Genomic DNA, 144,179 nt, shown 5'->3' on the forward strand with positions numbered 1-144,179 from the left:
TAGAGTTACCACGTCCTCCTCCATAGGACTGGTTTTCTTGAGTTTGCTGCATATTTTGATTTCTACCACGGCCTCCTCTACCGCTGCCTCTACCTCTTCCAGCATTTGAGTAGAAGACAGCTTCTTTTGAAGTTCCTCCTGAAGAAGATGCACCACCATTTCTTTGCTCCTCAGAAATTAGAAGAGCAATCAGCTCCTCAAAATCAAGAAATCTTTCACGAACTGAAATGGATGTCCGAAACTGTGCATAATCCTTTCCTAGACCATTCAAGGTCACAGAAACTAAATCATCATCTTCCACTGGCGACCCGATGGAAGCAAGTGCATCTGCAATCTTCTTCACTTTCATGTGGTAGTCATTGATGCTCATATTTTCTCTTTGCACATTATGCAACTCTTGCTTGAGCTGCATTTTCTTGGCTTGCGTATTTGTGCTATACATTTTTGACAAAGTATCCCATGCCTCCTTTGGCGTACTTGCATCCTGAATATGCACAATCATAGAGTCAGAAATGCTGATAGACAGCCAGTACATAACTTTCCTAGCTCTCTCATGCCATGTTTTAAATGCCTGCATTTGCTGTTGATTGGGAACATCAGGAAGAACTGGTTCTTCTTCATTTCCTGCAACAAATTCCCAATATCCTTTTCCCATAAGGAAATTCGTCATTCTAAACTTCCATGCTTGGAAGTTGTTCTTGTCAAGCTTTTCAGTGACAATCTGTGAAAGAGAATCAGATGCCATTACAGAACACAGCAAAAAATTCTGTCACTGCAAAAAACACAGCTTCACCCTCACAAGGGAAAATCTGTAAAACTGGCGAAAGTGGTATTTGACCACACAGTCACTTCCTAGTGACGATTTTGCATCAACAGGCAACAGGGATGATTCTGTAACTCCCAATGTCTCTGCGCACAAGCATACGATGCAATTTCTACAGTAACTTTTCACCGACCTGTAGAACAGTGGTTGCACAGCATAAAACTGGGCCTTTTTTGAGTGCGTGCAAAAAACTTCCGCCTCCAAAACAGGCCCCGAAATGGCCTCAAATAAAAAAAACAAGGTCGCCAAGGGCTAAAGCCATCTCCCGCAGCATATACTGCCCTCTTGCTTCACCGCGAAGGGCGTCTCAACCTGAGACAATGCACTCTTGGACTTTCCGACTGTGCTACCTGCAGAGATCTGCTCCCAAAACAGAAAATGAAAGCAACACTGCTCCTCTTACCAGAACACCGCGATCTTGGCTTGCTTTCTTGAGCTCCTTACCACGAACAAGGCTTTGATACCATGTCAAGATTGTGGGAGAGAAGGAAGGAGTCTCGCTTGAAGCTTTCTTGCTTGCACAATGGGGGAAGACACACAAGGGTGGAGGCTGAAAACAGTTTTCCTCTTCTTAGTTGTGTAAGCCAAAAGAACTCTAGTACAAAGAAATAGAAGAACCCTCTGTATGGGTTTCAAACCAAACTCAACTAACTAAGGTGGCATACTAACTGAGCCACGAACTAGAGTAGATAAGGATAGCTATCATGTAGCTATTATTCATGGGCGGTGTACCAACCGCGTCTGCAACTGACAAGTCGGTGACATAAATACACAACGGTCACCCTGGCGTATCACGAGTGGAGCTCGATATCTCAACATGTATGTCCCATCTAGCTGATTCAGGATCAACTGGGAATCCCCTTTTACTAACAACCAACGAATATCACCTTGTTTGGCAATATGCAGTCCCATAATCAAGGCTTTATACTCCGCCATATTGTTAGTGAATCCTACCCCGAGATAAGCAGCTAACTTCATCATAAGTCTTCGTCGGGGGTCTTGGATTACTACTCCAACACTTCCGAAACCAGTTGTTCTTTCTTAAAGGTATACTTCTTCGCTTTTAGGTCATGCAACTATTTCATGAGATGTTTAGCCACCTCTTGGTGTAATAGACTTTGCAACTTAATTTCATCTAAGTGTGCTAAGGTCGTAAATCGCTCTAATAGGGCGTCCTCATTACCCAAAGAATGGTTTATTGCAAATCTAATGGTCAGTAACTCAATTTCTAAGGGTAAAACGCACTCTTCACCATAAACTAGTTTGAACAGCATGTGGCCAGTGGCTCGCTTGAACGTGGTATTATATGGCCATACTGCCACATATAGCTTCTTAGCCCAGTCGTGTTTCTTTTCAGATACGACTTTCGATAGGATACCCACAAGCTGCTTGTTAGTACTTTCAACCTGTCCATTTGCCTGTGGATTATAAGGAGTCGTTTTATTGTGCTTGATTTGCCAAGCCTCAGTCAAGATTTTGATCACCTTATTCAGGAAATGGGTTCCACGGTCCAACACCAATTCTTTTGGGGGACCAAAATGGCATATTATTTGCTCTAAAAGAAAAATAGCAATTTCTTTAGCATCATCTTTCCTTGTTGCACGTGCTTCTGACCACTTTGTGAAGTAGTCAATTGCTACAATAATATACCTCTTTTGCATAGTCGACGACGGAGTAATAGGACCCACAAAGTCTATTCCCCACTTCTCAAATGGAAGTATCGCCATAATAGGGGTGAGTGGTCTTTTCCTATTCTCTCGACTATCATGTCATTGACAAATATCGCATCTCTTAACATACACAAACGCATCTTGGAAAATGGCAGGCCACCAGTAACCTGCTCTTAAAGCCTTTTGTCCTGTAAGCCATCCAGCAAAATGGCCTTCGCAAGCAGAATCATGACACTCTTCCAAAATGAATGGTACCTCGTCAGGCATCACACATCGGCGATAGATGTCATCAATCCCTTGCCAATATAATGTACATGCGATCAAGGCAAACTTTAATGCTTGCTGCTTAATTTTCCTTCTCTCAGCTTTAGAAAGTTCGGATCCAGCCTCTCCTATCGATAAATAATGCGTTATTGCAACGTACCAGGAGGGAATAAACACTGTATCTATCTTAAATAATGACTCCATGTCACTACCTTCAGCCACAGATTCTTTCGGCTCCCCAAAGTCCACAAGACATTCCACGATGCCCTGCAACCTTGGTGGCTTACTCCTGATTTTATAATCAAACTCCTGCAAAGTGATTAACCACTTTGCTAGACGATTAGGCGGGTGCAGCTTATTCATCAATAATCTAAGCCCCTCCACCTTCGTATAAAGCAAAACTTTCTCATAGAGGATATAGTGCCTGAATTTCTTGGTCCCAAAGACCATCGCAAGACACAACTTCTCCATGTAGGTATAATTGATCTCTGAAATGCCCAATTTCCGACTAGCAAAGGCTATCGAATGATACCACTTTTCCCCCCAAATTTGGGCTAAACAGTAGTAGGTTGATACTATGCATGGTGGCTACTGAAAATATATAGAACACCTCACCTCTTTTAGGTGCTTTTAAAACGGGAGCTTTTACTAGTTCCTGCTTCACATCCTCGAAAGCTACCTTACAGGGGTGACCCCATATAAACAAACAGCTGAAGGACAATAGATTTGTAAGTGGCAACGTTCTTTCTGCCAAGGCGTTTATGAATCTACGGTAATAACCAACCGAAGACCGAAAGCTATGAAATTCTTTCGGAGTGCGTGGTGGACCCATGGCAACTATGACTTTAACCTTCTCGAGATCTGTCGCAATTCCTAATGAACTGACCACATGGCCCAGCAATAGCCCATAAGGTACACCGAAAACACACTTCCGTGGGTTTAGAGCGATGCAAAATTGTCTGCACCTCTCAAAACACTTTCTTAAAATGATCAACTTCCTTTCTCTCATGGTGGCAGTGTAAAATATTACACGGCGCAGCGAACAGAATCTGAGAAAGAGATAGAGAGTACACAACAGATAAGAGGAGAATCAGTAACTTCTTTAACTTCAAACAACTGATACAAAGATGGCTCTGTCCACCTGTGTGCTTCCACTATGTGAAGCTTAGATGGCGATCTAGACAGAAGATAGGTGAAGAGCTTAAGGCTAGTTGGAACAACAAATCTGACTGGGTGAAAGATGAGTGAAAGATGGCTGCGAAGGGGTTTAGCTTTTATAGCTCGCGAAGGTTGTTAGGTCGGCCTGCTGACCACCGCCGACCTACCATATGAGCTTCCACTAGTCGGCCACGGAATATTCCCTTTACCATCGGGTCGGGGGCGCTGCCCTCGGACCCCCGCTAGGGGGGCCGCTGGCCCCCCTTGGACCCCCTAGCCAGGGGCCACTTTCGCGGCCCCCGGACCCCACAATAGGGGCCCCTTTTAACTCCCTTACACCGCAACTCGATGCAATGCGCCTCGAGTTGCTACCAGCTTAACCACTCCGTCTAACCCAAAGATTAGACCCACAACAGTCACCTTTTTGCCATTCGGTCACATAGACCTCATCTGATATACAAGTCAGGATTCTCCTCATAATGGGGGCCTTACAACTTTGAGCACCATGGATCATTGGTAGCACCTAATGAGGGTGGGGCATTGATCATATCTAACAGGCGGCCCCTAAGTCATCAATAAACACCTTCAACTCTTTAGGGGATATGTCACCGAATGTCTTATCTGCTGTTCGTTGCCACGAACCAGGCGCATTGCATAAACCAAAGGCCATCTGGTACGCAAAGTACCAAAGACAGTAATGAAAGTTGTTTTCAACTTGTCCTCTTCTGCAATTGCCATCTGGTTATATCTTGCAAAGCAATCCATAAACGGATATATCTCCCTACCCGCTAATTGATCCAAAATCTGGTCAATGAATGGCAACAGGTAGTAATCCTTAACCGTCTGCTTATTCAGCTCTCTAAAATCTACACATAATCAGATTTGATTATTTTTCTTCTTCCTGATAACAACTGGTGAACACCATTCTGTGTGTTGAACAGGGAAGATTAAACCAACTTTTCTCAGCTTCTGTAACTCCTCAAACAGCCCGTCCCTCAGTTTGAAAGGCATACGCCTTACTTTCTGTCGTACAGGGCGGCTTCCTTCCTTCAACGGAATTGTATGAACAGCCAGGCTGGGAGGAATGCCTCTCAGCTCATCATAACTCCAAGTAAAGATGTCGCAGAATTCTTGAATCAAGGACACATAGTCCTCCCTTTTTGCTGAGTTGAGCATAGAACCTAATTTAATTGGCCGCGAATCATTTGGCGTGCCAAGGTCTAACTGAATTACATCCGCGTCTCTTATATGATCTTGAGCCTCTATCTGCTCGTTCAAAGTGATCTGATAGATGTCTTCCGTGGTGGATCCCTCTTTGGACTCATCACTCGATGATGTCTCACTGGCGGATAAATCCTCTAATGTCTCCAATTCTGTAGAAGATAGAGGAACTCTCTCACTCTGTAAGGACTCAGGATAGGCATCGATCACCATGCGCTGAGCACCTCTGCCGAATATCAGCCAACTGGCAGGTATATCCACTTAGCAGTCCGCTTGGAAGATCCAAGGTCGTCCAAGTAATACTTGGTAACTTGGACGCCCTGCAAAACGAATCACCCTAAAGTCCAACATGCATTCTACATTTGCAACAGTGACATGGACCTTAGTAATGCAACCTTTCGGCTGTCTCAAACTATCATCCGCCATTCTGAGAATTGTGGAGGTATCTTTCTGGATCACAAGATCCAACCTTTCCATCAGTTCAGAGCTCATAATGTTAACAGATGATCCCGTGTCGACAATGGCATAATCTACTAATATCCCATTGACATAGGCTGCAACCCTTGGACAATGCTTCTCAGCATGCTCGAACCAGTCATCACCAACTCGCGCAATACCCAAAGGTTCTACGATATACCCGGTACACAGGATCTTTCTAAATTCCTTGCGTACTCCTGGGGAAAGCTTAATAAGCTGTAAAAGGTTCACATCCGGCTTGACTTCACAAAGAGAGCTCGCCAAATCAAATTCATGATAGTTCGGTAGAGTTCACTTTTCACGCCAAACCATCCGCTCTTTAGGTTGCTGAACCGGCTTGATTGCCTCTTTTTTAACTTTCACCTTCTTCCTCGGTGGTTCCTTATCCTTCTTAACATTGGCTTTACTCTCCACGGGCTTCAGAGGTCCCCCTTCCACGGCAGGATCCAGAACTTGCGTTCCTTTGTCACCTTGTTTAGGGTTTCCGTCGACAGGCTTATCCTTGTTGGCCTCTCTACCCTTTTGACCTCTTGTAAGGACAACTCGGAGATTAGAGATTTCAGCGTCATTAACACGCACAACCTTAATCAAAACTAACATCACTACCACTAGGCAGCTCCTCCACTGTAGTCTTTGGTCGTTGGAGTATTTGTTTAGGCCCGTCTTCTTGCTGGAAATCATTTCCTTGCGTGCGATGATTAACAGGCCTTGGTTGCCGACTACCTCGCTGGAGGGAACTAATCTTACTCCAACAAGTGGTTGCTAAATGGCCGGATTTTCCATAGATGTCGCACTTGATATTTGGGCAATTTCGTGGATAATATTGCCCACCACACCATTTGCAGCTAAACCTCGAAGGTACACCCTCATCTGGGTATCTACTTCCTATCAAATTTGTTGTTTTTTAAGAAAGTTGACATCAACGACTATTTGTCGATACTACTCCGTAATCATGTCGGTATAATGCTTCATCATGTCCTTAACCTCGCCAAGAACATTGGAAGCACTTGATTCGTAGCCTTGATCATTACCCTATCGTTCCATCGGCCTAACAATTCGATTAGGCACTGGTTGTTGAACCACAGGCATGGTATTAGGATTAATTGCCTAGCCTCCACCATTTGGATCCATTTGACTACCCGTAGGCATCGTCATGCTAGGGGAAGCTGGTAATAAAGGCACATTCTGCATCATGTTTCCTTTCCCATTAGGATTAGCCATCGCTATCCCTTGGCTACTACTGCCATTGGCCGTCGCCATATTATTTCCCAATGCTAGACCCATATTCAAATTGCCTCGAGAGGCATAGGCTGCTTGTAGTCGGGATTCCACTTCTTGTGCTCATGTAATGGCAGTATCTATATCCCCCAAAGGGACGCTACTCAACTGCAACTGGATATTAAAGTCCAAACCATGTAGAAAATATTGCAATTGGACCGCTGCGGGGATAGGAATAGAGGTGTCCAACTTACGGAAAACCTCTTTTAGTTTCTTTGCATAAGCACGAATATTCTCGTGTGGTTCTTGGCGGGTCACGTTGAGTACATGCAACCAATATTTCCCACCCCTTTTAGGGGAAAACTCCCTTCGAAAAGCTCTGTAAAATGAATCAATATTCAATATGGTTCCGGCTTCTAAGCCATGATACCATATGGCAGCTATTCCTTTGAGAGTCATGTTGAAGAACATCATTAAATGTCCTTATTCTTGGATGCGATAGTTAAACATCAGCTTTTGAAACTCCCTGATGTGGAGTTTCGCATCTTCCTCAACTAGCCCATTAAAAATGGGTAGCGGGTAACCTAGGGCCGGCAAATCCGTCGTTCCTGGAGGAATTGCAATGGGCTGCGCCATGACGGAAATTGGATTTGCACTAGGAATAGGGGATGGTGAGGTTACACCTCCTGCACTTGATGTAGACTGCCTTATGGAAGAAAGGGGAGCACTAGAGCTTCCACCTTCTCCTAACTTACTACTTGTGGCACCAAGACCACTAGATCCACTCCCTCGTAAGGGTTCAGCACCACTATGCATAGGGGAACACCTCCTAAGAATTTAAGCACATCGCCTAGCTCTTTCGTCTCTCTCTTTGTTTTGGATTTTGGCTAGACGATGCTTATCGATGAATAACGGGTCAATCTTAGTATCCTTTGGCATAAATTGTTAACTCGTCCCTAGACAACCAGGATTCGAGGACCGCCACTTCTAAGCGGCTCCCGGCAAATGCACCACTGATGGGACCTAAAACGGGCCGGCACTGGCTTATGCACTAGCCAAACCTCTATCATGCGCTTAAAAACCCCATGGCCTCACGGCCAGGAGCGTGGATGACACATACATCATCTTCCTAAACATCTTGCGTTTGTATCACGTATCGTAGTCCAACTCTAACCCAATTAACACTTCTTAGAGGGAGTCCCTATCACATTGCCAAATAGCACGAAGTACAAACATAGGAGGTCCTCCCACGGCTGACTACGCTACCTCACTGCGACTCTCCTACACCTTGGGGATTAGCCCCTTGATGCATCGCTAAACATATATAACACAACATCGTACATATTTCCACTCAAGGTACCAATTGATCATATCTAGGAATGTACCTTACCTCGCTTTCTTTCCCCTAGACCCAATGCCTAGCCTGCAGCTTGGGCAACCTTACTCACTCAACGTTGGTCATGTTTCTCTAGAAAGTAATTGCCATGCATCCAGGAGGTATTGTATGATACCCTTCTAAACTTCATGCTTCATGCAAATTGTGAATATCCACGTGCTCAAACAAAGAAAAATCAGCATTTGTGCTTAGTGCAAAAGCATTCTTTCAATGAATTTGACTATCGCTCGTATGCAGCGTTGCATGAACCTAGCATCGAGAAACCCTCGTGCTACTAGGTTCTTAATTTTTTAATTATCGACCCACATAAGTGATATGCACAAAACCAGCAAGATTTTCATCATTTCATTCAACATTTAAACACCTTTCATACACTCTACCCCCTTACCCGTTTAGGTTGTGCATGGTGCATAGGTTTAGGGTTCATTTCCACATTTTTATTGTATAAAAAGCCATAAAAACTCACTAGAACATAAGGGTAGGGCTGAACTGAGGCTAAACCTCATACTTCAGACCCCCCATACATCCACAACCATGAATCTTATTTTTCCTTAATTTTCGGCACTCAAAATCTATTTTTTCCCTATTTTTACCAATTTTTCCTATTTTTCTTGTATTTTACCGTAATATTAAATGACTGAAAATTCAAAATGAGTTGTGGGCTATGGCCCTTAAGTTCATTTGTAGCAAAAACACAAATTGAGTTGGTGTGTCTTATTATATTTTCCATTTATATCTCAAAAACACCCAATTTTTCCATATTTCGTGTATTTTATGGGTTTTACACTATTAATTTCATTCACAACACTTATGATTTTCTGATTTTCTGATTTCAAACAGTTGGAAGACATTGCAAACAATATTATAATGCTTAATCATCCCATGGGAACAAGTATTCATGAAGCAAATTGCATAAAACATCAATTTCCTTTGTAAAAATGAGATTACCATTCTTTGCGAGTTGCAGGTTTTTATTTGCCATGTCTCGGGATTGATTTCCAGCCACCATTAATGCTCATGACAGTCCACAATCAGCAATCTTCCTTCCTCTTGAACCACGGAGCAATCCGGTCTTCATCGGACAAGCATCCGTCATCCATTCTTCTTCTTCTTTTTCACCACATGAATCTGCCCTTAGAGGAGAGAGAGGGAGGAGAGAGAAAGACTGAAATCAGAATTCTTCATAGAGACCACCATCGGAGGAGTGAAGCACGGCGATAGACTCAGCATCCAGGGAAGATTAAAGCCCCATGATCAATTGCCATGGTTGTTTGCAGGCTACATAATGCCTCTCCATCCAAGAAGCGCAAATTTCGAGCGCCATCTTCCTCCACGCCTCCTCCACGTTTTTTCACATTTTTTCATCTTCAAAATGTCAAGTGGGATAAAATTTGAGCCCCCAAAGTTCACCACTCAATTTGGCCAAAGTTTGGTCCACCTCTTCAAATCTTGACCGGTTTCTTGGCCATTTCCCCGTCCGGACTCCGATTCGAGCTCTGAAAAATCCTAGGCGTCCGGCTTAACATCCCACATCGGCCAGTAACTCTTGTCAACCCACACGACACTTTGAAAAATTATGAAAAATTAACAAGTGTCGCTCGGGCGCCTTTAAAGCACTTTGGCGCTTAAAATCGTCCCAGATCGAGCCGCCGCCTTCGACGTTGAATATTTTTTCCTTGATATTCATAATTTTTAGCTATTTTTAAGCACTTATCGGAACCAAAATTCGGCTCTCAAACAACTACCCTTCACGAAAGTTCCGTGTCACGAACTTTCTTATTGGAAAATGCCTCTACGAGTTTGTTTCAGGTGAAGAAAAGAAGTTGGAGGTGAGTGATCCTCCAACTGTAGAAGAGACAAAGGCACGGAAGGAATGTAATGCAAAAGATAAAAAGGTTATGTATTGGTTGTCTGCAGTAATTGACAATAATATGCTGGGACATATTAGAAATACAGAGAATTCATATGTAGCTTGGACCATACTTGAAAGTATATTTTCTGTAAATATAAAGGCACGAAAGATTCAACTCAAGCAAGAGTTGAATACATTGAAGAAAGGGAAGATGTCTATCAATGAGTATGCACTGAAGGTAAGGAGCATTGCAGATGCATTGGCAGCGATTGATGCAATGCCCAATGATGATGATTTGGTATCGTCTACCTTGGGTGGACTTAACAATGAAAAGGCTTGGAAGTCTTTTGCAACTTCCGTATATGTTAGAAAGCCATTTCCAGATTTCGATGAGTTGGTCTCCCTTATGATCATTGAAGAGATCAACATGCAGAGTGAGACATCTGAAAGAAGTGGTGAACAGGTCTATGCTTTCTACTCCAGTTCAGGAAGGGGACATGGCAGGTTCTCCTCAAGAGGTCGTGGTACAGGACGTGGTAGTGACAACCAACAAAACAGATTGAATCAGTAATTTGGAGATATGCAGGTTTCAGGAGGTCTGGTAACTTTAGAGGAAGGGGGAGCTTTAGAGGAAGAGGTGGATGGCAGAACAGAGGTTCTAACAACTTTGGTATTGTGTGTCACTACTGTGGCAAAATAGGTCATATTGCAGCCCAATGTTATGCTAAGAAAGATGATATCCGCAGTGGTAAGTTGCAGCAAGGAAACTATGCATCGTCTTCATGACAGAATGAAGACAAAAATGAACGTCTGTTTGTTATGCAACATATGTTGAATGCTGTTACAGGAAAGGAAACACATGATGATGTTTGGTATGTTGATTTAGGTGCATCCAATCATATGACCAGCCATGTAGAATGGTTTGGAGAGATGTAGAATTTGCAAAATGCAGGTTATGTGCAGATGGGTGATGATTCATGCCACCCAATTTCACATATTAGAAAAGTTCCCTTGTCCTTGCATGATGGTAAGACAAAGAGTCTTTCAGATGTATTACATGTGCCATCTATTACAAAGAACTTGGTGTCAGTAGGTCAGATGGTAGAGCAAGGGCTGCAAGCCAGATTTAATGCAAAGGGCTGCTTTGTAGAAGTCTTCAATGACAAGTGCAGGTTAGTTGCAAAGGGAAGTAGAGTTGGGCGTATGTTTACTCCGGATACTGGAATTCCTACTATGAATGCTACTATGTATGCTAAAGGAAAAGGTGTTGTTACAGATATTGAAATTTGGCACAAACGCATAGGACATACAAATGTACAAAGGCTGAAATTAATGCAGTCCAAAGGGTTGGTTACAGGTTTGCCTACATTTAGAGTTGTAGAATCTCATAAGGTATGCGAAGCATGTTAGTTTGGTAAGCAGGCAAGACAACCCTTTTCACAAGACAGAGATGTAAGCAGAAATATCCTTGATGTTGTGCATATAGACATTTGGGGGCCTGCACAAAATGTATCTCTTGGAGGCAGTTCATACTTTGTCACATTCATTGATGATTGTTCTAGAAAATTGTGGGTATATTTTATGAAGGAAAAGAGTGAAGTGTTTGAGCACTTTAGAACTTTCAAGGCTGCAATTGAAAGAGAAACATGCTTGAAAGTAAAGTGCTTGAGGTCAGATGGAGGGGGAGAGTACCTCTCGAATGAGTTCAATGATTTTCTGAGGTCTCATGGGATAAAGAGACAGTTCACATGCAGGTATACCCCACAGCAAAATGGAGTTGCAGAAAGGAAAAATAGGCATATTGCAGAAGTTGCATGTGCCTTGATGGCTGAAAAGAATATGCCTAAGCATTTTTGGTCTGAGGCTGTTCATACTGCTATTTATATTATGAGCAGAACTCCCACAACTGCAGTTCATGGTATGACTCCTGACGAATGCTTTATTGGCAAGAAGCCTGATGTATCGCACTTGAAAGTGTTTGGCTGCATTGCGTATGTTCATGTGCCAAATGACTTGCGGAAGAAACTGGATCCAAAGGCTGAAAAGTGTGTCTTTATTGGATATTCTTTAGAGCAAAAAGGGTATCGCTGTTATAACCCTGTCACATGTAAGTTCAGAGTGAGCACGGATGTCATCTTTGATGAAATGAGCAGTTGGTATGCATCTAGTGGTGATGCATTGGATGATGATGATGATGATCATGACACTCATGTGCAGGCTGAAAAGCAAGAATCACGGACTCTTAGTGAATCAGAGACATTATCTGGTAGTCCTTGGTTTGGGAGACTAAGGAGTAGCTCTACATCTTCAGGTGCATCTAGTAGCACTACAGGTAAAGACAAAGGAAAGAATAAAGTGTCAGATGGCATTGATGCAGTTCTTGATGGAGACTCCAGTGGCTCAAAGAGCTTGGATGATGAGCTTGGCATTCCTTCAGTGAGGACTTCAGGTGTGCAGAGAGTACGCGTCAATGCAAAGACTCAATTGAGTGATCCAGTGGTACGCAGGTCTAGCAGGGTGAGATACCCTGTTAAAAGATTTGCTTTTGAAGGTTATGCAGCTCACCATTATGCTTATATGGTGAAACTAGTTGAGGATGTTGAGCCCACTTGTTTTCAAGATGCTGTTGGTCATACTCATTGGGATGCAGCAATGGATGAGAAGATGGCTGCATTAGAGGCCAATAAGACTTGGGATCTAGTATCATTGCCAAAAGGCAAGAAAGCTATTGGATGTAAGTAGGTTTATAAGATTAAGCACAATGCAGATAGTTCTATTAGTAGGTACAAAGCTAGGCTGGTTGCAAAAGGCTATGCCTAGACATATGGCATAGATTATGATGAAACCTTCAATCCAGTTGCTAGGATGGCAACTGTCAGATGTGTGATTGCTTTGGCAGCAACCAAAGGTTAGAGGTTGCAGCAAATGGATGTGAAGAATGCCTTCTTGCATGGTGATTTGTAGGAAGAAGTGTATATGAATCAGCCAGTAGGTTATGAAGATTTAAAGCATCCCACGTATGTGTGCAGGTTGAAGAAGGCGCTCGATGGGCTCAAGCAAGCACCTAGAGCATGGTCTGACAAGATTAGAGAGTATCTTGTTAATATTGGCTTCTATATTTCTGATGCTGATCACTCACTTTATGTGAGAAAGGGAGATGCAGGTTTGGTCATCATAGTCATCTATATGGATGACTTGATTATTACAGGTGATAGTGATAGTGGGATTGCTGAAGTCAAGGATTTTTTGAAGAAGAAGTTTGAGATGAAGGATTTAGGTGAGCTAAGATACTTCCTTGGCATTGAGGTGATCAGATGTGATGATGGTATATGGCTCTCCCAAAGACAATATGGCTTGGATATGTTGTCCAAGTATGGTATGATAGCATGCAAACCACTTTCAGTCCCGTTGGAGCACAATGTAAAGTTGAGTGCTGATGTTGGGGATGAGATAGAAGACCCTACTATGTTCAGGAGGATAGTGGGGAGTTTGATCTACATGACCATTACAAGGCCAGACTTGAGCTACGTTGTTGGTCTTGTGAGTTAGTTTATGCAAGTACCTAGAAAGCCACATTTGGATGCAGTCAGACGCATATTGAGATATGTGAAGTCCACATTACATTATGGACTTTTCTATGAGGCAGGTACAGATGTACAGGTGTTTGGATACACAGATGCAGATTGGGCTGGTAGTATGTCTGATAGAAGATCTACCAGCAAATACATGTTTTCTCTTGGAGTAGCAAAAAGCAATCTACAGTTGCTTTGTCGAGTACAGACGCTGAGTATAGAGGTGCTGCTGTTGCAACATGTGAGGTAGTATGGCTACAAAAGTTAATGGGTGATTTGGATGTACAGGTGGAAGGTCCAGTTGTCATTTATTGTGACAACATGAGCAGTATACAGTTGGATAGAAACCCTGTGTTCCATACCAGGACAAAACATATTGAGGTACACTACCACTTTGTGAGAGAGAAGGTACTAGCAGGTGAGATTGACTTGGTGTATGTCAGCACACAGGATCAGATAGCTGACATCTTCACGAAGGCATTGGGTACAGAGAAGCTTCAAAAGTTTCGAAGCTTACTTGGAGTTGCAGAGATGCAGTTGAGCTTGAGGGGGAGTGTTGAGATGACAAGCTTAACACATGCGGACATTGATGTTGGACCGCCTAGTTAGATGGGTCCACATGTCTACACTTAGCACGTCAGTGGGGTCATTATGACTCTCACATGGCCACTGACTTATTACTTAGTATATTCAAGTTGTTACACCTATTTACAACTGGCATAGTTATAGCGCTAGTCGACTAGTGTAGTCGGTTATGCATTGTTTGAGTTAGTAGGCCACTTTCTTTTATGTTGTATCTTATCTATACTTTGCATACATTGTAAAGTGTGTGAAAGAAGAAGAAGAAACCAGCAAGAAAACGTTTTGGCCTCCATCTCTCTTCTTGTCTCTTGAGTGAGCTTCTCCTTGTGCATTCTGTGTGTGTTTGGCACATCATCTTGAGCAATTCCCCCCACCACGCGATTCTTGACACAAAAGGGATGTTTTTTCTAGTAAATGTTATTAGGCGAGTTGCTTCAGCTGTGGATGATTTCCTAAAGGGATAATTAAGGAAGGATGGCGCTAGCTACCCCCCGCGAACTACCAAACCCTAACCAAGGGGGTTATAAATCCACACCAAGAATGTGGACCAAACCTATCGCGAGAGGTCTCTTCGTGGAAATTACTTGGCATAGGAGGACGCTTGCATGCTAAGGGGGGCTCTGGCTGTAAATCCCAATGCCTCCGGACCCTACACAAGTGTTCTACGTGACTCGAGATGGGATCTCAAGGCCTTGATACTAGTTACAAGGCAGAATCTTGGTAGGATAAACCTTCGGGTTTTATTGCTGAGAGATGGAAGGATTTTTCTACGGAGGCAGAAAGGGACACTTAATTCTCCTGTATGGGCAGGAGACAAACATTAATCTGAAGATAAATTAAGAAAGTCTTTGTATCTGTGCCCTAAATTACGTAAAGGAACCAGTGATTAATGGGTTAACTAAGGAAGATGCTTTTATGTGTCAAACATAATGTGGTAGGTAATTAGATAACTAAAACAACCCCCGAGGGTAGCGTAGTGGATGTGACCATCGGGTCCATCCTACGGCAGGGTGGTCTCGATTAGCCGAGAGCTTTCCTCAATGGAATTTATTTGATGCAAATGTTAGATAGACAAGGACATTAGAACTTGTAAGTTAAAAACCTGATTCATTCCACTTTAGGGGACCAGAATGGGACTATGCCTTATGGGCAGAGAGGTCGAGCGATGCATCCCTCTCATTTTCCATTGTCTTTGAACCAAGTATAGTATGAGTCTGCTTTGGTCCAGTTGTATCTGCGCAAAGTGGAGCAGTTGGCAGACCAATGCTAGAAGGCTATTAGAAAGACCCGACTACAAGGAACCCGGACTTCAGGTCGATCCTAGTGGGAACGGCCGGATAAGTTCTGTTGCGAGGCAGGCTCAAGAGACTTTAGTTGGCAAACCCCGTGTCGTTCCTTGGGAGTCTCGGGTGGCGTCTTCTAGATATTTCTCTTGATGGACTGCTAAGACGTGTCCCGCGATTTGAGAAGTGGGCACATTATAGTTGGTATCAGAGCGAAACTTCATGATGATACATGATTGATTAATGTTCCGTTCATAGACATATCCTAAACAGAAATAATCTGAGTGGTATGGCTTGATTATCAGGCACCTTCTGCACCCACGAATGCTAACATGCAAGAGAAGAAATTTCTTCTCAAGAAAATTAAGGCACCCAAGTTTGATGGAGAAGGGATAGACGTCGCAGCAGAAGCAGAGATATGGATTGAGACGATGGATGAGTATTTCTCTGCTTCGGGAACTGCCTCCATGAATCAAGCAATGGTTAGAAAATTGAAGTTAGTTGGCCAGGATCGGTTATGGTGGAAGCAGTGGTGCAAAGATCAAGGTATTTTTGACGCTGTTGTTACGTGGACTCAGTTGAAAGATGCTGTACATGGACGATACCTTCTGCCAACCTACTAGACCTTGAAGATGAATTAATTCTTCAAGCTCAAGTAGCTAAAATTAACCTTGGAAGCTTACTACTCAAAGTTTGTAATCCTACTAAAATATGCGCCAACTATGGATATTGCATAGTAAGTATCCAAGTTTTGCCATGGCCTGAACACTCCTCTAAACCACCATCTTGAAGCAATGCATCCAACGGACTTGCAAGACTCATTACTTCGAGAAAATCCAATCATCCAAGAACTTAAATCGGACAATTGTAGCAAAGATGACTATGGAGATCAGGATAAGAGATGCCATACGTGCGGAGAGATAGGGCACATATGTAGGAGATGTCCCTACCGTCAATACTTCCATTGTAATGAGCTAGGACACATCCAAGCAAACTTTCGTGATCTAAGTCCAGAAAACATTGAGTCTCCACGAAAACGAAGCTACACAGGTGCAGTCTATGGATATATAGACGAATCGAATGAAGATGAAGATCTGGAGCTGGTGCGCAGATCGGATGTTGTACGCTCGCGTAATGAATGCCGGAAGGTCCCCAAGAACAATAGAACTCTACTTTTTGCACAAATTACAAGGTAAAAAGTATGAATGACATGAACAAGAGACCAATTGGGTGCAATCTCCCCCCATGCCTTGTGTGAGCGCTCCACAAAGCATGTATTTTATGTATTGTTCATCTTCAAGCTCAAATAATAGCCCAAATTACAAAATAGCAAGCTTTTAGCTTTTGAGTTTGCTTTAACATAAAATAGGAATAAAGCTAATGGACGGTGCCCAAATAGTCTGGCATGCCCAATACAATGTCCAAGTAGAAATAACATAATCGTGCGCCCATGCACATACAAAATAATAATAAATATCCATCGCCTCAATAAATAGGCGTGACAAAATATAGGCGCCATGCCTAAGGTATGAGCCTATCAAAATATAATCAATAAATCGAATACTCGCTATCCTCCAATGCTTTCCTCCGCCACTGCTGCTATCTCTACACATCAACTGAAGCATTCACAATCGTTAGTAAAATAATACAATTAAACTGACAAAAGTGAATACCTAGCAGTCTTCAACTACATAAATAAATCAAATGGTTAGAAATAAATCCTAACCTTAATTTATTACGAGTGCGCACTCTAAACTCATAAACGTTTATTAATTTAATATGCATTTTGTGGAATCACTCGCTATGGAATCACCCATGTACACACTAAATTAATAAAACGCCCGAAAAGGATAGGCGTCCCCATCAACTTCTCGCACAAAGAATCCACTTTGTGTATGAGCCCTGGTCATCATAGTTTACGGAATCCATCGTAAAACCTCATGGAATCCACCATGGCACGGAATCCACCGTGTAATATGCCTCTTGGCATCATATCCCCGGGGTGGGATAGCAATTGACCTCAATTGCTATTAGCTCAATGTGGAGCTAACAGAGTGGGGAAAGCATTTAAGTCTCTAGCGTGCATCCATTGTGCTTCCTCTACAGGATGGTTCTTAAATTTAACTAGATATCTAGAATATCTTCGGCCAGTTCTAGTGGTCATAAAATCAATATCTATGATAGCTTCAGGTTCAAGTATTTCAGTCTCTTCCTCTAATAAAGGTGGGTTTTCATAAACAGGGTGTATAGGTAATTGGCCTCTAAATGGTCTTAATAAACTAATGTGAAATGTGTTGTGAATTTTCTAGTGAGGTGGTAATTCTAACTTGAATGCATTATCATTAATTTTGTAAATGATCCTAAATGGTCTATAGAATCTAGGGGCTAATTTCACAACTGGGTGTCTATCTACACTTTGTAGTCTACATTTTTCTATTCTCAACCAAACATAGTCATCAACTTTGAAATTCATTGCTTGTCTTTTCTTATTGGCTTGTTTGGTATATGATTGCTGGGATTTGGCAATCATGTCTTTAACCTCATCAAAAATAGTATTATGCATACTAGCAATATCATCAGCACTCTGAATTCTATTTGACAAAGATGCAACAGGTGTAGATAATCTATAACCATAAATCACTTCAAACGGTGCTTTCTTTGTAGATGTGTGTGGTGTATTGTTATATGCAAACTGTAATAAATGCAAATATGTGTCCCATGTCTGTGGTTTAGAAATAGTATAAGCACGTAAAAGATCTAGTATAGTACTATTAGTGGCTTTTGTTTGTCCATTAGTTTCAGGATGAAATGCAGATGAGAAATCAATTTTTGTGCCTAGGTTAGCAAACAGAGTAATCCAAAAGTTGTTACAAAATCTAGAATCACGATCTGAAATAATAAATTTTGGCAATCCATGGTTAGTGAAAACAGTTTTAAAAAACAATTATGCTGCTTGTGATGCTGTTAAAGTTTTCTTACATGGAATGAAATATGCTTGTTTACTAAACCTATCTACTACTGTCCAAATCATATCATGATTAGATTTAGTATTAGGTAAACCAGTAATAAAATCCATAGAAATTTGTTCCCATGGTCTAGATGGAATAGATAAAGGCATAAGTAATCCATACTGTTTACCATGATGTCTCTTAACTCTTTGACAAATCAAACATTCAGAAATAAATTTAGATACATCAGTGTCTATATGCGGCCAATAAAAATCTTCAGTTAATGTACGTAAAGTAGATATGATACCTCTATGACCTTGATATGGGAGACAATGAATCTCATTCAAAACAAAAGATCGGAATGGAACTGTAATACACAATCTCTTTTCATAAAACATAAATCCATCATTATATGATAATGAATCAATAGGAATCAAGTTATTTTGAACTAATTTATTCCAATCATCATGAAAAGTAATATCCCGATGATAAGTATCTTTCATAGCAATCAAAGAATCAAAAGATATAACATAAATATTATGAATGGCAGGTTTTCTACTTAATGCATCAACCACTACATTTTCTTTTCCGGGTTGATATTGAATGATAGGAAGAAAACTCTGAATAAAGGATGCCCATTTGATATGTCGGTCAGATATTTGAGGTTGGCTAAGTAAATGTCTAATACTTTGTTGATCGGTCTTAATCATAAATTCTGAACCCATTAAGTAGTGTTTCCACTGTCTTAATGCTTGTACAACAGCTAATAATTCTTTATCATATGTGGAATATTTCAATTCAGAGGGTTTTAGCTTACAACTAGAATACGCTATAGGATGATTATCATGCATAAGTATGGCTCCTATTCCTGATCCACTAGCATCAGTCACTATTAGAAAGAATGGTCTATTAAAATCAGGCAACTGTAAGACAGGGGCATGGGTTAATGCATGTTTCAATAAGTCAAAGGATTTCTATTGATTATCGGTCCAATGATAAACAATACCTTTCTTCAGAAGTTTAGTCAGTGGTAAAGCAAGTAATGAAAAATTACGTACAAACTTCCCATAGAAACTAGCAAGATCAAGGAATGATCGTAACTCATGCACATTTTTAGGTACAGGCCAATTCAATATTGCATCTATTTTCTTAGGGTCAACTTTAATTCCATCAGATGATACAATATGGCCTAAATACTCAATTTCCGTTTTAAAGAATTCACTCTTTTCAGGATTTGCATACAGTTGATTATCTTTTAATAATTGGAAAACCAATGACAAATGCTCAAAATGTTCTTTCTCATTTCGACTAAACACCAAAATAGCATCAAAGAAGACAATTACACAATACTGATATTTCAAAAATATACGGTTCATCATTCTACTAAATGTAGCAGGTGCATTAGTCAATCCAAATGGCATCACTAAAAATTCATAATGACCAAACTGTGTCCTAAATGCAGTCTTGAATATGTCTGACTTATCTAGTCTCACCTGATGATAACCAGACTTAAGGTCTATTTTACTAAATATAGTATATCCTTGCAGTTTATCCATAAGGTCATCAACTCTAGGAATTGGATACCTATTCTTTATTGTGATCTTATTTAAAGCACGATAGTCAATGCACATACGATAGGTATTATTCTTTTTCTTTACTAACAGAACAGGTGCACCAAATGGAGAACTACTAGGTCTAATCAATCCTCTATTTAGTAATTCCTCAACTTGACTTTGAATTTCTTTTTGCTCTATCTGGTTATGCCTATATGGTGCTTTGCAAGGTGGTTGTGTGCCAGGAATCAAGTCTATTTTATGGTCTTCTGGACGTGAAGGAGGTAAACCAGGTGGTAGGTCTTCGGCAAAACAGTCTTTAAAATGTGCAAGAAATTCTTTATGCTTAGGATGCATATGATTTTCTTTTACTTGCAGTTCATTCACCCAAATGAGATAAGATTTACTACTTTTGTGTAATGCACATTTAGCTTGAGTATGCAAAAGCAGTGGAAAAGCATTAGATGCATGCATACCGTACAATGTAATATGTTTTCCTTGAAATTTAATATTAATTGAATGCGTGAAATAATCCATATTTGGATTATGCTGATGACGCCAAGGCATACCTAAAATAATGTCACTTGACTATAATGGAACAACTAGGAAATTTCCTCTTTCAGTGTATTGACCAATTTGAATCTCTAAGTCATGCACTTCCTGTGTACCATTATACCTTGTGCCTAAGAGTGCTGCTTTGATGCGATAATGCGTAGGTACAGTCTGTAATTTCAATTCTTTTACTAGCTTTGTTGAAATAAAATCATGAGTACTACCGTCATCATGTAAAATAATCTTTTCCTTTCCATGCACTAAACATTTCATAGTCAATGAAGAATGTGGAGTTGGCATACATCCAAAGGAGTAGTGATGTCGTCCTCATCTTTAGTGAAATCATGCATATCTTCATGTTCTTCATCTTCCATTGCTCCAAGGTAGTTGATATGGACAAGTGGCTTCTTCGAATGGCAATTTGCTGCTAGATGTCCAGGTTGGTGGCATTTATAACACACTATAGGTTTGGCTTTGGTTACGTTGTTTGCAATGGCAGGAAGTCTAGGTACATTAGGATTTGGCTGTGGAATAGGCTTGGGGTTTTGATTGACATTGGATGGTAAAGCAGGTGGTTTTGCCCAATTCTTATGGAAAGATGATGAAGAGAAACGACCTTGATTAAATCTTCTAAAATTTGAGTTGAATTGCTTAGATCCATAGTTACCATTGGCTTGGAATTGCTGTGGATGTCTGTCTCTACCTCGCAGCTTGTCTTCAGTGTCGTGAGCTAATGAAATTGCGTCTTCAAGAGTAGCAGGCTTGAACATGTTAACTTCAGCGTAGTAATGCCCAAGGAGTCCAGACATATACTTGCGCTTGTGTGTCGCTTCAGGTACGTCTTCTAGCATGCGTAACTGGAGTAGTGCATTCCAAAAATGCTCTATATACTGAGGAATAGACTCACGATCCCATTGCTAAAGAAGATCCCATTGCTTTATAGCTTTCTCATGAAATTGTGAAGGAAGGAAATTATGCATAAACTTCTTCTTGAAATTCTCCCAGGTAGCGGGACAATCTATACTCTTGTGTACCATTGTCCACCAAAGAGATGCTCTGTCCACTAAATGATTAGTGACACACTTGATTTTATCTTTTTCTGCATAGGTTTCCTCATAAAAGTAGTCGTCAAACTGACTAATGAATGCAAGAACAGTTTTTCCCTCTCGAGTGCCATTGAAAGTACAGAATTTGAAATTTCTTTTACTTATCTTTGATTCCTTGCAGATAGTTTGAGCTTCAAGAGTTGCATCGATGGTACGTCGGATAAGATCTTCAGATTGAGGTTCCTCTTTGTCGGTAGACGATCTTTGTAAATTTGCCAATTGAACTTGTAATGCTTGCCTAGCTCGTCGTTCTTCATCCAATTGCATCATAATTAAGTCCAGCTTTTGCTCTATCATAGGTTCAGGTAGGTCGCCTTCAGCCATTAAATCATCCATATGTGGTTCTGTCATCCTACAAAACTCAAAAGACCTCTCACTCTCAAAATCAAGTTAGCGGGATGAGCGTTGCTCAAGTTTGGGAATACAAGGCTTATGTATTTTTGGGTGTGGCTTTCACAATCTTCGAAAAATCTGCGTTTTATCCTTCTTTGTATGATGCTGAAAATGATTCAGCAAACCTGTGTATGCGTAGAGTACCTTCCAATGAACAACTTTGCAGTTTGGAGTTTCTGCGTAGGAATAACCCTTCTATGAGTTTTGAACAGAAGTCAGTTTTGACTACAGTTGACTTGTCTGACTTACAGAGTACCAGACTAATGTGACTTGCAAAGTTTGTAGACTTGCAGAACTTAGTTGCTTTGTGTAACTTGCAAAACTTGACTTGAAAAACTTGCAAAACTTGTAGACTTTAGCAAACTTGTAAGACTTATGTGATTAAGCTTCTTTTGAGCTTAATGGACTTAAGCTTTAGAAAGCTTAAGTCTGCAATAAGTCGAATCGATTTTTAGGAGGGGAGGGGCTGTTTTTTAGCCGCCGTTTGCCTGATGCAACATGCCGCGGCCACAAATGATCAGATTTTCAACTCTAAGCTATTAAGTAAGCTTTAAGCTTACTTAAGCTTTCGAATTAAGCTTAATCTTTAGGAGTTATGAAAGCTTATCTCTCTGTTCTTGACAACTTGATGTAGGAGAGTTGGGAGTAGTCCTCTGCCTCTGCAGACCGATCATTCACAGTCTGATGATGGAAACAGGGGTTCTTGATTGCTAGGAATCTGCCTGTATCGACCGTTCGCAATGAGATTGACCATAGAGCCCGATCGTTCCAGGAGCTCTGCCTTCGCACAAGATGGGTAGCTATTGGAAGCTCTTGATCTCTGCTTCGCTTTGATACCACTGGTGCGTAGATCGAATGATGTACGCTCGCGTAGTGAATGCCGGAAGGTCCCCAAGAACAATAGAACTCTACTTTTTGCACAAATTACAAGGTAAAAAGCATGAATGACATGAACAAGAGACCAATTGGGTGCAATCTCCCCCCATGCCTTGTGTGAGAGCTCCACAAAGCATGTATTTTATGTATTATTCATCTTCAAGCTCAAATAATAGCCCAAATTACAAAATAGCGAGCTTTTAGCTTTTGAGTTTGCTTTAACACAAAATGGGAATAAAGCTAATGGACGGTGCCCAAATAGTCTAGCATGCCCAATACAATGTCCAAGTAGAAATAACATAATCATGCGCCCATGCGCATACAAAATAATAATAAATATCCATCGTCTCAATAAATAGGCGTGACAAAATATAGGCGCCATGCCTAAGGTATGCGCCCATCAAAATATAATCAATAAATTGAATACTCGCTATCCTCCAATGCTTTCCTTCGCTACTGCTACTATCTCTACACATCAACTGAAGCATTCACAATCATTAGTAAAATAATACAATTAAATCGACAAAAGTGAATACCTAGCAGTCTTCAGCTACATAAATAAATCAAATGGTTAGAAATAAATCCTAACCTTAATTTATTACGAGTGCGCACTCTAAACTCATAAACATTTATTAATTTAATATGCATTTTGCGGAATCACCCGCTATGGAATCACCCATGTACACACTAAATTAATGAAACGCCCGAAAATGACAAGCGTCCCCATCAACTTCTCGCACAAAGTATCCACTTTGTGTATGAGCCCCGGTCATCAAAGTTTATAGAATCCATGGTAAAACCTCACAGAATCCACCGTGGTATGGAATCCACCATGTAATATGCCTCATGGTATCAAGAGCCCACTAAACCTTATTAGGGGGACTAAAATTTCTCGAAGCTTAATCAACATGTAACGCAATTGAGAATAAATGCTACTCTTGTACCTATGGTTAATTCGAATAATATGTGTGCACTACTTGAAACATTAAGAGTAGCACAACGGATGCATGGTCCCACAGGTCGTAAGCCCCAATAGTGCTTGTCTTCCCGAGGTCTTCTCGAAATAACGACATCTTAATTCCTCTAAGGGGGAGAGGATATAATATACCCCCCCCTTTTTAATTTAATTTTAATGCAATTTTTTTAAACTCCCTGTCTCTCTCTCCCTGCCGACAACACGTCGAGGATAGAGAGAGAGGGAGTGAAGTGAGTGATAGGGGAGCATGCAACCCCCCAGGTGGGAGGGGTGGTGGCCATACCACCCTCCTGCCCCTCCTATAAAGGGGAGCCTCCCCCCTCCCTCGGCCGAAACCCCCCTCCTGATTGTGGCACAACGTGCTCCTCCCCTCTAGGTTCGTCGACTGCAGCTTCTCCCCTCCTCGTCAACGGATGGTGGCCTCCTCCTCCTCAGCTTCAGCAACAGCCCCCACCTTGGTCGTTAGAAAACCCCCCCCCCTCGTCGTCAAGCGGAGAAAACCCCCCTCCTGTGATTAGCGCTGAGGGAGAGAGAAGAAGAAGAAGAAGAAGAAGAAGAAGAAGAAGAAGAAGAAGAAGAAGAAGAAGAAGAAGAAGAGGGAGAGAGAGAAGGAGAGGAAGAGGGAGAGAGAGGAGAAGAAGAAGAAGAAGAAGAAGAAGAAGAAGAAGAAGAAAAAGAAAAAGAAGAAGAAGAAGAAGAGGGAGAGAGGAAGAAGAAGAAGAAGAAGAGGGAGAGAGAGAAGGAGAAGAAGGAGAAGAAGAGGGAGAGAGGAGAAGAAGAAGAAGAAGAAGAAGAGGGAGAGAGAGAAGGAGACGTACAAGAAGGAGAAGAACAAGAAGAAGAAGAGGAAGGGAGAGAAAGAAGGAGAAGAAGAGGGAGAGAGAGGAGAAGAAGAGGAAGGGAGAGAAAGAAGGAGAAGAAGAGGGAGATAGAAGGAGAAGAAGGAGAAGAAGAAGAAGAAGAAGAGAGGAGAAGAAGAAGAAGGAGAAGGAGAAGGAGAAGAAGAGGGAGAGGGAGAAGGAGGAGGAGAAGGAGGAGGAGAAGAGGGAGAGAGGAGAAGAAGAGAAGAAGAAGAAGAGGGAGAGAGAGAGGAGAAGGAGAGAAGAGGAAGAAGAAGAGGGAGAGAGAGAAGGAGAAGAAGGAGAAGAAGAAGAGGGAGGAGAAGGAGAAGGAGAAGAAGAGGAAGGGAGAGAAAGAAGGAGAAGAAGAGGGAGAGAGAAGGAGAAGAAGAAGGAGAAGAAGAGCGAGAGAGAGGAGAAGAGGAAGAAGAAGAAGAAGAAGAGAAAGAATGAGAGAGAAAGAGAAGATTCTAGAACCTTCTAAGGTCTCCCCCCCTCCCTTAAGCTTTGTTCCTACTCATCTTTCCCCCTCACTTAAACCGCGGGAACTGTGGGAACTTTCGCTCAACCGCCAAGACCCACGGACCGCTTATTGATTCAAGCGTTCCAAGTCGAGCACTAATGGCTACCTCTCACATAACCGACGCGCCATCCATATCTATGGGTGTAGTGAGCTTACCTTCGTGCCGCTCGAGTTACCTCCTCTCCTGCACACTTCGGTAGCTCCACGATCCAAGTGCAAGCTTCAAGCAAGCTTGATCCTCCTGCTCTAAGCTCCAAGCTCCATTGCCGCGAGCAAGACAAGAGAAGAGAAGAAGAGAGGAGAAGATGGAGAGCTTCTCTTCCTCGGTCCCTCACCCTCACTCCCTCACACTCTCACACTCCCTCTCTCAAGCACAAGCTCAAGCAAGCAAGAACAAGAAGAAGAAGAAGAAGAAGAAGAGAGCTACTTTTGGCAACACACAAGAATGAGCTTCTCATTCTCTTTTCAACTTTATATACAAAACCCTAAATCCCTTTGGGGCGGTCATCCCCTTTTCCCCTTTTTTACATGGCCTAGGCCCTTTTTCCCATTGTCATTCTATCTTCCTAGCTTCCTTTCCACCGCCCATCTACATTTACAAATTGCACGGGTGAGAGCCCGGCGTTCTTTTACAAGATTTCAGGGTGTGCCTTTTTATTTTAAAATGCGCATTTTTCCCTTTTGTATTTGCCTTGGCCTTTTAAGGTTGCCCTTGCACTTTTGGCCTTTTCTCCTATTCTTCCTTCAGTCGGGCTACCTTTTTCCGCCTTTTCCCTGCATCTCTTTTATTTCCTTTTGCTTTCTTCGTGTTGGGGTTAACATTACCCCCCTCCTAGACGAGTGCCGGTCCCATGGCACTCACCGTCGTAGGTAGCAAGCGTTTAGCATGCACCGAAGACGTGTGTGACAAGGACTCCTTTGGTTTTTGTGGAGGAGTGTTGGTGGCAATGTGGCAGAAAGTCCTGGGGGCCTGTTGGTGGCCAAGGTGGTTGGTGGAAGGTTGTTGGAGTTGGTGGTAGGGCTATGCTGTGTTGGAGTTTGCATTGATGGCCAGCACAAGTGTTGGTTTGTTGGGGATGCTGCACATGACGATTGTTTGTGGGCTTGTCGGTTGGTAAGGGATAAGTATTCAAAGTTGGGTATTGATGAAGAGCGAACGACACTTTCGTTGTAGTTGTCAACACCTGCAATTGAAAACCTCTCATGTGGTCTCTCCCTAAGGGTAGTGCTAGTCTTCTCTATTGTGCACAAGACATATTTTGATTAGTTTGGGAGACAGGTCGAACTCTAAGTAAGCCTGGAGTATTGTCCTACACTTGAGGACCCAAACTGTGGATATATTTCGGTGCAAATATTATGTGAGTGCTTGTGCATACTCAGATATTACGTAGTTAGAAGACCGCGGGCTAGTTTCTCATAACAATGCATGGGTGAAGCAAAGTTGTCGCTGTGGGGAAGAAGTCCATGTGAAGGTATATGAGACCTTCTTGGCATTGTGACCGCACGACATAGCACAATTGAATACAGGGACACTGTACTTTCCATAGCTAGAAACTATTGGACTTGCTTGATGAGTACGGTGTACTTTTCATGGCCAATCGTGCGGTGCTTATCACCACTGACTGCAATGGTACTAAGGCAGAGTGCAAGAGAGAATTGTGCAAGTGGGTCAGGGTGGCAGGTCTAACCATAGGCGAGACAAGCTCCCCAGGTGCGTCTTGCCCTTGATGTGCCCTGAACAATTGTGGGTGATGGTAAAGGGCTAGGGGACTAGGGACGGAGCCAATCGAACAAGGTCACCGGGCGTACCTAATTTGAGGACCCCTAGGTGCTGGTTGTGCTCGTGGGTGCTTCTTATCTTTTCATTCGTTTCTTTTCTTTTTCTTTTTTTTTCTTTTTTTTGGGACTTGCCTGAGTACAATCATTACAATATGTTGAGGCTATCAGCCTTCCAATGGGTTGGAAAATGTCAAGCTTTGAAGGCTCAGGAAATTGATATTATAGTGATGATTGTGCCCTAGCCTCGTTGTTAGAGAAGCAGTTATCGAGATGGGGAGATACACTTGAGATATTGCAAACCTCCTTGCGACACACGCGATGTTGGTATGATTGAGGTAACGACTGCCGTGAGCCAACTATAGAGCTTGACCCAGGAAGGGAGCGTGGCCCATGAATGTGCTTTGGGCCATGCGATGTGGGAGGTTGGCAAGGGTACTTTCGGCAGCATGGCTTTGCTGCGGCTCCTTGTGGGGTCGATGGTCTTGCGGTGATCGGGCATTGAACACTTTCACCCAAAGACCTATCTCATCCTGTATCCACTTGTCGCTTCATGAGAGTATATGCATGGTATATGCCGCAACGATAATAAACCAGTGCAATGCAAGGAGACATCACTTATCTGAATTCTATGGTGTTGACTTAGACATTTATCACTTGGCTTGATTAGCTTTTTCTTTTGCTAAAGACGTGAAATATATTAAATGCAGATATGAAAAGTTCGTACAATTCGGGAACATGTCAACACTTAACTATTTAAAAACAAAAAGTTATGGCCAGGTAGCATTTGATAAGCCCCTTACACAACATGGGTCTACTCTATTTGTACGAGGCGGGGCGAGTCTGGGTGGCCGGGTGATTGGGGCTCTGCTGGTGTGGGACTCCTATGGGGTTGGGCAGGAAACATGTCACCTGGGACATGAATGGTGTAGTCCCGGCCCGCTACCGTTTCCAGAATGTCTTTAAACAATTCATTAAATTCTTCCCTTTCCCGAACTGCCCTTTCTGCCCTTGAGCATCTGGGGCCCGAGCGTGAGTTGGGGGTTTGTGCCACTAGTGTTGCCACTTGTAGCACGTTTTAAGTCTCGACTTTCTTGACTCGAGGATTCTTCAGCCTTCGCCCTGGACAGTGTCGCTTAGGGCCTCGTTTCTTGGCATACCTCTTGAGGGTGGGCACATAGCGCTCCGGTGGAGGGGCGCATGCCACATGCTCCCGTCGTTTGTGAAGAGCGTCTTTGCATGCCAGATGTCCATGGTTCTCCATGTGTTCCATCAAAAAAGGAAGCCTGCAAGAGGCAATCCAAGGGTTAGACCTGGATATAGGATACAATTGTTTACATAGAAGGAATTTTAGTGTGGTTTATCAAGCGCATATGACAAGAAGGGGAGGGGTGAGGCATGCGGTGTTTGTTGTAGAGGAATGGCCCCCATGCTGATGGTCGCGTTGCCTCCAGTCATTAGCGGATATTAGTTTATGCTAAGTCGCGTGGACTGGTTGTCGTGGAGTGGGACAGGGCACATCCTCGAAAGGATAGACCAAAAAAGGGGAGAAGGTGTATTGAAAGGGACTACACCTTGTCTACACCATCAGAGTTGTTGGTCAAGGCTTCCTATGGCAGCAATGTGGGTTGCATGCCCTTCACTTGGAGGTGGGGATGGTCACACGGATTTTAAATGCATGATGAGAGGAGGACTTGAGGAGCTTAGTTTATTTGACCCAACTCTTCTCCCTGCGCTTGACTATCATCGCTTGTGTGTGTTGACATTGTTTATACACGATGGCACAAAAAGCAGTGTTTATTTATATACATATTTATAAATCCATGTCACTTCACGAGGATAAGAACCAAGTGTAGAACTCGGGGTTGTACCGAAGCTTGGCACACACGCATCTAGTATTCGTGGCAGCTTACTTAATACCGATAGATATTTTGCCACATCGAGTAGCATGGAACCTTGCCCGAGTCTACTGGCTATATGTAACTCCTCCTCAGTGAGAACCTTATCAAACAGAGCGTTCTCTTGGCTAGTTCCACCTAAGTCCATACCCCGAATGGCAATCAGCACTCGAAGGAAAGTTGGCGCCACATAGGTTGGGTCTCTTTGAGACCGCCATTTGGCCAATCGCTCTTCTGAGACCATCATGATCTAAGCCCCTAGTTCGGCCATTACAACACGGCTTTCACACCAACGCTGCTCAAATTGACTCTGGCCTTCTGACAGTCACTTTAGTTGCTCTATGATTACGAGATTCGGTCAGCAGAGCATTTCATTGAACGTGACGGTTAAGCGTAGTTAGTCAGCCTCCTCGTCAGAGATGAGTCGCATGTGTTCATGCAGGAGCCTATCGTAATGCTCGTTAAGATGTTCTTGTTCATCCCATGATAAAGGAAAGGTCAAGTAATCTCCAAGCTGCTCCTTGGGGATTGTGCCCATGTCTGCAAGGACGTAGACACGTGCGACCACTTTGAGCTTAGCATCCAACTCAGTTAAGCATTCTGTGAGACTTCTATGTTCAACGAGGGCTTGCTCGATTGCTATCTCATGCAAAGTTCTAAGAGTTTCCTTAGGCTTTAGCATGGCTGGGGGCTCATGCCTAGATGAGCAAGATTGGTCAGCGCTAGGATTTCTTATGCTCTTGGGATTCTCACGTTTCTCTTGAGGTTTTGCTGCTATATTGTCATGGTTCTTCTCAGATGTGACTGATATAGATTTGTCACCCTGTTGTGACGACGTTGTATCCACCCTTGATTGGTCAATGCGAGTTCTATTGTCAGTGGATAGAGTGTTGCGAGTAACTGTTGATGGCAACGGTTGCTTTGGTTTTTCAGAGCGTGCCGGTGTGTCCGAGGTTTCACCGCTACCAGGAGAGGCATCAGTGGGGTCATTGGTGGATGGACTCGATGCTTTGTTCATCATCTCTCTAGCGCCCTTCGTCTCAATGTTCTTGGGGTCCACAACCACCTGTGATTGTTGTTGCCTTTGTTGTTTTTTCCTCTTTTTCTTGATCAATGAAGGTGCATCGCTCAACGACTCAGGACCCTGAACTAGATCAACCGTTGATGTGCTTGGTTAGGCCTCAGCATTCTCTTCCTCTAGTGTGTCCGTACGGGACATGGCCGTGGCCTGCTAAATAGCCTTGCTAGGTTGTGAGAACACAATTACCTCCCTTTTCGGAGAGTCTAGCCCTTCAACCAACTCCCTTGAGTTTAACTCCTCCAGCCTAGGCTTTAGGCATTCTGAAAGTGCTGGAGTTTTCAAGGGAGTTGGTTGCGACACCTCCTCCATAGGTAAACTACTAAGGAAACCGTCCGCAAGGGGTCTTATCACGGCTAAGGGCTGTGACTGCTGTGATTCCTGATTGGAAGTAGTAGCATCTAGTTTAGTGGGCTGGCTACCCTTGGTGGGTTGCGGTGTCAAGTCCTTAGGGCAATTAGAAGTGGTCGTTGCTCTTAGAGCATTCCCTTGTGTAGGCTGAGTATCAGTTGAGCTAGCCACCTTAGGTTGCATAGGCATAACCTTGGGCTGAGAGCCATGGGTGGTGTCGTGTCCTGCCTCTTGGACATTTGGAAGCTTTGATGTAGGTCGAGATTGGGATTGAATAGCCGTGCTTAACGAGTGTTGTGCTTCCTGTGTCCGTGTAGTGGAAGAGGGTGCAAGAGACTTAGGACTCCTAAGGGGCTTTGACACTGGCTTGGAGATTTGCTCGTGGCTGTTAGATGATTGTGCTATTTGCTTTGTTGAGCGCTCAACCTTGCCCTGAGCAATGTTGAGCCTATGATGCTTGCTATCCTCTTGGGGTATCAAAGGCTCCTTGGGCACTAGCGGCTTCTGTGTATCCTCAACGATTACACCTCTTCAAGCAAGGTAGGCCGAGGATTTACCCTCCGATTGGTCCCGTTTGGTTTCTTGATTTTGACCATGAGGGGCTCGGTCACTCCCTATTGTTGACTCGAGACTTGGTTTTTTGCTTAGATCTCCTCCTACGCTTCCTTGCTCTTGCTACAATTTGGCCTTCAGTCGTCCACGGAGGTTTAGCAAGGGGTTTTGGCACCCAAATCCATCGGTTGCCTGCATAATACCCTAGAGCCCAAAGCCACGTCTTGGATATCCATCGTGGCATTGTGCTAGCTCTCCATCGATGCTTGTGTCTATAAGGCTTGGGCTTCTTTTGGGGTCTCCTACGGTATTTGTAAGTCCAAAGCTTGTCCTTGGCATTGTCTCTTGACCTTCTTGGTTCATGCATGGCCTCACTCACCAGCTCTTGTTGTTCAACTTGTGCTTGTATTAATTCTTCCAACAAGTCCTTGTTCTCGTTAATGAGATCGACTGCTACGTCAGCACCTTTCTTGCCTTTCCATCGAGGTTTGCTGAGGTTACCCCTGCTAAAGGTCGTGACTATCCTCACACCTGGTAATGTCAAGTGTATCCTCTGAGCTACGTAGTCCGCCTCACACATGGTAGCCTTTTTGAAGGGCCTTCCTAGGAGGATTTCCTTTCCACCATTCTCGCTATTGGGAGGAACATAGAATAGGAGTGGTAAGTTTTCTGTTTCAATTGTTACAAGGATTATGCACTTCCCTAGAAGTGCTTGTGGGTGTTCCCCGTAAGGATTAAGAGTTGCATCAGTCGGTGTGAGCTCTAGTTGGCCTAGTAGGGTCCATGATTCATAGGTCAAGATATTAAAATCTGCTCCTTTATCAATTAGAGCATCAATAGTATGCTCTCTTTTCGCGGTGAGTTTGACCCTAAGATAAGCAGGTGGTACTATGTCCTCATCTTCCACGTCTTGGCTCGTAAATTTAAGCCTTTTGACAGATGCCCTTGAGTTCTCGGCTGCACGACCAAATGTGGATTCTCCACTGCTGTCTTGGATTGTCAGTGCAGTGCTATTTAAGGTACATCTCTCATCAAGAGTGTCATGTCTAGTCATCTTGGCATTTGTAGCTTGTTGATGTTGCATTTCGCTCTAACTAGACATGGTATGAACACAATGTCTTTGTGTTCTCGTGGTGTGGCCTTTTTGCCCTTGATGGCTAGATTGGCCCAGTGATGTTCTAGGGTCTCTATTTTTCTCTGTTCGGGTATGGGCTTTTGGTTGCTCTATTGCAAGTGAGACTCCCTGCTCGTGTAGAGCCATTGCTACACTAGGGTCCAATTTGAAGGACCTGTCACAGTGTGCGTTTTCTCTCCAACCTACTCGGGGGAGATGCCGAGGAGCCCCCTTTGCGGGGGTCCGAGGGGGGCAGTCCCCCCCGGCCTGCAGGGCCATTATGGTAAAGCCATGCACAATTTTGAGGATCGTTTATAGTCGAATTTGAACCACTTACTCTCAGTTTCAGCCCGGTAATGGATCCATGATATGGTTTCGGCTCTATATGGTTTCTCGGTTAATTTCACTAACTTCAGGTTAAAATTTGAGAAAATCTAAATTCGGCCTAACAGGTTCGAATTGCAGGGTTCGAGTGGGTTACTTGGACGGGCCGAGGCGCATGGGCCGAGGGCTAAGTTCAGACGATTCGGACGAATTCGGACACGGTCACTCGAGCAGGCCGAGGCACTTGGGCCGAGGGCCGAATTTGAGTCTCCGACTAGGGTTTGGCCGAGTGGACCGGGTGGTCCGAGGGCTGAGTCTGGGCCTCAGACCAGAGTGAACAGAGTCCGCAGCTCGCAAAATTTGACGTGCAGGGTGCTGGAGGTCTTCCCCCTTGTCGTGCAACTCTAGATTGGTCCTACTACTGTAGGGGGAGGTGTAGAATTACCTGGGCTAGCCGAAGATCTCCCTGATGCCAAGATCAAAGCGGATTTCCTCACCATGCTTTCCTCTTCTCTCCTGCTCTCCTGAAACCCTGCAATGCACAATGAGGCCTTTCTTGCCACTTCTGGCCCTTATACCCTCTTCCAGGTATGGTATTGGCACCCCCAATAACTCACTTACTAACCTTAGGCATCACAAGTAAGTTTTTTACCACTTTTGCACGATTCTTGCCCTGTTTTGCAACAGTAACCCTAATGTTTATTTTCTTTGTTTTTCTTTATTTTCTCCTACTCTAATGCATCCGAACCACAAGGTAAATACCTACACTAATCCAACTGACAACATAGATCTCAAGAAAACAACAAACCTACTTGCCAAGGAGATCGAATACCATCTTCAACCCCTCGCTTCCTACCTATCTCAAGCACCGGTTCGGGGGAAACCCTACTCCAATGCTCGATTCGAAGCGCGTGAGCGCTCAAGGCTTGAATCCGTTGTCCCGGTAACGAAACCAAAATGTGGGAGCTTTCGCTCAACCGCCAAGACACACGAACTGCTTATTGATTCAAGTGTTCCAAGCCGAGCACTAATGGCTACCTCTCACATAACCGACATACAATCCATACCTATGGGTGTAGTGAGCTTACCTCCGTGCCGCTCGAGTTACCTACTCTCCCGCACACTTCGGTAGCTCCACGATCCAAGTGCAAGCTCGATCCTCCTGCTCCAAGCTCCAAGCTCCATTGCCGTGAGCAAGACAAGAGAAGAGAAGAGAAGAGAAGAAGAGAGGAGAAGATGGAGAACTTCTCCTCCTCGGTCCCTCACCCTCACACACTCACTCCCTCACACTCTCACACTCCCTCTCTCAAGCACAAGCTCAAGCAAGCAAGAACAAGAAGAAGAAGAAGAAGAAGAAGAGAGCTACTTTTGGCCACACACAAGAATGAGCTTCTCATTCTCTTTTCAACTTTATATACAAAACCCTAAATCCCTTTTGGGCGATCATCCCCTTTTCCCCTTTTTTACATGGCCGGCTGTAGCCTAGAGGCCCTTTTTCCCATTGTCCTTCTATCTTCCTAGCTTCCTTTCCACCACTCATCTACATTTACAAATTGCACGGGTGAGAGCCCGACACTCTTTTACAAGATTTCAGGGTGCGCCTTTTTATTTTTAAATGCGCATTTTCCCCTTTTGTATTTGCCTTGGCCTTTTAAGGTTGCCCTTGCGCTTTTGGCCTTTTCTCCTTTACTTTTGTAAAAAAGGTGCAGAGTGCACCATGATTTATTTTAAGAGCGTCGAGCTCTCACCCATGCAATTTGTAAAGGTGGATGGACAGTAGGAAGGAAGCTAGGAAGATAGGAGAACAATGGGAAAAATGACCTAGGCCACGGCCGGCCATGTAAAAAAGGGGATAAGGGGATGACCGCCCAAAAGGGATTTAGGGTTTTGTATATAAAGTTGAAAAGTGAATGAGAAGCTCATTCTTGTGTGTGGCCAAAAGTGGCTCTCCTCTTCTTTTTCTTCTTCTTCTTCTTCTTCTTTTTGCTAGCTTGAGCTTGTGCTTAAGAGAGGGAGTGTGAGAGAGTGAGTGTGTGAGGGTGTAAGGGTGTAAGGGTGAGGCACCAGGGAGGAGAAGCTCTCCATCTCCTCCTCTCTTCTTCTCTTCTCTTCTCTTGCTTGTAGCAATGGAGCTTGGAGCGTGGAGCTTGAGGATGGAGCTTGCTTGAAGATTGCACTTGGATCGTGGAGCTACTGGAGTACGCGGGAGAGGAGGTAACTCGATCGGCATGGAGGTAAGCTCACTACACTAGTAGATATGGATGGCGCATCGGCTATGTGAGAGGTAGACATTAGTGCTGAGCTTGGATCACTTGAAGCAATAAGCAGTCTGTGGGTCTTGCTGGTTGAGTGAGAGCTCCCACTACCAAAACTAATTGTAGTTTTTCCAAACAATACAAGAATAGACGCAATAATAATTCCATCGCATATTTACTCTCCTCCCTTGGGATCAAAGAGCGATTCTATGCAAGATTTACTTAATACATGTATGCACAATTCTTAATGTCATTCTTTTTACGATTATGCTATTCATAACCCCTGACCGATTGCTCTATCAATGAATAAGCCATATGCAACTAAGTGAAATTAACTTACCTTGATACATACACTTTGCGAAACTCCATCTTTCGAACATGTGAGAAGAGGCCTATCCCTTCCCATGACCTATTCTCATACATCATAGTATGGAGCTTAATGTATCTCATGCGAGAATCAAAGCAAGCATCTATCAATTTAGAAATACATTACTTATGGCCAGAACCACAATTGGATTGGTAGTGATGCCCTCGCCTGAGGCTCCATTGCTTGTTGAGGGATTGCCATCTGTACGTGTCCTCTTCAATTCCACGAAAAATCAATCAAACAGTGGAATCTTCTGTAACAAATAGATCGTGAGTCTATTTTGCAATATACTGAGCATTTTTGGAACACCTTATTGCAACTTTGAATACTCAAAGATGTACCTAAGGTGATCCACAAGTGTAAGTTTATGTCTGGTTTGCTTGGTCACTTCTATGCAGAGGTGAACGTGTTCAAGCCAACGACTCTTGAGGATGCGATATCTTTGGCACATGATGCGGAAGACAAAATTCGAGGACGAGAGAAGCGACCACAACAATTCCCAACTAACGATAACATCGGTACAAAGCAATTCAATTCTAACTTTCAAAGATTCAATCGAAATCGCTTTGTTCCATCTTCTTTCCGTAAATCTTGGACACGACCCCCTGCTTTACCATCAAACACAAATCCAAATCATAAGTCATCTTTTGAGGCAAATCCCAATATCCCTAAACTCCCAGCTATAATCAATAATATTTCCAAAGCCAAACCCATAGTTTGCTACAAGTGCCACCAACCTGGACATCTAGCGGTGAATTGTTAATCCAAAAGGCCAACTATTCACATCAACTACTTGGGAGTGTTGGAAGATGTAGACCATGAAGAAATGCTCGATTTCATGGAAGACAATGACGATATCAGTACTACTTCATATACTTTACCAAGTATGCCAAATCCTCATTCTTTATTAACGATGAAATGTATTGTGCATGGTAAAGAAAATATTGTTTTACATGATGATGGGAGCAAAAATTATTTTATTTCTGCAAAATTATTCAACGAATTGAATTTACATATTATTTCAACTCATTATCTCATCAAGGCTGCATTCTTAAGTACTAGATACAATGGTACACAAGAATTTCATGACTTAGAAATTAAAATTGGCAATTATGTTGAGCGCCTTTGCAATCTAGTGATATTATTTTAGGAATGCCTCGGCATCATAAATATAATCCCAATATAGATTATTCCACAAATTCAATGAAAATTCATTCTAATGGAAAATAAATCACATTATATGGTACACATACCTCAGATAATTTTCCATTGCTTAGTCACACACAGGCTAAACGTGCGTTAAGAAAAGATAGCAAATCATACTTAATATGGGTAAATGAAATTGAAGCTAAGGAAAATCAGATGCATCCTAGGCACTCACAATTCCTTTCACAATTTAAAGATAAGTTTTGCTACTGACTTATCACCTGGCTTATCACACCTACACGTCCTGAAGATCATAAAATAGACTTAATTCTAGGTTCTCAACTACCATGTAAAGCACCTTATTGACATAATCAAATTGAACAGAAAGAAATTCAAACCCAAGTTGAAGAATTGTTAACCCGAGGACTCATTAGGCCCACTAGTTCTCCTTTTGGTGCACCTGTCCTATTAGTTAAAAAGAAAAATAATACATGTAGGATGTGCATTGATTATCGTGCCCTAAACAAGATTAATGTCAAGAATAGATATCTGATTCCTAGGGTAGACGACCTCATGGATAAACTACAAGGGGCCATAATATTTAGCAAGATAGACCTTGAATCTAGATATCATCAGGTACAATTTGATATACTTGACATTTTCAAAACTACATTTAGAACTTAATTTGATCATTATGAATTCTTGTTATGCATTTTGGTTTGACTAATGCACCAGTCACATTCATTCGTATGATGATTCGCATATTTTTGAAGCATCAGCATTGTGTAATTGTTTTCTTTGATGACATATTAGCTTTCAGTAAGAATAAGAATGAGCATTGTGAACATTTACCTTTGGTTTTAAATTATTGAAAGAGAATCAATTATATGCTAATCTTGAAAAGAGTGAATTTTTTCAAACCCAAATTGAATACTTATGACATATTATTTCATCTGACGGTATTAAAGTTGATCCTAAAAAGATAGAAGCAATTTTGAATTGACTGATACCTAAAAATGTGTATGAATTACGTTCTTTCTTAGGTCTTGCTAGCTTTTACAAAAAATTTGTAAGAAATTTTTTATTACTTGCATTGCCTTTGATAAAATTATTAAAGAAAGATATTGTGTATCATTGGTTTGAAAATCAGCAAAAGTCTTTTGATTTACTGAGACATGCTTTAACACATGTCCCTATATTACAACTACCTGACTTTACCAGACCATTCTTTCTAGTAGTCACTGATACTAGTGGATCTGGAATAGGAGTTGTCCTTATACAAGATTCACATTCCATAGCCTACTCTAGCTGCAAACTTAAACCATCTGGACTCAAGTATTCTACCTATGATAAGGAATTGCTAGCAGTAGTACAAGCTTTACGTCAATGGAAACACTATTTAATGAGATCTGAATTCATGATCAAAACTGACCAACAAAGTATCAAACATCTCCTTAGTCAGTCACAAATCTTTGACCGTCATATTAAATGGGATGTTTTTAATCAAAGTTTTCATCCACTTATTCAATATCAACCTGGAAAAGAGAATGTTGTTGCTAATGCCTTAAGTAGAAAACCAAGTATCCATAATATCTCTGTTATATCTTTTGATTCTCTTATCCCTATGAAAGATACGTATGACCAAGACCCCAATTTTCATGCTGATTGGAATAAATTAGTTGCAAATAACTAGATTCCAATAGATTCATTGTCCTATACTAATGGATTTATGTTTTATGAGAAAAGGTTGTGTGTAATTGTTCCATTTCGTTCATTTTTATTGCACGAAATTCATTGTCTCCCATATCAAGGCCATAGAGATATTATTTCTACTTTGAGTACATTGGTTGAAGATTTTAATTGGCCACAGATGGAATCTGATGTTTTCAACTTTGTATTTGAGTGTTTAATTTGTCAAAGAGTTAAGCGACACCATGGTAAGCAATATAGTTTATTAATGCCTTTACCGATTCTTGAACAACCATGGGAACATATTTCATGGATTTTATTACTGGTTTGCCTAACATCCAAGCTAGCCATGGTATGATTTGGACTATTGTAGATCGATTTAGCAAACAAGCATATTTCATTCCATGCAAGAAAACATTAACTACATCTCAAGCTACATAATTGTTTTTGAAAACTATTTTCACTAACCATGGTTTGCCAAAATTTATTATTTCTAACCATGATTCTAGATTTTGCAATAATTTTTGGACCACTTTGTTTGTTAATTTAGGTAAAAAGATTGATTTCTAATCTGCATTTCATCTTGAAACAAATGGACAAACGTAAGCTACTAACAGTATAATTTTAGATCTTTTACGTGCATACACAATTTTAAAACCAAAAATATGGGAAACACACTTACACTTACTTCAATTTGCATACAATAATACACCACATACAACTACATAGAAAGCACCTTTTGAAATCATTTATAGACATAGATTGCCTATACCTGTTACATCATTGTCAAACAAAGTTAAAGATGCTGATGATATTGCCAATATGCATGCTACTATTTTTACTGAAGTCAAAGATATGATTGCGAAAGCCCAACAATCATACACAAAACAAACTAACAAGAAAAGAAAAGCTATGAATTTCAAAGTTGATGATTATGTTTGGTTATGCATTGAAACGAGAATATTACAAAGTGTTGAGAAACACCCTGTTGTTAAGTTAGCCCCTAGATTTTGTGGACCTTTCAAAATCATTCACAAAACCAATGACAATGCATTTAAATTAGAATTACCCCAACACTAGTAAATACACAATACTTTTCATATCAATTTGCTACGACCTTTTAGAGGCCAATTACATGTTCACCCTATCTATGAAACCCCTCGTTTGTTAGAAGAAGAAACTGAAATCCTTCAACCAGAAACTATTCTAAATATTAACTTTATGACCACTAGAACTGTCCGTAGATATTCTAGATATTTAGTTAAGTTTAAAAATCATCCTATTGAAGAGGCATGATGGATGCACGGTTACGCTCTAAGTGCTTACCCCTCATTGCTCGCTCCACATTGAGCTAATAGCAATTGAGGTCAATTGCTATCCCAGCCTGGGGGTATGATGCCAAGAGGCATATTCCAAGGTGCACAAGGTGGATTCCTTGTGCAAGAAGTTGACGGGGATGCCTGTCCTTTTCAGATGTCATGTTAATTTAATGTGTATGTAAGTGATTCCATGGCAGGTGATTCCGCAAAATACATATTTAAATTAATGGATGTTTATGAGTTTAGAGTGCACTCGTATTAAATTAAGGTTAGAATAGAGTTCCAACCTATTTATTTATTTTGTAGCTGAAGAATGCTAGGTATTCACTTTTGTCAGTTTAATTTTATTATTTTCTAATAATTGTGAATGCTTCAGTTGATGTGTAGAGCAGGTGGCGGTGGTGTTGGGAAGCACTGGGCGATAACGTGTATTCAAATTACCTAGAAGGAATTATCATTTTTGATGGGTGTGCATTTTATTATTAAAGAAGTGGTACTAATATCTATTTAAGTGTGCTTATTTATTGAGACGCTTGATAAATATTTATTATTTTGTATGCGCATGGGCGCACGGTTTAAATATTTCATTACTGGACATTGTATTTGGACATAGCTCAACTTTTGGGCCACCCAACCGCTTTATTCTTTATTTGGACAAAAGCAAACACAAAAGCTAAAGCATGCTTATTGTAAAATTGGGCTATTTTTTAGCTTTGAGATGAATAAATTTATAAATACATGCCTTGTGAAGCGCTCACACAAGGGATGGGGGGAGATTATACCCAATTGGTGTTTTTGCCTCATGTCGTGCAAGTCTATCTTCTTGCTTTTTGAGCTTAAATAGAGTTCTTTTGTTCATGGGGACCTTCCGACACTCACTACATATGCATCTAGCATACAATTTGCACACTAGGGACTAGCACTAGTCTAGAAGGGGGTAATGTTAACCCTTAGATGAACAAGGTGGAAAATCTAAAGCGCAAGATAGGGCCAAGGCAAAAGTAAAATGGAAGACGAAGGTGTGCCAAGAAAAATATGGAAACACAAGAAGTGCAGAAAAGTCCTAAATCAAGGAGAAATGCACACAAGAAAAAGCGCACATCAATACTTTTGTAAAAGAGTTGCAAGGCACACCACGATTTATTTTAAGAGTGCCGAGATTTCACCCGTGCAAATTGTAAAGGTAGATGGGTGGTAGGAAGGAAGCTAGGAAGATAGGAGGACAATGGAAAAAAGGGTCTAGGACACAGTCGGCCATGTAAAAAAGGGGATAAGGGATGACCGCCCAAAAGAGATTTAGGGTTTTGTATATAAAGTTGAAAAGTGAATGAGAAGCTCATTCTAGTGTGTGGCCAAAAGTAGCTCTCTTCTTCTTCTTCTTCTTCTTGTTGCTTGCTTGAGCTTTTGCTTGAGAGAGGGAGTGTGAGAGTGTGAGGGAGTGAGTGTGTGAGGGTGAGGGACCATAGTGGAGAAGCTCTCCATCTTCTCCTATCTTTTTCTCTTCTCTACTCTTGCTCGCGACAACGGAGCTTGGAGTGTGGAGCTTGAGGATAGAGCTCACTTGAAGCTTGCACTTGGATTGTGGAGCTACTGGAATACTCGAGAGAGGAAGCAACTCGATCGGGAATGGAGGTAATCTCACTACACTTGTAGATATGGATAGCGCATCGGCTATGTGAGAGGTAGCCATTAGTGCTTGGCTTGGAATGCTTGAACAATAAACGGTCTGTGGATCTTGGCAGTTGATCACCTCTACAAAGAAGTAGTTGTATGAAAGGGACAAACAAGGAAGGGGCAAATACTTCTTTCATTGCGGCTCTTTGCAAGTGGATGACGAGAGGAAAGGGGTGTAGGTGGGGTGTTGAAAGAAAGAGATACATAGCTAGGTGGAGAAAGGAGAGAGAAACGCCCTACTATGTTGCACCCTAATTCTTTGGGCCAAAGAAATGCTTTGGCTCCATCTTTTCCTTGGTCATTGTAAGCATCTTCTTCTTTGTGCTTTCGGATCCTTCTCACCTTCACCCATCAATCCAAAGAACAAAGCCTATGATGAAGTATGTATCTCATCATGCATGAGCATCGATTGATTAGGATGCCAGTGGACACAATGGTTGATACCCTATTGACAATGAAGGCAAACCTACACTTCTTCTTTCTTCTTTCATCCCTTCATGGTACCATGTCCACATCATATCCCTGCACCACTCAAAGAATCCATCCTCTCTCTCTATCTCACTATCAATTGGCCCACTCTCTCTTATTCTGGGGCGATTTTGTTCATATCCCCTTTCTTTGCTCTCTCTATTTCTCTTAGAAGACCCCAAAACAAACCCTACAAAATAGGGCATTGTTAAATCAGTTGCTTCCTCCTTCTTGCTATCTCTTGTTTTGTCTCTCTCTTCTTGATGCACGGGATGCTAAGGAGAAGACCATGAATACATTGGTAAGGGCTTCAACCTATGATACTGAGACAAAGGGAATGGTGTCCTGGTAAGCCTGGAAGATGGTGTTGGAGGTCGCAGTAGCACTAACAATGATGTTGATGTCGATGGCAACAATGAAAATGACATTACTGACAATGATAATGATGAAATTAAAAAGTACAACACTGAACGTGTTGAAATGCACTTATCTGTAGCTCTTTTGGTGCTAGATGATGAAAGGGCAACCCTGAGGACAGGCAAGTTGAGGTATAAGTAGACATATGAGATGGCGAAGGTCATTTGAGGTTTCATGGTGGGGAAACCAAGGGGAGAGACTCTCTCTCTCTCTCTCTCTCTCTCTCTCTCTCTCTCTCTCTCTCTCTCTCTCTCTCGGGACTGCAGAAAATATGTAAAGACCATGTAGATGAGATTGAATTCAATCTTATGTTAATGTCTATCATGGTGCATGCCCTTTTGATCTCACTGCTTTGGAATCATGGTCATAATTCCATTTATTAATAAGATATTATAGCCCTTATTCTTCTTCTTCTCCTTCTTCTTCTTTTGTTCTTCTACCCTGTCCTTCTACTTCTACTTCTTCATCCTCGTCTTCTGCTAAACCCTCAAACCTTGTGACGAAAACCTAAAGCTTGAAGCAGGGCGGGTTCTAGCCTTGACTTCAATGCAGGCAGCATTGCAACACATGTCCGACAGTGGTAGAGTGCCATTATTTATGTTGAGGGGAATGGAGAAGATCTGCAGGAGCCTGCTTGGTCCTTCCTCTTCTTCTTCTTCTGATTTGATGCATTTCCTTTTATTTCTTTCTCTCTCCAGTGCCATGACAATCGTAGTCTTGGTCGTCCAGGCTCATTGTATAGCTTCTCTTACTGCGCATTAGGGAACCATATGGAGTCAAGGGCCACACACATGCCATCATTAAACCATTGGTGATTGTACATAGGGAGTAGCTATTTGGTCAGGGCCCACCAATCATGCATAGACAGGGCATGCTTAGCAAGCTCCCCAAGCAGGATGAAGCGGACAACCTGAGAGCTGGATTTTAGGACTCGATTTGGACCCGTTCTTGAAGCATTGAAGCTCGTTTTGGAGCCGAAAAGTGCCCAAGAGGTGTTAAAGAGCCAATTGTCATGAAAAATCAAACGGTGGCGGATGGCCAAGCTAGAGTTTTCCTACATGCATTTTGACATCAGGAATCCAACACAAGTCTCGATTCATCAATCGGAGGTCGTTTGACCCTCCATTTAATCCCTGCAAGGTTCGGCATTATAAAGTAGCTACTGGATCGGAAAGCCATAAAGTGTGTGGGAGAGGCCAGGTTGATGTAGTTCAACGCCATGAAGTCGCCTGTCCAATCGGATTGCAAATCGGAGTTCGTTTGGGCCTTCAAATTTGAAAAATCCACTTGCGGGATAGTGTGAATACAAAAAGATGAATCGGTTATTTTAATGTTTTAAACCTTAGGCTTAATAAAAGCCTTGAAACTAATGCAAAAACTGTCGAATAGAGGGAAGTGTCAATGCGCCTCCTCATTTTTGCTCGTTGCCTCTCTGATTCAAATCCATTTGGAGAGAGAGAGGGAGATTCTCAATCAGGGCAGGGAGACGAACAAGATGGCTGCAAGCTTACCCGTTTTAATGGAGCATTTAAAAATCTCATTTTTTAGTCTTTCTCTCTCCTCCCTCTCTCTCTTGCAAGGGGCAGTTCTTGCGTGTGAAGAAGAATGAAGTCCGGTTGGTGAATGCTCGTCCGACGTGGTACCGGATTGCTTCCAAACCGAAGGTGGGCTGAAGATGGCAGTGAGGAGACATGCTTAGCATCAAACAGGCCCTGATTTGCAGACCTGCAACAAGTTTCAAAATCCGAAATAATAAAAAATACACGATAATGACATTTTTACAAAGGAAATGGCTCTTTTTTTGCATTTGATGAGGTTAGCAATGTTCATATGGGCTGAAAATTAATGGACTGGGAAATAAATGGAAAAACCCCAAAAAGCATAGTTTTTAGAGTAAAAATAAAATTTTTGGGCTTAAAATCAGAAAAGTATGAAACAAATCACCAATAAAATCTACATGGTTGCTATTTAAGGACTCAAGAGCCACAGCTCTGAAATAATGCTAATTTTTTCCTATTTTTATTGATAATAAATAAGGAAAAATAAGAAAAAATAGAGAAAATGCTCTTTAAAAGGGGAAAAAATAGGGAATGGATGAGGAAAATTATGGAGAATTATGGATGTGTCTGTGAGTGTATAATGAGGATAAAGCATGAGGGTTTGCCTCAAGTCATCCCCATTTATGTGTTTTTGTGAGTATTTACTGCTTATTTCGTGTGAAATACACATGAAATCACCCCTTTACCTATGCAATGAGGCAAAACCTTAAACAGTAGGGGAGGAGGGAAGTTTGAGTGCTGAAATATAATATAAAATTTGATGTATTTGCTACATTATTCATATAGGATGACGTTAAGTTTTTTTTTTTAAAAGTACAGCATGAGTGTAAGGCTCGATGTCTTCTCTCATTACAGCAATTAGACGTTAGTGTATGGAAACATGAAAAGAATAGATTTGCACAATGCACGAGGCTGTTTTCCAATTGTTTGAGCACTTAATCATATACACATTTTCATCAAGCATCGTTAAATGGTATCAATTACAAGCTCCTAGATGCATAGCACTTGGTTTCTTTAGGACTTGACCCACGTAGAGAGAGTGAGCAACCTGGCTGTAGGTCTAGATGGTGGGTTCAAAGGGAATGGATAAGTGAGGATAAGTGCATTCCTAGAACGTTAAATATATTGGCATCAAGAGGGGAGTTTGTTTCGAATGTGTCTATGTGTGGAAGCAACGCATCGAGGGGCTAATCTCCAAGATGTAGGAGAGTTATAGTAGGGCCACGGCAATCAGCCGGTGGGGTGCCCTTGTGTGTGTAATGTGTGGCATTTAATGCCAATATATGTATAATCTCCCTCTGAGGAGACGGGGGAAAGGGAACATACCTTGGATTACAGACTATAAACGCGTAATAATTAATGTTTAGGATAGTGTATCCCTCGATAGACGCTCCTGGTCCACGAGACCATGTGGTGGGGTTGTCTGTTGAGAGCATGAGGTCCGGCTAGTGCCTTAGCCAGTGTTGGTCCATTTTAGGTCCCATCACAACTGTCTAGATCTCTTGTGATGTGATGGTGGGCTTCTTATTGTAATGGGTGAGGCAAGAGGCCTCATGGGAGAGCTTCTCAAAGATTACATTGATGGAGTTCGTGATGCCCATGGCCTTGGAAGAGATGGCAGTATCTGGATGCACCTCTTTCTATCTGTCTATCTCTCTCTCGAATTGATGATGATGATGATGATGGCAGGTGTGCAGTTGCAATTCATACTTTCCCTGCTCTTGGAAAGCAACAATAGGCAATAGCGCAGCAGAGTAGGGCCTTCTTCAAACTTCTACTCAGCATCTACTTTCCAATTTCGAATTCTTCTTCTTCTAGAGCAAACATGGCCAAAAGGAAGGAGGATCTTCGATATTGAGGATGCCATGAGCTTGATGGCATAGACTCGATCTTGCGCTACTATGGTTGCTTCTTTCTTTCCTTATTCTCCTACAATGCCTTCACAAGCCCTCTTTCTCTCTCTCTTTCTCTCTGCGGCCGACGCTTCTTCTTCTACTCGCTTGCTTGCATGAAAGTCTTATTCTTTGTAATGTCTTGATTGCGAGATCCTAATCTGAATCTAGATCTATGGTAGTGTGATAGTAGGAAGTGCAAAAATGGGCCGGTGATGGGCCAAGATTATGACTACTGAGAAAGGCATCTTGCTTGTGTAGTGGAAAGGGATATACATGCCAAAGGAAGGTAGAAGATGATTAGGAGTAAAAGGAGGAGACAAGAACCGCAATTGAGGTAGAGAGGATTCAAGCTCTTGAGGTACTACTCTATTATGCCATGACAAGGGGAAGAAAGGGCTCGAAACATGTCCACGTCCACATCAATGAAGCAAAACCCTCATGCTGCTTTGCAGATTTGATTTCTCTCTCGCTCTCTCTCTCTCTCTCATCTCATTTTTCATTCTTTCTTCTTCTCTTTCTCCTAATAGCATGGATTGATATAGTGCTTATGTGTAGCCCATGATATCATGCTCTACGAGTGGTGACCCAGATCCAATGTCACAACGCTAAATGAGACAGGATGCAACCTCAAAATTTCCTTCTTTTTCTAGCCATCCTCTTCTATGACCATTGAACAATGTCTACCTTTGTTGTGCCCCCAACAAGGATAGTTGTGACCATATCTACAGTCCTTTCATTTGTGCCTCCAACTATCTCTCTCTTGCTCTCAAATTCCAGGCGCAACTGTGGACTATAAATACCATGGGGCTTCTTGCCTTTCTTCTTCCCTCTCTTCATGCTCTTGTTATTTTTTCTGATGTGGTCATTGCTCAAGGCTCATTGTAGCATGCCAGACAGCATGATTAAGAGAACCTTTCCTCCCTTGGCTGCAGGAGGGAAGGATCTCTGTACATGTGGTATGTGTTGTAATCAAAACCACAAAATCATAGTAGCAATTACCTCCTTCACATCCCAACTCAGACTTGAGATCAGCTTGCTTCCGTGGGTGGCTGTGCACCAAAATGAAAGCTACCCTTCCACAAACAAGAATAACCACAAAACAGAGGACAAAGCACACAAAATCTATGTGTATGGCTCTGCCATTAATCTCAAAAACTCAAAAGAAACCATAAATATCTCTCTTAATAATGAACAAATTTATCATCTTCATCCATAGCTTCAACCATTATGCAAGAACAAAAGGGAAAAGAGGAATTTCTGCACAAAAGACACATAAGAGAGGAGAGATGAGAGACGAGAGAGAAAGATTGGCACCATAAAGGGAGAGTGTCTTGGAAGAAAGGGGAGAGAGAGAGAGAGGCACATAATTAGTCATGGACTCCACCCCACCTTTTCCCCAAAAGACACACAACCCTTCATATTTTTATTATTTCTTGGAATTTTTTTGATACATTTGTATTCCTAAGGCTTTAGCCTTCACATTTCAATTCTTTCTAACTTTTTACAAATGTATGCATGTACACTTTTATGCATACTATTTATTAAAATGATGGTGGATGTGGATGTGGCCCCCTCATGTGTAAGGGTGTATTTTAGTACTTTTGCAAAAATGTAAATATTATTTTCTTTGCAAAAACTAGAAATGTGATATATGCATAGACATCTTTGTGTCTTGTTTTTATTCTTCTTTTGGTGTCATCAAGTGGAGATAGTGATTCAAAGCAAAAATTTGAAGGAATCGATAAGTGTAATCTGTTGCTATGGTTTTTTTAAGCTCTATAGCCTCCCCCCCCCCCCCCCCCTCTCATTTTCCATCGTCACCTACAACCATGGCACTTTTTTTTTTTTGCCATATAAAAAAAAATGCATTCCCCCCCTCCCCTCTCGCATTAAAATTTGGGGGCTTGGGAGCTCCCAACAAAGGTCACCACTCCCTTCCCCCTAAAGTCTTTTTACATTGTCCTTTTGACCCCCTTTGCCCGAATATCCACAACTCTAGTTTTCGACGTCCAAATTGCAATTCGAAACTTTTCGCATGACCGTCGGAGTTCACACTGCCTAAAACTTGTTCCACTTCATTCTGACACCTTTAAAAATTAGTGAAAATCCAAGACTGGTACAAGGTCCATCTTCAGAAGTGCTTTTAAATCTTTCCTTCCACAACTGCTTAAAATTGTTAGGTCCGCATTTGCCGCTTCCAGCAAGCTTCTATTTTCGCCTCAAATTGACAAAATTTGACACATTTTTTGCTCTTTTTTGGACTCAAATCCCACTATCATTAAGCATGCGAGTATCGATATGGTTATTAAAGACCCCCCGGATGTAGAGTCATTATGAAACTAGAAGTTTATTTAAACACCACTTTTACTAATAATATGGCAAAATACATGGCCTTAATCATGGGGTTGAATATAGCCCAAGCCCAACGTGGTGGTGTCCACTGTTTATTGGTGAAAGGTGACTCGCAATTAGTTATCAACCAATTGAATGGGACCTATAGTGTGAGGGATCTTATTCTGTGAATGTGTCATCATGCAACATTGGATATACTTCAAATTTGAGACAGTGACTTGTCAATTGGTTCCTCGTCAATGGAACTGCTTTGAAAATTCATTGGTCGATTATACCTTTGTTGAGGATGTATTTCTCAATTGTGGCCCTGAATGGTTATTAGAATTGTCCAATCTTATTAGACTAGCACTACTGTGGGGACTATTTGTTGGCATGTCTTGTTATGGTTGCCGATGGTTAGTATAGGTGATGAGCCAGGTAGCAATTTACCATCTTTCTCTTTTTTCATTGACATATAGAATCATTCAACGACACATTCTCCATACAACCCTTGCTATTTATGCAGGAGGGAAGTTAGCTAATAATTTGACGCATTTAAGTATAGGGCCTAAGTGGCCTATCCCTTGGTCTACTTTTGTGCTTCAGTAGAGTTTATGTGGGGACCAAGGGTTTTCTTTCAGCGGTATGTTACTGCATGGTGTGTTGTATGGTTATATTTCTTTAAGCCAAGAGGGCCATGTGTCTATTTGGTGTGGGTGCATTTGATGGTTTTTTATTTTAGCGTTGCACCAGACATGTCCAAAGAAGTGCTTGGAGGGAGCCTCTTGTTGCTTAGAAGTTTATTGTGGCCAAGTCCAGGTGATATTCTTCCTTTCCAAACTTTTTATCTCTTAATATGAATGTATATGTGTTTGTAGGAAATTTCCTTCTTTTGGGGGCCGGCAAGTCAAGGCATGCACTCCCAAGGTTTGGTTCGGTATATTTGGGGGAGATCTAAGTAGTTTTCCACCTCCTATAAATGTACTTTCAAACATTTAAAGATCTATTTTGGGGCAGTCCTTAAGGGACCCTATCTTGCTATCCTGCCAAGCAATTGTTTCTAGGAGCTTTTGTTGGTTGCGAAGGCAGATAGAGAAGTCTGTCAGATTAAAGAAAGAGAAGAAACATTGAATGTATATCTAATATATATATAAGATACGAGATGTGCAGAAAGGGGTTCTAACCCCTAAAATAAGAAAATAAGAAAAGAAAAATTCCAAGACTAGATGATCATTGCCTTGCGAAGGCCTAGTAGGTTCCTAGGGATGAGTCAGCAAACCCAAGGCCAATGCCTTGTCTTCCTTGGGGTGGCATTTAGTGAGAAAATAAATAGATAAGGATAGTTGAAGTGAAAATAAAAGTGAGAAAAAGAAGGAAATGATTTAGTGTCGCCTTATGAAAGATTTGTAGGTTCTTGTGGGTACCGAGACAAGACCTGAGACCAATGCCCTATTCTCCTTGGATCACAATACAATCAACTCCCTCCTTACACACCCCAATATCAAACTTGAAAGGAAAAAAAGTGATAAATGTAAAGTATTTAAAAATAAAAGACCAGGCTATAAGAGTCCTCACCTAGTAAGAGTTCCTAATCGAGTTGCCCTAGGTCGGGTAGGCAAGTTAGACCATCACTTAGGACGACTCTTCTGATAATTTTTTTAAGCCAATCTGTGTTGGAGCAGTTAGTTAGAGACTAGCTCTAGATCTCTCTTATTACACTTAACTTATCCCTAGTGGATCTGCATGCCTTGATTTTGTCAAGAGGTAGGGTGAGAGTTGTGTTTGTGTTTTGTTGTGTGTTTTCCTTGTAGCAGCTTAATGCTCTTTTTGGTTTTTGTATGTGCAAATTAGCTCGTGGATTCGACAGGCTGTCACCCTATCCTGTGGTGTCACCAACAAAAGCAGGATTTTAAGCCTAGAAAAGAGCCAAAAATGTGCCAAATTTTATCAGTTTGAAGTGAAAATAGAAGCTCGTTGGAAGCAATGCATGTGGACCTGATGATTTTAAGCAACCATGAAAGGTGGGATTTAAAAGTGCTTCTAAAGACAGACCTCAAAATAGTCTCATATTTTTTGGTAATTTTTTTTAGGTACTAGAAGGAATTAGAACAAGTTTCAAATAGTGGGGACTCCAAGACAGTCATGCAAAAATTTTCGGATCACAATTCGAACACCGAAAACTGCAGTTGCAGGTATCCAAGCAAAAGAGAAGTTAAAAGGACAATGTGAAAAGACTTTAGGGGCAAGGGATGGTGACCTTTGGGAGCCCCCAACCCCCAAATTATTACGCAAGGGGAAGGGGGGACCTTTTTTTATGGAAAAAAATAAACATGCCATGGTTGAAGGCGACAATGGAGAATGGGGAGGGGGGCAGCTACATAGCTCAAGAACAACCATAACAATAGATTACACCCACTGATTCCTTCAATTTCTTGTTTCAAATCTTTGCCTCCACCTTTGCAAATGATTGCCTAATCAAGAAGATGGAAAATAAATCTTTCTCTCTCCTTTCTATCTCTCCTCTTGTTGAGGGCTATTCATGTGGGAATTCTTGTGAGAAGATCAAGATGGAGATCGGTTGTCCAGAATTCATGTGGGACTATACTGATGATGAGTGGTAATGACTAGTGTTGTTTGGAGACCAATGGTAGGTCCAATCGATGTCTGTAAAATCAATTCTTAAGACCTAAAACACGAAAAATTGTGGTAAGCCTCTTTTTTAATGAAAATTTGAATTCTTTTTTACATTTCATGGCTCAAATCATGTTCATATGTTATGAAAATTTGTTTGAAGCTTGGTTGTGATGTATTTGAGGACTATAAATCATAAAATGCAAAACCCTTATTTGTAATAGTGAGTTATTAATTTTTTTTAAATCCAAAATATATGTTTTAAGAGGGAAATGACGTTTTTTTTTCGAGTGATCAAATCATGTTTATATGGGATGACATTAAATGTGATGATGACTAGAGTTTAAATTACTTTTTTGAATTTGAAAAAATAAAAAATAAAAAATTTCACAGTTAAAAATAAAAAATACTAAAAATATAATTTTATGATGAAAATAAGAAAAAAAATAATAGGAGTGTTTGTGCAAGTATAACGAAGGTAAAGCATGAGGATCTATCTCAGTTTACCCCCATTTGTATGTTTTAGTCTGTATTTAATACTTACATTATGAAAAAACATGCATGGAAACTCCTCTTAACCTACCCATTGTAAGAAAAACCCTAAACAATATGGAGAGAGGGGGCTTTATGCACTAAATATGGTTCAAATTTTGATTTATTTACTACACTTTTCACATAAGTTTCAATATTATTTTAAGTATTAAGAGATATAGTGGCAAGGGATAGTCCAACATTGTCTTATCATCACATCAAAGTCATTAGTAAAGAAAAATCATGAAAAGAATGTTCAAACACATTCATAATGCTAATTTCATTTAAGTAAAATGTTTGTGCACTCAAAGTCATCCACTTTGCATTGTATTGCATCGACATGGTATAAAGAGAACTATCTCCTAGCATAACACTTGATGTTGAACTATTGAATCATGTTGAGTGTAAGGCTTCCTACGTTTTAGGTTTAGTATAATCGTTTCCTTGGTGACTAATTTGGTGAGGAAATACTCTCTTAGAATGAATATTGTGAAGAGTGGACTTTGAGCACGTGTTATATGTTGAGACATCGCATCCTGAGGCTAATCCCTAGGGTATAAGAGAGTCGTAGTGGGCCATAACGATAAACTAGGGGGATACTCCCTTTGTTTGTGTTATGAGGTGCTAGCTACCTATATGTTTGGATACTAGAGTCGAGAAGGGCATCACGTTGGACTACAATCTAGAGATTGTATCTACAAACACATTCTTTCGATAAATTAGTTCATAGCGTCTCTACGCTCTTGGCCCCGAGGCTGTGGGGTTGTTTGGGTGAGTATAGAAGGCCGACTAGAGCCCTAGAGCCAATGTTGAGCCCATTTTTGGTCCCAACACTGCCACAACCTTGAAATAAACATGTTTAGATAATAATAGTATATGTGTGGATTTACAAAACTCATCCAACTCATCCCTAGCATCCTAATCTAAGCCTTCAAGCTTTACACTCAATTTTCAATGGCCTAACCTACTTCTTTTAAACTAATGCCCATCATATTTGCATCTTTCAATAGGTGCAATTTCGTGCCATCAAGTTTTTCAATACTGAAAATAGCACTATCATTCAAAGAACTAGCCATAATGACAATATACATGCAAAATCCAAAAGAATGGGCTACTATGAGTGCAAATTGGTCCCCAAGCAATAGACTGCTGAAATACAATGCCTGCTCTCCAAAAAACAATGCTAAATTTTATAATTACAATAATGTTGAAATAAAGACAATAGAATATATCAATCCAACTGTGGGCTAAGCACCACCGGTACCAAAGACTATCATGAACTCAAATTGTCAGTTTACCATACATCCCATAAGTATATATATCATTGACAAAACTACTGATAAAGCTAAGTATCAATGTCCAAAGTATACGAAATCAAATCAATCGACAAGGGGAGGTAACTGCACCCAATAACATATAAAAAAGTCTATACATGAACCAAGAGTCCCACTATCTCAAAGAACCAAGCTCAACTACATAAAGAATCCAAAGTTCTAATACCAATAGCAAGTATCTCCCACTGAAGCAAATCCAAATGCCAAATGAGCAATACAAGCTCAATATATCTAGTACATGACCATCCAAAATCCAAGATACATCTAGGAGTATAAAACCCAAGTTTTCAAACCCATAATGTCAATAACTAAAGCAACTAAAACAAAAAGCCAAAGCTCCAAAACATCCAATGTAGCTCAAATCCAAGTGGTAAAGCCATGCATAATCATATTCGAGTCCACATATCAATGCTAGACATCAATGTATGTAAGTGGCATATTTGAATAGCATCAAGCCTTAATAGGTATAAAGTTACTATGAATAGCTTGCTACCCAAACTGTTATTACAACAATGAAATTCTACAAAACCAAGCTAATCAAGCTCTAACCAATCCAAGTATTATCTCAAAGTATAATCATAGCATCCAAACACCAAAATAGCATTACCAAGCATTAAATATGCGTAATGAAGCTCATTGATTGTTATCCAAACCAAAATTTTTCTATTCTTTATGAAACAAAGAATTGAAAACTACTTAAAATCAACTATCTGAGTGCTCAAACCTGTAGCTCTCGTTATGCTCTTTATTTCTAGCTAGAGTACCTGAATCTAATATCGTATGCAAAAGTTATGGCCAAAATATGAAAGTGTTATTAAGCTGTCATAATTGTCTATGTCTTCTGAAGTATACTTTGTATCCACTTAAAATGGATAGGATGACTGCTTCTCAGCTCAATAAGCACTCAACAAGGCTCAGATAAGCCTTGCAAAGCTCTGCAACGAGCAACGAGCAATGAGCAAGCTCAAACAAGCCAAGAGAAGGGAAGACATGATGCATACCTCAAGAGGAAAAAACAATGGCTGCCATGAAACCTTGAGATAAAGCTTTGAATCTAGGTTGAAAAGCTATGGCAGATGGAGCAAGAGAGTAAGAGACACTATGTGGAAACTCCAATAGCCACAATGTGTAACCGGCCTTCCATTATTCAATAGTCATTGAAAAATAAAGTGACAGTGATGGACGTCTGCCATTTGCAGTGCAATCACAATGTGTGAAGTAAGTACGCCTGCTACCTGCAATATACAAGTGTGCAGTGACAGTGTGTGAAATAAATATAAGGTGATGTAAGTACATGCACATTTACTCCCAATATCTTAAAGATATCATCCACCCAAGATATTTGCCCGACATCTTCAATGAGAAAGTTAAGGCAATGGGATACACATGGAGTCCATACCATGCTGGAAAACTCATCCTTAAGCATTTGTCCCATGGATACATTTGTTTTCATTATCTATCACTACTTGCACCATATTTTAGACTCATATGTCCATGATAACATGGTGCATATACTCCCAAATAAATGATCCTATGATGAAAAGACCTAAGACAAAGATATCGATGGGCTTAATGAACATGGTACCTTTGCATAAAGACACCAAAACATTATATGCATTCCTTCGACGCATATCCTACCATTCATTACATAAAATTGTTCACCCATATTTCACCGACATCTCCATGCCTGTATAGATGTTTTTTCCTTTCAAAGCTCCCATGTGTATAATGGATCCACAAAGGGCCTTCCTACTCATGCCCCATATGGCTCACTATCTTGACTCTTCTTCCATTGATGTGTAGTGGCCACATTAAAAGGGATCGTATACCGAATAAATAAGCATGTGAGCTCCCTAGTTGCCTCCATAATAGCCTATCTCTGAAGTCCTACATGGAAACTTTCACACGTAAGGAGCCCCTTTGCCCACCACCACTAGAAGATGGCAATGGAATCCTTTTTACACTAGCATCCAATACGAATATGAATGCACTTCTTTATTATGGGCCATTAGCACCTCCAATTTGACTAGCACCACTAGACCCACTAGTGTCTCCTTGCCCCACTTGTGCTTCATTATCCCTATGTGGTGTTAGATAAGAGGATTCATCCTCTCATAGCTCAATCTCCATACATTTTTAGAGCCAAAGATGGAGACTTTCCATTGCTTCCATCAACACGTGCACAAGGCCAAATATCTTTATTAGGGATGCATGCCAAGGGATCTTTCACACGGGTGGCATTCCCAAATTTCTCCAATCCACAATAGGTGCACTACCACTTTTTTCAATCCACAAGAGTCCTTATCCATTGATAAGAGTGACGTGCCTTCAAAATGGATCAAACACTATGATTAGGTAATGGGAATTTTGAAAGAAGTTAATAACTTAGAAAAAGATTAGAGTAGGAGGACAACGACAATAATATAAAGAAGAAGGATGAAGAAAGAACTTAGAAGGAAAGGATGAGAATAACTTAGGAGGAGGAAAGAAAAAATAGGAGGAAGGAGAAGTGGAGTCATGAGCTGCAGGAAGTAGTGTGCTTAAGCAAGAGGAGATGACTGCGAAGAAGACAAGGCAAAACTAGAAAAAATATGTGCTTTCCTCTGGATAGCCCGGTCTGCCCGCCATCTGCCACAAGGTGCCGAAACGGCATTTCCCCATCCCCATTTCAATCCAAAACGGTTGTCCCATTTCAAGGCCCCCAAACGCCATTTTAGGATACACTAGAATCAAAACCCACAAATCAAGGCAGCAACTAAGAATGGTAAACTAAGTTCTGATCTTTCTATGTTACTAGAGAGGCTACAGATATCAAATTCTCTTAGGCTTGTTACACACCAAATGACAAATGCCCACTTTGTAAGCTTTAACCAATCAAAACACTTATTTAAGGGTTGAGCATCCACTATCCTTTACACACTCGAGAGGACATGACCTATTGTTTACCTGCTAAACAAGTGAACTCCCCCCGCCCACTTTTGGACGGGAGTCTCCCTTGCCCACTTTGTAAAGTGGCGGACAATGGTACACTTTTTGCATTTGCAACCAATCAAAAAAAAATTAAGTATTTTATTTTTTACTTTTTTACAAACAATGTCCGTTTGATGTGTAAAGATACGACGTCTATGTGCACGCCTAGTTTCAAAAAGTGCATGCCCACACTCTGGGCAAGGATTGGCCATCCATCACTTTGTGTGTAACCATGTGAAGTTAGAAATCTAGGATGCAACCATAGGTTCTCAGCAAGGACTAAGCATTTTTCTATCCGATAATTCTACAATAGGAGACAAGTGGTTATGCTATTACCAAGGCAGTTGTTGAGCAACCAAAATCATGGCATGCATTAATAATAAATTGCAATGCACCAATACCTACTTTTGCTGCTCATCAACAGCCCCAAAAAGGCTTTATCTATATTTTTGGCTTCTATTTTACACACAGGACAAATGCCCACAAATCTCCTTTATCCTTAAGGAGATGTGGGCATTGCTTCTCCGCTGAGTCCTGACTGTCATTACACAGGACACATGCCCACACATCTCCTTTACAAGGACATGTTGTGGGCATTGCTCCTCCACTGAATCCTGACTGTCATTCCACACTTCCTATTCATTCTTACACACCTCTTTCAGATCAGCTCATTCACACTCCCTTTCCATCAGCTGGTGACCCATCTTTCACTGCTACAACAGCTGTGCTCTACCCTCAAACAGGCCGTCCAGCAGTCATTCCCTCTGCTGCCACTTACTGAACTGCTGGCAACATCATTGCTGGACATTGCAACCGATTGGCAGCAATTCTATGTCTGCATCTTGCTGTGCAGGGGGTCCATGCAGCTGTTGGTGTCATCTCCACCTTCAAGGCTGTGTTTCCCACCCTAACAAGGCCACCCATCTTGCTGTGCAGGGGGTCCATGCAGCTGTTAGTGTCATCTCCACCTTCAAGGCTGTGTTTCCTACCCTAACAAGGCCACCCATCAGTCATGATATTAGCTATCTCTGATTGGTGCTCCCCATCATTAGCTTTTCTTGTGTTTCGCTCTCCTACAGCATGCCTCTTAATTCAGCAATCATGGCCTGCTTATTGTAGCTCAACTTCATTTCCAATCATCCACAGCAGGCACTTCTTCCGGAGTCATCGCCTACCTACTGGAGATCATCGTCATCAGTGTTCTGTCTCCTGAGTTGTTGACTCGGCATCCTTCATCTACAGCTGATCGCATCCTGTAGACACCTTCATCTGGAGCACTCTCATCATCAACATCCACATGCTGCAAAAAGGATTATGTTTCACTCCCTTAATAGGTGCTGCCACCTGGTCAGACAGGAAAGCGCAATCATCTCCAAGCTTTGATAAATTGATAGACATCATCAACTCATCTCAGCTCACCTCAGTACCTGTCTGAGACAGGATTCCTGAGGCTTCCTTGTATTCATTATATCCTTCATTACATTCATTCTCTGAGGTTTCTGAGTTCTCTCATTGTTCTTATGTATACCATATTCTGTGTCTCCCACAGAAGCCCTACCACTTCTCCCCAGAGCAACAATGCTAGGATATCTTCAACCAATGAAATTAGTTTATCCCTTGGAAAGTGCTCTGCAAGGACAATCAGAAATTTGCAAAACCCTACGCTACCATCAACAAGGTATCACGTGAGAATAATGGTTTACCAAATGGTTGACTTACGTTTCAATGCTGGTCAATGGAGTAAAGATAAGGTTTTTTTAACTCAATTCGTTGCAAGAAGCTTGGAATCAGTGAAGGCCCAACTTTGGAGAAGATCCTGAGAGGTTTACCGTAACCATCCATGGACTTGTAGACTTTGTGGCATGCTTTCCAAAGAGCATGAGATACACTTTAGAGAAGGCCTTGATCCCCTAGCCATCTATGGACTCGAACCGCTTTGTGACATGTTTTCCAAAGAACAGGAGACTTGGACCAATAACGAGCTTCACACTCCCGCCAGCTGATCCTCTTCCCTTCAATACAGTAATGGTTGTGATACCATCAACTTTCCTCATACTGAATGCCTTGAAGAATTGCCTCAACATGAGCAAAAAATATAGTGTATGGTAAGGAAAAGAAGGTTTCTTTATTTCCTGAATTGTTAATCTCAACATGAAGTGTGGGCTGAAACTAAGCCTCACAGATCTATTGACTGAAAAGACGGGTCTCTATATATTCTGAATTGTTGATTTGCCTGATACTCTGCTGTAGACAACCAAAGAAGAGCAGAAACAGGATATGTTGTATGAGAGTGCTTTCATTCGGCTGGCTAAAAGCTTTTCACTCCGTCGCGGAAACGGCCTAGCCTCAAATGAATGTGCAGGCTTGCCACAAGGCTGGTCTCAAACAGCTACTAGATAATGGTCGGTTTTGTACTTCATGAAGATTCTGGGAGAAGCAAAAGTCAGTATGCTTAGCGATTAGAGCAGCCTCTCATACACCTGACTTCCCTGTACAAAGCTGACAGATAATATGCTCAAGAGACAATTTCACCTCACAGACCCATCTGATATCTTTCCTTTGTGCGTATTAGCACTAGAAGGCCTTAATGAGAACCATAGAGGCTTTGCACAAAACGATGAATGAAATATGTGCAACCAGGCCTAAAGGTTCAAGTCAATGTCCATTATAACAAGCTTAAACCATTCATGGAAGAATTCTCAGGCCATGACAAAGGTACTAGAGAACAAAAAGTCAGTGTGTCTAAGGGGAACCAGCCATGAGCTAACAAGCTCAAAGCACCCCCAATGAAGGTCAAAGGATTTCTCTGAAGCTACCATTCACAAAGATATTAAAGCACCAGTTCTGATCGTCACTGCCACTGTTTAGAAACTTCAGAAAAGTTGTGATTAATTGGATCACAATTATGTCCTCAAAAATAAGCCAATGGTGGCAGACATCCCCAAAAAGAACAGTTCAAAAGTCCCCTGCCAAGTCATAGAAAACAATCTTGTGGACCACCAAACCCTAAGATGCAGATGCATGCTAGCCTTGCCGACTGGGCCACATACGGTATTCTGACACATATCACAGTAGTGATGCAGTTCCAAAAGAGTGATAATCATACAATGCATTTTGGCATGCTGCCAGCTGCTTAATTCAAATATGCAGAGTGCTGTTTTACAGAGACCCGGGCATGTAAGAAAAATGATTACTACAATATAATCCCAAAGCAATCATAGGTTTGGATTTCCACACAATCTGAAGACCTTAATATTCAGAAAATATGAAACTACAAGAGTGACTTGCAAGAGAATAGCAAACACGGCCATGTTAAAAGTAAAACCACCAAACAAAAAAAGGTTTGGCAGAAAAAACAATACAGTTCATGGACAGTCAACGTTGCTAACTAAAGAAAGTACCCCAATTCACATTTACACTCCGGTCTTGATGTCAAGAGTGCTACTGCACACACACTCTAATGCCAGCTATGTGGATGTAGTGTCTGATTGACTAGTTGATGGAACCCCTGTAGCTGTAGCATCTGGCATCTGTGGAGGTTGCCACACTTGGACTGCCTGTGGTGTTACATAGGGCACTGCTGGTCGTGGCTGAGCCATATACATCGCAGGATCAACAGGCCTTCCAACCATTATTCCTGATGATGCCATCATACTCTGTCCTGACTGTGAAACTTGGGCTCCCGTTCCAGGAGGCTGTGGCTGAGCCATGTAGTACACTCCTCCATACGACATCACATCAGCCGGTGCTCCAACTGGTAGGCCAGCCCGAGCTACTGGGAGTCCTTCCTCTTTCAACTCATCCCTTGGGACAATATCAACCAGGAAGTCAAAGATATCAGTTCTTGTTATGGCAGCTGCAATGTCATTTTTCTGCAAAGTGCGCCTCCTGTTCTCCTCAGTATGTATCCATGACCTTAAGGTCAGCTCCAAGATAAACATCTCACAGGCTTTTGCAAAGAGGACTGGAGCTTCAGCCGATATCATCCGCACATCCTCATCTGCCTTCATAATCTTCTTTATTCTGGCTAAGGGAAGCTGATGGTTCTTGAAATCGTTCACCTGCTCAATTTCTTGCATTTGGGAGGTCCAGAACTGTTGCAGCTGTTGCTGATGAATATGCTGGTAGGGCATCTGTTGCGGTAGCGGCACTTGGGGCGCTGCATATGCAGTAGGGGGTTGTCCAGCAACAACACCAGATGCTGGCACTCCTTGGATTTGAGCAGGTGCATAAGCATACTGCACCTGGGGAGGCTGGCCAGTGGCAGCACCTATTGGTTGCTGGGTAGTCTGCTGATCCATACCTGCTTGAGAAAACGTGTCCAGGCAAGAAATCTGCAAGACTACCTGGGATTCCGCAGCAGGTAGGCCAATCTTCACCTGAAGCAGAAGAAACCTTCCATGGTTAGAAGGAAAAAACCTCAAATGAGGTCGGTACTCTGTTTCGTTACAAGGGGAAAAAGAAATCAACAGGGGTCGCCTGTTCTAACAAACTGAGGCCAGCAAGGGGGCTTTAGGGAGGAACAGAGCAACCCATTACCCCCCTTTTAGGTACGCCGGTGTCTTGGGCATCAAAAATCAAAAAGAGAGGGGCAAGTTACGACCCAAAAACGGCTTTAGCGAAAAAAGGACAGTGGGTGATGTGGGTTCCTGCAATCTGACAGGAAAACGAACCGGGAAGATGTGAACAAATGGAGGGGCAGGGAAAACAAAGCTTTCACAGCGTATGCCTCTGTGGCAAAACCCAAGAAAGCTCGGCCCCTCTCTCTCTCTCTCTCTCTCTCTCTCTCTCTCTCTCTGTGTCCACTATATAGTACTAACCTCTAAGTGTAGGCTACTTCTGAAACGCTGTTTGGAGCGGGACGCGATATCCATGATCCCGACTACAATCATCAATTTCTCTCACCACTCCTCCCATTGCACAGTCGCCCAGGACCCGCCACGTGTCCCAATCAGCACGTTGTATCCCTTTCAAAACCCGGGCATCCCGGCCATCCCTGAGCCTTACCCATTAAGGACATTGCCCCCGGTCCTTTGACCTTACCTTTAAAGAACTTAAGCCCTTGTTCCTGGGTTGTGTCGTAAGGGACCAGGGTCTTATGGCACGGATGATCTTCCTGTCAAAGAGAGAGATGTGTATTAGTAATTGGCCATTGCTACCCCAAACAATAATTGCCACTTCCTTTGAGTAAGAAAGAATGAGGTGTACATTAATCGGCCCAATGGTACCAAAATGAGATTGGGTTACCATACCTAGCGCTAGGCAACTATACAAAAGCAAAGAGGTATTGGGGCATATGTAAATACTTCACTCAACCATTTAAAGGAATTCCTTCCCTAAGATGCACATCAACGTTCACTAAAATCAATCTTAGCATCAAGTGAAGTGCTCAATTCAGAAATAAAAATTTGAGAGCTTTTCAGTTCCACATTGTTCTCCATAAGCAATGAGGTGCCTTGGGCGAGTCGAACATTCCTAGAAATCTTATGATCTTAATAGTGCCAACTGTGGCACCTTATTTTCATCCAAACATAATGTTCAAGTTGTCATACATAATGCTAAGGGTGTAAGAGTCTTAAGACTCGAACCTTACTTTTCATGCAAACATTATGTTCCAATGGCATTTTACTTTTGATCCAAACATAATGTCCAAATTGACATAAACGGTAGGAAGTTCTAGTAGCTCTAAGATGAGGGGCCGAGTACAGATGATTTAAGATCCCCATTTCTGACAAATGGTGCAATTCTTGAGCTATGTGTGAGAGGAGGTCTTTGTCAATCAAGAAATTGTGGGTCTTCTTATTAGTAAGATCTGTAGAATATCCTCTCCCAAAGCTAGATAGATCTACATAATTTTTTATTTTACATTAAACTAGGTATACAATCATAGTAACCAATTTGAAAAGAGTTGGGTGGACCTGTCCACTTTTTCAAGGCAAGCAACATAAGCAATGAGAAACCAAAAGCTTAGCAAGTTGGCACACAACATAAGGAGTAAAGGAAGCAACCATTTGTTATTGAATTTTATTTATCATTGTATTTTATCAAAATTTAATATAGAAATAAATTTATTTTATTTTATTTATTGTGGATTTTATTTATTTATTGCATGATCCGTAACTTGTCACACGAGACACACATGTGATACTAGTCATATTATGTCTAGCAAATAAACAGAAGGATACTAATGTGTTGTGTTGTGGTGAGTAGATTAGTAGACAAAGTTATAAAAAATTATTATTTTTGGATGTGCATTTTAATGCATGGAATTTTATTCTATATTACATGAAAATATTATATTTTGTATGTGCTCATAAGTGTAAGGGCCTTGCATATACACATGCACAATAGATTTGTTTTGGATGTATTTATTAGAAGGATTTAAATATTATTTTTATTTGTAAATGTATTTAGAATAGTTGTATTATATTTATTTGCATACAAGTAAGTCGTGCAAGAAAAGAAAATGCAAGAACTCAAAAAGATATCTTAAATGTATTTTGAGCACAAAAGCCAAATTCAATGTCACAAATGCATGCATGAGGGGAGGTGCTCACCCATGCTGCATAGGGTGAGATTGGACCCAATCTTGTGTCCTATAAGTTTTCTGGATTTATATTCTCTCTTGCAATTTGTTCTTTTCATAGATTCTCCCAAGCTTTGTCTATTGTATAATGAAGGCTAATAACATTGGTATCAGAGCACATTGAGATTGGTGGATGCATCAACATCAAAGAGGAGGTATCCATCAAGGGTGCTTTATTATCCACATCAAGCATTGGCCTATTATCCAGTGGTCACAGGTTTTGCATAGAGGTCTTTTGTAAAAAGGAGTCCTATCAACATTAATTATTACATTTCTTTCAATCCATGGTGAAAAAAACTTCTTCAAATGTCTCTTTCAAAAGACTAAAAGGCTTCTTTCTTATTCCAATAACTAAGAAAAGCCATGGCATAGATTGAAAACCACTTTGTTGGTGGTTTTAGAGGCCAAAGTGGTTTTTCTTTATAGAGAAGGAGCAGCTAGTGACCTATAAACCATCCTTAATCTCCCTAACAATTGTTGAATCCATTGCATTACTGTTAGATTGCGTCGTATTGCTTCTGTCGTTCTCATCAATTGGTCTATTGAGATGCCATCTTTATAAAGCTAAAAGTTGTATGCTATAAAGCTTTATAAGGTAAAGCTTCTAAATTATTCACCTCAAGCAGGGCTCAATTTTTTTCTTTTTGTTCGGGGGAGGGGGAGGGGGGGGAGGATTCTAGGGGGGTGCATTTCTTAAACCTTGTTTCCCACTAAAGCTATTTTATATTGCCCTCTTGCCATATAAAGGCACAATTCTTGCACGTGACTTCGGAGTTCATTCTTTGGCATGCATGAAGATCTTCCAAGGCACATGTTTATACGTAGAGAAGAGCAGATAATATTCAACAACCAAGAACCTATTCACATGCAAGGAATTTGTTCATGTGGGCTTTCTTAAAGGTTATTAAGGGTTTGGGGGAAAGGGCATTTGTTAAACCCATTTTCCTAGTAAAGCTATTTTATATTGCCATCTTGCCACATAAAGGAACAGTTCTTATGCGGGACTTCGGAATTTATTCTTTAGCATGCAAGAAGATCTTCCAAAGCCCCTATTTATATGTAGAGAAGAGTAGGTAATATTCAGTAACCAAGAGCATGTTCACATGCAAGGAATTTGTTCCTGTGGGCTTTCTTAAATGCTATTTTTATATTGTAGGACTTATTAAGGGTTGTTTCTATGCATCAGATTTATTCTACCATCTCGGGACCTTCAAACACAAATGATGTCAATATGGAAAATATGGAATCACCTCTTCCGAAAATTTCTTTGCAACAATAAATTAATCTTCTTTAACATAATTTGAATACGATAACAAGAGCACTTCAAGATCGGGATTGTCAACAAAATTCCACAGCCCAAGATGAAGATGATTATATTGCTCGAATTTTGAAGGGTATATTCAGCACACAACAAACTAAGAAGGACTATAAAACAAGTTGTGAGCCTTTTCACTTTTCTAAATTTGATGAAAAAAATGATTGAAACTTTGTTTTGTCTTGGTTGAGCCAATTTGATTATTATTTCAATGAAGAAGCTTTTCTCGAGAAGGATAAATCAAGTGCACAACCAATTATTTGATAGAGAAAGCATCACTTTGATGGAACATTCTTCACCATAGCACCAACTAGCCAAAGGTGCAGATCAAGCTTCAAGGAAAAGTTAAAGAATCTTTTATGCTGCCTTAGTTTCATCTTCAAGCCATGTGTAATTGGTCAAAACTTTGGCTGTTGTTACGAATACTTGAGGAAGTTTCTAAGAGCACATTACAATGCAAATATGAAGATGGTCTTCAATTCGACATCCAAGCTAGCCTAAAATCTTTAAAATCTACTTCTCTTTATGAAGCTATTTCCTATGCCCATGATGTTGTGCAAGCTATTTCCTATGCCCATGATGCCATGCAAGTATTTCAATCCATTCATAGTCAACAATCCCATCTATTTTGAACTTTCAGCAACAATCATAATCTAAAGAAATCTTTTGTGCCTTGCTGTCCTGATTATTTTCCACCTAATAGGTCATCCAACTTTTAACAAAAGAAGTGGCAATACGCAAAGGTATGCAAACAATAATTCGAACAATAAGATAAAGTCTCAAACTGCAAATCTCAATGTTCAAAATGAAAAGCCAAAGTTTAATTATCATCATTGTGGAAAACTTAGACATTATCAATTGAATTGTCAAGTAACTTCCACCCAACCACAATTGAAGCTTGACCCAATTGTGCAACATCAAGGAAGCATCTGACTATGATCCTAATTAGACCACGAACACATTGGAATAGGAACCAATGACTAAATAAAAACTATGTATACCTATTTTTTAACATACTTTATTGAAGATAAAAGGTTCTATGCATGATTTTGGATGTGATATTTTGCATAATGGTGGTAGTTCTAATGATTTTATTTCAAAAAATTTGATTAGGAGGTTACAATTAAAGGCTAATACTTCATTATACAAGATTAAATCTACATTTCAAGGCATTAGATACAATAAAATATGGGAAATCAAAGGGTTAGCAATTTCTATGGGTACATACAAAGAAAAATGTGATTTCCTAGTTACACCTCTTGAGTCAATCATAAGACATTATCCTTGGTATGTCTTTTAGACATCAATTTAATATTAGTAGTGATTATCAGACTCACACAAGAACTTTTGAATTCCAAGAACAAACAATTTCTTTGACGAACAACTCTAAAATTGACTCATTTCTAGTGATCAGTCACATGCAAGCTGAGAGAGCACTTAGAAAGAAACACAAAGCATTCATCATGGAAAATCATATGGTTGCTTACGCCCCTTCTTGAACCTAATGTCCTATGAGAGCAAATTTTTATGGATTTTATTGCTAATCTTTCCACAATGTGCTCACACCATGACATGATTTGGACAATTGTGGACAGATTCAATAAACAAGCCTATATTTATCCCTTGCAAAAAGATCTTTTCTACCCACAAATTGCTAAACTTGTCATTAGCATAATATCTTCTCATCACAGGTTTCCTAAGATTATACTTTTTGATCATGATGGCCAATTTTGTAATCATTTTTGAGTAGCATTATTTAATAATTTAGAGTCTAAGATGGATTTTACCTAAGCCCTCCACCTTGGGAGTAATGGTCCAATTGAAGTGACCAATAGTACTATTCTTGACCTTCTTAAATCATATATAATTGATTGACCCATTAATTGGGATCACTTGTCTATCCTCTAGTTTGCCTACAATAACACTCCACATTTTGGTAGAGCTCCTTTTGAAGTAGTTTATGGAAAGAAATTACCTATCACCATGACCATAATTACTATTGATATTCCAACTATTGCTGTCACTTTGGCTAGTGACAATCACATGCCTACACTCTAGTTTGCCTACAATAACACTCGACATGTTGGTACAGCTCCTTTTGAATTGGTCTATGGAAAGAAATTAACAATCCCCATGATTACAATTGCTAGTCATATTCTAGCTATTGCTATCACTTTAGCTAGTGACCATAGAAAATTTTTAGCGAAATTCATTGGAAATATTAAGCAATCCCAATTGAAGCATGTAGCTCAAGCTAACAAAAAGCATAAGGCGATTAAATTTCTAGAAAATGATCTAGTATGACTAAAAATCGAAAACTGAAGGTTAAAATCCATTAAAAGTCATCCAAAAATTAAAATGGCATGAAAGTATTACATCCCATTCTATATTGTTCACAAGATTAATGAGAAAATGTTTAGATTGGGCATTCCTCCTTATTGGCAATTTCATAATTCTTTTCACATTAGTTTGTTGAAACCATTCAAGGGAACACCTCTAGTTACTCCTGTTGTTGATGACCCTCCTTTGTTAGAGGAAGATACCAAATTTCTAGTTTCCAAAGTAATACTTGACCATGACCTGACAAGAACTAGAATAAAAAATTAGTATCATAGGTATCTAATAAAGAATAGAAATCATTTTGTGGAAGGATCTCAATGGATTTAAAAATCAACGCTAACTCTGACATATGACAATCTAATAAAAGCCTACTACTTACAACCTCATTAAAAATTCCACGAGCATAAATTTGTTATAGAAGGCAATGTTTTGTGTTCATAGGAAGGTGTAGATTCATTGTGTGAGGCAGCACTAGCATGAGGTTTGTATACCATTACATTTTCCTTTATGTTATCAACTAGGGACATTTACTTTTTAACCCCATTATATGAAATTATTTATATCATGATATTTTATTGAGATTCACTGTGAAAATAAATATATTTTATTTTATTTATTGTGGTTTTTATTTATTTGTTGCATGACCCATGACTTATCGCATGAGGCACACATGTGATACTAATTAAATTATGTATGGCAAAAAGATGGTATAATACTAATGAGTTTGTGTTGTGGTGAGCAAATTATTAGATGGAGTTATGCATAATTATTATTTTGGGATACATATTTTTATGTGTTGAAATTATGCACCTCATAACATGAAAATACTATTGAAAATTATATGCTACATTGTATGGAAATATTATATTTTATATGTGCATAAGCGCAAGGACTTTGTATGGACACATATGCAATAGATTTATTTTGGATGTATTATAAGAAGGATTTAAATATTATTTTTGTTTGCTATTTAGAGTAGGGTGTGTTAAATTTATTTGCACAAGCAAGCCATGCAAGAAAAAAAAAAGTAATAACATAAAATTATGCTTTTGGACACAAAAGATTAATTCAAATTTATAAATACATGCATAGGGAAGGTGCTCAGCCATGCATTGGAGAGATTGCAAGCAATTTGGTGTTGTGGAAGTTTTGTGGATTTCTCTTATCTCTTGCATTTTTTTATTTTGATACTTTCTCCCAATTTTTGTCTATTGTATGATGAAGGTTACCAATGCCATGAACACTAAGAAAGGAAAAGCCACATCAATAATACTTATATTGCATGAATTCCAAGGATATCTAGGGATCCCACAACTATGCTTCTCAAATGCCTTTATATAAAAAGTTGTTATAGCGCTCAACCATAGTCAATTGGAATACTAAGAGGTTATTGTACTAGGCCTTATGAACCTAAGATTATCGCTTGTAACTAGCACAATCAAGTATTAAGAGTGCAAATAGGATTAATGAAAGATAGAGCTTGAGTGGAAGCACATAAGTAGAAGTAAGAGCTATGGAAGATGGAGTAGGATAATAAGAGATAGAGACATTATATGCAAGAACTCCAATAGTCACAATGTGTGACTAGCCTTCTCTTATTCAATAGTCACTGAAAGAATAAAGAATAAAGTGATAGTGATGGGAACTTGCCACCCGCAGTGTACATATGTGCAGATATAGTATATAGCACATAAATATGGGTGGCTAGGTACAAGTGTCTTTACTCCCAACAACCTCCAATTAAAGGCGAATGTGCCTTAATGAGAAGTAAAAGGAAAAAAAGAGAAAAGTATAGCATGATGAGGAAAAATCTCATCTCATCCTATGCCCATTATCTTCTTAAGGAAGACAAAATCTTCCATTGAGAGACTTTTACTGAGTAGATCTATAGAATTCTCGTCATTTGAGATTTTAACAACAAGCTTAATGGACTTGTCCTCTACCACCTCCTTACTAAAGTGATATTACACCTCAATATTCTTTGTCTTCACATGAAAGACTAGATTACAACCCAATGGAATGAAACGCATTAAATCCAAATGTAGTGTAGGAGTCATCACCATACCAAGATCTGCAACAAGTAGATGACCTAACCATAGGGCCTCCTTGCAAGTCTCAATGTCTACAATCTACTCAACCTCGGTAGTAGATAAGGCCATGCATTTATGCACCTTGGACATAGATAAAAACATATCCAGACGTGGACTTTCTACTGTCTACATGTCTTGCATAATCTAAGCCAGTGTAGCCCACGACTCCTATATCCTAGCTACCATAGCAAATGCACATATCTATTATGCCTTTTAGGTATCTTATGATATCCTTCATGGTGTCCCAATGTTGCCTACCAAGTGTAGTTGTATAATGTGCCACAACTCCCACTACAAATACTATGTCAAGATGAGTGGTTATCATGGCATACATCAAACTACCCAATGGGGATGCATATAGAACCTTGGCCATCTTGGGTCTCTCATCATCTAATGATGAAAAATCAACTTGACTAACCTTCAAATAAGAGGATAAAGGATATCCAATAGGCTTTCCATCTTCCTTATGGAATCACTCAAGTATTTTGTATATGAACTCCTTCTGGGACAAATAGAGACCACTTATTACTCAAGCGTTTCAAGCCAAATGCTAATGGCTACCTCTCATATAGTCATACGTGCTCTCAAGCCTATGAGTGTAGTGAGCTTACCTCAATGCCCGATCAAGTACCCTTATCTCTCAAGCATACCGATAGCTCCATGATTCGAGATGCGAGCTCAAGCAAGCTCAATCCTCCACCTTCAAGCTCCATGCTCCATAGTCGTGTGCGTGAGGCAAGAGAAGAGAGGAGAAGAGAAGAAGAAGAAGAAGAAGAGAGGAGAAGATGGAGAGCTTCTCCACCACGGTCCCTCACCCTCACACACTCAGTTCCTCACACTCTCACACTCCCTCTCTCGAGCACAAGCACAAGCAAGTAAGAAGAAAAAGAAGAAGAAGAGTCACTTTTGCCACATACCAAGAATGAGCTTCTCTATTCACTTTTTGGCTTTTATACATGCCCTCATCCCTTTGGGCACCCATCCCCTTTTTTACATGACCATCCCTCTTGCCAAGGTTCTCTTTTTCTATTCCCTTCTATTTATATTATGCCTTCACCTATGCCCGTCTACTCTTTACAACTTGCACAGGAAGGAGCTTGGCGCTCTTTTACAAAAAATTGGGGGGGGGGGGGGGGGGGGGGGGGGGGGGGAAGGCTTACATTTTAAAAAGCGCATTTGCCTTTGCCTCGACTTTTAAGGTTGCCCTTGCGCTTTTGGCCTTTTCTCCTCTTATCCTTCTGTCCAGCCACCTTTTTTTGCTTTGCTCTGCATCTTTGAATTATCTTGAATTTTCTTTTGCTTTCTTTTTCTCTATCTTGTACTAGGGTTAACATTATTCCCTCCTAGTCAAGTGCCAATCCCATGACCCTGCTGAAGGGTGGTTATGTGAGTTAATGATGGGGCGGGCCTTTTGTGGGGATTGGACATGGGAGAGAAGCATGTCGAAATGGTTGAGGTTGTGGGGAGACCGAGGGTATATTTAGTGGGTGACGGGGGCCTCCAAAGTCGGGGTTAGCCGTGGGTTGTTGAATTCACCTGGAAAAGAAAAAAAAGGTGTACTACCTGGGGGTGTGCCTACCTTGCTGTGCTATGCATCGCGTGTGCCAGTGGAATTGGGAGTTGGGTCAAACGTAGGTAAGCCTCGGGTGCTATCCCACACTTGAGGACCAGTCTATGTATGGGGGAAATGTGGTGAGTGTAGCTTAGGGAGACATGTCTAACCATAGGAATGACCTCCCTAGGTGTGTCTTGCCCTTGATATGCCTTAAGCGTGAAGTGGAGGCAAAAGGGCTAGGGGGTTAGGAACGGAGTCGACTAACCAAGGCCACCATGTGCCTAACTTGAGAACCCCTAGGTGCAGTGATTGTGGCACTCATCAAGTAGGCGTGTTTTCTCGCTTTCTATTTGATCTTATTTTCTTTCCTTGCTCTTGTCTTTTTTTTTCCTCTTTTCTTTCTCTTTTTCTTTTTCTTGTTTCCTTTTTTTTGCTTTTTCTCTCTCTCTTTTTTTCTCCACCGCCGATGTACCACACCCTGCATCCAGGAGGGATCACCTGCTATTAGCGACTTCGACGACTGCTACTACATCCTAGGATAGTATATCTCCCTGCATCTGTTACATATACACATCGCACCACTTTATCACAGCTGACAGTTGTTCCCCTATCACAGCCGACATTTGTTCCCCTTTTGTAGCCATTATCTAGAGTACCAGAGCTACATACGCACATACACATACACGACACTTATCACACTCACAGCACCGTATTTTCAGTTTCTAGTTTTTAGCTTTTCATTCAGCACTTTTATTTTGGATAGCTGGACCTCATCAGTTGTATCACAGTTTGTCTCATAGGCTAGTTTTGGTCTTTAGAAGACGTTAATATAACTTTCTTTCTTTATTTCTTTCTCTCTCTTTTTTGAATGTGCATGAAGAACTAGTCCTCATATTCATCATTGTGAGAGGAGGAGGCTGGGGACTTAAGCTATTTACTAAGGAAGTTCCTACTTTGCATATAGTCCTTTAGATTCATGCGTACATTTAGAGGAGTTGTTGGCAAAAATAGATGACTACACCTAGTGAATCAGATGTCGTTCATGTTCTCTAGCAAGGCCTGTCGTTCATGTTCTCTAGCAAGGCCACTCAAAAGGACTGGAGGAGGATGGCTCTCATCATGAGCTTGGCCATAGCACATCTATTTATATCGGCATTCAAATTTAAAAAAGGGGCAATAGTAGGTAGTATTCGTGAGAGGTGGGTGGTTGCTTAAGCAAAACTCTAAGTAGCCTAAGGTAGTTATAGGCTATGATAAAAGTAAGATCGGGGCAAGAAGAGAATTCACTAAGGAAATGGGAGATGGAGGTTCCTAGGTCCTTTTGCGAGAGTATTAGGGCTTCCTCTGGCTTTGTAGCATTTACATTGTAGATTTTAGGGAAATTGTAACAACTATAGATGTTGGAGTTAAAGTCCACCCTCACCCTTCTTGGATATGGCTTGTATGTTGGGTTGTTTCTATTGTAGGGTAGGGTGCTGCAAAATGACATCCATGCATCCACATTCCCAACCCAAATTCTCCATCTCCATTTTGGCTGTGACTCATACCCTTTGACGGTCTTGGGTACCTCCATGACCTTGTCTTCTCGCTAGTCCTGTGCCTGTGTCCCCCACAATGTTGGATTCTTCTATTTTTCTGTGCTCCACCCATCTCCAAGCCTTCTGCCCATGCTTATCACTTCCTCTACCACTTTAGGGGATAATACTTGACTCGATGTGGGTGGGTATATGAAGGTAAATTCGAAGGGCTTGCACTTGTTTTTCCATTGTTTCTACACTGTGAGCTCGAGGTTCTAGTTGACTGAAAAGCATTCTTCTTTTTGTGGGATGGGAGATTCCGGAATTGCTAGGGGTCATGGCCTTAGTCTTCTTCGTGCTTGTTCCAGTATCTTCTTCCTTCTTTTCCTAACCTCCACTTTCATTTTCATAGTTGCATCCTCTAGCGGCACTTCTTGCTGAGCTTCTGGTCTTGGGAAGGGTGGTTGGGGGAGTTGTTCCTCATCTTGTTGCCTCACTTCAAGTAGTGATATTTGCCACTCTTCTTCTCTCATTGGTTCTTGTGGTCCTTGCTCCTATGCATACCCTAGCCATGCCATCACTTGGACTGTTAGTCCTACCCTTAGCAAGTATATTCTTTGCTCTCGTTGGCTTAGGTTTGGTTGTGCTTCATGAGCTTGGACACATAGGCCATGCCTTATGGTCATGTGGGTAATCTCTAGCTTCTTCTTTAAGGTTTCAGTGGCCTCCTCCTCTTCTAGATGTGTGACATCTAAGATGGTGCTAAGGAAGGCACGTCGCTGGGCTTCCATGCTCATCTTTACAACCTTCGCCCTACTCTCTACAAACACCCTATTTCCTTCTGCATGGGCTAGACAGCCTGCTAGTTCTCTCACTCTTCCCTCGTTTTTGGTGACCCATTCTGTTGTTTGCTTCATTTCCTCTAGATTTTCATTTTGCTTTTGTGCTAAGGCGGCCATCCTCATCTCCATCTCTTTCCACCTCTAGATTGCTTCTTCTTTCTCCTTCTCCATGTTCTCAATCTCCCTCTCTAGCCTTGCTCTTCCAACTTCGTGTGAGTAACCTATACTCCATTTTCTCCATGTCTCTTTGATGCTCTTCCTCCCTCTGAGCTTTTTTTTGTGTCCGCTACCTCAAGTTCCTCCATTGCCTTCTCTATCCTCTTCAACTACTCTCTCAACTCTTCATATTGCACAAGGATGAGCTTGTACTCCCTTTGCAACCCTATCACTTCTCGTTGTTCTTCTTTGAGCCTTCCTTGCCAGTTATCTTCTTCCTTCTCCGTAGCCTTGAGTTCTTCCTTTAGCTCGTAGATTTCTTTTTGGTATCCTACTACATGGTGAGTCCTTTTCAACTGGAAGGCTGCCAATGCTTCTCTTTTGGCTTCCAAATTAGCTATTGCCATTTTCTTCTCTGCCTTTGCCTTGTCCAGTTGTGTGATAAGCTCTTTGACATACTCGTCATAGCCCATGGGCGATGGTGGTGCTGTTAGTATGGTTATTGTAGATGCATGTATTCTCTCCCTCTTGGGGTCTTGCCTAGATTCAACATTTGTACTAGCTGCCGATCTCTTCGTCCTAGTTGTTGGAGCTTCCCCACTCGAATTTGGGGCTATTTCTTGCACCTTATTCACTAGGTATTGCACCTAGCATGAGTTTTCTTGCATTCATTGTGTTGGTGACACCTTGGGTGGTTGTGGGAGTTATAGGTTGGGGCACTAGACCAGGCGGATTGGATACAACAGGCCCTTTCCACTGACATACGGATGGCTTGAGCCAAATCTTCCTCCTTCTTATGCAACTCTTCTGCCTCTGCTTTTTCTTTCCTCCTTCTTTCTTCTTCAAACCTCGTCGACTCCTCTTGCACCCTCTACAACTTAGCCTTCTCTTCCTCGGTCATTCTCTCCCTAGCTGCTTGCCGCTACTTTTGAGGGGTCGTCTTCTTTGGCCTCCTAGGCCCTCCTTGACCAGATGGTACCTTTGGTTCTCTGCCCTTGCTTCCTATCATTTCACTTGATCGCTCCTACTCCTGGGGTGACAACCTTTTAGGTGTCTCCTCCGCTTCCTCTTTACCTTCTGCCTCTCCCACAACCTCTTGGATTATGGCAGTCAACACGCTGCCAAATCCTGTGATGGATGCTTTTGATGACAACTTCATCCTTGCCGTCCCCACTGTTGTGGAAGATGGAGACTCCCTGCCCACTAATCTTGTCCCTCACTAGTGCCTTTGCTAGAGCTTTGATGGTTTTTTGTACGTAGATGTTCCAATAATTCACCTCATCTAGGGACTTGGCTACAAGGCTCTCTAATAGGGGCACTCCAATTTTGCTCATCAAGGCAATGTACCTTTGGCTAGAGAATAGGGCTTGGATCACCTTTGCTTGCAACCTAACTTTAGGATCTTGGATGTCAGCTAGGCTGATGCCATCATTGGTGTGGACTAGGACTTCTCCATCCCTAGCATGCCGTAGACATCCCTCTTAGGTCGCCTCTTGACCTTGTTGACCAGGCCCAATGATTTTTCCACTACTTCTGGGCTCAATTTCACCTTGACCCTATGGGTTCTTCTACTCATTGCACTATTTTTACAGTGTTGTGGTTCCTATTGGCATAGAAGGTTCATAGGAACTCCATGCACATGTTGTAGTCTACAGCCTATGTTTGACCTTCTCCACATACTTTTCCAGGTTGCACTGGCCAACTTCTTCCATGACCAAGTCATCCAAGTTCATGATGTTCTTGAACTTGAACTGGTTGAAGGCCCTGATCTCTGCCATTAGGCTGTACTTCACCTATTCTTCTTCTGTGAATGGAAGCTTGCCTTTGTCTTGGCTTGCCATCGTAGGTTCCTGTCACAATACCACAATTTACCATTAGTTTTCCTGAGATAACTCTTGCAAAACAATAAGCAGATAATGACTATAAGCTACGGAGATGCGAAGTGCTTAAGTACAGAATAAAGACTTTGGCTTCAAGTAATCCACACAATCCAAAAGAAATTATGACGATTTTCCTCAATCATAAGTTGGTTTTTATTCCTTTAAACATTGGTTGAGGTTCGAGACATGTTTTACTTTCTACCTTATCCCCTCCTCACCCAAGAAGGATATGAATCCTTTCTAGGATTGGAGAATGAAGGATTAAGGGTATTAAGTGCAGCTTGCGATGCTTTACTGTTGCATTAGCCAGGCATAGAAATGTGGTTTATATTCCAAGTGAGCATGACGGTCCATGTCATGCGGTCTAATACCTATGTGCGTAATGTAGGTCAGGACATCAATTATTTAGGAAGTCATCAGAGTTGATCCTGTTGGCAATGTGTAGCTCTTCCTCTATAAGGACTCGATCTAAATAGGGGTGGGCCATGTTATGATCTTCTAAGGGGCCATTGTGAGTGATGGCCAATGCTCTAAAGGAGGTAGGAGCCACATAAGTTGAATCATATTTAGAGGTTTTGATGGTGCATCTCTGCTCGGAATTGGTCATAATTGGGTAGCCCTCTTGTTTCCATTGAAAAAGGAGAGCATACCATTTGTGTAGAAAGGAGGAGTCAGTGATGGCCAATCTTCTAAGTTCTTCTAGTTCTTGGTTTGTGGCAAAGACTTTGCTCTTGCCATAGGAGGTGAGTAGCCTTTGTCTACTATCTTGCTCACGAGAAATCTTGGTGTGGCGATCAATTCCTCGGCTACCATGGGGACTTTAATGAACATGAACTCAGATTCTTCCTGAGTACATGGCATTATGCGTACATCAGTTCCTACTCATAGTAGCCTTGTGCGCACAATAGGGTCGTAGTAGGTACCCATCGTGGCTTGACTATTTGTCCTTTCTTCCAAGACACACACTCTCCCTTTATGGTTCCGATCTTTCTCCCTTCTCTCTCCTCTCTCCTCTCTCCTCTGTCTTTTGTACATAAATTCCTCTTTTTCCTTTTGTTCTTGCATAATGGTTGAAGCTATGGATGAAGACGATGAAGATGATAAAATTTTTCATTGTTAAGAGAGATTTATGGTTTCTTTTCAATTTTTGAGATTAATGGCAGAGCCATACAAATAGATTTTGTGAGCTTTGTCCTCGGTTTTGTGGTTATTCCTGTTCGTGGGAGGGCAACTTTCACCACCTCCACAAATGATGGCCTGATCAAGAAGATGGAAAATCAATCATTCTTTCTCCTCCATCTCTCTCCTCTTGAGAGTTATTCATGTGGGAATTCTTGTGAGAAGATCGGGATGGAGATTGGTTGTCCGGGCTTGGACTAGGTTGATGTGGGACCATTTTGATACTAAGTAGTGATGATTGCTACTATTTGAAGACCAATGGTGGGATCAATCACTGTTTGTAAAATCAATTCTTAAGATTCAAAACATGAAAAATGGTAGTAAGCCTCTTTTTTAATGAAAATTTGGATTCTTTTTGACATTTTATGGCTCAAATCATGTTCATATGTGATGAAAATTTGTTCGAAGCTTGGTTCTGACATATTTGAGGGTAGTAAATCATAAAATTAGAACTCATGTTTGTAATCATGAGTTAACAATTTTAAAAAATCCAAAATATGTATTTTAAGATTAAAAAAATGTATTTCTTAGTTTCAGGTGATCAAATCATGTTCATATGAGATGACATTAAATGTGATGATGGACTAGAATTCAAATTAATTTTTGAATCTAAATAATAAAAATTATATCATTTTACATAAAGAAAATAAAATATGGTTTTAGGATAAGAAAATAGGAAATAAATATTTTTTTTGGGTACAAAAATGATGAAAATTAGAAGTATATTGTGCAAGTATAATGGAGGTAAAGCATGAGAATTTGTCTCATTTTACTCCCATTTTGTATGTTTTAGTGCATATTTAATGCTTACATTGTGAAGAAACATATATAGAAACACCTCTTAACCTACCCAATCGCAAGCAAAACCCTAAATGATAGGGAGAGAAAGGGGGATTTATGCATTAAGTATGGTTTTTAAAATCTGGTTTGTTTGCTATACTTTTCATATAGTAGGTTCCGATCTTATTTCAAGTATTAAGAGGTACATCGGCATGGAGTAGTGTGACACTACCTTATCATCGCAATAAAGTCGTTAGTGAAGAAAAATCATGGAAATAATGTTTGAGCATATTCACAATGCGAATTTCATTTAAGTAAAATGTTTGTGCACTCAAAGTCATCCACTTTGGATTTTTGCATTGCATAGACATGGTATAAAGAGAACTATCTCCTAGATGCATAACACTTTATTTCAAACTATTGACCCACCATGAGTGTGAGGCTTTGTATGCTGTAGGTTTAGTATAATCGTTTCCTTGGGGAGTGATTTGATGAGGAATATACTATCTCTTGGAATGATAGGTCCCCTTCATTTTGGTTTTGTTGCTAGGACCAACGGAATCGAGCCTTCAGCGCCACACGCATCGAATCAAGCATAAAAGTAAGGTTTGCAGCTCGAACCCGTGCTCGTGATAGTTAGGAGATTTAGGAAGTTTTAATCCTTGGATCAAGTAAGTTTTTTGATTTGTTGTTGAATATTAGAGTAGAACCATCCATCTCCATCTCTGTTTTTGATTTTTGTTGCATTAGGTTAAGATTAGGATAGGAAAAAGAAGGAAAACAGAAAGCTTTCTACTGCTATTGGAAACAAGGAAATAGGGGTGCAAATTCAAATTTCTAGTTGGAAGAGTGTGAGGGATTAGCTTCTGAGGTTACAGCAGGCTGCGATGGGGCAATAAGAGGCCCAGGGAACACTAGGAAAGACCACATTTGACATTCTGCTTGGTGAGAGAGAGTGAGCTTGAGAGCCAAGGAGAGAGAGAGAGAGAGAGAGTTGCAGGGAGATCCTCGGAGTGCCATTCGATTCGAGCACCACAGTGATTCCAAGTATGTCTGGCATTTCCTTGTAGTGTTTTGTACCTATCTGGAAGGCATTGGATGATTCCATAGAGTAGGCGCTGAGCTTGAGTCATTGCGCGCAACCGCGGGCTGTCGTCTACGCAGTCCGACCAAGTTGTCTGGGTCCGATTCCTAGAATCGGACCACTCGATTTCTAGAGTCGGACAGTCCGACTATGAGAATTGGACCGTTCAATTGTGAGAATCAGACCGTCCGACTGCGAGAATCGGACCACCCCATCCGATCCGATTCCAGTAGTCGACCCAGTGCCAAAATTGGACCACGTGTCCTAGTCTCAAAATTGGACCAACTGCAAGGATTGGACCACTTTTTCTAGTGTGAGAATCGGACCATTGGTCCTAGAGCCATAATCGGACAACTCGTCCTATCGCAAGAGTTGGACCCCCTATCCGACTAGGGAAATCGGACCAAAGTAGAAATCGGACTGTCCGATTTTCACAATCAGACAACCTTGTCCCAGTCTCAAAATCGGACCACCCTGTCCCAGTCTCAAAATCGGACCACCCTGTCCGAGTCTCAAAATTGGACCAGCCCGTCCGATTCCCAGAAGGTCCGATTCTAAGGATGTGACCATTTCACCAGAACTTAAAATAGAGGGTTTTTTGAACCTGCCTGACAGTCCTGGCCAACCTATTCACATCTCTGACCCCCCCTGGAAACCCAATTTAGCCCTTAGAAGTTAGAGACCAGACATGATAATCGAGGATTCATCCCAAACAGCTAGACACTTAGGGGACCGAATTTAGAACTTGACTTGACTTTCGGTAACTAACTAACCAACCCTGAAGCAGAATAGAGAATATAGCATGGACTTTCAGTAAGACCTTAGATTAGCCATAACTTGCGCTTAGAGCCATATCAGGCTACGAACGTGAGGGGAAGAGTGGAGTTTGCATTGAGCATTTTCTACATCCACACCTTACTTTTGATTTTATCACCAAAGGTGCACTACAAGAAAAGAAAAAGCATGTTTTCACACTGAGCACTAGAAAGCACAAAACACAACTTGTGAATAAGATTGACAACTGCTTTCAATAACAAGGAACTCATCAGGAGATATAATAACATCAAGGAACCCACTATTAGGAGAAGATCCCAAAACATAGTTGGGTGCCTAAGAGCCCCATCAGGAGGACCTTAAGAGGACACGAAGATCCAGAATGCGACAACATAGAGGATCAGACGCTGCCAAAGCTACTCAAATTGATTGACGACCTTGTGGAACTAGAAGTGGGAGCAATGTCAAGATCATGAGGCAGACAAGGAGAGGATCTACTGGACTTGGGGAGTTAGTCAATGAGTATGACTTGTTGACTAGGACAATAGTTCAGGGCAGACCAGTAGAGGAAGTGGTAGCAAGCCTAGAAGAGGAAAGAAAGGCGCTAGAGAGTATAATTTCCTATAATCACGAGCAAAAGGCTAGGAAACTTCAATAAGATATAGACATGTACGAGGCCCAGCGTGTGCTAGCCTTGGCTGGTGCAGCCAAAGCAGGGCCAAATGCAGAGAGAGAACGAGCAGTAAAGGTTGACTTATCGTTGAGTGAACTCGTAGCCAAGTGGCTCATGGACAATACGTCTGTTGAGCAGAGCGCAACAGCCTTAGTGTAATGTATCCACCTGTTCTCTCGCAGGACACGTCTTAGCAGCCCCTTGGGAAGAGAGTCCAGAAAGCACTGCCCCGCACTCCCACAGAATGTCACAGGGTTTGCGATCTAGGTCTTCCCGAGTGTGCCACGAAGCAGAAGCATTCCGGTTGTTCCCACTTACACCCGACCTGAATCAGGGTTTTCCTAGTGGTCAAATTCCTAGAATGGCAGCTCTAGCGTCGAACCCCAGGCGAACTACTTAACGCAGAAGCGTTAGGGTCGAAGCGGATTCATGCTGCACTTGGTTCAAGGAGAATGGAAAATGAGAGGGATGCAAAGCTCAACCTCTCTGCCCATAAGGCATACTCCCATTCCGTTCCCCTAAAACAACATAAATCAAGACTCTAGTACTCTAGATTCTAAGTCATCATTACCTTGCTGTCAACTTCTTTGAGAAAAGTTCTCGGCCAACCAGGACCACCCATCCATAGGACGGACCCATGGCCACATCCACCGCACTTTCCTCAGGGTTGCTTTAGTTGTCTAATTACCTATCACATTTAGTTTGACACGCAAAAACAACTTCCTTAATTAGCCAATTAATCACTGGTTCCTTCACATAATTTAAGCACTGACATAGAAAAATAATGTCAAACAAGTTCCTTTTCAACAATTGATCTTATTTATTAGTCTTTGAAATACATCATAATAATCCAGCCCGAAGGCTATTCCATAATCCGCCCGAAGGCAATCCATAATCCGTCCGAAGACAATCCAACAATCCTCAGGGATTACTAATCCAAGTTTCCATCCGTAGACTAGTATGCGGGCCTCGAGATCCAATCTCGAGTTATGTCGGCCTCTTGTGCAGGACCCGCAGAGGCAAGGGATTTATGGCCAGAGCCCCCTTGGCACCCAAGTGTCCTCCTGCTCCAAGTAGCACCCATGGAGAGACCTTTGGTGGTAGGTTTGGTCCACGTACCCGGCGCAGCTAACAACCCCCTTGGTTAGGGTCAGGCAGACAGTTGGGGGTAATTGATGTTGCCTCTCCCTCGAGGCCTTCAACCTGAAGCATTAATTATTTTTCCATCTTTAGTTCATTGAGAAAAGCAATACAAAGAGTGCTTCTAAATTGTACAAACACAATCAATCCTTATTTGGTCAGCTGCTAAGGAGTGAATCCTTCTCTTCGAATGCATCCAGCATTCGATCTGGGATCAATTGCGACTTGGCAAGATCCCCAAGGGTTTCATTGCTTGTTTACCCTTTTATCCTTGGGTTAGGGTTTATACCCTATTAACCTAAATTAACCAACACCTTAGGTTTCTTAAACTAAGACAGTAAATCCTGGGCAACCTTGTCGCCCTGACTTGATTTGTCAATTGCTTGCTAGGAAATACATAACTTCCCTAACTTGGCAAATCAGCCCAAAGAAGGGTGATGTAGCAGGATGTCTACTCATCCTCTTGCAAACTAGACTTGCACTAGATCTTGCCAACCTTGTTCCAAGGAGTGGCAAATCTATCTTGTGATTTAAGCACAAAGCCATGCGACGCTGCAACTTGTTGCATGAGACAAGTTTCACATCTAACTTGTGGGATCGTCTCTTCCATTGAACGATGTTCCTTGGTCAAGAAGTACGTTTGGTCAAGATGTAGGGTTTGGGAGTCCTCTTGACCCAACCCAACCCTAACCTTACTAGGCTGACAACATTTGGCCCTAAGGTTTCTAAATCCATATGGAGGTCTAGCCTTTAGCTAATTGATCTTTAGGGTAAAAACCCTAGATTGTTATTGTATGAGCATCCAATTAACCCAAACATTGCATGAATGTGGGTAGGACCTTTGACATTGGAAGTTTTGACTTGGCATCCCAAGTGCGATACTAGGCAGAATTTTTAACGTACTAAACCCTACCTAGCACTTTGAAGTGTTCGTCGTACCAACTAGTTATGCTTTTACGAATCCCTTGAGGGTTATGCCAATACAAGCGATTTACCTAAAACGATCTAATTGTCTTGCAACAAGAGTAATCTTTGCTTAGAAGAGATGGAAATAAATAAATTCAAGATACAACATTCCATGCAAGTATGTGAATCATAGACTTTTACTTCTATGCAACTATAAGGTTTGCAATGACCATTTCTTTTCCTTGCTAAAATCATGATGATTGACAATTTGGGGGATAACTCGCATAAAACCTACATAGATTTACATCAAGAACTATGCCTCTAAACCTTTCGTTTAATGCGATTGAATTTAGGCTTTAACATGAAATGCATCTTTTTCTAAAACAACTTCGATAAAAGAAGTTCATGCATGACAAATGTCATAAGACTATTGTTGACTTAATCTGTTCTACGGCAATTAATCTGGCTTAAAATGCACGCATCCTTGCATGCAACAGGCAAGTTCATGGTTTCCTTTTTCATGCCATGCAATTCTTGGACAACATTTCTATGGACGTCAACGATTATTCATTTCCTACGAATCATATCTAGGAAATCATTGCCTAAATGCATTATGCGCTTGTTCTTTCTTGCGAGGAAGACAAGGATGCATTTAAACAAATTTTCATCCTTTTAACTTATGCAATATGCGTTTAGGATTGTCACTTTGGAAATGCAAGCAAAGTGCAACATGCAACTAAAACTCGTAGGACGAATGGATAATTGCATTCATAACTTCCCCATAAAATTTAAATGTGCCCAATGCATTCCTTTTATGCGGAATTAAACTTCTAAGAACCGGGACATTGGGGTTCGGGGTGTTGTCCACACGCGAACTCGGAGTAGCAGCTCCTGCATGTGCGCCTTGCGGCTTTTGTTTGGGGGCCATTGGATGCAGTAATTCCATCCTAGCAACTCTCCTCTGAATCACTCTGTGAATGGAATCGACATCTGTCCGTTATCTCCCTCCCCCACGCAGGACCAGGGCCTTGGAGACTTAGCCTTTCAATTCCGGGGGAGGCACGGGTGAAAAGGGGCTATGGAGGCTTTACTTTAGAAGCTTCCAAAAAAAAAAAAACATCGCTGCTTCTGTTTCCCAGATAAGGTATTGGAGAGAGAAAGGAGCGTTGATTGGGAGAATGGAGAGGATGAGGACTGTGACGGCGATGGTGACGAGGCGGGCAGCAGCACGGCATGGTGTAGCAAGCGATGGCGGCAGATCCTGGTGGCAGCACGGCACGTCGGCTCCAAGGGGAGTTTATATAGGCTAAGGGGGGGGGGGGATAGCCACCCCCGTGGCATAATTGCATGCCTTCTCCTCCACATGCTTCTCCACTCAACTCACTCCCTCTCACACTCCTCTCCCCTGCCATGCATTGGCTAGGGGAAAGGGGTTATTAATAAAAAAATTTGACATAACTTTAACCATTATCCTTTTTTCCTTCCCGTAAAAGGTGTTCTCATGTGGCCTTGCAGGTTTTAGCCTCGGCCTTATTTGCGCAATGCGATTGGGGTTTATTATCACGCGCCGGGGTAAGGACTTAGCCACTGACATTATTCCATTGTGGGAGATGACTTAGCACTGCTTTTGCGCGGGGCATGCAGTGGTTAAAATTCTTTAATATTTCGTGCGGAAATATCACACTTAGCCACTGCATTACTCTCGGGATTAGGGGTCACGCAAGGGGCAATCTAGAATCCCTATTGCAGCAAAGCAGCTAGACAAGTATGAACTCTAGCAATGACCCATATAGCTTTGTGGAGAAATTTGAATAAGTTTGCGAAGCAAATGGTCTCACGGACCTTGCACAACACTCTCAAGCTTTCGGTTTGTGCTTAGGTGATAAGGGGATAATTTGGTACACTAGTCTAGATGCAGCTAAGCGCACGAACTTTGCTCGTCTTAAGGACCTCTCTATCAAGAGATTCTTTGAGGCAGGGTACTCTGACAATCTCATCGTCCAATTGATGAATGTTAGTCAGAGGGAAAAGGAAGATGTAAGGGACTTCAAATGAGCGACCTAACGAGAAGGCTGTGTCTACCATATTTATAAATGGAATTCGAAGCAAGGAGCTCTACAAGGCTTTGGCTAGTAACTCCACTCTACACCGAAACGTGTTAGGTAGAGTCTTTGAAGAGGCAATAAGGATGGACGATCAGCTTAGGGAGTGAAGCATGAGGAACACTCATGACCGGCAGATCAGTGCAAATAAAGGCACCAAAATGTGTTCACATGGAAACAATTTTTTGTAAAATGACTCATTGCAAATGTACCCCTTTGTCAAAATTTCAAATATGAAGCAATGTAAAATGTGTAGTCCAAAAGAGACACACTATAAAATATTGCTAGGAAAAGGAAAGGTCAAACCCTTTTGTCTTATGCTAAAAATGAGAGGTCCTTAGACCTTAGTCCATGTATGCAACTTTGGATTTTATAATGCAAGAATAGAAAAAGGGTGGTCGCAATCGTGGGATTTGAGGAGGTGGGAGGTTGAGGTGGTTACACCCTCTCTCTTCCTTTATCTTCTCCTCTCACGCTTCATTTCCCTCTCTCCCCATTTTGGCACAACTCTCATCTTTCTTGTTCTTGCTCCTCTCTCTTATGCTTCATTGCAAGATCTCATGGCGAGTGAGGAAGAGGAAGAGGGTGAGGATGGTTTGAATTTATCAATCTCTTGTGTGCTTCTCTCTTGTGTGATTGGAGAGCATGGTTCTTGGTGAGAAGGAGAGTTTTCTTGCAGGTTTTCATGGCCAGCAAATGTATTTGCAGCCTCTCTTGGCCGGTTCATGGTTCTCATTATGCCATGGCAGGGTGCTCTTCATTTGGTGCACTGGCCGGGAAAGAGGTGGTAATGGAGCTTGCAAGAGAAGAGGATTTGCAATCTATATTTTAGCCATAGAAAGCTATCTTTCTTGGTTGCATTTTCAAGGATCAAGAAGTTGAAGAAGAGGAGTTTTTGAATGTTGCACATGAAGAAGAAGAAGGAGACGAGAGAGTGTTGTTAATTGTTTGATTGTTGGCCTCCAAATCCTCTCCATTGTTGAGAAATACAGATCTAGAGCTAATTAGCTATGGTGGATGCAAATCAAACACACGATACATGATAGATAGAAGAGATTGTAACTCAAGTGAATTAGGTTCCAAGATAGATTAACTTGGACTCATAAACACAATCTTGAGTGATTCAATGTGAAAGTACCATTCCATTGAAATGAGTGTCAAGTACATGCCTTTATAGCTTTTTGGATAGTACCACTTTTCCTCTCTGTGCTTATGGGATTTCAAACATCTCTTCCTAGAGCATACATCATTGCCTCTCTCTCATACAAATCCACTTATGGGCAAGTCTCTTTTGGGCACACATTTAGCCTCTATGGGCATACATCATTTGCTATTCTCAACACCCCCCCTCAAATGATGAGTCTCTACCCTTGCTGGCTTTTTGCCCCCCCTATATGTTGACATGGACTAGGAGACTAGCTCTTTGGCAGCCTAGTCAAGTTAAGGCTTGAAACTTTACATTCTTGATAAGGGTTTTAAATCCACTCTGGGAAACAGATCCACTCAGGGAATTTTTTTTGCAACAACATTTTGTTGGTTTGCAGCAGCGGAAAATATTTTCTTCATCCTTTTTTGTTTTGTTGCTTCATTGACAACCTTTCATCTTCTTTGTCTCTTTTTTTTTTCTTTTTCTTTTTTTCTTCAGGCTCTTTTCCTTTGTTGTGCTCTTTATCCCTTTTGTTGATGCGTGGTATGTGCGTTTTCTCCATTTTTCTTGACACAATCTTTCTGCTCAATGCGATAGATATAATCTTGTACATTGCTTTGACATGGTAGATTCTTTTTGACATACATGACTTGGGGATCCATTACATAGGTTTTGAAATACATAGGATAGGTTTTTGGCTTATCATGTGCATTGTAGTGTTTTAGGCATTTAAGATGGATACATATCTCTTTGAATATCTCTTGGGCTTGTTGGGATACATGGCTTGATAGCACATCATGGCCTTGGATACATGGAGTTAACATTTGGCTTAATGGCTATATGGCTTGACATTACATTGATGTTTATCTTCTTTCAAAATCACACATCTTCTTAAGGTGATTACATAAATCAGTTTGAGGCAAAGGATAGTGTGAATAGGGTTGCTTGGACCACTTTTGAGAGCAATAGTGTGAACAAACATTAAAAGAAGCTTGAGTATAAAGGAGAGATTGAGTTAGGTCTTTTTTCCAACCTAAAGCCTTAGAGTTCAGGGAAAAATTAAAAAAATGGAACATGGCGATGGCAAGGGCCTCCGCGTCATTTCTGAGCAGGTTCGTGGCGTATGTGTCTCGCCGGGCCTCTGTTCTTCCTGGCAAGAAGAGTGTTTCCCTGTTCGAGACTTCTTCAACTATATGCTCGCCCCCTACTTGCTTCTTGTCTTCGCTGTAAATAAGACCGCTAAGCCCCACAGCTGCACTGCTACCCTCATTATTGTCCTTGGCCTTCTTCTCGAGCGGCAGGAAATGGTTGCCATACACATACTCCAGCGTGAAACCTTCCTCATTATCGAAGAGGAGCAGGTGGCCGTGCCACTCCCAGATGCGGAAGCCAGTGTTGGTGTCCTCACGACTGGAAACATAGATGTTGTGGTCGCTGATGGAGATGGCCTTGCCAGAGTTGGGCTTGAGAGAGGCCCAATCACCGGAGGTGATGGTCTGCATGACCTTGGCCTCGAGGGCAGCCTCCTCGTGGGCAATCCTGGTCTTGCCGCGGATGTCGGCACCAGGAGGAAGGGTAAGGTTAAGGCCACTAAGGCTGCTGAGGGAGTTCATGCCATCGATAAAGGCATTGCGCGAGTCTATGTTTTTCAAGAAGGCGTATGGATCCATGGCGGCCCTTCTTCTACACCTTCCACCTCTATTGTTTAGAAGATTTTTCACAGCTATGCGTGTACCTTTAGGTAGCTGACCATAGTACATAATCTCGTATCCACCCTCACCAAGCACATTGGAATCAGAGAAAGAATTAGTCACAGCCTCTATCATGCGGCTGAGAGCTTACAAGGAAGAAGAAAACACACCACTAGCTACCTAGCTCAGCCATGGCTCTGATACCGTGTTGAGAAATACAGATCTAGAGTTGATTAGCTATGGTGGACGCAAATCAAACACACGATACATGATAGATAGAAGACATTGTAACTCAAGTGAATTAGGTTCCAAGATAGATTAACTTGGACTCATAAACACAATCTTGAGTGACTCAATGTGAAAGTACCATTCCATTGAAATGAGTGTCAAGTACATGCCTTTATAGCTTTTTGGATAGTACCACTTTTCCTCTCTGTGCTTATGGGATTTCAAACATCTCTTCCTAGAGCATACATCATTGCCTCTCTCTCATACAAAGCCACTTATGGGCAAGTCTCTTTTGGGCACACATTCAGCCTCTATGGGCATACATCATTTGCTATTCTCAACATCCATCCCTATCCATCATCTACTCTCTTTCACCCTCTCCACCATCTACCTATCTTCTCCATCCCTCAGCACAATTAGGGTTTGGCTGCTCCATCGCAGCTCCTGAAGCGAAGCAGCCATGCCAAAGCAAATCAGCAAAATCAACGATCTCTTACTGACTGCCCGCCGTAAGGATGCTCCCTCCATCAAGATCAAGCGCGAGAAGGATGTGGTCAAGTTCAAAGTGAGGTGCAAGAAGTACCTGTACACACTCTATGTGTTTGATACAGAGAAGGCCAACAAGCTGAAGCAATCTCTTCGTCCAGGCTTGATTGTTCAAGATGTGTAAAGGCCTGGGAAAACATTTTAGGACAGGAATAATCCTGGACAGACCGCTTGTCATGGGTGTCATTCTTCTAAAGAAATAGGATCAAGATGTTGAGGTTTACTATTAATCCAGTTGCTTGATTGTAGGATCCGTAGCACGACAGCAACCACCAGTGCTGTTTCATCCTCATCCACACACCTCCTCATCCTACACGTGGGCAATGGCAGCATTATCCTGTTCTACAATTCTTTCATTCGTTTAATTATTCAGAACCTCAACACTATGAAGCAACACTTTTTAACCTTCAATGATCAAAACTTCGTCTAAGGCTCATTCACATGCATCATTTTTATGTTTAACATGCCCTTTCACCAAGATCATTCTTCTTCAAGCACACAAGATCGTTTTTTGTTCTTTTTGTTTTATCTTTAGTAAAACCTCTTCCCTTTCCTTTTTCGAAACACATTTTATCGAGTGGGAGAACTCTATTATAAAATCCTTCATAAGGGTGTGCTTCCATGTGATATCTTTCTCGGGTTTATTATTGGGCTTCATGGTGTGGTTTTCTTTCAACCTATCTTGGGTGTGATGTTATCGTTGTAAGCAAAATTGTTGAAGAGCCCTATCTTTCGGGTATTTTCTTGTAGTTTTATTTGGCATGTGTTTAAACCTAGGCTCAACGTCCTAGTTGTGTATTTCTATTTTTTGTGTTATTCCCCTCCTTATCCAATGACAATCCAAAGAAGATTGAATAAAATAAATGAAGATTGAAGACTAATGATAAAGATGAAGATTTTTGCAAGAGCTGATCATGGTTCTTCTTCAAGTTTCTTCATGGGGACGCTTCACACAAGCGTGGGAGGAATGATGACCGGCAAATCAGTGCAAATAAAGGCACCAAAATGTGCTCACATGGAAACAATTTTTTGTAAAATGACTCATTGCAAATGTACCCCTTTGTCAAAATTTCAGATATGAAGTAATGTAAAATGTGTAGTCCAAAAGAGACACACTATAAAATATTGCTAGGAAAAGGAAAGGTCAAACCCTTTTGTCTTATGCTAAAAATGAAAGGTCCTTAGACCTTAGTCCATGTATGCAAATTTGAATTTTATAATGCAAGAAAAGAAAAAGGGTGGTTGCAATCGTGGGATTTGAGGAGGTGGGAGGTTGAGGTGGTTACACCCTCTCTCTTCCTTTATCTTCTCCTCTCACGCTTCATTTCCCTCTCTCCCCATTTTGGCACAACTCTCATCTTTCTTGTTCTTGCTCCTCTCTCTTGTGCTTCATTGCAAGATCTCATGGAGAGTGAGGAAGAGGAAGAGGGTGAGGATGGTTTGAATTTCTCAATCTCTTGTGTGCTTCTCTCTTGTGTGATTGGAGAGCATGGTTCTTGGTGAGAAGGAGAGTTTTCTTGCAGGTTTTCATGGCGAGCAAATGTATTTGCAGCCTCTCTTGGCCAGTTCGTGGTTCTCATTGTGTTGTGGCAGGGTGCTCTTCATTTGGTGCACTGGCCGAAAAAGAGGTGGTAATGGAGCTGCAAGAGAAAAGGATTTGGAGTCTATATTTTAGCCATAGAAAGCTATCTTTCTTGGCTGCATTTTCAAGGATCAAGAAGTTGAAGAAGAGGAGTTTTTGAATGTTGCACATGAAGAAGAAGAAGGAGACGAGAGAGTGTTGTTAATTGTTAGATTGTTGGCCTCCAAATCCTCTCCATCCCTATCCATCATCTACTCTCTTTCACCCTCTCCGCCATCTACCTATCTTCTCCATCCCTTGTCAGAATTAGGGTTTGGCTGCTCCATCGCAGCTCCTGAAGCGAAGTAGCCATGCCAAAGAAAATCAACGAAATCAACGATTTCTTATTGACTGCCCATCATAAGGATGCTCGCTCCATCAAGATCAAGTGCGAGAAGGATGTGGTCAAGTTCAAAGTGAGGCGCAAGAAGTACATGTACACACTCTATGTGTTTGATACGGAGAAGGCCGACAAGCTAAAGCAATCTCTTCCTTCAGGCTTGATTGTTCAAGATGTGTAAAGGCCTGAGAAAACATTTTAGGCCAGGAATAATCCTAGACAGACCGCTTGTCATGGGTGTCATTCTTCTAAAGAAATAGGATCAAGATGTTGAGGTTTATTATTAATCCAGTTGCTTGATTGCAGGATCCATAGCATGACAGCAACCACCAGTGCTGTTTCATCCTCATCCACACACCTCATTGTTAGAATATCAAGCTCCCATTACTCTCCTATCAGTATGTATGACCGACATTAGCTGTGTCCAGCTGTATCAGTAAGTGCAGGACATTAAATAAGTCAGTGGTCTTAGACCCAGTGTGAATGGTCCTATGGACCTTAGTACTATTGTATACACTTATGTTATGTTAGTAGTCTATAAAATAATGGAATATGATGAACGACTTGAAGGTCAGGTTGCTGCTCCATTACATTGTCACTCTCTCTGAAGGTCAAGTTCCTGAAGGCATGAAGCTGTGAGAAAGACCTACAACCTGAAGACTCAGGCCAGTGGTTGAAGAGAAGCAGGCTGTCATTGTGCAAGCTGTCATTGTTTCTGCAGAGAGGTATGTGTTGAATGCATCTTCAGTATACTTGAAGGAGAGTGTGTCAGGACTTGTCTGGACCCTTGTAAAGGCTTGGTTGGTCATCATTGAGTGGATCTACAGTAAAGTGGTCATCAGTGTGAAGCAGGAGAAGCTCAAAATAGTCCACGCAAACTGTGCCAGTTTGTGATCTGCATATGCTGGTTGAATAAGCACATTTGAATGGAATGGAGCACTTAAATGCTTGCTGAATCATCACTGGAAGATGGTTTATTGTCCTGGAATGCTAACCCATGATGTAGAGCTCATTTATGAGCTGTGACAGTTGATTACAGATCTGAAAATAGTGAAGACCTGCTGTAATCTGTGAGTATACATCATACACTTGATTCTACTCAAGAGCCTTGAGCTCCTTGGCATGCTCAGGAGAACTTGTTGAAGCATGTACATGCTCTGGAAACCATATGCAATGTCTGACATGGTTGTGGACTGAAATTTTTGACTGAAATGCTCAGTTTTTGGGAAGCCAATGATAGGCTGAAAACTGTCATAAAATTGTCAATTATATATATACTCATCGGCCTTGAAGAAGTACATGACTTCTGGTACCTACAGGGAGTTGTATGGTATGGGATATGATTGTTGAATGCTATGAGCATTGAGATGAGCATTGAAGGCTCTTAAAAGCTGAAATCTAAATTAGAGAACAAATGCTTTGATAGTGTATTGATTGGTCATAAATAGTCCATGTACTTTTTGACATTACTTCTTGAAGACAGAGAGTTTGCGAATGCTCGTATGGTTATGTATTGATCCCTACACACAATGGCATATGTATGAAGTGGCTTGAGGATCTCTTGGGCTGAAATACATATTGGTTTGATAGTTTATTGGTTGTATACAATTTGTGAGCAGATTTATATCACTTGTACTTGCTGGATATGCACTGTTTTGTGCCTGTATGACTATGTCTAGTTGCCTACATATACTAGAAAATGTTTGGGAAAGTTTGGAGCATGTATGACATGTTTTAAAGTGGTTTTTGACAGTAAATTCAATACTGGTTTACTGAAAAACTACAGGTTTCAGACTGTGTATTCTCTTTACTGCAATAAGCTTGCATGGCATAGAGTTACAATACATGCAAAGTATATGTACTGACTGATGTACCTACAGGTTATACCACATGTTTGTGGATGTTTTTGAGGTTGTAAAGGGCTGAAATACTTTGGTTTTTTGTAGAGAATAGTTGCAGAAAATTGTCATAAATTGTCAAGGACTGAGGTTGGTCAGAGTGACTTGTTGTCTTGCAGGAAGTCGGGCAGTGACTAAATAGTGTCTGGTACAACATGGCAAATGCAGAAAGGACTGACAACATAACCTAGATAGTGGGGGAAAAGGTTGACAGTAACAATTATGCCATATGGAAGTTCCGCATGGAGAACTTCTTAATAGGGAAAGGCTATTGGGAGTTGGTGACTGGAGCGGAAGCTGAACATGAGCTCCCAGATCGACCTACGGCTAATCAGAGGTAATTACATCGAGCTTGGACATAAAGAGATCGTAGAGTCTTGCACTGGCTCTCTTTATGTATCTTAGATGCCATGGTAATGCAGATAATGAACTGCAGCTCTCCTAAGGATGCATGGGACATTTTGGTCAAGTATTATGGTACAACCACAAGTGCTAGGAAGATACAGTTGAAGCAGAAGTTCAACAACATGGAGAGAAGGAGCAGATCTATATAGGATTATGTCATAGAGGTTAAGACCATTGTGGATCAGTTGGCATTTGTTGGTTCACAGGTTGAAGATGAAGACATGGTTGCTATGACCTTGAACAGCTTGGGCCATGAGTATAAGTATTTTGACACTTCTATGTCTGTGCGGGTTGAAATGCTTGATTTCAATGAGTTGGTTGCATTGCTTATCCATGAAGAGGTTAATCTTGGTTTGGCTGTAGGATTTAGCAGTTCTAAAAACAAGGATGCAGTTTTCTATTCCAATCAACGTGACTGTGGAAACCGTGGTAGGGGCTATGGATTTGGCAGAGGAGGCCAACAAAATGCATCCTATGGCAATAACAATTAACAGATATCCAATGCAAGAGGTGGTGGAAACTTTAGAGGTAGGGGGAGATCTAGTCCTAGAGGTAGAGACTCCTGGCAACAGCAACGTCCATCTAACAATCTGAACAAGGATAAGGATTGTCATTACTGCGGAAAGTATGGGCATATTGCCAAGGACTGCTGGAAGAAGCATGTCAATCAAAAAGGCAAATAACATGGGCATTTTGCTACATCTAGTCAGCACAGGCAGATGATACTTCAGGAGATAGATTGTTTGCCATGCAGTATGTAAAAGGCAGAGTTGCTAAAAAATCCACTGATGATGCAGTTTGGTATATTGATTTAGGGGCATCGAACCATATGACTCCTCATGGTGATTGGTTCACTGATATGGTGGAAGAAAAAAATGGCTATGTCTGTACAGGTGATGACACACAGCATAGCATTGAGCATAAAGGAAAAGTGCCTCTTGTGGTTCATGATGGCAAAAAGAAAAATTTGCATGATGTATTGCATGTTCCTTCAATTACAAAGAACCTACTGTCTGTTGGGAGCAGAACTTGCAGGTTAGATGCAACAAGCATGGTTGCTTTATTGAGGAGTTTGGTAATGGCTGCAAATTGATTGCTCACGGTTATAGGAATGGCAGAATGTTTACTCTTGATGCTACCTTGCCAGAGCTGAATTCAGCCATGTTTGCCCATGGTTCTGGCACTATCAGAGACTTGGAAATTTGGCACAAGAGAGTGGGACATGTAAATTTCCAAAGGTTGCAAATTATGCAGAAAAAACAGCTTGTTACAGGTTTACCCAAGTTCGAATATTCAGATATTGGTCATGTATGTGATGCTTGCCAGTTTGGTAAGCAGTCAAGGTTGCCATTTGTCAGGCATGTAAGGCAGAGTATATGTCCGTTGCAGTTAGTGCACTCTGATGTTTGGGGGCCATCCCATAATGCATCCATGGGAGGCTCGAAGTATTATGTTACATTCATTGATGATTACAGTCGCTATACTTGGGTTTACATTTTGAAGACAAAGGATGAGGTGTTTGCTATTTTTCAGCAGTTTTAAAAGCAGGTTGAAAAGGAATTTGATTGTTATATCTCTTGCTTGAGGTCAGATAGCAGTGGGGAGTATGTGTCAAATGAGTTTGACAACTTTCTGGCTGAAAATGGCATACGTAGGCAGCTTACCTGTAGCTACACTCCTTAGCAAAATGGGGTAGTTGAAAGGAAGAATAGGTTCTTGATGGAAGTTGCTCATGCCATGATGAATGTGAAGAAGATGCCACTCTATTATTGGGTTGAGGTTGTTATGACAACCATGTATATCTTGAATCGGACTCCCACTGCAAGTATTCATGAGATGACACCGTTTGAGAAACTATATGGCTATAAGCCGGATGTAAGTCACATGAAAGTTTTTGGCTGTCTTGCTTATGTGCATATTCTAGATGAAAAAAGGAAGAAGCTAGATCCAAAAGCGCATAAGTGTGTCTCCATTGGATATTCGCAAGAGAAAAAGGCATACAAATGCTATGATCCCTCTACTAGGGAGACCTTGGTGAGCAGGGATGTTATTTTTTATGAGATGGATTCTTGGTATGTATCATCGACAACAGTGCCATTGGATATGCCTTCCACTCATGTATCTACAGTTGATATGCAACAGAGCACTGCTATGACAGGACCTAGTAGTCAGACAGTATCCCCATGGACAGGGAGATTGAGGAGCTCACTGTCCACTGACACTAGTATGTCAGTGAGGGGGAGATATGATGTCGTGGATAGCAAAGGAAAAGAGAAAGTTACTGAGGATGTATCTAGGATGATGACACCTGGTAGGATGACTTCTGGATATGAGTCTACTGACACTTTAGACAGTGAACTTGGTATTCCGACTGTCTATATGCCTGGCGCAAGGCAGAGCAGGTACATTCCGCCTCATGAGAGAGGGGAATCGAGTAGTTCACCACAACTTAGACACTCACAGAGGGTTAGATACCCTATTGACAAGTTGACATATAGTGGCTACACTGCAAAGCATTATGCTTACATGGCAAACTTTATGGAGATCAAAGAACCAGGTACATATGCTGGAGCAGTGGAAAATGAGAATTGGTGTGCAACTATGGATGAAGAAATGAATGCCTTGGCTGAAAATAAGACATGGGATCTTGTGCCACTGCCTGAAGGAAAAAAGACCATTGGCTGCAAATGGGTCTACAAAATCAAATGCAAGTCAGATGGCAGTGTGGAAAGGTACAAAGCCAGGCTGGTTGCTAAGGGGTATGCCCAATAGTATGGACTTGATTATGAGGAAACATTCAGCCCTGTTGCCAAGATGGCAACCATACACACTGTGATTGCCTTGGCTGCTGCTAGAGGGTGGAAATTACAGTAGATGGACATTAAGAATGCATTTCTTAACGGTGACTTAGTAGAGGATGTCTATGTGGTTCAGCCAGAAGGGTAATTTCACCTTGATTTTTAGCATTATGTATGCAAGCTGAAAAAGGCACTGTATGGGCTGAAGCAGGCTCCGAGAGCTTGGCATGCTAGGATCAGTAACTACTTGTAGAGGTTGGGTTTTACTATTGGTAGGGTTGATCATAGCTTATTTACAAAGAAGCTGGTTATATATGTTGATGATTTGATAATCACTGGTGATGATGACTTGGGCATACAGCATGTAATGAAGATGATGAAATCTGAATTTGACATGAAAGATCTAGATGAATTGAAGTACTTTTTGGGTATTGAGGTAATCAAGGCTGAAAATGGTTTATGGTTGATGCAGAAACATTGTGCCATGGAAATGTTGAAAAAGTATGGCATGGCTGAATGCAAACCATTGGATACACCCCTTGATCAGAATGTCAAGTTGGACATTAGCACTGCAGCTGAAATTCAGGATGTGACTAGGTACAGGCAGATGGTTGGAAGTCTGATCTACTTGACCATCACTAGGCCGGATTTGAGTTATGCAGTTGGGCTCATAAGTCAGTTTATGGAGAAGCCCAGGAAGCCACATTTGGATGTTGTTAGGTGGATTATGAGATATGTTAAGTCCACTGTAGATTATGGGCTGTTCTATATGAGAGATAAGCCCTTGAAACTAGTTGGATACACAGATGCGGATTGGGCAAGATGCTCATATGATCATAGATCTATGAGTGGTTATGCTTTTGGCCTTGGAAGTGGCATGATCAGCTGGAGCAGCAAGAAGCAACCAACAGTTGCATTGTCTAGCATTGAGGCAGAGTACAGGGGTGCTGCATTGGCAACATGTGAGATTTCATGGCTGCTCAAGCTTATGGCTGATTTGGATATTCAGGTGGATGCTCCAATGACCTTATTATGTGACAATCTCAGTAGTGTACTCCTGGCAACGAATCCAGTTTACCATGCCAGGACCAAACACATAGAGGTACACTACCATTTTATCAGAGAGATGGTTCTTGCAGGCAGAGTAGATCTTATGCATGTTAAGACTGATGAACAGGTTGCAGATATATTTACTAAGTCTTTGGGTAAATATAATTTTAGTAGTTTTAGACAGCTACTTGGAGTTCATCAGATGATTTGAGCTTGAGGGGGAGTGTTAGAATATCAAGCTCCCATTACTCTCCTATCAGTATGCATGACCAACATTAGTTGTGTCTAGCTGTATCAGCAAGTGTGGGACATTAAATAAGTCGGTGGTCTGAGACCCAGTGTGAATGGTCCTACGGACCTTAGTACTATTGTATATGCTTGTGTTATGTTAGTAGTCTATAAAATAATGGAATATGATGAACGACCTGAAGGTCAGGTTGCTGCTCCATTACATTGTCTCTTTCCCTCTCTCTTCCAACACTCATCCTACACGTGGGCAATGGTAGCATTATCCTATTCTACAATTCTTTCATTTGTTTAATTATTCGGACCCTCAATACTATGAAGCAACACTTTTTAACCTTCAATGATCAAAACTACGTCTAAGGCTCATTCACATGCCTCATCTTTATGTTTAATATGCCCTTTCACCAAGATCATTCTCCTTCAAACACACAAGATCATTTTTTGTTCTTTTTGTTTTATCTTTATTAAAACCTCTTCCCTTTCCTTTTTCAAAACACATTTTATTCGGTGGGAGAACTCTATTATAAAATCCTTCATAAGGGTATGCTTCCATGTGATATCTTTCTCGGGTTTATTATTGGGCTTCATGGTGTGGTTTTCTTTCAACCTATCTTGGGTGTGATGTTATCCTTGTAAGCAAAATTATTGAAGAGCCATATCTTTTGGGAATTTTCTTGTAGTTTTATTTGGCATGTGTTTAAACCTAGGCTCAATGTCCTAGTTGTGTATTTCTATTTTTTGTGTTATTCCCCTCCTTATCCAATGACAATCCAAAGAAGATTGAATAAAAGAAATGAAGATTGAAGACTAATGATGAAGATGAAGATTTTTGCAAGAGCTGATCGTGGTGCTTCTTCAAGTTTGTTGCGGGGACGCTTCACACTTAAGCGTGGGAGGAATGATGACCGGCAAATCAGTGCAAATAAAGGCACCAAAATGTGCTCACATCGAAATAATTTTTTGTAAAATGACTCATTGCAAATGTACCCCTTTGTCAAAATTTCAAATATGAAGCAATGTAAAATGTGTAGTCCAAAAGAGACACACTATAAAATATTCCTAGGAAAAGGAAAGGTCAAACCCTTTTGTCTTATGCTAAAAATGAAAGGTCCTTAGACCTTAGTCCATGTATGCAAATTTGAATTTTATAATGCAAGAAAAGAAAAAGGGTGGTTGCAATCGTGGGATTTGAGGAGGTGGGAGGCTGAGGTGGTTATACCCTCTCTCTTCTTTTATCTTCTCCTCTCACGCTTCATTTCCCTCTCTCCCCATTTTGGAACAACTCTCATCTTTCTTGTTCTTGCTCCTCTCTCTTGTGCTTCATTTCAAGATATCATGGAGAGTGAGGAAGAGGAAGAGGGTGAGGATGGTTTGAATTTATCAATCTCTTGTGTGATTGGAGAGCATGGTTCTTGGTGAGAAGGAGAGTTTTCTTGCAGGTTTTCATGGCGAGCAAATGTATTTGCAGCCTCTCTTGGCCGGTTCGTGGTCCTCATTGCGCCGTGGCAGGGTGCTCTTCATTTGGTGCACTGGCCGGGAAAGAGGTGGTAATGGAGCTTGCAAGAGAAAAGGATTTGTAGTCTATATTTTAGCCATAGAAAGCTATTTCTTGGCTGCATTTTCAAGGATCAAGAAGTTGAAGAAGAGGGGTTTTTGAATGTTACACATGAAGAAGAAGAAGGAGATGAGAGAATGTTTTCAATTGTTCGATTGTTAGCCTCCGAATCCTCTCCATCCCTATCCATCATCTACTCTCTTTCACCCTCTCCACCATCTACCTATCTTCTCCATCCCTCAGCAAAATTAGGGTTTGGCTGTTCCATCGCAGCTTCTGAAGCGAAGTAGCCATGCCAAAGCAAATCAACGAAATCAACGATTTCTTACTGACTACTCACCATAAGGATGCTCCCTCCATCAAAATCAAGCGCGAGAAGGATGTGATCAAGTTCAAAGTGAGGCGCAAGAAGTACCTGTACACACTCTATGTGTTTGATATGGAGAAGGCCGACAAGCTGAAGCAATCTCTTCGTCCAGGCTTGATTGTTCAAGATGTGTAAAGGCTTGGGAAAACATTTTAGGCCAGGAATAATCTTGGACAGACTGCTTGTCATGGGTGTCATTCTTCTAAAGAAATAGGATCAAGATGTTGAGGTTTACTATTAATCCAGTTGCTTGATTGCAGGATCCATAGCACGACATCAACCACCAGTGCTGTTTCATCCTCATCCACACACCTCCTCATCCTACACTTGGGCAATGGCAGCATTATCCTGCTCTACAATTCTTTCATTCGTTTAATTATTCGGACCCTCAATACTATGAAGCAACACTTTTTAACCTTCAATGATCAAAACTTCGTCTAAGGCTCATTCACATGCATCATTTTTATGTTTAACCTGCCCTTTCACCAAGATCATTCTCCTTCAAGCACACAAGATCGTTTTTTGTTCTTTTTGTTTTATCTTTAGTAAAACCTCTTCCCTTTCCTTTTTCGAAACACATTTTATCGGGTGGGAGAACTCTATTATAAAATCCTTCATAAGGGTGTGCTTCCATGTGATATCTTTCTCGGGTTTATTATTGGGGCTTCATGGGGTGGTTTTCTTTCAACCTATCTTGCATGTGATGTTATCCTTGTAAGCAAAATTGTTGAAGAGCCCTATCTTTCGGGTATTTTCTTGTAGTTTTATTTGGCATGTGTTTAAACCTAGGCTCAACGTCCTAGTTGTGTATTTTTATTTTTTGTGTTATTCCCCTCCTTATCCAATGACAATGCAAAGAAGATTGAATAAAAGAAATGAAGATTGAAGACTAATGATGAAGATGAAGATTTTTGCAAGAGCTGATCGTGGTTCTTCTTCGAGTTTGTTCGCGGGGACGCTTCACACTTAAGCGTGGGAGGAATGATGACCGGCAAATCAGTGCAAATAAAGGCACCAAAATGTGCCCACATGGAAACATTTTTTTGTAAAATGACTCATTGCAAATGTACCCCTTTGTCAAAATTTCAAATATGAAGCAATGTAAAATGTGTAGTCCAAAAGAGACACCATAAAATATTGCTAGAAAAAGGAAAGGTCAAACCCTTTTGTCTTATGCTAAAAATGAAAGGTCCTTAGAACTTAGTCCATGTATGCAAATTTGAATTGCAAGAAAAGAAAAAGGGTGGTTGCAATCGTGGGATTTGAGGAGGTGGGAGGTTGAGGTGGTTATACCCTCTCTCTTCCTTTATCTTCTCCTCTCACGCTTTATTTCCCTCTCTCCCCATTTTGGCACAACTCTCATCTTTTGAGAGCGGAGTTTTGATGTTGAGAAGTGCTTAAAAATAGCTAAAAATTACGAATATCAAGGGAAAAATATTCAACGTCGAAGGCGGTGGCTCTAGCTAGGACAATTTTAAGTGTCAAAGTGCTTTAAAGGCGCCCGAGCGACACTTATTGATTTTTGATAAATTTTCAGACTGCCATGCAGGTTGTCAGGAGTTGTCGGCCAATGCGGGATGTCAAGCCGGATGCGCAAAAATTTACAACACTCGATTTGGATTCCGGACGGGGAAATGGCCAAGGAAATGGTCAAGATGCGAAGGGGTGGACAAAATTTGGCCAAAATGGGCAAGTGGCCTTTGGGAGCCCGAACTTTAAATGTCACATGAAAAAAAAGGAACTTAGCATGCATCAAATTGTGGAGAGAGGAGGCGCCATCTGCGTTCGAAATTTGCGCCTCCTCCTTGATGGATCCATCATACTGGCTGTGAACAACCCCCCCTAATGATTATGGGCCTTGATTCCCCTCTCGAAGCTGACTCTGATTTCAGTCTTTCTCTCTCCTCCCTCTCCTCCCTTAAGGGGTTGTTCTTGTGTGGAAGAAGACAATAAAGAATGGTGGAGGAAAGCTTGTCCGGATGAGACCGGATTGCTTCCGGATGGATGGAGACATGAAGAGTGCTGTACTTGAAGATGCTGAGCATTAAATGCATGCTGGAAATCAGTCCCATAATCAAGATCAAGAAACCGAGACCTGAAAATAAGCGGTAATGCTATTTTTATGAGGAAAAATGATATTTTTATGCTATTTGCTTTATGAAATCTTGTTCATATGGGATGAAAGTTCTTAATGACATTGTTTGCCATGAGTTTGATCAGTTTATGCTCTGAAAATCAGGAATTATAAGGCACATGGCTGGAATTAGTGTTAAAATGCATGACAAACACACGTTTTAAGGGTAAAATTGGGTTTTTTGTTATATAAATGAGAAATATGATATGTCACACCAACTAAATCTGAGTTTTTGCTGTCAATGAACCTAAGCGCCACAGCCCACAATCAACTTTAATTTCAAATCATTATTTATTAAAGAAAAATAGGGAAAAATACCTAAAAATGGGAAAAATGGATTTAAAATTAGGGAAAAATGGAAAACGGACTGAGGAAAATTAGAGAAAATTATATCTATGTTTATGCAATGTATAACGATGGCAAAGCACGAAGTTGGCCTCGGTTTGTCCCCGTTTCTATGTTTTGTGCATATTTATCATTCTTTTAAAAGGGGAAAATGCATAGAAACCCTATCTAACCGATCAATGATACAAAATGCTAAGAGTTGGAGGAAAAGGGGCTGAAACATTAAAAGATAAAGAAAATATTTGATTTATGCATTGCACTTGGCAAATAAGAAACGGTTTAAATAAAGAGGATGGTAACATGAGCATATGGCTCGGTGCCTCCTTTCAACGCAACACGCGTTAGTGAAATTCATGGAAAGAATGCTTTATGCACCATGGACGATGCTGATTTTTCTTTTATCTGAGCACATAGCCATACACGATTTGCATTAAGCATAATAATTAAAAGGTATCAGAAAAACCTCCTGGATACATGGCACATGTCTTCCTTAGGTTGAGACCAACAATGAGTGTGAGAGGACGTCCTAAGCTATAGGTTAGTCATTGGGTCCTAAGGGGAAATTGTTGTGAGGAATGGTACATCCTAGAACTTAAAATATTGGTACCTTGAGAGGAGTTTGTGCTCGTTTGTGTTATATGTTTAGCAGTGCATCAAAGGGCCAATCCCTGCGATGTAGGAGAGTTGCAGTGGGTCGGTGGAGTGCCTCCTATATGTGTGTGATCGTGGCATTGCCAATGTATAAGGGCTCTCCCTCTGAGGAGTTTAAGGGAAATGTTAGACTATGAACTATAAACGTAGGAATTAAGCTTTAGGGCAGTTTGTCCTTTAGCATTAGATTGACGCTCCTGGTCCGCGAGGCCGTGAGGGTGTTTATGTGTCATGAGCATGAGGTCCCGCTAGTGCTATAGCCAGTGCCGGCCCATTTCAGGTCCCATCACTGGTGCGTCTACCGGGAGCCGCTTATAAGTGGTTGTTTGCGGATCTAGTGTTTCTAGGGACCAAAAGGAAGTTGGTTTATGTCCTTTGACAAGGACCATCAAGCCGAAATCCAGAAAGTAGAACATGTTGAGAGTGCTAGACGGCGGTTAGAGATCGTAAGCCATTATTCTCCTCAAAGGAGTAGTCCAGTACGTATACGAAGCAGTGGTCTTAGTAATTCAACTGGTCTATATAGTCTGATAGGTGTAGGAGGAAGCATAAGTTCTTCCTCTCCTCCACCAAGTCTACCCACTTCAAGTGGGGGGGTGCATTCACCCGTTCAAGCTCCTATTGCTAATTCGATTGTCACCATGGCATAGGCTATTGCGATTCCTGCAGGGACGCCAGATTTACCAGCCTTAGGAGTTCCCTTGCCCATTTTTAATGGGTTAGCGGAAGAGGATGCAAAATTTCACATTTGTGAATTTCAAAGATTGATGTTCAATTATCGCATCCAAGACGAGGGGCATCCCATGATGTTCTTCAATATGACTTAAAAGGAAGGGCTGCGGTATGGTATCACAGCATAGAGTCTAGAACCATAACCACCATTGATCAATTCTGTGCAGCTTTCCGAGCGGAATATGCCCCTGAAAGAGGTGGCCAATATTAGTTGCGGGTCTTGAATGTAACACGCCAAGATCCTCACGAGAATGTGAAAGCATATGCCAAGAAGTTGAAGGAAGTATTTTGCAAGTTGCAAACTTACATTTCCATTCCACCAACTGCCCAATTGCAATACTTTTTGCATGGGTTGGATTTTAATATCCAAGTACAATTGAGCAGTGTGGCCTTGGCAGATATAGACACTGCCATTATGTTGGCAGAGGGAGTGGAAGCACAATTACAAATGGCCTACTCCTCTCGAATGAATGTTAATGGGGGTTTAGTATCTAGCGGCAATCCATCATTGACAAATGGAAGTCAAGGGATGCCTATGACTAACCCTATTGGGAGAGGGAGTATGGTTCAGAATGTACCTTTATTGCCAACTCCTCCTAGTGTGACTATGCCCATGGCAAGTCAGTTGGCTCCACCAAATATTGGAGGCCAAGTTTCGAATTCTAATGTTATTCCTGTGGGTTAACAACCAATGCCAAATCAGATTGTTAGGCCAATGGAACGACGGGTCGGCGATTGAGGCTACGAGTTGAGTGCATCTAATGTCCTTGGCGAAGTTAAGGACATGATGAAGCATTATACTGATATGATTTTCGAACAATATCGACAAATAGCTGTCGACGTTAATTTCGTGAAGACGCAACAAAATCTGATAGGGAGTCAACGCCCTGAAGAGGGTGGACCCTCTAGATTCAGTTGTAAATGGTGTGGTGGACAGCACTTCCCTAGAAACTGTCCAAATGTGAAATGTGACATTTGTGGGAAGTCGAGCCATTTAGCTACTACCTATTGGAGTAAGATTAGTTCTCTCCAACAAGGGAGTAAACAACCGGGCCCAGTGAATCATAGAGCGCAAGGAAATAACTTGCAGTAGAATGATGCACCAAGACACATATTGCAGAGGGGAAAAACAACTATAGAAGAGTTGCCACAAGGCAACGGAGTCAGCCTTATCGAGGCTGTACGAGTCAATGATGCTGAAACCTCTAACTTAAGATCCGTGACAAGGGGCCAAAAGGCTAAAGAGGTTGATAAAGATAATGCAAAACTGGTTGAGGCAAACCCTAAACAAGGGGATAAGGGGACGCAAGTCCAAAATCCTAGTATAGAAGGGGGACTGCTAAGGCCGGTTGACAGAAAAGGAAACCCTAAGAAGGATGAGGAAGTGCCAAGAAAGAATGCAAGAGCTAAGAAAGAAGCACCAAAACCAGTCCAAAGACCCAAAGAGAGGATGGTTTGGTGAGAAAAAAGAGCTTTGGCCACTTATCATGACTTTGATTTAGCGAGTTCTCTTTGCGAAGTTAAACCAGATGTGAACCTCTTGTAATTGATTAAATTATCTCCAGGAGCACGCAGGGAATTCAAAAGATCCTGCGTATTGGGTATATTTAAGAACCCTTGGGCATAGCAGGAGTAGGGGAAGATTAGTTTGACCATGCTGAAAAGAACTGCCCTAGGGTTCCAGCTTATGTAGATGGAATATTAGTGGAACATGCCATTGTAGACATTGGATCCTCTGTCAATATCATGAGTTCAGAATTGATGGAGAGGTTGGGTTTAGGCATCCAGAAAGACAGCTCCACCCTTTTGAGAATGGCTGATGATAGTCTGAGACAACCAGAAGGTTGCGTTACTAAGGTCCATATTACAGTGGCAAGTGTAGAATGTTTCTTGGACTTTAGGGTGATAAGATTTGCAGGACGTCCTAGCTATCGAGTTTTGCTAGGTAGGCCTTGGATCTTACGAACAGACTGTCAAGTCGATATACCCGTCGGTCGCGTGGTTCTAGGTCGAGGTGCTAATCGAGTAATAGTCGATGCTTATCTTGAGTCCCCTCAAAGTGAGAGAGCTCCTTTATCTTCTACTGAATTAGAGACAGCAGACGATCCATCTGGTAGTGAGACATAATCTAGTGATGAATCTAAAGAGGGGTCCACTACAGAGGATATCTATCAGATAACTCTAAATGAGTCGATAGAGCTACAAGATAGGATAAGAGACGCGGATGTGATTGAGTTGGACCTTGGCACGCCGAATGATTCGCGGCCAATTAAATTAGGTTCCATGCTCAGTTTAGCAAAAAGGGAGGACTATGTGTCCTTGATTCAAGAATTCCGTGATATCTTTGCTTGGAGTTATGATGAACTAAGAGGCATCCCTCCCAGCTTGGCTGTTCATACTATTCCTGTAAAAGAAGGCAGTCGTCCTGTGCGTCAGAAAGTAAGGCGTATGCCTTTTGAATTGAGGGACGGGTTGTTTGAAGAGTTACAAAAGTTAAGGAAAGCTGGGTTAATCTTCCCTGTACAACACACAGAATGGTGTTCACCAGTTGTTATCAGGAAGAAGAAAAACAACCAGATCCAATTATGTGTGGATTTTAGAGAGCTAAATAAGCAGACGGTTAAAGATTACTACCCGTTGCCATTTATTGACTAGATTTTGGATCAATTAGTGGGTAGAGAGATATATTCATTTATGGATTGCTTTGCAGGATATAACTAGATGGCAATTGCAGAAGAGGACAAGTTGAAAATGACTTTTATTACTGTCTTTGGTACTTTTGCGTACCATGTGATGGCCTTTGGTTTATGCAATGCACCTGGATCGTGGCAACAAACAACAGACAAGACCTTTGGTGACATTTTCCCAAATGAGTTGAAAGTATTTATTGATGATCTGGGGACAGCCACTATGAGGGAAAGAATGTTGATTATTTTAAGAAAGTGCTTTGAGCGTTGCAGACAATTTTGTTTTGCTCTTAACCTACGGAAGTGTGTCTTTGGAGTAGCTTATGGGCTATTTCTAGGCCATGTGGTCAGTTCAGTAGGGATAGCAACTGACCCTGAAAAGATCAAGGTTATAGTTGCTATGAGTCCACCACGCACTCCGAAAGAGGTGCATAGCTTTCTGCATCAATAGGGTACTATCAAAGGTTCATCAATGCCTTGGCAGAAAGAACGTTGCCATTAACGAACTTATTATCCTTTAGCTGTTCATTTGAGTGGAGCGACCCTTGTAAGGTAGCTTTCAAGGATGTGAAACAGGAGCTAGTAAAAGCACCCGTTTTAAAAGTAGCTAAAAGAGGTGAGGTGTTTTATATATTTTCAGCAGCCACTATGCATAGTATCAGCTGTTGTTTAGCCTAAATCTGGGAGAAAAAGTGGTATCATCCGATAGCTTTTGCTAGTCGAAAATTGGGCATTTCGGAGATCAATTATACCTACATGGAGAAGTTGTGTCTTGCGATGGTCTTTGGGACTAAGAAATTCAGGCACTACATCCTCTATGAAAATGTAGTGTTCTATATGAAGGCGGAAGGGCTTAGATTGCTTATGAACAAGCTATAACCGCCTGATCGTTTGGCAAAGTGGTTAATCACTTTGCAGGAGTTTGATTTGAGATTAAGAGTAAGCCACTGAGATTACAGGGTCTTGTGGAATGCCTTGTGGATTTCGGGGAGCCAAAATAGACTTTGGCTGAAGGAAGTGATATTGAGAAAATGTTTAAAATTGATACAGCTTCTATCCCATCTTGGTATGCTACTATTACACATTATCTATCAACAGGAGAGATGGGAGCTAGTTTATCAAAAGCTGAAAAGAGGAAAATCAAACAACAGGCTTTGAAGTTTTCCTTGATCGTAGGAACACTATATCGGCAGGGTGTTGATGATATCTACTGCCGATGTGTGATGCCTGACGAGGTTCCTTTCATCTTGGAAGAGTGCCATGACTCTGCATGTGGAGGGCACTTTGTGGGACGGTTGATGGCGCAAAAAGCTTTACGAGCTGGATATTGGTGGCCATCCATCTTCCAAGATTCCTTTGAGTATGTTAAGAGATGTGATACCTGTCAAAGACATGACAGTAGAGAGAATAGGAAACACCCACTTATGCCTATCATGGCTATCCTTCCATTTGAGAAGTGGGGCATTGACTTTGTGGGTCCTATTACCCCGTCGTCTACTACCCAGAAGAGGTATAATATAGTAGCCACTGATTATTTTACAAAATGGTCAGAAGCGCGAGCAATGAGGCAGGACAATGCAAAAGAGACTGCGAGTTCTCTTTTACAATAGATTATCTGCCGTTTTGGTCCGAAGGAACTAGTGTCAGACCATGGAACCCATTTTTTGAACAAAGTGATCAAAAGCTTGACCGAAGCTTGGCAAATCAAGCATAATAAAACGACTCCTTATAATCCACAAGCAAACGGGAAAGTGGAAAGTACTAATAAGAAGCTTGTGGGTATCTTGTCTAAGATAGTCTTTGAGAAGAAACGAGACTGGGACAAGAAGTTGTATGTGTCAGTCTGGGCGTACAATACCACGTTGGCCATACTCCATTTAAATTAGTTTATGGGGAAGAGTGTGTGTTACCCCTTGAAATTGAGTTGCCAACCATATGGTTTGCAATTAACCACTCTTTGGGAGATGAGGATTCCTTTTTTGAACGTTTCACGATCATAGCCCACCTGGATGAGCTGAAGTTGCGGAGCTTATTACACCAGGAGGTAGCCAAACGTCGGATGAAGCAGTTGCATGACCTTAGAGCAAAGAAATATACCTTTAAAAAAGGGCAATTGGTCCTATATTACGATGTACGTAGGGAGTTGTTTCCAGGGAAGTTGTAACCTAAATGGGATGGTCCCAACAAGATTGTGAGGCTCGAGAAAAATAGGTCTACGGCTCTATTAGCTGATTTACAAGGAGTAGAGTTTAAAAATAAGGTTAATCTTAATAAGATTAAACCTTATTATTTCTAAGTATGCTAATACAAAGAAAATGCATTACAGGTCCATGCTGGGGATGATTTGAGACCTGCAAAAGAGCTTTAAAGCCGGTTGATGGGGCGGTTAATTCCTTATTTGGAGCACCCATATCTGGAGCAGAGATACTATCAGGGGAAACTTATCTGGTGGAGCAAAGGATACAAAGTGATTGAGCAAGAAGACAGAACCTTTGTGTGGGAGATCAAAGTCTTCTACCATCATTGCTTACGATTGTTGACAAGTATCCCTGTTGAGTTCAATGAAGAAGGTGGGATGGAGCCGTCAGTTCATCCTCTTAACATGCTAAACTTTGACTATCATAATTATGAATAGAGAAGTTTGTGATGGCATGCTGTGTAAACCCATTGTGGATGTATACATTATATTTTGACAGAGCGTCCAGGGGCCCTAATAAAAAAGGGAGTGTTGGAGTAGTAATGCGAGATCCCCGACGTAGAGTTATGATGAAGCTAGTTGCTTATCTCGGGGTAGGATTCACTAACAATATGGCGGAGTATAAAGCCTTGATTATGGAACTGCATATTGCCAAACAAGGTGGTATTCGTCGGTTGTTAGTAAAAGGGGATTCCCAGTTGATCCTGAATCAGCTAGATGGGACATACACAGTGCGAAATCCCATTCTCTGTATGTATCATCGAGCTGCGATGACCCTACTTGAGGAGTTTGAGAGAGTGTCTTTTTAGTTGATTCTACGTTACTGGAATTAGTTTGCAGATTCATTGGCAAATCTTGCTTATGAGGAAGACCTCTTCTTCAATTGTGGTCCTAGTCTGGATAGTGTTATCAATGATGAAACATGACCTGGTCATTTGTGGGGAATGTTATCAGAGTATGCAATATATGGCAGACGATGGTTGATATGGGTGATGCAAAGAGTAGTTGAGACCAATCTACCATTGTTGTCTTGGACCCATAGGTTGATTAGACAACATGTTATGCGTACGCCTCTTGCTATATATGCAGGAGGGATGGGTCATAATCTTATGCATTTAGTTTAGGGCTATGAGCCAGTTTTCCTCCTTGGGAAGAAGCTTATTATTGTATATCTGTGCTATTCCAGGGAAGGATGTGTAGGTGCTATTCTGTTTGATTTCGTTAGGCCAAGAGGGCCAGTTTTGTGAGGTGTTATTGCTTTATTTTGTTAGGCCAAGAGGGCCGATCAAGTTTTGTAGTGAAGTGCTTTATTTCATTAGGCCAAGAGGGCCAGTTGTCTGTTTAGTGCAGGTGCAGTTAATGGTTTCTTGTTTTAGTTTTGTGCTAGACAGGTTCGGAAGAAGAGCTTGGAAGGAGCCTTTTGTTGCACGGAAGCTTCTCGTGGCCCTATCCAGGTGATATCTCTCCTTTATGAGTACCCTGGTTTTGTGTTATATATGACTATGTGCTTGTAGGGGATTCTCTTTTCTTGTTGGGGACCGGCGTCCAAGGCATGAAGTCCTAGGTTTAGGTTGGGTATGTCTGAGGGAGGCCTGAGTAGTTGTTGCCTCCTGCAAAGACATTGTCAAGCATTGAAAGACCTATTTTAGAAGGGAGTTCTAGTGACCCTATTCTGCTAGCTTGCTAGGCAGGCATTCTAGGAGTTCTTGTTAGTTGTGAGGCAATTAGAGAAGCCTGCCAGAAGAAAAACAATGATGATAGGGGAAATAAAACCCTGAATATCTGAAAAGACAATAAATAAATACAAAGGTGTGTAAAAAGGGGTTCTAAACCCCTATAAAAAATAAAAATAGAAAAGAAAGGAAAATTTACAAGCAGTTGATCATCGCCTAGTGAAGGCCTCGTAGGTTCCTGGGGACGAGTCAGACCCGGGGCTGATGCCTTGTCTTCCTAGGGGTGGCTTCTTGCTAGGAAAAAAAAATTAAGGAAGGTTGGAGCGAAAATAAAAGTGAGCGTCGAAAAAGGATTAAGTGTCACCTTGCGAGGGCTTGGTAGGTTCTTGGGTACCGAGACAGGTCCTGAGGCCGATGCCTTGTTCTCCTTGGGTCACTACGCTCAGCTCCTTCCTTTTTACATGCGCGAGTATGTCAATAAAATAAAACCCTAAAAGAAGAAATGTACTACAAGAAAATACTTCTTGATCAGGCTATAGGAGTCCTCGCCTAGTAGGAGCTCCTGGTTGTGTTGTCCTTAGTTAGGTAGGTAGTTCGGACCACCACTTAGGGCAACCTCTTTGATAGTTCTCTTTAGTTTGGCCGTGTTGGAGCAGTTGGTTAGTGACTAGCTTCGGATCTTCTATCAGATTATGCAAGGCCTACTCCTTGTGGATGTCATGCCTTGGTTTTGTTAGGGGTTAGGGTGAGCACTATGCTTTGTTTGGTATGTATCTATTTTGTATCAGCTTGATGCTTCCTTTGGTTGTTTTTGTGCAGATCTATTGTGGGATGCGACGGGCTGAGTCGCCCTATCCCGTGGTCGCCAATGAGAGCGGAGTTTTGATGCTGAGAAGTGCTTAAAAATAGCTAAAAATTATGAATATCAAGGGAAAAATATTCAACATCGAAGGCGGCGGCTCCAGCTAGGACGATTTTAAGCGTCAAAGTGCTTTAAAGGTGCCTGAGTGACACTTGTTAATTTTTGATAATTTTTTAGATTTCCGTGCGGGTTGTCAAGAGTTGCCGGCCAATGCGGGATGTCAAGCCAGACGCGCATAAATCTACAGCACTCGATTTGGACACCGGACGGGTAAAAGGCCAAGATGTGAAGGGGTGGACAAAATTTGGCCAAAATGGGCAAGTGACCTTTGGGAGCCCAAACTTTAAATGTCACATGAAAAAAAAGGAACTTAGCATGCATCAAATCGTGGAGAGAGAAGGCGCCATCAACGTTTGAAATTTGTGCCTCCTCCTTGATGGATCCATCATGTTGGCTGTGAACAACCCCCCCAATGATTATGGGCCTTGATTCCCCTCTGGATGCTGACTCTATCGCCACCTCTCGCTCGTCAAATGGTGGCCTCAATGGAGATCTCCGATTTCAGTCTTTCTCTCTCCTCCCTCTCTCTCCCTTAAGGGGTTGTTCTTGTGTGGAAGAAGACAATGAAGAATGGTGGAGTCCGGATGAGACCGGATTGCTTCCGGATGGATGGAGACATGAAGAGTGCTGTACTTGAAGATGCTGAGCATTAAATGCATACTAGAAATTAGTCCCGTAATCAAGACCAAGAAATCGAGACTTGAAAATAAGCGGTAATGCTATTTTTATGAGGAAAAATGATCTTTTTATGCTATTTGCTTTATGAAATCTTGTTCATATGGGATGAAAGTTCTTAAGTACATTGTTTTCCATGAGTTTGATCAGTTTATGCTCTGAAAATCAGAAAATATAAGGCTACATGGCCGGAATTAGTGTTAAAATGTATGAAAAACACGCGTTTTAAGGGTAAAATTGGATTTTTTGTTATATAAATGAGAAATATGATATGTCACACCAACTAAATTTGAGTTTTTGCTGTCAATGAACCTAAGGGACACAGCCCACAATCAACTTTCATTTTCAATCATTATGTATTAAAGAAAAATAGAGAAAAATACCTAAAAATGAGAAAAATGAGTTTAAAATTAGGGAAAAAATAGAAAACGGGCTAAGAAAAATTAGGGAAAATTATATCTATGTTTGTGCAATGTATAACGATGGAAAAGCATGAGGTTGGCCTTGGTTTGTCCCCATTTCTATGTTTTGTGCGTATTTATCGTTCTTTTAAAAGGGAAAAATGCATAGAAACCCTATCTAACCGATCAATGATACAAAATGCTAAGAGTTGGAGGAAAAGGGGCTGAAACATTGAAAGATAAAGAAAAGATTTGATTTATGCATTGCACTTGGCAAATAAGAAATGGTTTAAATAAAGAGGATGGTAGCATGAGCATATGGCTCAGTTCCTCCTTTCAACGCAGCACGCGTTAGTGAAATTCATGGAAAGAATGCTTTATGCACCATGGACGATGCTGATTTTTTTTTTGTCTGAGCACATAGCCATACACGATTTGCATTAAGCATAATAATTAAAAGGTATTAGAAAAACCTCCTGGATGCATGGCACATGTCTTCCTTAGGTTGAGACCAATAATGAGTGTGAGAGGATGTCCTAAGCTGTAGGTTAGTCGTTGGGTCCTAAGGGGAAATTGTTGTGAGGAATGGTACATCCTGGAATGTAAAATATTGGTACCTTGAGAGGAGTTTGTGCTCGTTTGTGTTATATATTTAGCAGCACATCAAAGGGCCAATCCTTGCGATGTAGGAGAGCTGCAATGGGGCTCCGACTATTAGTCGGAGGAGTGCCTCCTATATGTGTGTGATCGTGGCATTGCTAATGTATAAGGGTTCTCCCTCTGAGGAGTTTAAGGGAAACATTGTACTATGAACTATAAACGCAGGAATTAAACTTTAGGGCAGTTTGTCCTTTAGCATTAGATTGACGCTCCTGGTCCGCGAGGCCGTGAGGGTGTTTGTGTGTCATGAGCATGAGGTCCGGCTAGTGCTATAGCTAGTGCCAGCCCATTTTAGGTCCCATCATCTTTCTTGTTCTTGCTCCTCTCTCTTGTGCTTCATTGCAAGATCTCATGGAGAGTGAGGAAGAGGAAGAGGGTGAGAATGGTTTGAATTTATCAATCTCTTGTGTGCTTCTCTCTTGTGTGATTGGAGAGCATGGTTCTTGGTGAGAAGGAGAGTTTTCATGCAGGTTTTCATGGCCAACAAATGTATTTGCAGCCTCTCTTGGCCGGTTTGTGGTTCTCATTGTGGTGTGGCAGGGTGCTCTTCATTTGGTGCACTGGCCAGGAAAGAGGTGGTAATGGAGCTTGCAAGAGAAAAGGATTTTCAGTCTATATTTTGGCCATAGAAAGCTATCTTTCTTGGCTACATTGTCAAGGATCAAGAAGTTGAAGAAGAGGGGTTTTTGAATGTTGCACATGAAGAAGAAGAAGAAGAAGGAGACGAGAGAATGTTTTCAGTTGTTCAATTGTTGGCCTCCAAATCCTCTCCATCCCTATCCATCATCTACTCTCTTTCACCCTCTCCGCCATCTACCTATCTTCTCCATCCCTCGACAGAATTAGGGTTTGGCTACTCCATCGCAGCTCCTGAAGCGAAGTAGCCATGCCAAAGCAAATCAGCGAAATCAATGATTTCTTATTGACTGCCCGTCGTAAGGATGCTCGCTCCATCAAGATCAAGCACGAGAAGGATGTGGTCAAGTTCAAAGTGAGGCGCAAGAAGTACCTGTACAAACTCTATGTGTTTGATTCGGGCCAGGAATAATCCTGAACAGACCGCTTGTCATGGATGTCATTCTTCTAAAGAAATAGGATCAAGATGTTGAGGTTTACTATTAATCCAGTTGCTTGATTGCAGGATCCATAGCATGAGAGCAACCACCAGTGCTGTTTCATCCTCATCCACACACCTCCTCATCCTACACATGGGCAATGGCAACATTATCCTGTTCTACAATTCTTTCATTCGTTTAATTATTCGGACCCTCAATACTATGAAGCAACACTTTTTAACCTTCAATGATCAAAACTTCGTCTAAGGCTCATTCACATGCATCATCTTTATGTTTAACACGACCTTTCAACAAGATCATTCTCCTTCAAGCACACAAGATTGTTTTTTGTTCTTTTTGTTTTATCTTTATTAAAACCTCTTTCCTTTCTTTTTCGAAACACTTTTTATCGGGTGGGAGAACTCTATTATAAAATCCTTCATAAGGGTGTGCTTCCATGTGATATCTTTCTCGGGTTTATTATTGGGCTTCATGGTGTGGTTTTCTTTCAACCTATCTTGGGTGTGATGTTATCCTTGTAAGAAAAATTGTTGAAGAGCCCTATCTTTCGGGTATTTTCTTGTAGTTTTATTTGTCATGTGTTTAAACCTAGGCTCAACATCCTAGTTGTGTATTTCTATTTTTTGTGTTATTCCCCTCCTTATCCAATGACAATTCAAAGAAGATTGAATAAAAGAAATGAAGATTGAAGACTAATGATGAAGATGAAGATTTTTGCAAGAGTTGATCATGGTTCTTCTTTAAGTTTGTTCACGGGGACGCTTCACACTTAAGCGTGGGAGGAATGATGACCGGCAAATCAGTGCAAATAAAGGCACCAAAATGTGCTCACATCGAAACAATTTTTTGTAAAATGACTCATTGCAAATGTACCTCTTTGTCAAAATTTCAAATATGAAGCAATGTAAAATGTGTAGTCGAAAAGAGACGCACTATAAAATATTGCTAGGAAAAAGAAAGGTCAAACCCTTTTGTCTTATGCTAAAAATGAATGGTCCTTAGAACTTAGTCCATGTATGCAGATTTGAATTTTATAGTGCAAGAAAAGAAAAAGGGTGGTTGCAATCGTGGGATTTGAGGAGGTGGGAGGTTGAGGTGGTTATACCCTCTCTCTTCCTTTATCTTCTCCTCTCACGCTTCATTTCCCTCTCTTCCCATTTTGGCACAACTCTCATCTTTCTTGTTCTTTCTTCTCTCTCTTGTGCTTCATTGCAAGTTCTTATGGAGAGTGAGGAAGAGGAAGAGGGTGAGGATGGTTTGAATTTATCAATCTCTTGTGTGCTTCTCTCTTGTGTGATTGGAGAGAATGGTTCTTGGTGAGAAGGAGAGCTTTCTTGTAGGTTTTCATGGCTAGTAAATGTATTTGCAGCCTCTCTTGGCCGGTTCGTGGTTCTCATTGTGTCGTGGTAGGGTGCTCTTCATTTGGTGCACTGGCCGGGAAAGAGGTGGCAATGAAGCTTGCAAGAGAAAAGGATGTGCAGTCTATATTTTAGCCATAGAAAGCTATCTTTCTTGGCTGCATTTTCAAGGATCAAGAAGTTGAAGAAGAGGGGTTTTTGAAGGTTGCACATGAAGAAGAAGAAGGAGACGAGAGAATGTTGTTAATTGTTCGATTGTTGGCCTCCAAATCCTCTCCATCCCTATCCATCATCTACTCTCTTTCACCCTCTCCGCCATCTACCTATCTTCTCCATCCCTCGGCAGAATTAGGGTTTGGTTGCTCCATCTCAGCTCCTGAATTGAAGCAACCATGACAAATCAAATCAACAAAATCAACAATTTCTTACGGATTGCCCGTCGTAAGGACGCTCGCTCCATCAAGATCAAGCGCGAGAAGGATGTGGTCAAGCTCAAAGTGAGGCGCAAATGAAGCGCACCTTGCCACGGCACAATGAGAACCATGAATAGGCCAAGAGAGGCTGCAAATTTATTTGCTGGCCATGAAAACCTACAAGAAAACTCTCCTTCTCAGCAAGAACCATGCTCTCCAATCACATAAGAGAGAAGCACACAAGAGATTGATAAATTCAAACCATCCTCACCCTCTTCCTCTTCCTCACTCTCCATAAGATCTTGCAATGAAGCACAAGAGAGAGAAGAAAGAACAAGCAAGATGAGAGTTATGCCAAAATGGGGAAAGAGGGAAATGAAGCATGAGAGGAGAAGATAAAGGAAGAGAGAGGGTGTAACTACCTCAACCTCCCAGCTCTTCAAATCCCACGATTGCAACCACCCTTTTTCTTTTCTTGCATTATAAAATTCAAATTCGCATACATGGACTAAGGTCTAAGGACCTTTCATTTTTAGCATAAGACAAAAGGGTTTGACGTTTCCTTTTCCTAGCAATATTTTATAGTGTGTCTCCTTTGGACTACACATTTTACATTGCTTCATATTTGAAATTTTGACAAAGGGGTACATTTGCAATGGGTCATTTTACAAAAAATTGTTTCCATGTGAGCACATTTTGGTGCCTTTATTTGCAAAAGGAAAGGGAAGAGGTTTTAATAAAGATAAAACAAAAAGAACAAAAAATGGTCTTGTGTGCTTGAAGGAGAATGATCTTGGTGAAAGGGCATGTTAAACATAAAGATGATGCATGTGAATGAGCCTTAGACGAAGTTTTGATCATTGAAGGTTAAAAAGTGTTGCTTTATAGTATTGAGCATCCGAATAATTAAATGAATGAAAGAATTATAGAATAGGATGCCCATGTGTAGGATGAGGAGGTGTGTGGATGAGGATGAAACATCACTGGTGGTTGTTGTCATGCTATGGATCTTGCAATCAAATAACTGGATTAATAGTAAACCTCAAGATCTTGATCCTATTTCTTTAGAAGAATGACACCCATGACAAGCGGTCTGTCCAGGATTATTCCTGGCCTAAAATGTTTTCCTGGGCCTTTACACATCTTGAACAATCAAGCACGGAGGAAGAGATTGCTTCAGCTTGTCGGCCTTCTTCGTATCAAACACATAGAGTGTGTACATGTACTTCTTACACGTCACTTTGAACTTGACCACATCCTTCCCGCGCTTGATCTTGATGGAGCGAGCATCCTTACGGTGGGCAGTCAGTAAGAAATCGTTGATTTCGCTGATTTGCTTTGGCATGGTTGCTTCGCTTCAGGAGCTGCAATGGAGCAGCCAAACCCTAATTTTGCCGAGGGATGGAGAAGATATGTAGATGGCGTAGAGGGTGAAAGAGAGTAGATGATGGATAGGGATGGAGAGGATTTGGAGGCCAACAATCGAACAATTGATAGCATTCTCTCGTCTCCTTCTTCTTCTTCTTCATGTGCAACATTCAAAAACCCCTCTTCTTCAACTTCTTGATCCTTGAAAATGCAGCCAAGATAGATAGCTTTCCATGGCTAAAATATAGACTGCAAATCCTTTTCTCTTGCAAGCTCCATTGCCACCTCTTTCCCGGCCAGTGCACCAAATGAAGAGCACCCTGCCATGGCACAATGAGAACCACAAACCGGCCAAGAGAGGCTGCAAATACATTTGCTGGCCATGAAAACCTGCAAGAAAACTCTCCTTCTCACCAAGAACCATGCTCTCCAATCACACAAGAGAGAAGCACACAAGAGATTGATAAATTCAAACCATCCTCACCCTCTTCCTCTTGCTCACTCTCCATAAGATCTTGCAATGAAGCACAAGAGAGAGGAGGAAGAACAAGAAAGATGAGAGTTGTGCCAAAATGGGGAGAGAGGGAAATGAAGCTTGAGAGGAGAAGATAAAGGAAGAGAGAGGGTGTAACCACCTCAACCTCCCACCTCCTCAAATCCCACAATTGCAACCACCCTTTTTCGTTTCTTGCATTATAAAATTCAAATTTGTATACATGGACTAAGGCCTAAGGACCTTTCATTTTTAGCATAAGACAAAAGGGTTTGACCTTTCCTTTTCCTAGCAATATTTTATAATGTGTCTCTTTTGGACTACACATTTTACATTGCTTCATATTTGAAATTTTGACAAAGGGGTACATTTGAAATGAGTCATTTTACAATTTTTTTTTTCCATGTGAGCACATTTTGGTGCCTTTATTTGCACTGATTTGTCGGTCACATCAAATACCAGTCGGGACAGTACAAGGCATAGAGCTCTAGAGTGGTCAACAGTTTCAGGAGAGAGAGAGAACTCTAGCATACAGGATAAGGGAAAGAGTGTTGACCAAGGCCAGGAGTTGGCTGAGGTGAGAATGGAGCTTGCACAATTGCAAGACCAAATGAAGAAACCTGTGCGGTCGCATGTGCAATGTATATACACTATGGCAGTAACCATCTCCTAGTCGAGTTCCAAGATCCTAGATCTAGGCCGTGCTCGAACTATGGTAGGTTCAGTCATGACGCATTACATTGCAGACAGCCAAGGAGATTCCCATATGCGCAGCAATACGACCCTCCATACTTAGGCAACATGCCACCTAACCTCTTTGGCAGGGGAGCCCAGTTGGCGCTTCCAGCATCAAATGATGCAAGACCAGCCATTCCTAGGATAGAGATGAACCCAACAGGCATACCCAAACCACCAAGGCCCTATGTAACCCATCCACTGAGTGACGCTCCTATTCACTATGTGGAAGAACCTAGTGAAGAAGAGACCTACGTGAACCCATACATATCCTATGATGAGGAAGGCAATCTAGTCCTGATGGACTACCGACCAGTATCGGTGATGGCACTAGGTAGAGGAAGAGGCAGAGGCTTTGGAGGACCAAGCCAAGATCCAATCTCATGATGGACTTGCGGTCATCCAGGCCATATTTCATCACGCTGCTCGGAAAGGGAACCGGCAAACAATGACAAAGCTCACCTTCGATGCACCGAGTGTGGAATCACACACCTATTTCCTGACTGTCCTAGACAGAAGCCATCAACTAGTTCTGCCAATGTGCCCTCAGTACCCTTGGGGCTGTTCGGTGTGGAGACCTTTGACAGTGAGGATATGCCCATCCCACTACATGTCATGACGCGAGCACAGACAAAACATGTAGGCATCTCATTGCATGGGCCAAGTAACCTGGATGCAACCTCATTGGGAAAGAAAAGCCGGTGGAGAAGGAGAAAGAGAACATACACAAAGATTACCCTTAAGACTGAGGAAGCTACAATGCTAGTGACAGGAAAGAGGGTCATTGATGTAGAGGCAGAGACCTCAGCTCCTAAGATAGCAGAACTAGGGAGTGCCAAGGAAGGCAAATACCCCCACCCCAAACGGCAACTTGAGCTATAGTCAAAGTCAAGGAGTGGGTCAAGGACACCCACGAACACCTTTAATGTGCACCATCTTCAAGGATATGCTTAGACAAGAGCTAGAGGTGTTCGTAGATGACTTATGCGTACACTCTAGTTGGGCTGAAAGTTGAGAGTTGTCTTTGAACGGTGTCGGTTATACAACCTCTTGTTGAACCCCTTAAAGTGCCAGTTCTGGGTGAAGCATGGATGTATCCTAGGGCACGTAGTGTCAAAGAATGACATTGCCACTGACTTCTCAAAAGTCAGGGTCATTATTGACCTACCACCACCCATTAACTACAAGGGCATTCAGTGTTTCTTAGGCCATACGGGATACTATCAATGCTTTGTACTAAATTACGCACTGATTGCTAGACCATTGTACAAGTTGCTGATCATATTCAAGTGGACCGAGGAGTGCCAGTGTGTATATGAAGAGTTGAAGAAGGCTCTCACCATTGCACCAAACTTACAAGCCCCAAATTGGAGCATAACGTTTCATGTACACATAGATGCCTATAAGTTTGCTATTGGAGCTGTTCCATGCCATCCTGGTGAGCATAACCTAGATTACCCCATGAGTTTTGCCAATAGGCAGCTCACTGAAACAGAGATGAACTATTCCACTATAGAAAGGGAAGGGTTAGCCATGGTGTTTGCTGTAAAGAAATTAGGCACTATCTATTGGCACCCCCTTCATCTTTTTCGTTGACCATCAAGCCTTGCTTTATCTCGTGAACAAGCCGTGCGCTACAGGTCACATAGCTAGATGGTTACTTCTCTTGTTGGAATTCGATTTCTCTGTGGTTGTACGTAAGGGAAAAGAGCACTACATGGCTGATCACATGTCCCGACCCACAGGAGAAGCTGCTAGACAAGGCATACCTGACGACCTACCGAATGCTCATCTCTTTGGCCTGTCTAGCGAAAGAGCCTTATTTAGAGCCGATCTGATGCCATATTGGGCCAATGATGTAGTTCAAATGCTAGAGAACGGTCTACCTGAGAGACCTATTGAGAAAGCTAGGGCTAAGAGACTTATCTTAAAGATCCAACCATACCAACTGATAGCTGGCCAACTCTATAGGGGGATAAGATAGTTTGTTGCGTAGATGTGTGTATGAGCACGAGATGCATGATGTATTGAGAGAAGCGCATGGTGGAATAGCTGGAGGACACTTTAGTGGGGATACAATAGACTGTAAGGTGCTACAGTCCCAACTATGGTGGCCCACCCTATTCCGTTATGCTGCTAAATTTGTAAAACACTGCAATGAGTGCCAGAGGACTAAGGTGCTTGTGCGCAATGATAAGATGGAGTTGACCCTCATAATAGCACGATAGCCCTTCGAAAAATGGGGCATTGACTTCATTGGACCTATCAGCCCTGCGGCACAGTACTCCCAGGCACGCTACATCATTGTGGCAACTGATTACTTGACGAAGTGGGCAGAGGCAAGAGCCACTAGGAAGAACGATGCTAGAACCACAGCGAAGTTCTTGTGGGAGTAGGTCCTTTCATGTTTTGGTTGTCCAATTGAACTAGTAAGTGATCAGGGCACGCACTTCATTAATGAAGTGATATCCCACCTTCTCTCGACCTTCCTAATCATTCATAGAAGATCCTCGCCCTACTACCCTCAAGCAAATGGCCAAGTAGAATCCACAAATAAAATCCTAGTCAACGTGCTTACGAAGGTGGTATCCACATCACGAAGTGACTGGGATAACAAATTAATGGCAGCCTTGTGGGCCTATCGTATAGCTTATAAGACGGCTGTAGGATAGACGCCCTTTAGGCTGACTTATGGAACGGAGGCCATTCTACCCTTAGATTTCCTTGTCCCTAGCTTAAGGATAGCAACCTAGGAACGTTGGGAGGGAAGAGAGGTTTGGACCAACCGCTTAGTGGAGTTAGAGCGTCTCACGGAGATTCGACTCTTAGCCACCCAGGCTCTGATTTTTGAGAAGGCACGAAGAAAGATGTGGTTTGACAAGCATGTCAAACAACGCAACTTTGATCAGGGGGACCTCACTCTATTATACTGTGTGAAGGGTCACAAACAGAAAATGAAATTTTGAGGAATAGGACATTTCTGAGTATGTACAATTAGAAGAACAGGCAATGTTGAATTGGAGACGACCGAAGGTGAAGAAATAGGCTTTTTCAATGGTAGTCGCATGAAAAAGTACTATCCTCCTTCCCATCCGTTGCACGAGCCACCTATGCTTGAAGCCCCTATCAACGTCTGCGTGGCCATTGTTACCAAACTGATAGATCAAGATGAAGAAGCAGTGGCACCCACCTACCTACGAATCACAGTCACTGTAGAACGAACATATTCTTTTGATGCCTTGATCGACGAAGGTGCCGACTATAATATCTTGATGCATGACAATTGGACACGCATTGGTCAACCTAAATTATAGCCCACAAATGCTAAAATCAGACCATTTGGGGGCAACACTTACTCACTCTTAGGAAAATGCAAAGTGGCTGTCTCTATCGAGTCTGAAAGTATACCAGTCTTCTTTTATGTGTTGCCAAACACTAAAGGGGTCAGTAATAAGTCACTACTAGGTCCCACTTTTAAAAAGTAGATGAACTGCAATGTGGACTATAACCTAGATCACATCCATCTTGCTATAGGCAATGTGCGCATAGTGACTACTTTCAGCAAGGGTTATCTTGATCCTTCTACAATTGCAAAGCCACCGATAGAGACCCCTATGACCACGCCTATGACCAAGCCTAGGGAGAGGGCTGTGATATCTCACCCCACACTCAAACTGCTAGAACCAAGCCCACCAAGGCCATTCACAAAGCCAAGGAGTCCATGCTCATATGGGTGCCAAAACGATAAGGGCCACCTCCTTGTAAACTACAAAAATGCGCTTCTAAATGCTAAAACTATTAGTCACAGCCTAAGAGGTAGCTTAGACGCTATCGACGTAGGCGCACGACCATGCCGCGATGGATCCCCAAAGATCTCTTGCAAGCACAAGGATACTATGAGGGCAACCCCTAGATATGGGTGCCTAAGAGTGGACATTCAAGAGGCTCAACTCTAAGCAACCTCACTCCAGCTAGAGAGGCTTGCACATATGGAGCCCAGGATGCAAAACAAGCTGGACCAGCATCGGTTGTGATTAATGAATCCCAACACATTTATTGCCCAAATCTAGATGCCCCAGAATTATCCAAGTCAGAGGAGTTGAGCACCCCCCATGCCAGCTCAGATAGAATGTAGCACATCTCCTATGCCACTGGAGCCCCCTACAGCATCTCAAAGTGCTTATGAGTGCAAAGTCCCATCTCTGACGCCATCACTGGAGTCACCACTATCCAGCCCAATTGCACCATCACCACCAGCAGGTCTTAGGACTTTGTATGAAAGACGATCTTTCCTTTCAGTGGCCAAGGATCTTGCTGAGACCTTGGGAGATGATGTAGTGACATGCATTAAGGTGTTAGATAACACCTTCACCACATTCGCTAGGAGCTATGAGAGGCTTGACCTAGGACTTCTCGATGAACCCCTTGCTTCAGATGTTCATGCGTTGCCATGCACTTGGGAAGACTACGAATTTATGAGCGTCAAATTCCCCAAAATTGTTACCGAATTAATTGCTAATGGAGAAATCTCAAAGGAGCAAGCCATTCTCAGAAGACTAATTACCTCGTACCGCAAGCCTGCTCGCTTTACACTTGAACAAGAACTGGAGGAGCTCACGCAGCTTGCCAGCTCTGATTCTTTGTTCTTACAACTGTGGTATGCCTTGCGATTCCAATGGGAGAAAAAAGGCTATTGCATCATGACCAATGCCGAGCAAAGAAGGACAATCAAAACAATTGAACATGACCCTACTTATGTGGCACCTCTTTCATTTAGGGTTTTGGCCATTACACGCAACATACACTTAGATGACCATGTGTTAGCCCACCCTTGCATTGACCAATTCCTTATGGAAGAGGAACTGCACATTGCTAGCCGCCTCAACTTCAGGGACATCTTTCATGATGTCTTGATCTATATTACCCAAGCTTCCATACAACCATGTGAACTTGATCGTCATGCCCAGCTTGAATATAACCCTAACCTCTATACTTGGCTGTTGGCCAAGTAACTGGCCCCACAAAGTCCATGTGAGTCCTCCTTCTTTCCTTGCTAATCCTAGGAAGGATTCCTTTAAAACTTAAGGAAGGGGGGGGGGGGGGGGGGGAGCGGAGCAAAGTGAGAGCCAAGAGATGTAGCAAGGTGTAGTGATGGATGAAAACGATCAACTGAATTTAAATAGGAAAGAATGCAAGGAGGAAATAGATGTTGCTTTTGAATTATTTCCAAGTTTCATACCTCTGAAACAACATGGAAAATTGTCACACGCATTCTTTCTTGGGTTTTTGTTAGTGATGAGTCAATTCATAACGCTAATATTGGCATGGTGTAATGACGGGCACCTACCATGGCAAGACAAGAAAAGGGGGGTAAACTTCCATTCACTGAAGAGGAGCTGATAAAGTATGGGATTAGTGTTGAGACATGTGGATTTAGCCAGTTCACGTTCAAACATACCCTGAATTTAGATGATGCCATCCTAGAAGAGCCAGTAATGAAGGAGTTGGTGGATAAATGAAACCTCCAAAATTATGTGGAAAAGGTCGGACAAGCTGTAGTTTACAGCATGTGCGCTGACTTTTTAAAGAGCTTTGATGAAGGTAGGAGCTGTGGCACGGTCACAGTAAGGACTGGTGACTAGGAAAGAAGGGTGCAAGTGCCCTTTAATGCAGCTATCATCGAGAAAGTCCTGGGGCTTGTGTCCAAGAAGGAGAGGTGCCCAAGAAGAGATGTATATACCATGATGGGAGTCAAAAAAGATGACGTGCACACAGTGGATGGAATCAGTTTGGTTGATATTCCAGACCCTGCAACAAATATGCAAGCTAAAAAGGTCCGCACCCTTTTCTCAGGACAGAGATACAATGCTTTAATGAACAGAATCGGGGTGCCATTACTAGAGAGCATCGCTATAGGAGTTCTAGAGGAGGTGGATTGGAATGGTTTTGTACAGAAAACTATCAAGAGTTCAGCCGTGCTCCTAGCTCCAGCCATAGCACCAGTTGGTGGGGAGTCTCCTGCTTCTACTACACGATCCGCAAGGAAAAAGCCTACCTCGAAAGCCTCCGAAATCAGATATGGTGGTGTCTTGACTGCAATCATCCATGAGGCTATCAAGGATGATGGTGTAGATGAAGAGCAAGCTGTGCATCAAAGCTCACCTCATTGCGAGGAAGAAGGCTTGAGTGAAAGGACAATAAGGGACAAATGAGAGCCGAAGGCACCACCTACTCAAGCGGCTAAACCATGGGAGCAAAAGAAGAGTGACAAGAGCCAGAAGGAGAAGAAAGAAAGATTGAGCAAAGAAGAGCGAGCCAAGATGAGTAGGGCTCAAAGAGAGTCAAGAAGGGTGGAGGAGGAATGAATGAAAAAAGAAGAGGAAAAACTCGAAAAAATTAGAGAAGAATCAAAGAGCGCAGAAGAAGAGAGGCAAAGAAGGGTAGAGGAGGAAGCTGAAGAACTAAGAATGAAAGAACTTGCTGAGTTGGTAGAGGCCACTCATAGATCTGTCGAAGAAACCCATTGGGGAGGAGAGATCAATCCTTTGAGTCCCCGCCATGAAGCTAAAGCAAGTGGCAGTGTGGAAACGGCCCCAGTAGTTGTAGGCAAGGGCAAGTCCCTACTGCACCCCTTGCCTTCCTCCTTTGTGCCAGTACCAACTGACACCACAACCACAACCACCCCACAACCCACGCCCTCTCTAGACACGGCCCAATTGATGAACATGATGCAGCTACTTGTCAGTAAAGTGGTTGAAATTGTACCAGAAGCCGGAGCAAAAAGGCCCGATGTCGCAAATGCCGAGTCTAGGCAAGATCCAAAACAACAGAAGCTAGAGGCATCAACCACTATAGCCCCTACTCCCGTGCCATCAAGTGTCGACTATGACACTTATGTGGTTGAGCTTCTAGCACAATTGGACAAGGCAAAAGAAGAAAAGAAGATAGCCCTTGTGGAGTTAGAGAAAGAAAAGGAAACTTCGGCAGCCTTAAGGCTAGAAGTTTCAAAGCAAGGAGCCGACCAAAGAAGGGAAGTGAAAACTCTACAAGATCGGCTGGAAGCAGAGACCAAGGAAGCCCAGGACAATGAGAGCCGCCTAAGACAAAGGCTGGAAGATGAAGAGCAAAACCTGGTGGCAGAACAACAAAGCTTGAAGCTACTAGTGTAGCAGTATGCTGACTTGCAACAGAGAAATGCCGAACTGGAAAGATACAGACAGATAGAAGCTCAGGAGGGCGAGCCAAGTGAGCAACAAGAAGATGCCATAGCTTTCTGGCTATGGTATGAACTTGAAAAACAAGACAAATTGGAGAGAAAAATAGAGTTCCTAGAATAGGAAAGGCCAAGAGTTCCCGCAGTAGAAGCACAAAGGCTGCAGAATGAGGCACAATGACTGCAAGATGCATTGGAGATTACCAAGGGAGACATAGAGGCCCTCATGGCCATGGCCTTCACCCAAAGAAGATTGCACTTCGTAGAGATCCAAAATCACGAGTATCTTGTACAAGAAAAATCAGAGCTATTTACTGAGGCAGAAAAAAGATTGAGCATTGCAAATCAGGCAAAAGAAATTGCTGAAGAACAGCTGACTCGAAAATCTAGGGAAAGAAACCAACTCTGGTTCTTAACGAATGAGCAGCAGCAAGTTGTGACAAACTTGGCAAGTGAGCTGGAGGAGGGAAGAAAGAAGATGGATGAGAGAGCCAATGAGTGGGAAAGAAACAATTTTGAAAGAGTTAGGGATTTAACAGAACGCTTGGCGGTGGCTGAGTGCGAGAGAGTGCTTGCAGATTCCAGGGCAAAAGCTGCTGATGTATGTGCCAACATACAAAGGCAAGCCTTCCTCAGCACAATACTACACGTCACCTAGGCGAAGGGCAATGATTTAGTGGAGAAGGTAAGAAGGAAGCTAGAACTGACCACCCGAGTGGTAAAAAAACACGGATCTAGAGCATGGCAGCTATGGAGGTTGGAACTCAAAGTACAAACTCATGAAGACATAGACTAGACAATACCTTTTACATCTTTGCTTTTAAATTTGATTTCTTCATCAAGCAGTGAGTGCTCAATATCTTTGAGTGAGAGACTCGGAACATTACTTAGAGTGGACACAAGGTTCTCATATGGATCCTTGTTTACACTTGAAAACAGTACGACTATTGCTTCATCTTCATCAATATTCTTTTTAAGAGTTGCAAGCTAGGTTTTTAAACTCTTAGACTTATTAATGTGTATGGTCATGGAAGCACTATCCTTTATATCCAGCTTATAAAATTGCATGAGCAAATTTACATTTGAATTCTTTGCTTGAGTACCAAAGATCTTGTCAAGCTCTTCCCAAGCCTTTGTAGCATCTCTGATGCTAGAGATATGATGTAGGACATCATCAGATAGTCCCTAGGCAATGATGCCTAGAGCTTTGTTGTTCATCTTCTTCCATTCATTTTTTCTTAGTGGAGCTACTGCAAGTATCCCGATTTATGCATCTTCCTTCTTGTCATCTGTATCTTCTTCCTCATCTTCAAATAGGTCCCACAAATCCTTTCGCATGAGGTGGTACATGGTCTTCTCCTTCCAGGCATGGAAGCTTTGTCCATTGAACTTTGCTATTTGCTCAAGCTCTGCCATGTTGAGTAGCTTCAATTAACTAAGAAAAGACCAGCAAGGAGGATTTGTGAAGTGTCACAAGGAGGTCAGTGTCAACTGACACTAGTTGAGCATCAATAGATACTATTCTTGAGCTTAGTATTGAATGTCGGTACTTGATCTTCTTCTTGCTTGTTGATTTGAAGTGTTGATCTTCCTGGGAACTGAGTTCAGACTAAATAAGAGTGGCAGTGTGTCCCCTAAGTTGAAGGGAATGAGAATTGAAGATAAGAGGAGAATCAGTAAATTCTTTAACTCCAAACAACTGATACAAAGATGGCTCTATCCACCCGTGCGCTTCCACTGTGTGAAGCTTAGATGGCGATCTAGACAGAAGATAGGTGAAGAGCTTAAGGCTAGCTGGAATAACAACTCTGACTGGGTGAAAGATGAGTGTCAGATGGCTGTGAAAGGGTTTAGCTTTTATAGCCCGCGAAGGTCGTTAGGTCGGCGTGCTGACCGACCTACCATATGAGCCTCCACTAGTCGGCCAGGGAATATTCCAGGGAATATTCCCTTTACCATCGGGCCGGGGCGCTGCCCCTGGACCCCCGCCAAGGGGGCTGCTGGCCCCCCTGGGACCCCCTAGCCAGGGGCCGCTTCCGCGGCCCCCGGACCCCACAATAGGGGCCCCTTTTAACTCCCTTACACCGCAACTCGATGCAACGCGCCTCGAGTTGCTACCAGCTTAACCACTCTGTCTAACCCAAAGATTAGACCCACAACAGTCACCTTTTTGCCATCCGGTCACATAGACCTCATCTGATATACAAGTCAGGACTCCACCAATGTCCGGGCTCACACTTGGCTTCTCCTCATAATGGGGGCCTTACAACTTTGAGCACCATGGATCATTGGTAGCACCTAATGAGGGTGGGGCATTGATCATATCTAACATGCTGATCAACAAATCGTCAGCATGCGCAGTTATGGCAGTGACCTCCAATTTTAGCAATGCCAGGCTTGTGAGTGCCCAATGTTAAGCTTAGATGTGATAGGAAGAAGCTCCTTGAGTAGAAGAACAATCCTCCAGAAGAAAGCACACTGAAATATTGCTTGATTTGAGAGATATGAGAGCTCACAGTGAGGTATGTCTTGCAGGCCACAAACTGGGGTTATGCCAGCAATTGACAATAGTGACAATGCTGAGGTCCAGATAGCCAAATGTCATGGATTGATGTGATACAGGGAAGCTTTGTGAGGTGGAGAACACCTCTCCAGAGGGAAGCTCAGAGAGATTTGGTATGTGGAGTGAGATACAGGAGCTTCAAGATGACAGGGTGCTACTGGCTATGGCTGACATGGAATCTCAAGTGAAGGTAGAGTTGAGAGATGAAGTCATGAACTAGAACTGAGCTGACTAGAGTTGAAGAGGGATTGAGAGAGAGTAGAGGAGAGCTAAACCATGCTCAACTGAGCTTTGATATCATGTTTAAAAAACACGGATCTAGAGCATGGCAACTATGGAGGTTGGAACTCAAAGTACAAACTCATGAAGACATAGACTAGACAAGACCAATTGTCACACAAGTGAATTAGGTTCCAAGACTGAGACTTGGACTCATAAAGACATTCTTGTGTGTAAGGACAATGACACTTACACTTGATTGAAAGGACAATAGTATTCCATTGAAAAGTGAACCAAGTACATGTCTTTATAGCTTTCCAGCTTCTCCACTCTCCTCACTGTGCTTATGGGATACAACACCTCATCCTGCAGCATACATCATTTGTCTATTTCTCAACACCGAGCACTAAAGTATGGCCTTCAAGAACGGGAGCTTCCAATAGGCACAGGAATCACAAAAGAGTAGTAATTTCACTACCTACGCCGTGCCGGCCTCTCCACTGTTGAGCTTAAGGAACTTGGTTTTGAAGAGCATGAGCGGCCACCACCACCACCACCACCACAAGCAGTTCCATAAGTTGTCGAGCAGAATGTCGAAGAGGGTCCGAACTTTGAGTAGGATGCTGAAGAAGAGCAACAAAGAATGCCCAATCCACCTCTACTAGACCTCCCGCCTGAAGAGCTCGAAGATGCCCATATGCCCGAGCGCATTGTGGGCAGCCAGAAGAAGAAGACAAGAACTAGAAGAGGGGGCCCAACACAGAGCACGATCATTGCCAAGACAATTCCCTGAAAAGCCTGTGCCACTACAGGGGGATCCCCATCCTATCGATTGGCATCAGGAATTGGTCATATGGCGTCAACAAGAGTTCCAGACGAGGCCATTTGAACTTTCATTTGCTTATCCACACTCTCTGGACTATGCTTTGCCTCTAGGTATTCTAGCCAAGATCAAGGATTTGGCTAATGATCTTGCAAACGGGTGGATAGAGGAAAGAAGCCTCATAATAACCAGATGGAGGCAAGAGCCTGAAGACTACTGGAAAGACAAGGTAAATAGGGTTCCCAAAACTGTCCAAGGCTACGAGGCACAGTCAAAGTGGTGGAGGAGGATTTGGGATACCAATTTTGACGCCTGGACCACCTTCTGCAGCTCGTTCCCTGAAGAACGCAATGACCCCATCTACATGCTCTACCCTTGTAGGCATGGAGTTGACTATGATCAAAATATTCATGGGGATTTTGACTTTCCTAAGATATATAATGTTAATGCCCGGAGCCCCAAGGAATGCCTAGTCTTTAGGTTAGAGGATCTCCTTCCATCTATCAATCGCTTCCTTGCAGATTTTTCTTCTTGCCCAAATCCAACCTTCTTAACTACCTATAATTATCTTAGGCTTATCAAGTTTCTACTAATGTAGAGACCCACAGCCAAGAAAGCCCACCTCCCTCCACTCTTTTTTGACATCAACCTAGGGATAGATAGTAGAGCCATGACTAGACTAATGATGAGGGCAACCCTGCTTCCCTCATTTTGCCTAGAAATATTAGAGGATATGAGTGATACCCGCTTCACGAGGTACAATCATCATTTCTTGTCATCCACACCTCTGAAGGCCCAAGTCGGTATTAAAGAATATCTACAAAGTCGCGCATCCCTATCCTAATGCTTGTGACCGCCTCGTAATCCAGCTGAAGGTGATAGGCATTAGCCAGGACATCTTTGGTGTATGCAATTCTTCAAAAAAAAAAGGAGAAGAAAAAGAAAAAGAGAAAAGAAAAAAGTACGAGGGCTCACTTCACTCAATACACCTAGGGTTTACACCTAGCCCCTCCCCCACTTCACGCTTAGGGCACATCAAGGGTAGGACTTCCAGACCTATCACCCTAAGTTGTGCACTGCACCTCCAATAACACACGACCTGTGTCCTCAAGTGTGGGACATTACCAAGTGCTTACCCAAGGTTAGACTCATCTCCTAGTTCCACTACACATGCACTTACACCACACAGTGAGATAGACACACCCCTTAGGGAGTGCACAACTTTCTCTTGCAGGCTATGATCGTGACTCAATGAATGGCTACCCAGCTAAAGAATATCATCCACGACATTCGCTAATGACCAATAATTTTTCCCTGAACCGGACAGGACACCACTAATAGCAGCTTCAAGAGCTTTTGCGTACTCCGATGGTTGGATGGACCAACATGCTTGATGTAGCCGACCATCTGCCTATTGATGGCTACCATGACTGAACCAAATCAAGCAGAAGGAAAACTTAGTGATGAACCCACCATTGGCATAGATTTTGGAACCTCATATTCTCCAAATGTATGTTCAAACCCCTAGACCTGTAGATTGCTTATTGATTAAGTGCTTTCAAATCAGCACGGGATGCATGGCTACATGGTTCTCAACAGCCGGCTAGCAATAAACAGGATTAGAGATGCCATTGAAAAACCTTTATCAGCTGTCGCAGAATGGGAGCTACAACTGTGTGAGAAATGCCAAGCATCTTCATGAAGTCTAAAGCACATCGGAATCTCTCCTGGTCATCGTTAATCAAACTCCATCACCTCTCATTTACAATAGTACCTTTTGATTGTGGTCTAGAGCCCCAAGAGGAACACCAAGGAAAATGGAATTCTCTTGCAAGAAAATCTATCTTGTAACATCAACAAGCTTTTATTTCATTCTTCTGATCATCAAAACAAAGAAAACAACAAATCTTCACGCAGCATCATAGTAGATATCTCCCACGGATTTGATAGAATCAACCATAATCTTCAACATCTTCATAAAATTCTTCAATAGAACAAAGAACACAAAGGAATACACCATCTTTGAATGGAAATCAATCACATAGTATTCATCTTCAATGTCTTCAGAGTTCTCTCTCTCAATCTCTCATATGCAGTTACATTGTTTTGATAGAATTGACTATCTCTGGCTCTCTCTCTCTCTCTCTCTCTCTCTCTCTCTCTCTCAATGGTACATCATCTCCTCACTACAATACTCTCATAATAACCCTCAATAATCCTTCTTAGGTCGTGGATGCACCTCCCAAGAGGTATGCCTGATATGAAGAGTCACCAGAGCCACTACAATGTCTTTTCACAGCTCACTACTGTCACTGTCACTTAGTCTTCTCTTCAGTCTTCAACAGCTGTTTCTTCCATTTGTTTTAGCTCTTTTGAACTTAGATTCATCCTTTCCAAAGGTTAGAAAAATTTCTCAAAGTCACACATACATTCTACAGAACACTTACAGAAGGTCTACAGAACAGTTATAGTACAACACTAGAACAGCTACAGTACAGTTACAGTATAGAGACAGAGGCTCTACAAAAGGTCTATAGAGGGTTACAGAAGGTCATCAGAACCTCATAACTCATAATCAAATTATTCCATATTATAAAAAACTATTCAATAAACTTTCAAAACATCTTAATCTTCATCAATCGTCAATCCATGCTTCATACAGAAGACAATCAGAACGAAACAGAACCTATACAGAACCAATCAGAAGCTCAACAGAACCTAAAAGAACATCTCAAAACTTCATATCTCCACTGAGAATCATCATGAACTTCCAAAACATAATCAATATCATCCAAAATACTCTCAAATACTTCCTTTATCAACCATACATCACTTTAAATCCATAAAAAATCAATCATTCAGACCTCAAAAACAACAAAAATTAGTCAAAAATTCAGTCTTTTTACACTCTCAACATATCCCCACACTTAGAAAGGAAGCGTCCTCGCGACCTAAGGAAAAGAAGAATATAAGCTCACTAAAGAGTTCAATTTTATCTTCCTTCAGATCTTCAATAATCTCTCCAAAACACGACCCCAACTTATCACCTGTATCTTTAGAAAAAACTACTAAAGGAAAACTTAGTGAGTAGGTAAGTGCTCCAATCAATAGCTACTCCTTTTAACACCATCCTTGAAGCTGTAAAGAGCTCTTTGGACAAGTAATGGGACGGGGCATAAACCTGTCTTGGAGAAACTGGCAGACCAACTTCCACACAGGATTAGTGATCAAGGAAAAGGAAACTCATGAAGTGTTGATCACTTTCTTAACATCCAAAATTTCCTTGGTCTGTTTCTGTAACAGCTTCAAAATCTCATCATTAGAGAATAGCTGTTGAGTTGTGACAAAGGGCTTGCCTTTATAGGGAAGAGACAAAGCCTTCCCTAACCCTCGGGTGTCAATGTCATGGAAGTACCATGGACCAATCCCGAATTCTTGTTGTATGAGGCAAGGAACTCATCACACATGGATGGATCTTCTGGAATTAAGGGGAATGAGGCAGCCACAAAAGTCGTGAGGCTTGCCTTTGCTATAGGCTCAAAAGCCAGTAGGGAAGAGTAATCCCTACTAACCAGCAGGACATACTGGATAGGGGGAGGAGCGTGAGGCACAATTCAGATGGTAAACACACACACCACAACACAGACAGTCACAAAGGATGCTTGCAAAACAACCAAAGGGCTATAAAAAAGGAATCAATCCAAAATAAGGACATTCATACAGACATAAACGTAACTAATCCAGTTACCACCCCAGACAATACACAGCCTAGAAAAATTTCGACATGACCTCTACACATATGCGATTGAAAGCTTCATGCGATGCAATATTCAAGCACCCAAATCCCCGTATCAGGCAATAAAGAAAGAACTGCACACCGCACCCGTAATCGTAACACATAGACAAAATAGACGACCGTAAAAATGTACATCAATACTTGACCATAACCTGGACCATTAATGTCAACTAAAAGACTTTTATGCACCCATCCCATGAAGCGTGTTCATTAAAAAAGGGAAAAAAGTGCAGTGAGGGGGAATTATTTCAATGAAGGGTTCATTTTAAAAAATTATTAACAATGGGTGATATTTTATTAGGTTATAAACCTTAATAAGAAAATGATGGTTCCTTCTTAAAATTTTAATTACAAATTATTATGGTGAAACGATGCATTATCACAACCCGGACTACGATTCCCAAACTGGGTCTCTAAATGCAAATTCCTTAATTAAAAATTAAGAGTGATGTGGAGCGCTTTTTTGCCAGCGCGTGCTTTTTCGTGACGGCTGGTTCATTTTTATTACAAATTAAGGTGCCTCTTAAGCACACGTAACGCATGCAAAGTGAACGGTTGGTTGATTTTTAAATTTTTAAATTGTGTGTTTAGCGCGAATGCGGTGGAAAAGGTGGGTGAATAAATAGTTCATTTTAATAAATAATTGTGATTAAGGGGGAATGAAAATAAATAAAGCTCACAAAATAAATATCTGGTAGGGGTGTGTATGCAATGGCCGAAAGGCGCATAGAAGAGTCCCCCAAAAGCAATGAATCCAGTAAAAAAAAAATCAAAGACCATTGACTGAACAACAAAGACAACACCTTAGTGGGTTTAATAAATTTTAATGGATTTGTATTTTTATATTATTATTATTATTTTAAAAAATAGTTTAGATTGTGTGGGGGTTATATTTTAGGTGTATTTGTCTTGGTTTTATAGTGTGGTTGGGTTAATTTATTTTATTATGTGTTTAAGTTTGTTTATTTTATGTGTTTTTTTCTATTTTTGTTTTTAATAAATGGTATGTAGTTGTTTTTTTTCAAAAGAAATAATAATTAAATATGGATATGTGATGAGAGAAAAAAATAAAATTGTAGCCATGTAGGAAATATCCACAATTTATGTTATGAAAATAAGTACTTTATTTATATGTTTATTCTGTTTTTATTTTTTTTTTCAATGAATATTGGTGCCTTGTATGAAAGTATTTTAAAGTGAAAAACTAGTGGAAAAAGGTCAGGGGATGGGTGGAATTTGTTAGAAATTTTCGAAATTTTTTGTATTTTATTACTAATTTTAAATGTTTTTTCTGTATTTTTAGGTAATTTTGAATGAATTGTCAAATATTTAATTTTCTGTAATTTTGATGGTTGAAATTTCCACCTGACAAATTTTCCAAAAATTTGTAGGAATATAGGGGAATTCGTTAAAAAAAATTTGTAATATTTCTGAAGGTAAATGAATTTTTAAATTTTCAAATCAAGTCAACGAAGTCCTGTTAGTCTGGTTAAGTCAGGTAAGTCAGACTAAGTCAAGTCAGGTTAGTCAAGGGGGATCATGTTAGTCTGGGTTAGTCGAGGTTAGTTAGGTTAGGCTAAGTCAAATTCTAACTAACCTAGGTTAGACTAACTAACCTAGGGTAGTTAGTAGGGTGGGGACTAACCTGAGGTAGGTTAGTGAACTAACTATAGTTAGGGTATCCTAGTTAGATTAAGAGAGACCTAACCCTAATTAGGTTAATAGACCTAACCCTAGTTAGGTTAGTAGATCTAACCCTAGTTAGGTTAGTAGATCTAACCCTAGTTAGGTTAGTTGTTAACCTAAGTCTAGTTTAGTTAATTAAAGCTAGTTAAGTTAATTAATCACGATTAGGTTAGTTTAAATTAAGCTTAGGTTAGTAGCTAATCTTGGTTGGGAGGAGGAGGAGGAGGAGGAGGAGGAGGAGGAGGAAGCCGCTCAGGCGACAGCGGTGGCGGACAGTCGGGCAGTGCTGCATGGAGGGTGAGTAGGATGGCAGTATCTGCACCAGGCGGTGCTGAAGCCAGTGGTAGCGGCAGTAGCAGTCCGGGGGGAGGGAGGCGGAGCAGTCCGAAGGGAGGAAGGTGGAGCAGTCCGAGGGGAGGCTGCGGAAAAGCCGAGGTGGGAGGAAGCAGAGGATGGCCGCCAGGAGTAGAGGAGGGAGGCACGAGGCAAGAGGGAGGAGCGACGAGCATAGGGCTGCTGAGGAGGAGGGACGACCGAAGGAGAAGGAGGGAGAAGAAATGGAGGAAGAAGAAGGGAGGAGAGGTGGAGGAAGAAGGAGAAGAAGAAGAAGAAGAAGCAGTTGTAGGGGGAGAGGAAAGAAGAAGGGGAGGAGGAAGGGGAGGGAAGAGGAGGAGGAAGAAGGGGAGAGGAGCGAACCAACAGGTACGTAGAGGTTTTTTTCTTTTCTTTTTCATAATTTTTTGTTTGATTTTTTTGGTTTAAAAAAAAATGGATTTTCCTTTTTATGTGTATGTGTATGCGTGTGTTTTTTGTTCTTTTTTCTTTTTTTTTCTCTTCTTTATTTTTTTCTCATTTTTTTAAATTTAGTTTTTTTATTTTTTATTTTTTGGTTTGTTTTTGGTTTGAAATTGTGTGTATCGTGTTTTTAATTTTTTTTCTTGTGATATTAAATAGTAAAAAAAAGAGAAAAGAACACATCCTCGGCCCATGCACATGCGCAGGCAGGGGTAAAAAAATTTGCAATGATGGGTTCAAATGGGCAGGGACGGGGACATGCGAGCCACGGACGCAACAAGGCGTCCTGAGGCACGTAAAACCAAAAACAGGCGTGTTCACGCACGAGGCGAGAAACACAGTTAACAAAAAATATAAAGAAAAATTAATAATATCCAAACCGTTTGTCGAACAAAAATCCGTAAAAAGAAAGAATGGGATAGGAGACGAGGGAAAAATGTTGGAAACATGCAACACTGGTTCCGGAACAAAATCAGGGTGTTCACATGGGAAAAACACAAAAAATAAACCCGAAAATACATACGGGCATTAATATCAGAAAATCCGTGCATCGGAACGAAGTACGGAAAGAAGAAAAAGTGTGCAAAACAATGTGTCCAATAGCCCTATCACATCAAAACATAGTTCTGATCGAGATAGGATGCGTTCACATGAGAAAAACCCCAAAAATGGGCCGAAAAATAGACTCGAAAATTAATACAGGAAGAACTGTGGGTCGGAATAGCAGGCGGTAAAAATGAAAAAATTTCAAAAAAAAGGAATTCACAGGACTGGCATATCAAAGCTCCGTTTAAATTAGGAAGGGTTCACATGGAAAAAACACAAAAAATGCATTAAAAAACGCTCAGAAAAATTAATAACTAAAAATTTGATAGTTAAGAAAAGGGGGAGGAAAAAGGAAAAAGTGGGGGAAAGGCTGGCAAGACACGACTGTCAAATCAAACTAGAATTTTGGTGAAAATAGAGCAGGTTCACATGGAAAAATGTGAAAAATAGACACAAAAAAGGTTCGAAAACCCATAAAAAGTAATAGTGGATGAATTGTGCATCGAAAGAACATGGAATACAAAGGAAAAATGTCAAGGGGAAGGAGTAGAACAGGCCTGATGCATCAGATCAGGGTTCCGAAGCAATAAAGACACGTTCACATGGAAAGCTATCCAATTTACCAGAATTGCTTCAAAAATTAATAACTTGAGAATCGTTTGTCGGAACAAGGGTTGGTAAAAAGGAAAAATAGACAGTTCAAAGGGACGAACAGGGATGTAAGGTTGAACTGAGCTTCTGGTGAACGTAAGATCCGTTCATATAAAAGAAGTGCAAAACCAAGAATAAGGGCAAACGGTCAAGGAACAACCCGTAGGACAAGGTGAAATAGAACGGAAGGGTGGGGAAGGGACCCCATTAGGGTAAAATGAAATCATGGCATAGATGCATGATCAGAACAGGGTATATGCATAGAGGTATGCAACATAGACGCGTAGGGACGCGTCTCCACACTTAAGACCTTAACATGAAGGCTAAACTAAACTTCACAGACTTGGTACCTCACATCAGACCAACCACAAACGTCCCCACACTTAAAACCTGACCAGTATTGAGAAACAGAAGGCGTAGGGTTAGAAAAACTTGGCCCATATTGCCAAGGAGGAATGTCGACTATCGAGATTATATCTGGAGGCATCATCGGCTGTAGGAGGTAACAAAGTATCTTCACAGCACACATCCTTTGTCCTTCGTGGTAGGGACCATGCGATAGCACCCAGGGAGGTAGCTGGTTGAAGGAATCACAGGAAATTCATCGATGGGGCGAGGAAGATTGCACTCAACTTACGATCACTCAAATGGATTGAAAGAGCAGGTACTCGCCCCATTACTAATGTCACTCGAGGAAATAAGGATAAAATCCCAAAGCTCACACCCGGTTTAGGAATCGACAAGGGAACGATGCAGAGGGAGTATGCCAGGGTGCACAATTGATGGTGCATCAGTGCGTCCAATCCGTCTGGCATAGGTGCAAGGAGAAAGGCCAGGGAGCCTTGTAGTGCAGTGTATAGAACAGAGTGGTTTGTCCTGTGTTGATGGCAGAAACCCAGCTCGTGGGTGCATAGGGAAATGGGAATGTACCTGACTCCAAAGGTCGTAACGTCCCTCAATCCTCACCTCTCGGTAATTGATTGAAGAAACTCCAGTCACACTCAGCCCACCCTCTGTCTCACGCTCTGTTGATAGATACAGAGGGCAGCCATGTCCTGAAATCCGTTGATGTAATCGTCACAGTCACTTGTGCAAAGGTCGTATGCCTTGTGCGCATTTGATGGTGCAACTATGCATCCCACCCTGTGCCGGCATAAAATGCAAGAAGGAAGGCTAGGGAGCCTTATAGTGCAGTGCACACGAACAAATCGTGCTTTGTGCATTGAGAGGCCCATCCCGTGCGTGCAACACTCCGTTCACACATCTCACCTCTCATTTGATTTGAAGGGAAAGACTGGTCACTCACCCCACCCTTTGTCTCCCTCTTTGATAGATACAGAGGGCATCCCATACTCATGTTCCCATCCTGTTAGGATGAAAGCTCGCATCACTCAAGGGGTTGGTGATGAAGATCATGTCGGCTGTTGGTGTCATGAGGATCTTGAGGATGAGGCGTACCCAGGGAGGCAGCCCACAAATCTCATACTTCAATGATTGGTAAGAAGAGTCATCTGTTAAGAAGGGCAGACATATTGATATTGCAAAGACAACGCACTAAGGGAGGTGGCTTCAAATTACTTGCTGAAGAGGTTCTGCTGGTGATGAGTCAACTATCCTGAACTGTGGGGTGTTACCACCTTTTCCACAGTCAGCTTCCCATCCAAGGGTGTTTCCACCTTTTCTTAGAACGAGGCCTGTTATGACATGTAATTTCTTCATTTTCTCCCATAACAGTTTTGTTGTTTTTGTTATTTTCTTCTTCTTTTCTTTTCCTTTTTTTTTCTTTTTTTTCTTTTTTTCTTTTTTTTCTTTTTTTTCTTTTTTTTTTCTTTTTTTTCTTTTTTTTCTTTTTTTAATTAAGAAAGAGAATGGTAGAAATACCATATGTCAGGACCAACCTCGCCACCGTCGTTGGATCAGACGAGAAGAGAACAATGTCAAGTTGAGATGTTTCTGCGAGGGGGTAGTAGAACGAGACCACCTCATGAGGAGAATCATAAGGGCTATCAGAAGCACGACAAGAAGGACAGTGTGACGCCCAAAAGGAAGAGGGTAGGTCGACTGTGATTGTCAAGATCCCTAGGGAGGGAGGTACTTCAGGTGATAGCCATTGATTAGGAAAGAATCATCAGAGGCATCAATGGTCTGTACCTGAACAGAGCTGTTAGGATTGACAACAAGTACCTTGTACGGGCCCATCCACCATTGTTGAAGCTTGCCAGGAAACTTGCCAAATCTTGAATCATAGGCTAGAACAAGATCACCTTCTTTGAACTCCTTGTGCTTGATGAAACTGTCATGATAGGCCTTGCGTCGCGCTTGAGTGGTTTCCATGCACTGTAGGGCCATCTGCCGTATCTCATCCAAGCATTCCAAGTGCAAGAGACGACGTTGCAGTGACTCACTATCTCCCAAGCATTCTTTAACTGCCACTCACAAAGAGGGCAATTCCAGCTCAACAAGAAAGACAGCTTCTGTACCATACACTAGTTGGAAAGCGGTCTGTCCTGTAGCTGCCTTATGGGAGGTTCTGTACACCTAGAGGACCTTTGTAAGTCAATTGTCCCAGTCACGACGATGTGCAGCAATTGTTCTTGTCAGAATTGAGCAGAAGATGCAATTGGTGACTTCAACTTGGCCGTTGGCTCTGGGGTAATAGGGAGTGGACTTGCGGTGGCGGATCTTATACAGTTCCGAACGGGTGATAAAATTCTTGTACATAAACAGGGCTACGCTATTACCATCATCCCGCTTCAGGGATTTAGCTTCACACCATTTTGTGACATAATCCGTACACACTAGGATGTATCTGTTTTGCTTCCGTCTGGTAGGTGGATCAATGGGACCCACAAAATCCATCCCCTACTTCTCAAATGGCTTTAGGGGAGAATGGGTTGCAGTGGCATGGCACTTGTTTTGGTGGGTTTTCCCATTCGCTGACAAGCATCACATTTCTTACAGTAATCATATGCATCCTTATGGAGGGTCGGCCACCACCAGTATCCTGCTAACAGAGCCTTCCTGGCTGTTGCTTCTCCTGCGAAGTTTCCACCACATGGTTCATCATGGCATGCTTTCAATACTATGCCAATTTCATTTCGTGCAACGCATCTTCGTAGCACTTCATCTTTGCCTTTCTTGTACAGGGCTCCGCCTAGCAAAGTGTAGAGGGCTGATTCTAGCAGAAACTTCTTCTTCTCACGACTTGAGATGCCAGGAGGATACTGTTGAGTTGCTAGGAGGTTGGCTATGTCTGCATACTAGGGAGTAACTGTTTCAACTAGAAATAAAGAAGCATCAGGAAGGTCTGGATCATCCTGTTCCTCTTCTTCTGTTTGAGGGATCCGTGATAGATGATCGGCTAAGACATGGGAATGGCCAAGTTTAGTGACTACTTTGAAGTCGAACTCCTGGAATAGGAGCAACCATCTCATCAGTCGTCCTTTAACATCTGCTTTGTTCATCAAGAAGTACAGGGCTTCATGATCCACATAGAACTTGAAATGTGTTGACAGTAGATAGTGTCGAAACTTCTCTAGTGCAAACACCATTGCCAAGCACTCAAGCTCTGTCACTGTATAGTTCCGTTCCCTATCAGTGATCTTTCGACTTCCATAATATATCGGTTGATCTAACTTGAAGGGGCCCTTTTGACATAGGACAACACCTAGCCCTTCAACCGATGCATCTGTGTGCACATGAAACTCCTTTGTCCAATCAGGAGGCTGTAAAATAAGTGCTTGGATCAGGCACCGTTTTAGGATATTAAAGGCCTCTTCACAGTCATCAATCCAAAGGAAATCAGCTTCTTTCCTTAGGAGCTTGTGCAAAGGGGCTGCCTTAGTTGCAAAATGTGCAATAAATCTTCTGTAGTAGCCTACATGGCTAAGAAATCCTCTCAATTGCTTGAGGTTTGTTGGTGCTGTTAAGGTGGCAATCTTTCCAATCTTTGTCGGGTCTGTTGTAATCCCTTGTGCAGAGACAATATGGCCCAACAGAACTTCTGAGGAGACGCCAAAGTCACATTTGTCGGGGTTGAGAGAAATGCCATACTCTCGGCATCTGTCAAAACATTGCTCTAGGTGTCCCTAGTGCTCTCAGATCAAACTATAGACACAAAAGTCATCAAGATACACCTCAATGAAATCATGCAGAGGATTCTAGAAGGCAGCCATCATTACTCATTGGAAGGTGGCAGGAGCATTACAGAGCCCAAATGGCATCACTTTGTAGGCATAGGTCCCCCATTCTGTGGTGAAGGTTGTTTTGGATTGGTCCTCTTCTGCGATTTGGACTTGGTTATATCCGTTGAATCCATCCAAGAGGGAATAAAGCGCATGGCCTACTACCACTGTGTCCAACAGTTGGTTTGTAAAAGGGATAGGAAAATGATCCTTCTTCGTCTTTGAATTGAGCTTTCAAAAGTCGACACATATTTGAAGTTTCCCGTTCTTCTTAGGCACTACCACAATGGGCAAAACCCATTCACTATTAGCCACGTGATAGATGAACTCTGCTTCAAGAAGTTTCAATAATTCGGCCTTCACCAGAGTAGAGTAATTAGGATTCATACACCTTTGTCTTTGCCTTATAGGTTTTCCATTAGGCTCTAGGCCAATGTGATGTTGACATACTATGGGATCAATCCCCTTTAGGTCTTTGTAGGACCAAGAAAACACATCTAAGTTCTCTTTGAGTAGGTCTTGAAGGACCACTAATTCTTCTTCTGGAAGATTGAGACCCACTTTCAGGTGACGTTCAGTACCGTCAGCATCCAAGAATATTACTTGTCTTTCACCTTCCACTTCGTGGATAAATGTCCCACGGATTGCTTCTGGATAGAGGTCGGACTCTTTCAAGAGAGTAGTATCCTCGTCTGATGTTCCACTAGAACTAGTGTCCTCCTTTTGAACAGATGACTCCTTTGTCGGTTGAGGTTGCTGGAAGGGTATCAGAGCTTTGCTTGCTTCTGTGTGAGTGGTGATCTCTTCAGGACTCAAGGCTTCATCTTCAGAGGATGCATCCATGAATGTCACATAGCATGGACCTTCTAGGGGCCATGGCTCTCAGGGATTTGGCTTCTGTTGACAAGGGGCATCATCATCATCTTTTCTTTGGACTGAACAGTCAGGGTGACAGGAGCCACTGGTGAACTTAATTTTTATGCCTTTAATCCATTGCTTATACAAACTCTGCATACTTTGTGGTCCATTGATCAACCCGAATGGAAGCATAGTCATTCTATCCAATACCCTGAGATATTCGGCCTCTGAGGTCTCTGTAGGGACATCAATAAGATCATCCTCTATCAGAGGGAATTCTTTATCTGCACTTTCATAACCTGCTTCATTTTCTTCCTCATCATTTTCATCCTCTTCCTTTGAAGGCTCTATCTCTGCTTTTGTAGAGGCTCTGTAAGAGAAGAACAGATCTTCTGCCTCTGCATGCACTTCTACTTCTGTCACAGCTTCTGACTCTACTTCTGCCTTTGGCTCTGGCTCTGTATCTGTTACTGTCTCTGTATCCACTATGTCTCTATTCTGTAGTTGCTCTGTATCTGCTCTGCCTCTATACTGTCTCTGCTCTGTAACTGTACTGTCTCTGCTCTGTCTCTGCGACTGTCATGTAACAGGGAGAACAGTACATTCATGCTTCTATTTCACTGTTAGAGATGATTTTAGAAGTTGATTCTAGTTGAGGCAGGAGGTAATCTCCCATGGTCAAGGATTTTACATCCCGTGGCAGTTGGCTTACAGTGCCCACTGTTAGGGACTGTGCCTCTGTTTTCTTAGGAAAGATCTGCTTAACAGCATCTTCATCTCTTGATGTACCATTTGTTACCTTGTTAGAGGAGTCGATTATGACTTCAATGGATGTGGATCCATTGCCTTTTTGCGATCCATACAGCTTCAACATCGCTTTGTTGGGTCCTCTGCCTAGGGTTAGGGTTCCTTTGAACCAGTCTGTCCTGGCTCTTGCTTCAAAATGCCAAGGTCTTCCCAACAGTAGAGGGTACGAGGTCCCATAAGAATATGGTTTAACCACCAGATATGTCAGCTAATAATCTCTTCCTGCAAGGGTTGTTTTTACGTATGGGAGGATGTCCAACGGTTTGACTCTACTTTGGTCTGCCAATCTGATAAGCCACTGTGTAGGTTGAATTCCTTGCAACCCTAAGTCCTCCATTGTGACATCCGTCATTATGTTTACTGATGAGCCTCCATCAATCAATGCATCTAAAATAAAGCATCCTTCTATCCATACACTAATCTCTAGGGTTCCAGGATCTAGGAAGGCATTAGCCACACCTACTTTCTTTACAGGCTCCGGGGCCTTATTGGCCTTGGTCGCTGTTGAAGGAGCAATCCTTAATCCACGTCTTCTTGTCAAGATGCTTTTGAATCTCTTTCGGCAGCTGGGAGACAACATCAGTCAACTGTCGAAATGTTAGGTTTGGTTTAAAAGTGTCTAGGTCTTTGACCAAGTCATAATCTTTGATAGGATGGAATGGGGCTACATCCATTTTCAGATTTCCTTTTTCTTCTAGTAATTGCAACATTGGCACTTCTTCTGTTTCTGGAAGTGCTTCTCTGTTCTGTATTGCTCTGTCCCTCTGTAGATAGGTTGAACTTCACAGTCTTGGTAGGAGAGTTATTTTCATTCTGAACCACTGATTCCTTCTTCTTGGTGTGCGTAACAGCAGTAACTTCCAACTCTACCAAATTGGAGGCAGGCTCTTGTACCTTCTGTTGGCTATCAGTGGCATTGGCCTTTACAAGAGCTGGACTTGGACAGTCCTTTGCAGTGTGGCCTTCGCCTTTGCATTTACTGCACAAGGGCTTGTAATCCACAAATCGTCTAGGGTTTGGACAATTCAGGGAAATATGTCCCTTTTTTCCACACCTGTAACATTCCACCTCTGATCTTTGACCACTGCTAAACTGTCATCCTCTGTAACTTTGAGAGGGAAACCTCCTTGGACCAAAATTAGGACCAAACTCCCTAGGCTTTGGTCCAATATGTTGTGTTGTCATTTTAGATTCCAACAAGTTGAATCTTGCATTTTCATCCTTTTGTCTTCGTTCATGCATCTCTTTCAGAGAGCAAATATCCTCTGTATGGTTCTTCCGCAAATAGTAGGAACAGAAGGCTCCAGGAATGGTTGGTTTTCGGGTACATCCAGTGACTAAATGTCCCGCTTGATGACACTTTCCACACCATGTATTAGAGCGCATCACATCTCTTCCAGCTCCCGCATGAGTGGATATATTGGCAGTATTCGCCTTCAACGCCTGTAGCTGCTCTGTAATTACATCCAGAAGCTCCTTCTTAATACTTGCAACTGAGTTGGATAAGTAGTCCTTCAAATTTTCACCTCTTGAAGTACTTCTAGTAGGATTTTGGGAAGCGTCTGTAATTACTGCATAAACTGGTTAGGTTGATCCATAAGGTCCTCTATTTTGGCTCTGATTCAGAGCTCCTGTTGAGACTTGGGATTGTTGATTCCAGTTGGTAGGGTTCCACTATTGTTGAGTTGCCATTGGAGGAGCTGTTTGAGGCCACTGTTGTTGTGGTTGAACCATCATTTGAGGCACTGTTGTCTGCGGTGACCACACTAGATTAGGTGCACTATACTGCGACACTGTTTGCATCTGGGGATAGGGGTAGGGAACTGTCCCTGGGAGTGCATTTGGTGGGTATAGCATTCTAGGCATGGGAGGAGGTAAGACTCCCCTTCCTGGAGTCATTGACAGCCTTGCTTCAACTTCGTCATACAATCTTGCACCTTCCACTGCAGCTTGCAGATTGACTGGTCTTCTCAATTCCACGAACTTGCAAACTTCTGGTTGTAGGCCCCTGAGAAACACTCCTTTCTGGATTCCTTCATCCAAATGATGGTTAGTCCATCTCTTCAGGATGGATTCCATTCCCAAGACATAAGCTTCTACTCTTTCTCTAGAGATCTGACTTAGGTTCATGAACTCCTTTCGCATCCGCTCTTCAAAACCTTCACGCCTGAATTTAGTGATGAGGAAGGCCAACTTTAGGTTGTCCCATGTGCCAAAAGTTCCTGCTGCTTGTCTCTCATACCACTGAAACGCCGTGCCCTTGAAAGTGGCGAGGAAGATTGCCAACCAATGCTCAGGGGTTTTGGCATTGTTAGCCACACATGCTACCATGAACTCTACTACATGAAGATCAGGGTCTTCATTGTACTCTCCCTTAAAAACTGGCAATGGAACTACATTTGCTAGCCTGTCATCAATATTTCCATAATGAATCTGACTAGGAAGGGGACCTTGAGTCGCCATAGGGACTTCTATAAAGAGTGCTTTTAGGGCGTCAAAGGAGGCTTCTATTGCGAGCTCGTTCTCAGCTTTGATTTTTTCCTTCTCTCTTCTCACATACCTCTGGAATCGTTCTAATGCTTGCCTCTTTATTGCATCATTCATCAGGGGGTTGGCTTCAACCAGTTGGTCTGGACTCAACATGATAGTATTAGAGAGGGCTTCAGTCTCTAATGGATTCTCTGGCCAACATCTCCTCTACTTCCTTCTTTTCAACATATCTGAATTCAGCTTTCAAACCACTACAGAGGGGAAGATATTCTGTTATGAAAGTATCAAAACTCATTCTTCTTAGGATTGTTGTTGCGTCATTATAATAATGCCAGCTTTTGAGGGTTTCAACAGTGTATGTTGTGAAAAACACTCTATCTACCAACTTCCAATGGTTTGCTAATTGGACAAATAGAAGATTATCAGTGCACCAAGCATCCCATGTATCTTGCTATTGAGCATCCACAAACAAATTCCAACTCTTTTCCTTCTTGTCTTCGTGAACCTCCACAGACCAAGACTCCTGAAGCTTCTTCACAATCTCCCACTTGATGATGTCTAGAAACTTCTCAATGAATGCCAAATCTTCCATGGATGGTCATTCTCTCTATTTCTGCTCTTCAGTTTGTTCCCAAACAATTTGCCACCAAGATGCAAGTTTCTGCTGCTTCAATAGGAAGAGGAAACGGTCCACCACATAGAGCATGCATCATGATGGTGATATGTTTCCGCCATTGTGGGATGAACTTCTTGTGGAAAGTGGCTTTGATAATGAGAAATTCCAACTCTTTAGTGGAAGAAGGAACTTTACAAACATCCATTGAATTCTCCTCTTCTTGGCAATGCCATTTCCTTCATTTTCGGCCTCTTCTAGTGCTTGTTGATGGCAAGTTTCCCCGGTTGCGCACCAAAAACATGGAGCCCCAAGAGGAACACCAAGGAAAAGGGAATTCTCTTGCAAGAAAATCTATCTTGTAACATCAACAAGCTTTTATTTCATTCTTCTGATCATCAAAACAAAGAAAACAGCAAATCTTCACGCAGCATCATAGTAGATATCTCCCACGGATTTGATAGAATCAACCATAATCTTCAACATCTTCATAAAAATCTTCAATAGAACAAAGAACAAAAATGAATAAACAATCTTTGAATGGAAATAAATCACATAGTATTCATCTTCAATGTCTTCAGAGTTCTCTCTCTCAATCTCTCATATGCAGTTACACTGTTTTGATAGAATTGACTATATCTGGCTCTCTCTCTCTCTCTCTCTCTCTCTCTCTCTCTCTCTCAATAGTACATCATCTCCTCACTAAAATACTCTCATAATAACCCTCAATAATCCTTCTTAGGTCGTGGATGCACCTTCCAAGAGGTATGTCTGATATGAAGAGTCACCAGAGCCATTATAGTGTCTTTTCACAGCTTACCACTGTCACTGTCACTTAGTCTCCTCTTCAGCCTTCAACAGCTGTTTCTTCCACTTGTTTTAGCTCTTTTGAACTTAGATTCATCCTTTCCAAAGGTTAGAAAACTTTCTCAAAGTCATACATATATTCTACAGAACACTTACAGAAGGTCTACAGAACAGTTATAGTACAGCACCAGAACAGCTACAGTACAGTTACAGTATAGAGACAGAGCAGAGACAGAGGCTCTACAAAAGGTCTATAGAGGGTTACAGAAGGTCATCAGAACCTCATAACTCATAATCAAATTATTCCATATTATAAAAAACTATTCAATAAACTTTCAAAACATCTTAATCTTCATCAATCATCAATCCATGCTTCATACAGAAGACAATCAGAACGAAACAGAACCTATACAGAACCAATCAGAAGCTCAACAGAACCTAAAAGAACATCTCAAAACTTCATATCTCCACTGAGAATCATCATGAACTTCCAAAACATAATCAATATCATCCAAAACACTCTCAAATACTTCCTTTATCAACCATACATCACTCTAAATCCATAAAAAATCAATCATTCAGACCTCAAAAACAACAAAAATTAGTCAAAAATTCAGTCTTTTTCCACTCTCAACATGGTCATCTACCCACCAGTTCCACTTATCAACAACCCCAACTACCCCACTACTCCCCACCACAGCGACATGGGATTGGCACTCAGCTAGGAGGGGGGTAATGTTTATCGCAGCACAGAGGAGCGAGAAAATGGAGCAGAGGAGTGGGAAAATGGAAAAAGGAGATAATCGAAAGGGCATAGGACAAAGGGAGGAAAAGGCGCCCCGGATGGAAGTCAGACCCTGAAAAATTTGAATGACGACCTCTCCAGAAGGCCTCAATGTCGCCTCGAGAAAAGAGAAGAGTAAAAGCGCACCATTAATTGTGAAAGCGCTCCCGAATCCTTGTAAAAGAGTGCCAGGCTCACTCCTGTGCAAATTTTATGCACTAGTTGGGAATGGGATAAGTTAGAACGGTGGGAAATAGGAAAAGAGGGCCTAGGCTAATGGCCGGCCATGTAAAAAGTGGGGATGACTGCCCAAAAAGTAGGGCATGTATATAAAGTTCAAAAGTGAATGAGAAGATCATTCTTGTGTGTGGCCAAAGCTTCTTTTTCTTCTTCTCTTGTTTCTTGCCTTCTTGCTTGTGCTTGAGTGAGGGATTGAGGGAGTGGGAGGGAGTGAGTGTGTGAGAGTGAGGGATTGTGGAGAAGAAGCTCCCCATCTTCTCTTATTCTATTCTCTTCTCTTTTCTCGCACGATTATGGAGGATGGAGCTTGACAGAGAGGGCTTGAGGTTGCTTGAGCTTGCTGCAAGGATCATGGATCTACCGGAGTGCAAGAGAGAGGAGGGAACTCGATCGAGCATTAAGGTAAGCTCACTACATCCGTAAGGTAGGCATTGCGCGTCGGCTATGTGAGAGGTAGCCATGGCCACTCGGCTTGAAATGATTGATCAATAAGTGGTCCGAAGGTCTCGGGGTAGAGCTCTATAGCTCCCCTTCAGCAATAAAGAATTGGCAACACCATTACTTGTATGACTACCAATTTAGAGTTCAAAGTGATCATAGGGTCCTAAAGTATTTCCTCACTCAATCAAACCTCATTCCTAAGTAGCATAGATGGGTAGCTACTCTGCAAAATTATGATTTTAATATCACTCATACGAGGGGCAAAGACAATGTAGTAGCTGATTCTCATTCTCGCATGTGGACACATAAAGTTTCAGCTAGGAGAGAGATACATAGTGATTGGATTAAAGAATTACAGGAATCCTATCTTT

At 41.8% G+C, this 144,179-nt stretch overlaps 1 protein-coding gene and 4 pseudogenes across 1 annotated transcript; 3 read left to right on the forward strand and 2 right to left on the reverse strand.

The window, feature by feature from the left end:
- Positions 1-58,253: 58,253 nt before the first annotated feature.
- Positions 58,254-59,760, reverse strand: LOC148029217 (nuclear transcription factor Y subunit C-3-like). The gene has a single exon (XM_087687994.1). The coding sequence runs from the start codon at positions 59,260-59,262 to the stop codon at positions 58,429-58,431; it is 834 nt and encodes a 277-aa protein (XP_087544120.1). The 5' UTR covers positions 59,263-59,760; the 3' UTR covers positions 58,254-58,428.
- Positions 59,761-85,355: 25,595 nt separating this feature from the next.
- LOC148029218 (large ribosomal subunit protein eL38z/eL38y pseudogene) lies at positions 85,356-85,727 on the forward strand (annotated as a pseudogene).
- Positions 85,728-87,424: 1,697 nt separating this feature from the next.
- Positions 87,425-87,718, forward strand: LOC148029219 (large ribosomal subunit protein eL38z/eL38y pseudogene; annotated as a pseudogene).
- A 7,979-nt stretch (positions 87,719-95,697) lies between these two features.
- On the forward strand, positions 95,698-95,990 carry LOC148029220 (large ribosomal subunit protein eL38z/eL38y pseudogene; annotated as a pseudogene).
- A 16,841-nt stretch (positions 95,991-112,831) lies between these two features.
- Positions 112,832-113,081, reverse strand: LOC148029221 (large ribosomal subunit protein eL38z/eL38y pseudogene; annotated as a pseudogene).
- Positions 113,082-144,179: the final 31,098 nt, after the last annotated feature.

Source organism: Lygodium microphyllum, chromosome 11 (assembly GCF_053477565.2).
Source record: "Lygodium microphyllum isolate KBCC chromosome 11, Lygodium_microphyllum_v1.1.10, whole genome shotgun sequence".
Taxonomy (NCBI): Eukaryota; Viridiplantae; Streptophyta; class Polypodiopsida; order Schizaeales; family Lygodiaceae; genus Lygodium; species Lygodium microphyllum.

Excerpts from the sequence above, each read along its gene's own strand:
- LOC148029217 (XM_087687994.1), bottom strand. The coding sequence starts at position 59,262 with ATGGATCAGCAGACTACCCAGCAACCAATAGGTGCTGCCACTGGCCAG.